Source organism: Lissotriton vulgaris, chromosome 5 (genome assembly GCF_964263255.1).
Source record: "Lissotriton vulgaris chromosome 5, aLisVul1.2, whole genome shotgun sequence".
In the NCBI taxonomy this organism is placed as follows: Eukaryota; Metazoa; Chordata; class Amphibia; order Caudata; family Salamandridae; genus Lissotriton; species Lissotriton vulgaris.
In genome coordinates, this window is record NC_141693.1 from 1,516,819,333 (window position 1) to 1,516,963,511 (window position 144,179).

Sequence of the window (144,179 nt, forward strand, 5' to 3'; positions counted from 1 at the left end):
TCACTTAAAGGGAAGGGCGCCCTTGTCTTTCTATGAGTGGGCGGAAGCAAAATGGGAATGACTGCGACAATTTAACAAATGGATGAAACCTGCTGACTTAAATATCGTTTGTATGAGTTTTTGAGAAACAATACTCCAACAAAGCAGCAAAAGTTGGCTCAGAGTTTAGAGCCGAAAGGACACCCGATTTCTTTTGATGGTTCAGTAAAGCATTCAGCCAGCCACGAATCGAGAAATGTATGCCGAAGAGGTTATACATGCACGGACACAGGCATTATTATTATTAACTAAATCATTGTAAAGAGTGTTTTTTCCTTCTGATTACATATCATGAAATTTCTTCATTGTAAATCTGCGAACGATTCTTCATTGTACCCTAATATTAACTGTTCGAATCAATTAGCTGTTTGTCAGTCCGCGTATTATTTCCTCCATGAGTCCCCAGCGACTGGGACCCTGGCTCACTTCTATTCCCGCCCGCAGCTCGCGGCCCCGCCCCCACCCACAGGACCCCCGCCGCCCCGCCCCGCCCCACACACAGCCAACAATCTTTCTTCTTCCGTCCAGTCCGTCCCTCCACCTGAGTTCCGAGTCCGACTCGAGTGGGGAAAAAAAAGCTGTCCTACAGCTTCCGCTGCCGATTGCTTGCGCCTCCCTCGGGTGTTCACGTGCTCCCGCGCAAAGCACTATATAAATCACGCCTCGGGGCTCCTAGCAGGACACCTGCCACCCCCAGGCGCTAGAACCGAGATACTCAGTTAACCCATCAGCGCAATGACGATGATACTTGGATACTGGGACATCCGGGGGGTAAGTTGGGGGCTTAGGGGGGGCATTGAGAGAAGATGGCGAGAGCGAGCCTTGCGTGAGAGCCGCAGGTGGGTGGCGGAGGGAAAGGGCGGCATGGGAGAAGAGGAATGGCGGAGATAAACCAGAGAGTGGCCGTGACCTCCCCGGGGCGGCAGATGGGGTTGTGGCAAGGCAGAGAGTGGCCGTGACCTCCCCGGGGCGGCGGAGGGGTTTGTGGCAAGGCAGCATCGGCGTAGGTTGTGCCAGAGCGGAGAACTGCAAGGAGGTGAATTGCTGTTTAAGGACATAGTCCACGTTAGTTATAACTAAATCCCTGGATTGCCTTGATTTCTTCGTGCAGCAGTCGTTGTGTTGCACGAGCCCCCACTTAGATCGTCGGTGCTGCACCAGAGCATTGGGCCTCTTGGCGTGCCCCTGAAACGCTCTCTCTCTTGGCGGGAGTCCTCCTCGAGAGCCTCGCACGCCCCCTTCATGCCTGTTCACCGGGCCGGCCTCCGGCCAGCTACAGAATTTGGAGCTGGGGAACCGGATTCGAGCCTGGGCGTGGCTCAGCATCAGGTGATTTGACCCGTAATCGGCAAGCCTATGCCAGGATATCAAAAACGAAAGTGTCATACTGATAATCAATCAACTTTTACTCAGTACAATCACACGTGATGTGATTTTTTTTTTTTTTTTTTTTTTTAAATCTAATTTCACTAGAAAAACGGTCAGCTCATTATTTTTGACTTTTTTTTTCCAGCGTTCAACACAAAGCAAACATTAACATAAACCGCCGCTCTAGTTCTAGGTCCTGATGGCGAGGCCAACCCTGTCTCATAATGTTTGAATGAACTGTTTAAAACTATCTTCTTATTTTTATTAAATCAGTAGGTTGCCCATGACTGAACACTGTTTGGTCTCTGACCATTGACTCGGTTTGTTGAAATAGGAATTGTTATAACTCACCTTTTGGGTTTTATTTTTCCTTTTTGTCTTTTTATAACTGTTTTTAAGTCCTTTTTGGAGCTTGAGCTTATCTACTTGTTAAACATCTTACATTTTTGTCTTTCGTTGTCAATCAAGTGTGGTGTTAAAATATGTGTTTGTTTAGTTATTTGGTGTGGTTTATGTACATTTTTGAAAATGTTGCTTTGTGTTGACACTGAATAAAAAAAATGAATTGACCGTTTTCTAATGAAATGAGAAAATAAAAAATATTTACATCACGAGTTTCACGTGTGATTGTACTAAGTAAAATTTGATTATCAGTATTGGCACTTTCATAAACGTCACTCTTATCTAGCCACTGATTGCCACCCACAGTACAAATGACGTTAAATTGATCTCTGGTTGCAGTGTTTTCCCACAGAATGTACGGTTTCCTGTCTTTGTTCTGTTTTAAGTAAGTTGGTTTCATTTTTCATTAAACTTGTACATGGATGTGTGCTTTTGTTGTTGAACCGGTCCTTAACAAGCACTGGCGAAATCCGAGCTGTGCAAAGACTGTCGCGGTGGTGTTATGTGTCTAATAAAGAGCGTTACCTTGTATGTCCTCTGCAGGGAATCAACTCCTGTCTTACTAAGCCCGGGCAGCCCATTCAACAAGCATTTACAATGCAATGGTCTCGGCATTATTAAAGGTAGAGCTATTGGCATTGCTCGTTTTTTTTTTTTTTTTTAAATCCTAAATAAATGGCATTGTCATTTACATTGCCAATAGCTTAATCGCTCGCAAATGCATGACCTATTGCATTTACACAGACAGCCCCCCCACGCACACAGACAGCCCCCCCACGCACACAGACAGCCCCCCCACGCACACAGACAGCCCCCCCACGCACACAGACAGCCCCCCCACGCACACAGACAGCCCCCCCCACACACAGCCCCCCCCCACACACACACAGACAGCCCCCCCCACGCACACACAGAGCCAGGGGGCAGGGAAGCAAGCACAGCGAGGGGTCTCCTCGACATTGGCATTCACCCTTGTATAGCGCTGGCTAGACCCGTAAGTATCAGAGCGCTTTACCGTAGGAACGAAGCAAGGGAGAAACAAACTGTGTGCCCAATTATAGACAACCTGTAGCACAGCGCCCTGTGCTGTTCAAAGAGATTGTAATTTAAAAAAATGCTTCTACCCTTGTGCTTCTACCTACAAGGGAATCACCAATTCACTCTTAGACAGGCAACAGCATTCTCGGGGTGGTGGCGCCACAATTTCCATTACACGTGTGGAACTACATGTCCCAACATGCAGAGCGCTTTGGGCTGGAAGCTAGGAGTGGCTGAAAGGCACAAATGACTTCATTGTTTAAGGCAAGTGCCACCTAATATAAAGACACACTTTACCGTGGTGACTCCGTTGTGACAAACATATGAAACAATGCAATTTTGTTGCTTCTGTTTGTTACGCCACACGAAGCCCCGTGGCGAGTCACATGAAGAAAATGGAAATTTAAGCCTGCTGCTGTAGCATAGGTGTTGTAAATCCCGAAAAGAGATCTAACATGAGAATTCCAAGCTAGCTCCATGAGGTGACTGCAGCGCTATACTATGTTCAGCTCATGTATTCATTCATCTCCCGATGCTAGAGACGGCCTTTCCAAGCTGCTGTGCTTAGCATTCCCGAGAACTTGGCATACTTGAGCAAACACAGCTCTCTGTAGCTCAAACAGTGCAGGTTTTTCCTTATGTATGTTAGGATTTTTCTCCAATTTTATAATTACACGAACAAGACTACAAATCCCAGAATGCAAAGGCAAACTTGTGGATGGGCCAAGTGTTAACGTGCTTGTTTATTGATGGTGACATTATATATGTGTCTGTTTGTGAATATTGGTAAATGAGTGAGTGGGTGGGTAAATGGATGGCAAAATAGATGAGTCCGTTATTTGAAGGGTTCATTTGTGTACGTGTGAATAGGGGATTTATCGGATGGATGAAGTACTGCTGACTGAAGAATTGTGTGTTTGGTGTTTGGTGATTGATGCTTGAGTTTACGAGCATGTCTGAATGTGTAGATTGGTAAATGATTTGGTGCATAAGTTAGTGGGTGGGTGAATTCATGGATGACTGAATGAATTTGAGTGAGAGCTGGCCAGTAAATGGAATGATTGATGGGTAAAATAAGTGTGTGGCCAGGGTGGGGAGGGCAGGGAGCGGTAAGCTGAGGAACGCACAAGGCGACTGAGCTCGATAATGTGTGCTGCAAACGGCACCGCGTGCGTATTGTGAAGTGAGCGTAGTGCCATTCCATTGAAATGTGCAATGAGGGTGAGAGCACGTGCAGGGTGGTAGGTTATACATTTTCATGAGCATTTTGCCGACTGCATGCGGCAAATTGGGGTTAGTGCTATGTGGAAGGTATCTCAGGACATCCATGATATAAAATGTGTGTTCAAATTAAACATTCTTGACTTAGGCATGTAAAGACTGGCATCACAAATGCATCTAAAGGTGCAACGCATAACATACCATAGTAACAAAGTAAAACGCTGTACTGCCACATGTACCCTATAAAGTATGCAATGTCAAAAAATGACAGTTGCCTTGTCAGGTGGAGAGCCGCACGTGAAAAGTGCCACATGACGTGTAATGTGACATCTGCCAGGCGTGCAAGGGTAAGCAGACGTAAACACCACTCTTCTCCCCCCCCCCCCCCTCCCCACCCCACCCCCTACCAGCCGTGCCTTGGAGTAATGCACTCTCCATTCTCTCTATTTCCCCCCCCCCGTTTCATCCTCCCTCCTGTCACGACCCCATCACTCGCCACACATGTGCAGAGTCCCTTCGACCTCCCCCGGCCTTCCTGACTCAGGCTCCCTCTGCTACCTGCACCACAATCTGCTCAGCTGCCGTCTCTTCCACTCCACCCCTCCCTGCCGCCATCTCTTTGCCTTCCTAGTTCACATCTTCTCCTTTCACATTCCTTTACTTCCCCTGCTTCTGTCCCTTCTGCCCTTCCTTCTCTTACCTACCGGAGCCTAGTTTTTTCCTCTCCGTCGTCCTCGCATCCTGAAGCTCGTGCCCTTCCTCTTTTTATTGCATTCACTCCTACTTCTTCCCTCTCTCTGCTTACCTCTCAAACACTACCTTTCCTTACCGCCCTTCCCCTGCTCTCACCCACCTTCCCTTGCTTCTTCGCCTTAGTTTTCTTGCACTTTCATTTCTTCCTCTCTCTCCTTCCTTTCACGTCCCCCTTCTTTCTCCCTGTGCGTACTTTCACCTCTCCCTGCCCTGCCTTGCCTGCTCCCTCTCTCCACATCTGCCTCCTCCCCCACGCCCTCGCCTTACATCTCTCCTCCGTGTCTTCCTACTCCCTCTCACACGCCCTCCGCTTCTCCTGCCCTGACCCGGGCTGCTCTCCTCCCGCCGACCAGACAGGGCCCCTGGCGCCACTTCCCCCGGCCTTACCTTCGGGAGGGTGTCTGGGCAGTCCGCCAGCCTCAAGCTATGCGGTGTTCCTCATGTGGGACGGAGAGGGGGGTTCCCGGCCGCACAGCCTCCCCCCTGTGTGGATGCAGCGATCGCTCAGTCCCAGCCACGAAAATGCGAATTATTGGCAGCGACCTTCAAACGGAGCCGGCGGCAGCAGTGATCTCTGGGTGCCCAGGGGACAGGAGGGTGTGGGACTGGGTAGAAGAGGCGGCGGCAGGGTCCGCAGACGAGAAAAAATGGCGCCCGACAGCTTCCGTATTTTTCGGATTGGGGGCGTGGTTTTGCTGTTTTGAGTGACCGAGAACGTCACTGTCTAAAGAACAGCAAAACTTACACCTCCAAATCCGAAAAAGACGGGGCTAAATCGGAGTGATGCATCTTTCCTCCAATGGCTGGCCTCCGTTTAGGAAGCCATCCAATGGAGGAGAGACGGGCCAGGGAGGCGGGTTCCTAAGCCCTACTAAGATACATTAAATCTCCTCCCCAGAATGCGCAAGCGCAGCCTTTAGGTCCGAGACCCCCCCCAGCGCCTTGAGACCCTACGGGTATGTAGCGCGCTCTATAAGTGTCACTGATTGATTGATTGATTGATTGATCGAGACCTAAAAAGTGGCCCATATTCGTGGATAGCCACCTTTTGCAATACATTGCTTGGTTAGGATCATGGAGCTGAATGATGGCAAATATTTGTGGTAACAGAAGTATTTTAAAGCTTACAGGACCCGTAATTGGGGGAAATATCATTCCAATTAAGAAAAAATATGCATTGGAGACGCATAATTATCAAAAATACTAGTTACTCCACTTCAATTGCATGTTTTTTTTTTTGTTTGCTGTGGATGTTTTGATTACTTGTGGGTGCTCCTCCTCCCACCACGTGGCGATTGCGTCTACCTGTGGGCGGCTGCAGCCGCACTGGCGGCTATCTGTGTTGCTGGGCCGTTGAGCTTTTCTTCGAGGCATTCACGGGACATTCTCGGGACACCCTGCGATGCGGGCGTTCTTGCGATGCTGATGGATTCGGCGGCTCTAACGAGGGAAGACCTACGGGTGGCTGCAGCTGCACTGGCGGCCTTCTGTGTTGCCGGGCCGTTGTGGAACTTCTCCTTGAGGCATTCACGGGAGATCCTGTGATGCGGGGGCTCTTGCAGGAGGTGATAGATTTGGCGGCTCCAACGAGTGACGGACTCAACGGGTGCGGACTTGAGTTGTCAATTCTGAAGACGGTGTTCCTCCTCACAATGATGGCAGCATGCTTTTCACGCCCTAAGGGACTTGGTTTTCTCTACTGACACTGCAGCGCGTTTTGGATCAGACATTTGCTTATTCTCTGCAGATGCCGATTTTCGAGATTTCTAGCTTTTTGCTCGTAATGATAAAAGCTGTTGGTTGGTGATTGCGGTGCAGAGTGGACTACGTCTCCCATCTCCCCTTGCTGCTTTGCTTTATCCCTGCCCCCCTGTGGCAAAGTGCGGGAAGAAAAGGAAGTTTGTTGGTGAGTGGGCTTTACGTATTATTTTTGCGGACTGCCCTCCTCTAGTGGCCTCCAGCTTGCTGCCTTTTGCAATAACTTCTCGGCGCCCCCGGAGGCTTGCCGTGACAGGGACCAGGGGAAGGTCCAGAGGAAAAATACCTGCCCAACTGTATTTCTATTCCCGACATTGCTCCTCTGTGGGGGACCTCCTTGCTGACATTGTTTTGCTGTGGGGAATCGGCGGGTGCGGCGGCCAGGGACTGCGAGTACCAGCATTCCCTCTTATCATCAACAGCTGGTACTCTTCCCCGGCCGGCCCCGCCTCTTTGTCCTAATAATCCACATATCGTTCCAGTCCCGCGGGGATAAGCCCGGGCAAAGGGCAGGCCCTCTAAGGCCCTCGTAGGACAGGACGGGCCACCCCCCCTTGGTATCTCAACCAGAGGTAGTACATTGCTTGAACTACACCCTCACTACTCCCTGGTCAGTATCTTTTTCCTGAAAGCGGTTTTTACGAGGTTGCACTTTTTACGAGGTTGCACAATGGCACGTAAGGGGTCCAATAAGAAATCTTCTCTAATACTTGACCCAGGCCAGGGGACCCTGAACTTCACTGTGACCAATCGATCACTATCTACTCTTTGTGAAGACGTGAACGAGTCGCGACAACTGACAGACATCAGGCAATTTCCCCCATTGAACCCTGCTAGTTCCCAGAATTTATCTTTTTGGGAGGAAATAAATTCTTTATGCGGCACTAAGTATGCCCCAGTGGCATCCCCATCCCCTGTTAAAAGCAACAGCTTTTTTTCCCCAATTAGGATTGAGAGTGGAAATCATTTAAACACACCAAAATCGTGCGCTGGTCCTATATCGACAGTCACCAACCCCCCCCCCTTAATCACGGCGGAGAGTGGGACCTATGTAGACCAAGTACTTCTACTGTCTAAGAGTTATTGTTTAATTCTATCGTATCACCACTGATAGGAAAAATTCATGCCCTGGGTGATAGAATAACGGGCATTGAGAGGATCATTTTAGCCAACCTCCCACCACTTACTAATGATCCATCTACCGGGGAAAGAGCCCCTCCGGCTATCTCTATAACAAAAGAGATAAATACTACAACTATTTCTCCGTCCATCCCCAAGAAGGCAATACCGAATGGTTCTGACATATTCACTACCACAAAAGGTTCCCTGCCTATTAACCTAAGCAAACACGCCCAAACTTCTCCACAGCTTCCTAAAAAACCTGTTATAACCAAAGCCGCTCCTAAACTTGGGTTTAATAGGCATACTGCTGCCAGACCGGATCCATGTAGAGCAGCACCAATACACTTGCCCCCTGAAGCTGCCCCATTTGTTCTTGTTTTATCAGGAATACCGGCACCCTGCCATGGGAAATTTGAAAGCCGTCGAACTTCTAAACAAGGTCATATTCTGGCTTTCCAAAAACAGACCACTTGCACCCAATCATGACAGAGGTATCATGAGTGTTAGAAGGGTGGGCTGGCTAGGGTCTCTAACCAAAGATATTAGTGGGGATCTGGTCCTAGTAAAATTTAGACATAGGAACATTGTCCCCCTTCTACGATCCTACCCACCCCAAAAAGGAGACGGCCCCATATCCGTCTGGGACTTACACGACTTCTACCCAAAGTAAACTATCCACAAATGTTTCTTCTGTTGGCCTGTTGATGAAATTAACTTTGCACTTTATGCTCTTTTCATATACATGATTAAGGTTATTTTTAATGTATTGTAAATCCTTAATATGCAAATATGTATTGTGGTTTTTATGACAATCTATGTATTTTATATTAGTGTATACTTTTGACTCCTTTATGGAATCGAAATAAAGTTATTTGACTTGACTTGATTACTTTCCCACAGGCAACGGGGCATGGCGTAAACCTAGACTGCCAATGCCCAGAGACTGGTGAAAGGTGCATCTGTGTAGTCCCCACCCCCTTTTATTTTATTTATTTGTTTTGCTCTTGCTGCTAGCATCACATGAAGGTTCAGACATAAGGAATATTGCTGGAGAAAGAGGGAGAGATTTGGAGTTTGGGGCCCCTGTACTCTCAATTTAAAAATACGTATTCAGTTATTATTCCTTTTTAAATTGGGTGTTTAAAAATGCCACGTTTAGAAAGTCCATACTGGGGTGACTTAGTGAGCAAAACAACTATGGATTTAACCCAAATGTCTTGACTTGGGGTGAATGTTTGATTATTTCAGCATTCTGTCCATCATTTGTTGCTGCAGTACTTTTCGCCTGAAGTGGGATTGAAATGCCCAGATGTGGGTCCCTAGCTCGCTGTACCACTGAATTCAAGCTAGCTTGGCTGATGAGGGTTGTTACCCCGAAACCGGTCCCAAGATGCTTGTTTCCAGTCCAGGGAGGACCCAGCTTGACAGTTCGGGCTGGACCGTTCCCATGAGGAGAAGGGTCAAGACTGATTTGCGTATAGCTGGGTCCAAACTGGGGTGGTGGTGTGAGAAAAAGAACAAAGTATTTAACCAGATCTCTTGACATTGGGTTGAATGTTTGATTCATTCAGTGTTCTGTTCATGTGTTGCTGCAGTACCTTACTAAAAGTGGGCATTTTCTTGCTTTACCATCCTGTGTGACACTGCCTGCCTGTGGAGTCCATGCCTGGTTTAGACTGATACTTTAGGCTGTGCGTGTGCATTTACTCTTGACAGTTCCACAAAGGGAGCTGAGGTATGCCCTGCATATCTTTATGGCTAGATCACCAAGCTGATGGGATTTTTATGGGCTAGAGTGGTGGGAGGAATTGTCCCTGAATAGGGATGTCTGTCCTCACACAAAGCTGTCTTCATCCCCTGTAGTGTAGCCAGGATAGGGAAAGGCAAGGATCTTGTGCAATACAAAGACTTTCCTTTGAGGTTTACCTACTTCAAAGGCAGAAACTGGTATAAGCACTGTAGCTGTGACGCCATATCCTCAGAATACTTCTGGACTAAGAGGAGATTCTGCCAAGAAGAGCTGTAGGAGGGGAAACTGCCACTCTGCTTGTTGCTGTGTTATGCTGGCCTACTGCTTGCTTCTGTCTTGGGCAGTAAAAGGAATGGACTCTGCTTTTTGTATCCTACATGCCAAGGTTCTCCAAAGGCTTGAGTGTGCTTGCCTCGTCTTAGAAGTCTCAAGACAATCAAAGGCTTCATCTGCAGGCTCTGAACTACTCTGCTGGGATTTCCGACTTGCTAAGTGGTACCAGTTTCGGTTCTGGGCACTTGGAAATGGTTCTGCTGCTAAGGACTGAAGAAAATCCATGCATCGACCACCAGTGCCTGTTTTTGCTGATGCAGAATTGCCGTGCAGTTGAAAGATTGTCGCAGCCTGGGTCCCGAGCACTGTTACTGATGTCCATGGCACCCACTCTGACGCAGGCCCTGCTGCGTGACCGAAGAAATCAACGCATCACCTTCTCGCGGCTGGATAATCAACGCATTGCCTGTTTTTCCGCCACCTTGATCCAGTGTGTCTGGATATTCAATACATTGAACCAGTGTGTCTACTTCTTTATTGATGTTGCCCAGCAGTAAGGAACAGAGGACGTGTCCGGAAATCCATGCATCGCCTCGCCTTTGAGTAACAGTAACATCTCTTTGCTTTTCAGGCGCCTCACTTCCCCTGCGCCTGTTTTTGATTTGGACGCATCCTAGGTAGTTTGTGATAAGTGACGCATTCATAGTTTCCTATGGACTGACTATATTGAACCATTTAAAAGTGAGATCTTTACGTGTGTGTGTACAATTTTTTTTTTGTCCTTTTTATTCAGATAAATATGGTTGCTTATTTTTCTAAACTGGTGTAGTGTTTTCACTGTTACTAAGGTTGTACCCAAACAGTGTGCATGCTTGTGCGATTTCTTGAGTGGTGGTGGGAAATCCACAGGCATGAACGCCGCCCAAGGGAAGGCTGTCCAGAGGTAGTAGCATCCTCACAATGACAGGACAGGTAATGTAAGTCATTCAAAGAAATATAATGTAAATTAGTTGGGATGCCTTAGGACGATTATCATGGATTTTTTTTTTTTAATAATAATTTGAAGCAGTAAAGTTTCGAATGAATCATTTGTCAGTGTAATAATTATCCACTCTCTAACACTCTTAATATCTATCTAGACATTAAGACAAAACTTATGACGGAAACGTGAATGGTCCAAAAGAGAAATGGGCTGTACATCGACGTTTTAGTCTCCTACAGTCTGTATCCATGAGGCCATTTTCGGGACTGCAATATTTTATGAAGTTGTAAATAAGACGCCACTCTTAAGGGGAGTCCACTTCTAAAGGAGAATAGTGATTCTCATAATGTTGGAAATTGTATTTGAGACCATGAAGGTATTCGCGCGTGTGCTTCTCAACCCTAGGAGTAGCAAATAGCACGATTCACTTGCACGAACAACCAATGATGAAGCCAAAGTTTTAAGGCTGTAGAAAACATGTGCTCTTCAAACATGTGACAAGGCTGGTACTACAGAATCCTGCGTGAGTAAATGCAGCGTTTTAGGGCATCTTACGCTGGAATGGACCGAGAGTAAATTGGTAAGTGAATTGGTGATTTAAAACGGGCAGCAACATTGCTTGGCATCTGACTGCTCAGATGCTGAGCTGGTGATCATCTAATTCTGATAAAGGAGGAGTACATGCCCTAAATACTGTACTTAAATCACGTGTTCTTCTGTACTACAGGCCATTTCAAATATTTGAAGAGCACAAGCCGTGACCCAGGGCTGAAACATGTAGTCATTCTAGGATATGGAGATAGTAACTCCTCCTCACATAAGCTGAATTTTGAAACCTTTTAATCCTACCAGTGGTACCCAAATTAAAGGTATACTGGGGTAGCCACTAGGTATCCTGGTATAAACTCCCTGTTAGATCTATAGCTTTATCTAAAGTGCTCCCTGGGAGATGGTTGCGCCCACCTTTGTTTTTAGTGACCAGGGTGTGATGCGATGAAGCACCCCACCCGTACAGTGTGTGGGGGCTCATTATAAAAATATTAAAATATCAGTTTAGATTAGCCAGGCGACCATCAATTTTGGCAATACCTTGATACTCGGGGTAGTAGGATATTAGTTGAGAGTAAAAGATAGGACCAATAAGATAGCATACTACGGTTCCCAGTGTGCACATTTTGGCTCTTCCTCCACTTCCACACTAAAGTAGTTGATTATTTGTTCTTTAAAGTACATTATCATTCCGCCAGTTTGAAACCACTGTTCACCATTAATGTCAAATTTGAAGAAAGCCTACAAGAGGGGCCCAAGCTCTAGTTTCTTCGCTAGAAGAGCAGCCACACTCCTTTCTACCAGATCCAAGGCGGGAGGTGGAGGGAGGGAGGGAACTGAGACAGTAAACCAGCCTAGTGGCTTAGCTAGGCGTTTTGCAGCATGTGCCATTCTCGGCCTTTGCCCCGCGGCACCTGTAAGAGTGTGTGGGGGTCATGAATTTTGTAGCCATTTCAACTACAGTTTTGTATTAATAACATTGACTTTTTAGAAATTAACAGTGGTACATGGAGTATAGTGCCATTATTGTAGATTGATGGTCTGATATCTTTCATGACCAACTAGTTGCCTAGGTATTTCTTAAATGAACGATGGCAGACTCCTCAAACCTGCTGTACATTTAGATCCCCTGTTTTCTGTTAACAGTCATAAAACTGAACAGGCCCACTACCTGAGGAATACACTTATTTGCCTAGCCACTTAAGGCTAAAGCGTTCTAACCTCCACCGGGTAATGAACAGGAGCCCTCTTGTAGCTGAGGCCCCTTTCCATTGAAAGGGATGGAATGCCCTCGCTTTGGCCCTTTGTGCATGTAGAAAGATCATATCTGGCACCGTCCTGGATGGATGCCCAATGCCACTTACTTTACTTTGTCTAATGTTGTGCTTTATTCCGTTACAGCTGGCGCACTCCATCAGACTGCTCTTGGAGTACACCGGGACTGCGTATGAAGACAAGCATTATATCACTGGACCAGGTAATAAAGGATTGGTGGTGGCATGAGTGGGTGAATTCAGAAGGCCAAGGAATACAATTGGTGATGGTTGTGAATCCAGCCCCCCTGGTGCACCTTGGATTACTTTCAGATGGTCTTAATTACTAAAAGTCCTACTCTTTCGACTCAGTCCTTACAAACTGAAGCGTCCCATGTCTAATACCGGAAGCAGGAGTTGGCCTTTATTCATAATGCTTGCTCTGATCTCAGTTGGGTGTGCTATAAAAGTGACATTATCAGTTTGCGATCACTCCCTGGGAGGACCAGCATGAGTGGGCATGAGGCAGTTTCAAGTATTACAGACGGGTAACCTAGGCATTCCTTCTGCATTACTCTTTGGAGGCCTTACAAACAAATGCTTGCCAATTTATTATTTGACAATTCTGATACATGACACTAGCACCCAGCTTGCTGCAATACACGTGTTCCCCATAGGGCCCTCTCTGTGCCACCCTTTGGGAATCCCAGCAGACAGCACCCCACCACCAAACAAAAGCTCATCATGAAGCCATCAGCTGTCCCTCTTTAGTGGATCTGGTCCACAATGACCAGTGGTAGAAATGTTCACATGCAAATTACACTGAACTTGAATATGAAATCAGGCTAATCAGCTGAGTATTTACCGATCATCACACCTGCAAAGTTCACTTGCCATTGAATGTGCACTAGAGAGATCACGTGCAGATTGGGTTGCTAATGTTCAGTCTTCAGCAAGCGTTGGTTGAACAGTTGATGGGCCTCACCTGCGGATTCTTAATTGAACTCCACTCCTACCTGCTTGTTTGACTTATGCCACCTATGCCCTTCAACCTCCCCCACCACCCACCCCCTTTTTCCAACCTCTCTCCTTCTGCATTCCAATGACCCTACTGACCCTCACTGTACACAAGCTGCATATACCGCCTGCTTCCCTAAACCCAATGTGCTTAAAGTCCACCCAACAGCGCTTTCATCAATTCTACTCCTGTTAGGGTATCATCCGAAGCACCTCAACTATTCTGACGACTGTTGCAAGTCAGCTATTCAAGTGTTTTAGGTGTGTGGGTTGTGTTATATGCATGTGGTCGCTGAGCTGGGATGCGTGCAGCTCGATGGGTGAGAGCAATGTGGTGAGTGGGTGCAGGTGGCTGTGTGGGGGTGAATTATATTAGGAGAGATGGGGTTAAAACGCTGATGGCAAGTGAATGACTTGAGAAGTCTGTTGTAAAGGGTCTGCTGATGTGGCTCTGTTAAGTGACACTGCTGAGTTGTGCTGCAAGATGCTGTGTGTGAAGATTGGCTGTAGGTGGTTTGGCACGTGAGTTGTACTTTGAGAGGTGATTAGTAAGCAATGCGGATCTTACTAGGAGTTGAGGTGTATGTAGGTGAATACGTGGTATCGGTGAGTAAAGAGTGAGTTAAAAGGCTTGTGAGTAAATAAATGTTTAAGTGGCTTGCTCAGGTGTGGTTCTTTGGTGTTTATTATTGCTTAAGTTGTGTGTACTATAGGGTGTTGGTGATGGTGAAAGGTGTGATTAAAATGTTTTTCCCTTGGGTGTAGTGGCTTGAGCATGCTGAGATTGAAGGAGTGATATTGGGGAGCAGCATTATCTATGGTTAGTGTCAGTGCCTGTCATAAACTGACAACGAAAGTGACAAGTGGTGTAAGCAGCTGAAGGCTGAGTATATGGTTTTTAGCTGGTGTTGCAAAAGTGTGGCTTTAAATTTTTTTTTCATATAATATATATACATTTTTTTTTTTGGCTGGAAGGGAACCGACTTCTTTTAAACATCCAGGTGTGTATTGAATGAGCGGTTGTGTGAGTAGTATGATTGACTGAATGTCATTACATCGTCAGTGGCAGAAGTCCAGCACATGTGGTTAGAATGGCAGGTGATGGTGGTTGTTTATAGGTGGAGAGCAGAATTTGTTACTTTTGTTTGTGTGAATGCTGTCGCAAGTTAGTTTGTGACTGATTTGTGTGCCAAAAGGCAGCTTTGTAGAAATCAACACTGGAGAGGATGATACGTGAGTGGTGGTGTCAACTTGCAGATGAGTGGTTCTGTGAGTGATAGTCTGTCTAGATACGAGGAGAATTGGCAATGGGTGTACAAGAGATCCAGAAGCCATTCAGTTAGGACTAGTGGAATAGCGATATTGTAAGAAAATGGGGGTATTGTGTAGAAAAAGGCTGATGGAGCAAGGGGTACATAGGGTTGTAACTAATTGTGAGGTAACCAAATGACGACGACGACGACTACTACTGGGAAACCGCTTTGCTCTCAAATGATTTAATTTTAATAACACTACTTTTTTAGAGTTCTTGGTTTGTTGTAACTGAATGAATTGGAACGGCACACCCTAAAACTGATCTTTCACAGCAAAGTCCAGGCCACTGACCATACAGCAAAATTCCTCATTACGCGCTTGTTACCCACCACTCTAGGGGATGGGTATTATGCAGGAGCATTTACCAGGGTAAAGATAAATAAGTGAAGATTTCCCAAAGTCTCAGGCCAGTGTCTTGCGATGCTGTCCAAAAAAATCCAATGGTTGAATAGGGTTATCTCTAAGCCCACTATGTATTGTAAGCAATGGGTCTGGTTGGTGGCTGTTCTGTCAAAACCCAGACTTAACAAGCATTTGCAATGCAATATGTCTCGCCTTTGTTAGAGTTTAAGTAACTGGCATTGTAAATATTATCTGAGCTCTACGACTATTTGCAGTGTAGTGAATTATGTAAATATAAATAGCTGCATGTATTGTAGTGGCTGTATGTGATTACAAACTGTAATGTTATTGTTAGTGTATGTCTGGATGGCTGTATGTATGGCTATATGTATGTATGGCTATTAGAAAAAACTGCTACAAGAGAAACGCTGAGGGTGACTCTACTAAAATAAATGCTGCATGATAACCATGAATCCAAATCACTGCGCGCCCTCAATGGGAAAGCGCCATTAAATCTAAGCGACTGATACCTGAAAGCTGTTTGGCGTGATGTGGTAAGAAACCCAAACCAAAGGTCCGCACCCCCATCAAAGTGTAAGTGGCATGAGAGTAAAATCTGCATAACCACCAGAAACCCAAACCAAAGTGCTGTGCTCCCTTAAAGTATAGGCAGCATATGATCTAACAGTCCAATGGAGCCTGGATTACTGTCACGAGAAGAATTGCCACTCGGGAGACCTTTGAGGAGCGTTTTCTGCGTTTACCAGCGTGACCAGCGGACTCCCTGACAGCTGGCTCAACACCTCGCCGCACCTGCTTCGCGGGTGCCGCGCCGCCTTGCTCTGCAGGGTGCTGCTGCCGAGGAGGAAGAAAGGCGGAGCCGGGTAAGAAGGTCCAGCGGGGCTGCAAGCGTAGCAGGGACTCAAACAACCAGGAGTCCCTGCGTGACCGACATCCAGCTTCCGGTCCGCTCTCCCCGCTGGCACGCCCACCGCCCACCTGAGCATTTCAAAATCAGCCTTCCCTGCCTCGCCTGTGTGGATTACTGTCACGAGAAGAATTGCCACTCGGGAGACCTTTGGGGAGCGTTTTCTGCGTTTACCAGCGGACTCCCCGACAGCCGGCTCAACACCTCGCGGCACCCGCTTCGCGGGTGCCGTGTCGCCTTGCTCTGCAGGGTGCTGCTGCCGAGGAGGAAGAAAGGCGGAGCCGGGTAAGAAGGACCAGCGGGGCTGCGAGCGTAGCAGGGACTCAAACAACCAGGAGTCCCTGCGTGACCGACATCCAGCTTCCGGTCCGCTCTCCCCGCTGGCACGCCCACCGCCCTCAACGCCCCCAACAAAACAGTTCCAACCTCCCGCAGCGCGGGACGCAGCCCGGGGCTAGGACCGGGCAAAGAGCGGGCCGTTTGTGGCCGTTAGAGGCAGGTAGAGACTGGTCTGGGCCACACCACTTGGTCCTACCGCTCTCCCCTACTGACACCTCCTTCCTGATTACTCTGTCTAAACACCATGTCAACCCGAGAGTAGAGAGACCGAGCGGCCAAGACTAAATTGAAAAACGGCACCTTAGTTGATTTCATCACCAGAACCCACACAGCTATCGATACGGAGATCGCCAAGATGCAGCACAGGGTGTCTATTGAATTAGACGCTGCAAGAAGATTGTCACAGGAGCTAACTGCAGCTAAAAAATCCTCCCTAGGGCCGATTGCCTGGGCTAAAACACCTGACCGCCCACTTGGACACGCCCCTACCCTGATTGTTACACACATAGACATCCACCAGCCACAAACATCTACTCTACCAACATTGCAGGGGGGCTCTCCATTAAAAACCACCTACTCCTCACAATCTCAACCGGGTGAATTTGCCGGCCAGGAGAAGGAGGCTGAAGTGGGCCAATCGGCAACAGCCTCAATCCGCAAATCCACGCCATCAAAAGGAGACAACCCACATACTCCACAAAATGGACCACTTAACAAAAGGAAGCGCAAAAACACCTCGGCATACTCAAGGAAAAAGGCCAAGATAGCGAAGGTCCAGCTATTAACTAAGGCACCATCTCAGGCTTCCCTAAATCCCATTCCAGTGACTAATATTCAGCTTTCTGAAATGAACTTAGTTGACATCCCCCCTGAACCGGTAGTTATACACAAAAATGAAGACCTCATAATAGAAAGCGACACTACTGGGGTCCTGCTTTGTACCATTGAAGGATGTCTAGTTTTTAACCATTGTCTGGGAAACACTTAAAAAATTGCTCTCCCCCCTTGAAGTGAGACTGTCACACATTGAAACTCAACTTCTGGAAACCGAAAAAAGCATCTTAAACTTGGCAACTATTTCTATGCAGAATAAAACACCAATCTGTCCGCATGGATCTTTTACTCCCATAGTTCCATCTGATCCTGTAATTCCTGTTGCTGCTAACCAGCCGGCTCCCGTGAAGGTTAACCCGACGGGAACTACCAATGCCACCTCACTTCCTCCTGTTATCACATCTATAGCTGTCACTTCTACTGCTAGCCCAAAGACCAAACCGATCCCAAAACCAAGGCACAAGGTAAATACCCACGCCCCAATTAAAAGGGCAATGACTATCACTAACCAATCAGTGGCTGACAATTTACCATCAACCTCATCAGCCACGGTAGGACAACTGGCATCATCTTCGATAGACCAGTCAAACCCAAGGCATAACGGCCATAATTCTAATCATTCCAAATCCCTGAGAGCTAACAATACACGTCTCAGGGGCTATGTTGACCTTCCCCCTGAAGTAAGATCCTACGTTGTAGTACTGACAGGGGTTACAGAATTGACTTATAACCAGCAGGAGGACTTTGCTTCACTTAAGAACAAAGTGATCCACTGGCTTAATGTCAATAGACCTATACCCAACCACCTAAGGAGTAAAATCCTTATGGTGCGCAGGGTCCCATGGGTAGGTACCACACGCAAGTCAATTAGTGGCGACTGTTTGATTGTCTCCTTTGAGGACCCTAACACCGCACATGCCGTCCACTCCTGGAATAACTACAGTACAAATTCACTAATAGCATCTAGACTCCTCACTTACTTCTATCCACCCCAATCCTATTCAAATCTGGGAGGGAACTGGAGAAGGATCCCGGAGAGGAATGCTACCTGGGGAGGGCCACCCAACCACTTGGCGGACACACATAGCGGTTGGAACGGGGTGCCGACTTCTAACAGATACGGGTGCCTTGAGGAAGTGGATTGACGTCCACACCTGCCTACCATCGCAGCCTCAGCACCCGTCTCAATGAGTTGCCCGACCCACCCCACGGGTCAACCAGCCTTTATTACACCAAATCCACATTTGGGTTATTCCATTTCTCCTCCACCACAAAACCAATTGGAGATCTACAACTCTATAGAAGGGTCAGGTAGGCATGATGTCACAATTCTAAAGCCAACTAAAGTAAAAACTCACAAATCTGATACGAGTGACAAGGTTAGCCCCTCCATTCTGCCCTGCCCAACATTAAAGATGGTCCTATTGGGCGCATCCCTCTCTAATCAACAAGGCGTACCTACCCTACGCGAAAGTTCCCTGCTACCAGCTCCTGGAGTAATTTCCATTCTCTCATGGAATTTAGCCGGGCTAGCTAACAAAGCAGATTCACCCGAATGGGGGGAACTCGTTGAAGGGTATGATATATGCCTTTTTCAAGAGACGTGGGCCAGAGAAATATCCTCGACCGGGTTTTTCCACCTTTGAGACTCAAGCAACATGGGGAGGAAAGGGCCGTCCGTCAGGGGGCCTTTCAATCTGGATTGGGTCCCACTTGGGCTGCAGGGCCACACACACTTGGAAACCAACTCCCTGGATTTCCAGTGTGTATCCCTGGAGTGGCCAAGCGGAGGAAAATTATCACTGATCAACGTATATTCTAGACCGGTGGGGGTAGCAGCCACTTCGGGAACAGTTGAGGATCTAGCCCTGTTTCTTGATACGCTCATCCCCTGCTCTCCATTAATCGTAGGGGGTGATTTCAACCACCAGTACGAACCTCTCCTGGATCACCTGGCGGGTATTTCCAGTGAAGAGGACGAATTATGGGACATTCCTACCCTGACCGATCCACTGGTCAGGGCTTGGTCCCCACTTGCCACCCAAATAACGTCCCTCACGCTCAGCCATTCGCTGAGGGCCTGCAACGGCCGAATAAAAGGGGACATCCCGCCAAAACATACTTTTAACAGACCGAGTCACGTATTGACTATATTATGGTCTCAGTTAGGGATTGGGGGAAAGTGAAAGATTTCGGTGTAATCCCCAGATTCGACAGTGACCATAACCTGCTTTCACTAAAATTTGAGTTACAGGGGCCACAAACAGCCAAGGTAGATGAAAATCCCGCACACCAGGTGGGCCTTATACTATCCAGCAACAGACGCAGAATCAAATGGGCAAAATTGCTGGAAAACCCAGGTAACATCGGAAGACTGTATGCGTGTGTGGTCCCCGCCCTTGAAAAGGTCGAGCACTGCATGCACCAACCAGACAACGATCCAGATCCCCATCCCCCAGGTATTTCCAAGGCATCTAATCCCTCCCAAGATGAGTCTGTACAACTGACTGAGCTAGGCACTATTCATTCTGAGTTATGCACCAGTCTTGCGGAGGTGCTGAACCCGGTGGCTAGGCTTAAGAAGCCCAAGCAGAAAAGAGCCACCTGGTTCAGCGCTTCTTGCAGGATTGCAAAAGCGGCATTACTGGAATCACTTAAAGCATGTGATACTCTAAGCGAAATCAGGGAAAGACGATTAGCCTACAAGTCAGCCCTTCGCGCTGCTAAAGTAGATTGGGATGAGGAGAACTGGACCAAAATGACAGCTGCCCTTGCATTTCGAGATGCCCGGACTTTTTGGCAAATCGTAAGGCATGGCTCAGCCGAACCACTTGCAGCAGTGGAGGCCAACATAGCACCCCCAGTCTGGGAGAAACATTTTAAAAATCTTTATAAAACACACAGTAGCGACCAGCCATTGACCCCATCCGAAGATGTATTGCACCCATCCTCTCTAGGTGTAGCTCCCATGGACGGATTCAGTGTGGAGGAGATCACCATGGCAATCACGGCCTTGGCTGCCGGTAAAGCGCCAGGCCTTGATAGGTTGCCAGGTGACCTCTACAAACACGAACCCAAGATATGGGCTCCTTACCTTAGGGTGCTATTCAACTCGATTCTGAATGGCATGCCAATCCCCTCGACATGGCCGGGGGCAGAGATAGTCCCAATCTTTAAGAAGGGATCGCCTCTGCTTCCGGCCAACTACAGGCCTATAAGCCTGATTGACGTGTCACAAAAACTTTGCTAAGCTGCTGCTAAACCGCCTGCATGAGTGGATTAGGGACTGTAATATCCTGAGTCCCTTTCAAGCAGGATTCAGGGAGAAGGTTTCCACCATAGACCAGGTCTTCTGGCTTGTCCTCATCTATTGGAAAACGGTGCAGTTGGAGGGTGGCAGCCTCTATACTGTATTCGTGGACCTGAGGGCTGCATTTGACCTGGTCCCCCGGACCAAGCTGTGGGAGGTCCTAGCCAAACTGGGGGTCCCTGAGGGCTTGCTGAAAATGATAGTACGCCTTCACAGCGCCAACTTTGCACAGGTGAGATGTGGCAGGATGGGTGTGCTGTCCGAGAGGTTCCCCGTTGGCAGGGGGGTAAGACAGGGTTGTGTGCTCGCACCGACCCTGTTTTGCCTCTGTCAACGGGGTCATCTCTCACCTAGAGGGGGTACCCAACTCTGATGCCCCAAAATTGGCTGCTGAAAGGGTGCCAGCCATCATGTTTGCCGACGACACCCTGCTGCTATCAAAGTCGGCAATGGGTATCCAGCGAATCCTTGATGGTTTTGCGGATTTCTGCGAGGGCCATGGTTTGGAAATTAACACTATCAAAACTTAATTCATGGTCTTCAACCCCCCCACAGAAATTCCACTCTAGTCCCAGTATTGCACACAACAGGCTTGAGAGGGTGAAAACCTTTGAATACTTGGGTATCATGTTAAATGACAAATTATCTTGGAACATGCACCTGGAGAAAGCTTTACTGAAACTGACCCAACACTCGGGGCATCATGAAGCTTTTGGCGAACAATAAATCTTCAATCAGGCCCATTGGTCCCCCAATGCAGATTTACAAAACACAGGCTAAAGGGGCTGCCATGTACGGGTCTGAACTCTGGGGCCATGTAGGAACATCAGATCTCTTGAAAGTGGAGAATAAGTTCATCAGAATGCTTGTAGGACTACCCCCTAGCACGCCATTAGTCCCCCTTAGGATGGATTTAGATCTGCGTCCTTTAGACGACGATCTGGCCTTTCGCCCGCTGGCTTATTGGCATAGACTGTGGGCAACCCCAGAATTGGCAAGCTACAGACAGGGGCTCCAGGAGGTTCTTGCCATGCCGGATGCCGGAAAGATCAAATGGCTCAAATTTATCAAACTGGAACTGGAGGGTTTGGGACTCTCTAAAATGTGGTCAGATCCCTTGGCCACTTGCCAACTTATTCACAAAAAGGAATTAGCCAAGGTATACCGCGACAGCAAATTATCGTTGCTTGTTAATCGATCAAAACCCGGGTCACTAACAGACTCTTTTACGTCTTTTAAGGCCACTTATAACTTTGAATCAACTTTAGACCAAGTCCACCCTCCCTTACTCAGGAAATTATACCTGCAGTGGAGACACTGTTCCCTCCCCATCCGATCATTTACAAACAAATGGAGCAATGATACAACCAGGACTTGCCCAGCATGCAGATCCTCTGAGTCTGAATTTCACATTCTCTTCTTTTGTCCTATCTACCGACAAATTCGCAAACAATGGATTGTCCCATTATGCAGAAACTTGGGTTTTGTGAACTGTCAGGCCGCCTTTAGAGTCTTGAAAACCAATCTGACTGACTACATTGTGTTTGCAGTGGCCAAATACTTGGGTGCCATTTGGATTATCAGAAGGAAATGCCTCAGGGCTGGCAACTGACTCCTCTGTATCCAGGACACGGCAGTGTAAAATGGGACTCTGGAAAAGTATGATCTTACACTTTTTTATGTTGTACAACTTTTTATAAAATAACAGTTTTAAATGTATGTTTTAATGGTCTTTTATGGTGAAACTCTTACCGAAATAAAGATATTTTGAAATTGAGCAAAACCACTTTTGTGGTAGCAATTTCAAAGCTAAAATTGCAAGGGCTAAAGCGCTGCACTCATCAAAGGCAAAGTGGATTCAGACCGAAGAGACCGCCACCAATGGGCTGTTCAGCGTGATGAAGTAAAATCGGTGTAACCACCCAAGCCAAACCAAAGTGCTGCACTCCACAAATAGTGTAAAAGGAACACAGCAAAGCGTAACACTTTTAACTGAGGGTGAAAATCACATGACTCTTGGAAAGTAAATGCGGCATGGAGACGCTACGTATATAGATAATAAATGCGGCGTGACAACATAAACTGGTATTTGAAATAATGTACGCCACAGCTTAGTGAAAATCCGCATGATTTTGCCCCGGAAGCTGTGTGCATAAAATAGTACTCTTAACAGATACACATCCAAGTGTGTGAGCCCGTGAGTGCAAAATCTAGCCCCTAGAGGTGAGCCAGAAGGGAGACAGGGCGGGCACCAAAAAGCCTCACCTTAAATAGAAAGCATGACTTTAGCATACAATGTGATGCACAGGAGTTGGAAGCATAGGCGGAGCTTGTAACCCACTTCCGAAGTTGACTTGACAACAACAGATCTCGCCAGAGCATGCAGTGCATGCCATGCAACGTTAGGCAAGACCTAAAAACAAGTGAATTCCCTATGATTGCCCACGACCTTCCTTCTCCTTGAGTCTGCTTCTCTACCGAACCTGAATCTGCCCGGTCATGCTGGTGCCACTCCACAGGTGAAGGTAAGTGTAGTGCCGAAACTACATGAGGAGGTGTTGACTCCAGGGGAATAAATTGTAGGCGTGTGAAAGTGCTTTTTTAGAGGGCGGACTTGCTGCAATTTGCTGCCTGTCACTCCATGTAAAAATATTTTTAAATAATGTATTTAAATGAGAATGTTGGCGGTGGGGTCAGGGCAATACAAGAACTTGTTGGGAAAAGGAGCTTGAGTGGGTGAGGGCATAAGAGAGCAAGTTAGGGGAGAAGCACACGAGGGGGACGGCACAGGATGGGAGAAATACACAAGGCAGACAGCAACACAGCCTAGGGGAAGAAGCCTACTAAAGGTCTTGCTACCAGGTGGCTCGACCAAACTAGCATTGGCATAGCCAGTTGGTCTTTCTTGTGGCACATTATCTTGGCCAGGGCGGAAGGCGTGCACATGAGCACAGGCTCTGTGGGGTGGGGTGGCATGGCCAGGTGCACAGACCCTGGTCTGGATGAGGCCCAGGGGAGACAGGGCACTGGTCAGGAGAAGCAGGAAGAGAATGACAAACCGGAGCAGAAGGACCATCACCCTAATCCAGGACCAGAGCAGCTTAGGGATGACTGACAACACAGCGATGCCCAGGATATCTCAATGATCCTGGGCTTTGGAGCTGGGGTCCCAGACATAGCGTGTGAGAGCCAGATCGATGAGGGAGCTTAAGAGCTGGCTGTGTACACTGTGAGAAGAGGGCACTAGTGGATATATAGGTGAGAGCTGCATAGAATAGATAGAATAGAAGACCGCAAGGGATAAGTAGTTTGTGCATGAAGTGCTGAATGAATCCAGATAGAGGAGTAGAAAGTGTGAGTAAGGGGAGAGCAGGTAGCAGACTCGTTAAGAGGGAGTGCATGTAAATGCAGAAGACACCCCAAGTAGAGAGCATTGGCTGAAGGGACCGAAACCTCAAAGGCACAGGAAACCAACTGTAGTCTGCCACATTACAGTGGTGAGAAGAGTGTGTATGAGAGGGGGACTAGTTGCTCATCCCCAAGAAACCTTATTAACCTTAAAATAAGACAGGTGTTCAGAGAGGCAATGACCACCCACTAGCTGGCGGTGGGGTACCGAGGCAGTGTACTGGACCGAGAGAAGCTTGTGAGCCGACAGAGCGCAAAGAAAGAGACAGGCTATGCACATCTTCATTTCAGAGAATAAGTGAGAGCACCATCGAGGCGACTAGGGGCACTGGTAGGGGGGGGGGGTGTTTTGGGGGCTGCGGGAGGTGGACAAGTGCACAGAGCAAGAAGGTGCAGGAAGGCAGTATGTGCAGGCAGTACAGAGAGGAGACCGAGTGGGAGGCTGGAATGAGGGGGGGCAGTGGGAGAGCGAGACACCAGACAGGACAGTTGGAACGGATTCACCACCCAAAGGCACAAATGAAAAGTGAGGGGCATGCCGTAAGCCAGCACTGTAGATACATGTCTCAGACTGCGCATGTACTGCCTTATAAGGAGGCCAAAGAGAAACAATTGCTTTACCTTAGCATGGTCAATGTGGCAAATTTCCACTTCGGGACTAGAGTGCTACAATAGCTCAGTGTGCCTTTTTATGGTCACTGTGCTGCAAGTTGAGTTTACATCTTGTCCGAATTGGTAACCGTAATATTGCATATTCCTCAAATATATAAAACTTTTTTCTCCTGTGTAAACTTTATTTGAACTCTTAACTTGATTAGTTTTGTTCTGTGTTAATGTGGCAGCCACAGAAAACTCATTACATTTACTAAAGTATTTTCCCTCTACTGGTGATGTCAACTTTTTATAAATTGCGATAGTATTAAATCAACTAAACTTTGAAATGCAGTGCTAGAGGTTGACGTTTATCTAAAACTACGTACCACATAAAGCATGCAACATTTAAGCACTTTAGAATGCGGACAAATGAATGGTCTTTAACTGTTTGTAGGATGTCCAGATGCCATTCTGTGGGTAGCACTGACCAGTCGACTCAGTTTCATATGAAATGGGCTACCTTCACTTGGTCTTCTGGTAAAGAGCAGATATCCATGGTGACAAGTAAGGTTAGCTAGGAACCTATGCACAGGTTGCATTTCCTACTTCTCTATGGAGGTCTTATCAGCCAATGTCAATTACGAGTTTTACAAGCACTCCACAACGTCAGCAGTAGCCTCACCAAGCGTTTTAGGTCGAGCCTGCATGCAGCACACATGCACTGTGGTTTGGCAACCACCTATTGTATTGATTTTGAATAAAATAATTAAACTCTCTAAAAAAAAAAGGGGATTTAAGCCTGCCCATTGCTTACCATTTGACCTCCTTCTCAATCTAAATTGTTGCCTTCCAATTCGACAGCACTTGCAAGTCGTTCCTTACTGCGTAACTTCCTGTAGAGCATGGACGAAAGAAATAGACTGATTTAACTTAATGTCTGTCCGCCGCACCCGCTGTGAATGGAGGTTTTGTTTTTCCTTCATTTTTATATAGTGCAAACTACTTGACTGGGCGGGCGCTTTACATGAGCACCAGTTACATTACACGTGTTTTTTTGTTTTTTTTCCCCCAGGATTAAAAAAATCAAGTGTCAGTCGAACCAGTCTTTCCACCTTGAACAATAACAAACTGGGTGGCAGGGATATTTGGATGCTCTTTACAGCAAGGTCCAAAGAGGCTGATACAAACTGTGGCCATCTGGCACAAGGCCACTAAGCGCCTGGAGTGGGTGGATACATTCACAAAAGTTATACCGCTGTGGTCCTCAACGGCTGGGATCGCTTTGCCACCATACTGGGTTTGATAAATGGGACACCATTGGCATAACCAACATAGGGGACTTGATCAGTAAGGGAAAACTTCTCACATTTAAGGAATTCCAAACCAAATATGATCTTGCACCAGGAGAGGTTTTTCGATATGTTTTTGCAGATCAGACGGCTCTACTCACAAGCGATCCAGACCTGCCCTCCTTGCCAGACTCCTCCCCCTTAGGAGACCACTTGCTCTCGTAACCACTCTTGAGGGGGGTGGGGGGGGTTGTCTCCTGCACATATTGTAAACTCTGTAATAACTTGCCTGACTCTGTCCATGCTCTTTGAGAATGCTGGCAAACAGACATAGGGCCAATAGACGATGAAGCTTGGCAAACTGCATGAATATCCCCTAGGGAAACTGCAATAAACCACAGCTTCCGCCTTATACAACTAAAAATACTCCTCAGTACCTATCTCTCCGGAGTACTCCTGGCCAAAATAGAAAGCCAAACAGATGCAGTATGCCTTGGAGGATGCGGCCAAGACAGTACCTTTACATATCGTGTGGGACTGTCCCAGTATGTCCTCTGGAACAGCGCAACCCAAAAAATTAGACTCACTGGGTAAACTCCTTCAATTATCACTACGAACGGGGATTCTGAACATATGGGAGGTCACCGACCTGACAGATTTAGAACAGTGGGTGGCACTGGGGTACTTGCTGATAAAGCGAGCTATAGCAATGCACTGGGGATCCATCACCCTGCCATTTGCGGTGGGATTGGCGGTAGAGATGGATTGCATGATTGCAGAGGTCTACAAGCAGTGGGGCTGCCCTAAGAAGTGGGATTGGAAATGGAGTAGGTGAAATGCATTTAGGGGGGAGATCTGTACCTCTCCAAACAGAAGATATGGCGATGAGGAGAAATCGTAACCTTCCATATCTTTAAATAAATGTAGTCCATGTACATGGAGGTACTATGGCGCATGGCAATTAAAATTGATACTTGTATAGCGCACTACTCACTCGCAAGGGTCTCAAAGTACTTGACGAATACCGCTGTGGAACCCATCCTGGCTTTCCCTGTGAGGCGTCCACTCCTGGGCACCCCCAAGGTGGAGGCCAGGCACCTTTAGCGTTGTGGGGGCCGTTGTGGAGATTAAGCAAGCTATTGCCCAGAGTTGCAGAGTGGGACTACATGATTGGAATAGGCACCGAAGCGAGAATTATCAGGTCTGGGGAATTTGGAGACCAAGACCCACCGAGGCGGGTAATTGCACCCTGGTCCCGGGCTAGACCTCTGCATCAGGGTCTGCCTGCTCTAACCATTGAGCCACACTTCTCCACTTGGAGTAAAAATAAAAATCCTGTGACTTTTGCCTCGATTCACAGGATGTGAGGCTCCACTTGGGTGGACTTCAGGCAGTGCTGGTTATAGCCGGCTGCAGTAAACGTTCTATTCGTGAACTTTCACTGTTCCCGTTACAAATCTCGGCATGGTCTGTATGGCGCTGTTATCAAGAATGCCCCATATTAGCATATTCCACGGTTACCGTTGCTGCTACTCTACTCCGCACAACCCCTCCAGTCTACTCCGTACAACCCAATCTCCTTCACTCCAATCTTCCCCATTCCACTCCACCCTATCTCACTCTAATTTAGTCCACTCTTCTACCCCCCCACATATTACATCATGCAACGTTTTAGCCATGCTGAACAGCAGCCACACTGGTGCAACACATGGCTAATTCACTTGCATAGGCATGACCTATTTGCTTTGCCAATGCATGTGTTTTTTTTTTTTTGGGGGGGTGGGGGTTTAGTTGACTAGTCTGTTTACCTAGTACAAATCCTTGTACTTTGTCACTCTGATCCCTAGATTAGTAGACTAGCTTAATGTTTCAAGTTTCAAATTCGGGGAGAGAATGTGGCGTTACAACTAGAGCTGCGAACTTTGGAATTAGGAAAACAGGTTCTAGTCTGTGTTGGCTCAACATCCTGGGAATCTCGGCAAATCACGCAATGTGCCCTTCTGTGTTTAAACTGGTGCAACCTGGGCGAGTTTTTGCTGTGTACATATAAAACAATTTTTTTTTGTTTTAAACTTCATTCTTTACTTCGTGATTTCAACTTTTGTTGACGCTGTGGCGCAATAGCAGTGATAAGGGACCATCTAGTAAATGATTTCGCAGTAGGTTTCATAACCCAACCAGACGTGGGCATTCTGAACCTCTGTCCTTGCAAGAAGAGTAAAAGGCACGGACTAACTTTTTTACTTTTCACTGAATACTGTGTAATGGAAGTGATGGACTCCTTTTTTTTTTTTTTACTTCATTTACGTGTTTGTGACCTTGTTAGGAAAGATGTCTCGCATTAAATGTGCTGTTTGCAGCATGTATTCCTATAGATCACGTGTTGTGCACTATCATGGCTTCTAGTGTTTGGCTCCGACTATCACAAACCGTTTACTCGAGGCGTTTGACTTGTTAATTTCACGAATGACCTGCGCTCAAGTAGCCAAAAACCCACACTGGAAAAGCACGCAAATTCCACTTGCGTTTTAAAATAAAATATTTAAAAGGTAGTTTATGTGCGTATTCGATAGAACGGCCTCTGCAGCATTATGCGGCACTCTGCTGTGGCTACAAGAGGCACTTCCAAACCATGAAATCCATTTGACTTAAGCTACCCTTGCGTGGCGCCTCTTCTGGGGTAAATTACGTTTGCCTGTGCATATCTGTATTGTCAGTGCAATATCTCTGCTTCAGATTGTGTCTGCATCGGAATTTGCTACTCCAAGTTAAGGAGGGCCACATATTTGCTATTCCTTTACAGCACACAAAAAATAAAGACTTTTGTGACCTCAAACGTCTTCCTGAAACTGCAAACCTTAAAAGGGACGAGAGCATGGAAATATATTTGCAGTTCTAGTTGGAAATGGTAATTTAATGAACTGCTATCAAAGAATTCCTTAGATTGTGGACAAATGGAAGTCAAAATCTTGCAGAAGGGCCCCATCCTGAAATTGATACACAGTAAAATATGCAGACCGGACAATGCGCATCTCTGTTCTGTACCACGGTTTGTACAAGAAAGTTATTGTGTGAAGCATGTTTCTAATGAAGAATGAACTGCCCGCAGTTAATCTCCTGACCCGTGGAACTGCTGATAAACTTCAGCACAGGAAATATTTGTTGCCTCAGCCAACCCTGGGTCCCCGGTGTTAAACGCACAACATTGTTCTGTCTTAGTGGAGCAATCTGTGTAACACCAAGTATTTGGTGTTTATGGGGAAATCCGTTTTGATTTTGGTGCTTACCTTTTTTGTTTGTTGCCTTTTATAATTTTTTATATTGGCAATTCAGACAGTGAAAGTAGCATACGTTTAAAGACTGTAATCTGCAATATCCCGCAGGTAAGAAAAAACGAAATACATAGTGAATCATAAAGACTGGGAATTGAGCTCGGCAGTCTGACTCCTCCAACATCCCACACAACTCTCCTACCGCGCCTCAGAGCTCCACTAGCTCCCAATACACAAACGCACTCATATCAAACTCCTACACATTCAGGGTGCTACACAACTTAGGCCCCCACCTACCTGAACGGTTTCATCTCCTTCCACCAACCGCAGGACTGCTTTACTCGCAGACATCCCACGCATAACCCGGAACCAGATCAGGAGGATGGGCTGTCTCTTGCATCACTCCTAAAGGTTGGCTCAGCCTCACACTCCACATATGCGCCGCCTGCCCTCTAAGCTGAAGACCTGTCTTGTCCATACCCAACCTACCAAGGCGGGGATGACACACCTGCTCAGTGCTAGGGTACCCTCACAGGTGATGGCACTCTTTGCTAATGCTGTTAACACAGTATAAAGATAACGAATAAATCACTAAAGCAACACGATACAGTAAGTACAATATGAGACCAAAGCAAAATGGTTCAAGGAAAAGTTAAGTTCTTGGCATAGGAATGATTATGGGAGAGGCACCAGGGAGCGGAACTGCCTCAGAACAAAAAAATACCAGTGAACAGTGTAACATCTGGGCGACAGCTAATGGTCAAACCCATGATGCTTCAGATGGTGAATGTAACCACCCCCTATACGGAGGAAAATATTTGCAGAATAGTGTGCATCACTACTCGTTGCACGCAGGGCTAGCAGGCGTAATCATTGAATGAATATTAATTTTATAAAGTGTGATCTTTGCCTGAAGGTGCTGCGGAAGGGGCCAGCAGTTGAGGTACTTGAAAGGCTCCCCATGATTGGATGGTGAAGAGCCAAGTCTTCAGGGGCTTGTGGAAGACGGAGCATTGGCAGTGAAGTGTGCAGGGTGCATCATAACCATGACAGGAAATCGTGTAGCATAAGGTAGCACAATCTCCAGGCAGCCCAGAACCCAAAAACACCTGAACACAAAGCCTTGAGGTAGGGCACATTAGTCTGCTCTATGCTGGCCGGTTCAAAATAGATTTCCATATCGAAAAATAGTTGCCTGGTCATCACCTATATAGGTATTATGCTCTTGGGAGCGCATCCATCACTATTCAGCCAAGCACTCTTCCTGGTTAGTCCATAAGTATTTTCGCTAATGTCTTCCCAACAGGCAACATGGATCCTATCCTGTTCACTGAACAACTTGTTAAATTGTTTAGTTTGCCTGGTATATTTTTATTTTTGTGTTTTTTCTGTATCCGTACTGTTCAACCGTCCTTGTAGATCAAGCCTCAAACCTTCCCTCATTCTTGTCCCAGAATCTGTATTACTTGCCCCAAGCAGTTATATCCTCTTTGCAAGTGCTACACTTTAGTGCAATGCTGTTTTGTTACATACCTTGTAGAGTTCTAATAATGAATGTTTTGGGATTTATGCTCCAGCCATATTAAATGGAAATAGACTCCTCATTTCTTCAATTAAAAACACTGAATAACTAACTTCGGAATGTGCAGCTCCGTATCTTAGGCTTCTGTCCACTTGCCCAGTCAATGTTCCACTTACACGTTTGTATGATAGCGGCATGCATGCCTCTACCACGCAGCCTGATCAACGCATGCCTCTACCACGCAGCCTGAACCACGAATGCGTCTTAACCAGTCTTTGAAAGTACTCCAAGTGCACAAACTTTGTAGAACAGTAGTTTAGCTATTCAGAGCCCAGCTGAACAACAAGAGGCTAGTTAAGCATTCGTCTGAAACACGTCCTCGACTTTGTGCGCTCAACTAACGGTCAGTAAATGTTTAGTGAGCTTTCTTGATCTTTTCTGTAGTTCTGTTGAGTGTGTACTGGCATATAATTCCATACAACATTTGTATGCACTCAAGGCTCAACTGCCCTTGGAAACGGCTTCACGTGTATGGCCTAGTTGAGGCTACGTTTAATAAAAGTGCTCTACTAGTTTGATCATTTCAATGGGTTTGATATTTAGCTTGTTAATAAGTGGTCAGCACCCTCATGCAAATTTTTTTTATTTTTTCATGACACCAAGTTCTATCTGGTGGTAGAGATCGGATTTAAGGACATCACTGTCCTCTCTAAATATGATGAACTGTCTGATGCCACGGCCTTCTTTCTATCGGGCGGTCGAAGTCTTCCTAGAGCAGCTCCAGCGCCTGCTCTGCTGTCTGAAGACTGACCAATGGGAAGATCTGCTGCCCAGTGATGTAGACCCACTGAAAAGGAGTCCTGGGCCTAATGGGTGGTTCACTGGCAAGCTGAAGCAGAAGGGTGGGGCTACTGGAACAAATAGATCCTGGGTGGGTGGTGAAGGCGGCAGTTTCGGCTAAATGGTGTTTGGGGGGAGCAGAGGAGGAAATATGGCCTTTGTGGTTGGAGGAGGCAGTATTTGGTTGCTAGTTAGTTAGAAAATGGCATATTTAGTTACACTGTAGTATTGAAGTGGGAACCGGTTGGAAATAAATTGGGTCTGGCAGTGTGGAAGATTTGGAATCAGCCTAATTCCTTTCACAGGGTGAGCGAGGGTTCGGTGTTGGCTTGATATGGCTGCCCTCCCCTATTGAGAGATGTCTTACAAGGCGATATGATGGCGAAGGCAAGAAAAGCTGTTAGGAATTGGTGCAACGTGATTGGTGTAATGGGGGGGGGGGGAGGAGTTTGAGGGGGGGGGCATGAAGGGCTGGCCTTATTGTACAGTGATCATTTTAGTAATGGTCATTTTGTCTTTCAGCTCCAGATTACGACAAAAGCCAGTGGCTGAAGGAAAAGGAAACGCTGGGACTGGACTTCCCGAATGTAAGATATGTTTCGCAGGGTTGTTCTGGGTATGGGTGGGCCTTCGAACTGTTAAACTTGAGATGGTATAATGGTTATTTCAATGCTGCACGCCTCCCATGACCACTTTACATCACACTACATTATCCAGGTATACCGAGTCTCTTTGCTCAGAAAGTCTTGCTCACCTTCCTACATGAAAGCAATTTGACCTTCTAAGGGGCAGGAAACATTGTGCAAGTACTGCAATATAATGCACCAGACTGCTTCAGCATCTTCACAAGTGGGCTTAGCAGAGTGGCTCTGGCATTGTTGTGTTCAGGCAATATTGCATTAATACACTGCCCTTTGTACTTGTATACATTCCACCTCCTCTCCAGTAGAGGGCGCATTTTCTTCAATATAGCTAAACCTGGGTGAGATTGGCAGGATGTTTGGATTAGCACACTACAACAAGGCACTATTACATTTTTAGCCCAGATGTGGTAGTTAGATTCTGTAAAGTGCTGTTCCTACCTTCGCTGCTTCTTGCCTTACATTTTGCTCCTGTGGTGTGCTGTTTTGTGACTAATACTTCCCGCTCTACCTATTACGTGTAATATCATAGATTTCAGACATTGTTCCCATACAAAGCCTGGGCTTGGAGCATAACAAACTGCACCACAGCTCCCATGGGCAGCCTTGTCTCTTATGCTAGCTTGTATATGGCTTCTAAAGAAGGCCGACATCCGCTTCTGGAGGAAGTGCACTGGGCATATTGACTGGGTCTGCTCTTTCTTCCCTCCTGTCACCCTTGCAAAGATTACACCTATTCATCCTCTGTGACTGGAATCCAGGTGCCCAGGCCACATATTTTGCGAATGTGTGTATTTTCTTTTTCTTTAGTATTTTTTTTTTTTATTAAACTTTTTCCCGGGCACAATATCAAAGTGACACTCTACATTGGATGTAAGCTATTATACACGGCGACCAAGTTCTAATGATGGGTACACTTACTTATGACATGGCTGAATAAACATTTCAAACCAGTTACTTGGACAGTGTCAGCTAGTCAGGTGATTAAGAACATTTCAGTGCCCCGTAAGCCCCCCCCCCCCCCCCCCAACCAACAATAATCCATGTGGGAAGACCTAGTAAAAAGGGATTCACATAATATTCAGGTAGATGGGTATTGGGTGGGTTGGGCACAAGACTAACCAGTTCCGAAGGTGCTCTCCAAGCGATGGTTAAGAGTCCAAATTGAAAGAGGTTTAAAACTATAGTGCTGGCTGGACAAGTGATTAGTGGCAGGCCTTTTGAGAGAAGTGACCAGGGCCACCATTTATTCCCCAAATTCTTGTGTCAAGCAGTATATATGTAATCTGTTCCATCCTTAATGCTTGCCATAGCCTGGCATGCCATTGTGAAATAGAGGGAGCCGTGGTTTTCTACCAGGCAGCCGCTAGAGCCATCTTGGCACCCCCCAAGCAAAGCAATAGAATGGCACGATCACTTGAGATGTGGCATTTTAAGGCGTCATGGAGTAACCCAAAAGTGCAAATACGGCGGGAGGATGTAATGGGGTAACCCAGTATAGTTTTAATTTGTTCTAGAATTTCTGCCCCGAATGGTTGTATGATCAGGCAGTCCCACCATATATGCTGTAAGTCGCCAAGTAGGCCAGAACCCCTCCAGCAGAGATCTGCTGTGTTCAGAAATAGTTTTGAGTTTACTGGGATGGTGATACCAATCATAAGACCTTATAATAGGCCTCTCTAGGTCCCAGGAATGACTTTATCGTGGAATATTGATGCACAGCTTCTGCCATTGTTTTTCATATTTAGGGTCGCCAAGGATCTTCGTCCATAATTGGGCATGTCATTGTGTGGCTGAGGGAAGGGTGTTAAGTAGATGGGAGTAAAGGTCCAAAACGAGATCTCTGGTTACTCCTGCCTGCTGTACCAATTTCTCAATAAAAGGGAAGCTCGCTGGTGGCTGCTTGACCGACATCCGGTGGTACGCCCTACCCCCCTATTGCTATTGTGACTTATTCTCTAATGTACTATTTTACATTCTTGTGGATAGCCAATACTCTTTGGAGAGCATTTAAGGAGTTGGAGGGTGCAGTGAGGGAGAGCAGCACATTGTCTGAAAATTGTGAGATCTTGTCTTCCACAGATCAAAAGGAATTTCCTGTGTAGCCCTAATAGTCGCAGCTAAAGGTTCTATGCTCAGTGATGCAAATAAAAGTAGTGAGAGCCACTCCATGTACCACTAGTGAAAGAATGTGCATAGCATGCTCTGACCATATCAATTAACTTGTCATGGAAGCCACATTAATGGAGCGTTTGGAAAAGGAAGGACCAGTTCACCCAGTTGAAGGCTTTCTCAGCGTCCAGCACTAGTAAGATAGCTGGAATTTGCTTCTTAGTAGCTTTTACGACCAGAAGAATGATTCACCAAGTTGTCGTGCATCTGTCACTCTCGAATATAGCTTGATTGGTCCGGGTGGATCCGCTTGGGGAGAATCTTTTTTGATTGTATGGCCAAATTCTTAGTATAGCTATTTGCATCTAAATTACCTAAGGATATAGGCTTGTAGGATGCAAAATACTGTGGGTCCATTCCCGGTTTGGGAATAATAGACCATCTTGTTAGTTGCCATAGGATTATAGAGGAATGTAAGATATGGTGTGAGCTCGGCACTAAGTCTTCTAAAATAGTGCAGTGAATCTGTCGGGTCCAGTGCATTTCTGCTACTTCAGGGTGGATATGGCCAGTTGGATCTCCTATTCCTCTGTGGGGTTGCTCCACTCGTCATTCTAGGCTGCTGACACTCAGCAAATATATTCCTGCTATTTATTCTCGTTGGGCTTCCTCATAGGGCAGTCCAGAAGTATAGAGGGCTTTATGAAAAACCTGGGCTTTAGCAGGTCTAGAGGTCACAAACTCCCCTGTGTCATATATAGATTAGGTTAATATATTATTTTTCGTGCTTTACTCTGAGTTGGCGTGCTAGATGGGTGCCTACTTTATTTCCCTGATCCTATGTTCGAGCCGAATACACCCTACTGCGTCTTAAACATCTATTATAGATGGCGTGTAACTTCCTCCCCTCAAGGCAGTGACCTTCCTCTTTAGTGTCAATGTAGGTGTTTCTGTTTTGTGTTTTTGTGGATCGAATTTCCGCTTCAAGAGCTAATCTGTCCAGAGTTTTTTTTTCTGCTTGGTCAGGGCAGATGACAGAGCGATACATTTTCCTCTGACAGCTCTTAAGTGCCCCGAGTGGTGGGAAAAATTAGTGTCTTGACGTTTATTTAGTTGGAAGTATTTCCTAATTATTTTGTATAGCTCGTCTCTAAAGAGACTGTCTCTAGTAAGGATACAGGAAAAAAAACATTGAAGGTTTTGGCGTTGGTGGGGGTCACCATTCCAGTCAACTCAACAAGGGCATGGTCGGGCATCACAGTAGGGTGGAATTTCACTGCTGAAATAGCATGTGTTAAGGATTGGCTAATGAACGTCAAGCCCTGAATTTGAGCTGCAAATATGTAAAGCAGGTATAATCCCTTGTGTTGGTGTGTTCGCCACACGTCCATCAAAGTGGTACAAAAGGGGGTGGTGATGGACGGAGCATCTGAACCAATCAAACACTCACACCAGTCAACAGATCTGGGTTTAATCCATCACCGTTCTTTAGCCAACTCTGCCACCCCAGTTCAGACATGGCCATATGCAAATCAGTCTTACCCTGTGCCTCATGGGAACAGTCCAGCCCGAACTGCCAAGCCATGCCTTCCCTGGACCGGAAACAAGCTTCCGAGGACCGGTTTCTGGCATTCCAGCCGTCTTCAGCCCGGCTTGCTTGAATCCAGTGGCAAAGTGAGCAAGGTACTCACGTCTGAGCATACCCTGCCAACTTATGGCGAACAAAGTGGTACAAAAGGGGGTGGTGATTTACGGAGCATCTGAACCAATCAAACACTCACACCCAGTCAACAGATCTGGGTTAGATCCATCACCTTTCTTTAGCCAACTCTGCCACCCCAGTTCAGACATGGCCATATGCAAATCAGTCTGACCCCGTGCCTCATGGGAACAGTCCAGCCCAAACTGCCAAGCCATGCCTTCCCTGGACCGGAAACAAGCTGAGTGTTTGATTAGTTCAGATCTCCGTCCATCCCCACGCCCTTTTTGTTACACGTCCATCAAGCCAATAGATTGCAGGGACTGCAGAAAAGCTGTTGAAATTATTATCCGAAAATAATAGCTCCTGTAGTCTAATGGAAACGTAATCTTAATATAGAAATGCACAATAGCGATAGGAAGAGTTAAATTGATGTAAAAAAGAGCAAGCCGAACACACCATAGATTTGGTAACCCGAGCAGACACTCGCACGGTTCTGCTGCAAAGCGGCCCTGTTGCAGGCTAATATAGATCCTCGATCCTGTAAGACCTCCCACATTGAAGTACTTATTATAAGTAGCGACTGAGCAGCTGCCCGTCGTGCCTCATGGAACCATCGTGCTCCAACACCCGCCTGCACCTCCAGTGCGCCGACAAATCCATGCGGTACACGCTCTCCGTGCCTTCTGACATCCCTATAAAAAGGAATTTTCCTGGCAGTGCCATTCAATAATTTGCCAGCCCACCTCTACCCTCACCAGGGCGCCCGGCTGGGTCCCCTGTGACTATTTTTGTTCACTAGACTCGCGGTGGCACTCCTTCTTCACTAGGCTGTGCAGACCATCCTCAGGTGTCCCTACACTTTTAGGTTCTGAAGAGATCCTACATTACACACAGGGTCGAAACGCCATCGACTAGTTACAAAAGCGAACCATTAACCAGCACTTATCATTGTCTAAAGTGCGGTCTTACACAATTTATACCTTCTAATGGTCGTCTGTTATAAAGGAAACCTTGTAAATATGTCACCAGTACTTTAGGTTCCATTTTTTTTTCTTCTCACTGGGACACCACTCACTACTTACATGGTATTGAACTAATCAAACCTTTAATCTTTTTCTCCAAAAAAAACACTGTATTAATTGTTCATAGAGTACAAATCTATGGAACATTGCCAATTAATGCCTTGGGTGGGAACTGTTTGCCTGGTTAACAGAAGGCTGAATACAGCTCACTGGCAGTGAGGTTTTCCTCACTTAGGGTAACAGCAGCTAGCAACAAGCATGCCCCTCCTAGGACAATAAAAACAGTCAGGCGTCCTGAGGCCCAGCGTTGGGTCTGGGAAGATTTAAAGACTCAAACGAGATCTGCTAAACTGAAAGGAAATGGAATTACTCCCCTGATGAGAGATTTACCTCGCTATATTTAAGGAATACAAAAAATCAATTGAATCTATTAAGGCTACTCACTACTTTTAAGATCCTGATCTCCACCAATACATCGGAAGAAATATTCACAATTGTCAATGAGCTATCCAGTTACTTTAAAACCCAACCCTTTCCAAGCACTCTGCAATTTGCTGAACGCCTGATTATATCGACTTATTTTGATTATAGCCAGCATTTCTGCCAGCTATCTTCAAGAGGAATTACCAACTGCGGAGTGAACCCCCTTCCCTCCATTTCCCGGCAATCAGTGAATTTCTTTTGGAGCTTCTCTTCCAAAGTCAAAGCTGTCCTCCCTACATCTTAAAAGTTCCTGGCTAAAGTATTGGAACCTCATATGGCAAACGGCATCTGCTAATTCATCAAACAGTCATTACCTGGACCCCAACCAAGCAGGCTTCTGAACTTCTCATTCAACTGAGTCAGTAATACTGACTGGGTTGGTGTAGGCTGGGCAGGGGGATTGGGAACACTAGCAGTGGTAACAAACTCTGGCTCAACAGACACTAGACCCGTATATCTTTTTAAACTAGGTTTTATTTTCAACGTGCGTCTTGTGCGGAATGTCAATCTTTCCCTTGCAAACTCTATTTTATCCGTGGTGGTGATCTTCGGGGCACGCAGGGCAGTTGATAGAGGAAGTCCCGCTGTTCAGAGTTGGACGTCAGGGAAGTGATGTCGTCTTGGAGAGCCGGTTGTCGTCACTCCCATAGGGTTCCAGACTGTGGCGTTGCTCTCCCGTTATATCCACATGTAAGAAAGGAAATGGACAGAGGGACGCCGTTAGTCTTTTTATCTGACAAGGGATTGCACCTAATGGGACCCGTGATAGTGAAGGACACCGGTGTATAGTACAAACACGCTAGTGACTCAGTGCTGTAACGGGGGGGAGGGAAATGAGTGAGGAGAGCGGGGTAGGTGTGATTCAGGTAGGTAACTAGGTATTTTAAGGGAACGGGAAACACAGAGGGAAGTTACATACAGGGGTTTTAACGCTATTCACACGGGGAACTCTTCCTCCCCACCCAAGCCGCCCAACGCCGCCGTACCTGGCTGAGCCACACTCCTCCCTCGGGAGCGTGGCACGGCGGAACACGGGGTCGTTGGCCTCCTGGCTCTCCTTCTTTTCGCCTTCCGTCTTCTCCTTCGTCTTCTTCCTCCGCTCGGTTCTCCTCGCGTCCTCCGTCCCTCGGTGCGCTGGTGACTTCACATGCCGCGTACAGGGCCTTCCCCGTTTTCACCCATCCAGGATCGTCGACGTCAGAGGTAGGCTGGTCTTCCGGGAATTCCTCATACGCCCACTTAAAGGGAACTGTGGACGACTCATCGGGTGGTTCCGCGTCCCAGGCCCCCCTCGTAGTTGTAGTCTGTGAAGCAGAAGGGGTACAATCAGGATTCCACCACTCCTCTTGGTAGCCCAACCCGACCCCGTTACAGTTGGATAAGATGTGGAAGGATGGAGACAGGGGCCTTGGTGCTACTGGACCTTTCAGCTGCTTTTGACATGGTCGACCACAACATTTTGGTGGTCCAATCAGGGAAGTGGGACTTCAGGGTTTGGCTCTCAGCTGGATTACGTCCTTTCTGGAAGACAATTTCCAGTCTGTTCACCTCTCCCACTTTATTGCGCCTAATATGAAGTCGACGTGCGGAGTACCTCCGGGATCTTCACTATCCCCAAACCTGCTCAACCTGTATCTACTTCCCCATATCATGTCCTTAAGAGAAATTGGAGTACGTTTATTTATGCAGATGACCTACACCTAATATTTACCATCGACAACACGTCTGATTCGATGTCCGAATTCCAAGCCACCATGCTGCCTATCTGCAACTGGATGAACGGCAACCACTTAAAATGAAACCCAGACAAAACCGAGCTGATCCTGATGGGCGGTGCGTGCAATCTTTGGAGCCCACACATCTGGCCACCTGAACTGGGCTCTCCATCCTCCTCAGCTAAGAACCTTGGGGACATAATCAACCGCAAGCTATTAAAGAAGTCCCAGATTGGAACAGTAGTTTCTACCTGCTTCTTTAAATTACGGAAAATCAGCAGACTCCTTACTAGGGAATCACTGGTGCAGGTAGTTCTAGCACTGGTCATTTCCCACATAGACTATGCTAACTCCCTGTACTTCGGTCTGCCATGTCTAGTCCGAAGAATCCGACCGAAGACTGATTTTTCATCTGCCCAGATGGCAACATGCCTCCCCTCTTATGAGGAAGCTACATTGGCTCCCCATATCCCAAAGCTGTGCCTTCAAGATTGGATGCCTTTTTTTTCAAATCTTTGCATAGCACTTGCCCAGAATTTGTCTCCAATATTATTGGGAGATGCATACCCACCCCAATTTGCGCTCAGCCCACATGAACCTTCTGGTCACCCCGTACTATAAATCAAAGCGGCTAGGTGGAAGCAGATCTGCGATGCTGGCCCCCTGTTTCTGGACCGCCCTGCCCCTTGACGTCAGATCCTGAACAGACCTCCTGTTCAGGAAACTCCTTAAAACCTGGCTGTTCACTCAGGCATATGAATATCCCACCAGGACTCAGACTACTATCTATAGCGCCAAGAAACCAACCGGCGTACATGCGCTCTACAAATAATTTTAACATCTTAGGAGTATGCTTTATAACTGTCTATATGCCTGCATATATTCACTGTTTAAGCACCAAGGTAGAATTCAACCTTCTATTTACTATGTTGGTGCTTGTAAACGTATACATTTGCATCTGTCTAATGATTGTCCCAGCAAAAATATTTTCTACTAGAATGACGCTGATTTAATAAACACTTATTGAAAACGTTCCTTTAGTTTATTCTGTGTCTCTCGCTGAGACTAGGTGAGCACGATTGACTGAGCGAAAAGTACTGTACCCCCCTTGAAGGATCAAGGTCCTGTTCGATGGTTGCCGGAAACTGTTTGCTCCTAGGTAAGATTAGGGGGCTTATAGTAGCACTTTAAGCTAGCTGGTCTAAAGGCTAACCTATCATTTGGGGGTGTTCCAAATCATTTTAGACACCAATCCCTTAGTTTACGTTGTCTAAACACGCAAATCCTATGTATTTAGGAACTGCACAACTAGGCGAGCACCGTCCCGGGGGCTCCAGGTCGGAGAGGTCCTCTCCAGGCCTTCTCACGCCTCCTGGTGGGCTAGCTGAGGGATCAGAGCCAGCTCTGCCGTAGCGCCTCCCGTCAAGAAGGCACCAGGCCCCATGAAGTATAAGACCACTCCCGTCTGCGAGTCTGATAATATGCCACTGGATCTCTCAAAACAAAGCATGCTGGATCTGCGCCTCCCTCCCCCACAGACCTCACTTCGGCCTTCGGTGCACCCTCTGGGTGCTTCCGCGATAATGTGGTATACAGTTCTCAGGAGGGAGTCTTCAAATTTCAATTCATTATGGTGTCCTCTCGGTATTAATAGATAGTGGTGGGTGATGAAACCCCGCAAAAGCCCATTATTTTTGTTTTTATTAAATTGAAGGTAGTGATGCTCAAATGGATCACATCTGTGCGCTGTGATAGTTGGCCATGCCCCCGGATGTCTTTTTTTTTTTTTTTTTTTTTTTTTTTTTAGGGAGGGGGGGGGGGTTTCCTTAGCCTTACAAACACTTTTCTTGATAGCAAGTGTTTCCTTGCCTTGTGTTCTCAATTACAAAAGGCTAATGTTACTTGGATGCTTAAACACCGCTTTAAACACAGAATTTCAAATTTGTTTTACGCTTTTTTACCATGTTTAGTGGTATCTGTGTAGCTCTATGGAAATGTTTGTCTTTGGACAGTTTATATGAGCTTGTAGCTATTGGTTAATCTAACATTCTATGTGTTGTGTAAAGAAGCCGTGTTCTCATTGGATCCCTTTGTGTTCTTTATTGGAATATTTTTATTAAATGTTCAGAGCAGTTGGAGGAATCTCTGGGCCTTTTTACATCTATGCTCTTGCTGCATCAATAAGCTACTTTTAGTATGCAGCTCAGCCTGGATGACTGTGTGTGAGAATGTTGGTGTGTGGAATCTTGGAGTGCTTTAGTCAGTTGGTGACTGGCTGAGCAGCATAGAGGCTGCTCCTGGTGGGGCTCCTTTCCAGGTAACCTAGTACTTGAGAACCTACATTAAAACCTACTACGGCTGGACCATCTATCCTATTGCATTTAGCGACGATTTGGAAAAGAACCTGCGTGTTCCACCTGAAGCTTACATCCTCCAATTCAAAGGTAAAAAACCTTTTACAATTTCAAGCTACGCACTTGAAGCATACTGGCACCCTTGAGAGCTCCACGGGTGACCTCTGCATCGGTCGCCCCATCTGAACCGTGCCAGTCCCGGCTTTCTCCTACTTCTTTGGGACCGTGTTTCCCTCCTGTCAATTTGCGACCGAGCTTCCAGTCTCCCAAAACTTAAGAGTGCTGCCAGTCCCTCCCTGCAGATACTGCTATATCCCTGACCTGCTGTCTGCCAGTTCCAGCGACATCGGTCTAAACCAAGTGTACCAGTTCCAGCCTTTCTACTCTTCGTTTGGGAGTCTTTTGCCTAGTGTTCACGTGAGCCACAACCTCTATTCCCGGTTACTGAAGACCCCAGTCTTCACTTGCATTGTTTGTCCCACTAGTTGTGCAGAGAAATTCAAACGTTCATCAACAATTTCCACTGTTTGTTCCCTCTATTGGTCAAACCTTCATCAACACTTCACTAATATACAACTCTGGAGAAGATATCCGATGCGGTGTGAAATGCACGAGTATACCTCTCTGGGGAAGACTTGGTAGGTGAGCCTTTTCTTTGTCTGTGATTACTGGGCTCCTTTGAGGTATCGAGACCGTGGACATTTGCCAACCGCCGTGTTGTGGTTCAGAAGTCCCTAGCGCGAGCTACAATTGGCATGCACAATCTTTTCTTCACTGCCTCCATGGATCTCTCATGACTCTCCTTTGTTCGTGGATCCTCTAACATTTGTTTTCCCAAGGGACGTTTTTGAAGCATCTACGTGCCGGGAGCCACCTGGGCGATGCTGACAGCGTGCCGCCATCTTGGGTTTGGCTCTGACACTGTTTTGTGATGTTTTTCTCAGTCTACTATTGATGATGCCTCCACTTTTGCCTCAAGTTTTTATCTAATCTCGACTGACTCCGGCGACTACCCACAATGCTGTGTTTCTTTCTGGATGGTTCATTACAAGGTATTCCTCTTTGCATTTTGCTCATTTTTTGGTATTGGGTGACTTTAATGTCCAATCAGACAGGCCCAGCGGCCTCCAGGATGCCCAAATAATTACAACCTTGGAAGCAGCCAACCTAACACAAATCTCTGATCCCACTCATAGGGCAGGACATACTCTCGATTTCATTTTCTCAAATATTCAGGAAACTATAGTGGAGACACCTCAACCATAGGTCTGATCACTATCTGATCTTATTTTCAGTAAAAAATATCCTTCTGTCACCAGGCCAAGGGTAGACTCTCTTTTAGGCGTAGACAGTGGAAGAATCTATCTGCTAATACCCTAGGCCCTGGCTATTAATCCTCCAGCTCTTACGACAGGCGCAAATATAGACGCGTTGGCAATGAGTCAGTGGATAGAAAAAACGGTGGATGTTGTCGCTCCAGCAAAACTGTCACCTAGAGAATCACCATCAGCCCCTTGGTTCTCTAAGACACTCTTGGAAGAAAAGAGCAATTGTAAGAGATTGGAGTGACAATGGCGAGCGAACTACTGTGAGATAGCCAAAACATGCTATAAAAAAAGCTCATAACCAATTCCATAAATCGATAAAATCGGCCAAAAAACAATTTATTGCTTAGTCTATTCAGACAGCTGACAGCTGAGCAATCTAGCAAAGAAGGTTTTAAGATAGTTCTGTCTCAATTACTCTCGGTTTAAAAAAAAAAAGACTGAAGTTACTCCGTCATTGGCTCTAAGTGAAGATATTGCTGACTTTTTTGACAGTAAAATTGTAAAAGTATGACACCTTTTCGGACCCTGTGGCAACAATCAGGTCGGACTAGGTTTTGGTCAGAACGCCCGTTCCGTCTTTAGGACGGTTCATCCTATTTCACAAAAAGAGGCACTGTGAAATAAAAAAATGCAAATCTGGTGCCACGGATGACCCTTTTCCTCCTAAGCTTTGGAATGTGATGTCATGCTTTCTACTAGATACTCTCTCATATCTGGAACACCTCTATTGCCTCAGGGGTGTTTCCTGACTGTTGGAAGCATGCCACACTACTTCCCTTGGGGAAAAAAAGCTAACCGCTTCAGAGGACTTTAGTAATCTTAGACCTATCTCTTTATTAGCAGCGCCAGGAAAAATTCTTGAGAAATTGGTACAACGCCAATTGAATGGCTTTATTGAAAATAACGCCATTCTGCATGAAACACAATCTGGCTTTAGATCGGGGTTCAGTACCGAGACTGCCTTCATTGAGGTGGCAGTCAATTAGATGGTCTTTAGATTCAGGGGCATCAGCAATGCTGGTGCTCCTGGATCGATCTGCTTTCGATACTGTCGACCAAGTCACTCTTACAGAGATTGGAGGATTTTGGCCTGCAAGACAAGGCGTTGGCCTGGCTACACTCCTACTTAAGCGACCGCTCCCAGAAAGTTGATTTAGGTCCTTTCTCCTCTAAACCCAAACACCTTTGGTGTGGGGTTCCCCAGGGATCAGCGCTTAGTCCCTTACTTTTTAATATTTACTTAGCTCCACTTTTCACGCTGATTGCCAAATGGGGTGTCAAAGCGATCTCATACGCAGACGACACTCAGTTGGTCTTTCCTTATTCAGAATTGTCGGTGGAAGCATTTAGCTATTTTATAGGATGCCTTCGACATGGCTATATGGATGAACACCAACAAACTAAAATTGAACGCAGAAAAGACTGAGGTGGTTTTCTTTGGAAAGGGCCTACGGCCCCCGCCTGATTTGTGGTGGCTGTCTGAAATTGGTCCTCTGCCTCTCCCCAGTAGTAGTACAAAAAATCGGAGGGTGAGATGGGATGACCACCTATCCCTTTCTGCTCGCAGGTATCAGCGGGGTGCCTAAACAATCTTCGAAATCTCTGAATTTCTTGATCTGCTGCCGGAAGACTGCCGCAAAGTTGTAGTCCATGCGACTGTTGCATCGAGGCTGGACTATGCGAACTGCCTCTATCTTGGCCTGCCAAACTATTTGATCCAGCGTTTACAGTCCGTGCAGAATGCGGCTGCGAGGCGTATTAAACATATCCCTTTCAGACACCATGTCTCTCCACATTTGCGCGGCCTGCACTGGCTGCCAGTGGCCAGCAGGATCGAATTTAAGGCTCCGACCTGGCTTTTAGGGCACTACAGGGAAACTGCCCTAACTACCTTAAATTGAAACTTCCCCGATACCAGCAGGCGAGGTCTCTTCGCTCAAATACACTAAATCTGTTACATGCTCCCTGAGCCCTGAAGGCTCGGCTTGGGGGTAGGACCTTTTCCGCTGGGATGGTAAAACTGTCGAATGATTTGCCGTTCTCTATTCGGTCTGCAACTTCAGAGATCTGTTTCAGGAAGCAACTAAAGACCTGGCTTTTTTACTCAATTTAAACCACTCCATTTCCCTTTACATCTAGCTGTTCACTTAGTGCCGGGACACCTCCGTGTGAGGTAGCTGTTCGCGCTTTAGAAATATCAGTATCATGTAAGGGCTATTCTGGCAGTTTATACTTACCTGAATACATGCCTTGCTCCTACATACAGTTGCTTTGCACATTGTATTTTAGTGCTGCGGTGGTTGTGTGCTCTGTTTTTCATTATTCTTTATCAGAAATAATTATCGTTTATGTTAAGCAAAGCTTTTATAATTATTTCTCTGCTTTGGGCTGCTGTACGTTGTGCCCTGTGGCGTATCTCCACACCAATTTCTACAGTTCCTGTGTTTTTTTTTTTCACAACCAAGTTTATTAAGCAAATGATCATCACAAATGTGGCATCTCCACACATCGAGGACACCACAACAAAATCAATACAGCAATTACACAGGCAGCAAATAATAGAGCAGATTCAGAATAGGCTTAGTATAGAGATACCCCAAAACCCTAACCCCCAACACTACCTCCCCCCCCGTTCTAAGAACCCCCCCCCCCCCCAACCCCCCCTTCCACACGTGTACATATAGCAACAGGGAAGAGTCATATGTGGGTGTAATTCCACCAGGGCGTTACTGCTGCGGGCCAAGATTGTCACTGCGATCAGATGTCCTCCTCCTGCTCCGCCGGGGGGTCCAAGGACAGACCACGGTAGTCGGCCCAACGCTTCCAAATTTTGTAGTGCTTGCGTGGACACCCCCTCGCCTCAAAGATCGGTCCCTCTAGACCCATGAAATAATCCAGCCCAGCCTTCCACGCCGACAAGGGGGGAGCCCTCACCGACTTCCACGCTCGGGCCAGGTCCCGCTTAGCCACGACCAGCCCCAATAGCAACAAGTGGCGCTTATAAACATTACCACCGATCCCTTCCATGATATGCAAGAGGCCCAGCCGGTGAGTACGGGGAAGATCCCAGCCCAGGACCTCAGCCAGACAACTCCACACGCCCCTCCAGAACCCAGTCAATCGGCCACACGACCACACCGTATGCACCAGAGAGGCAGGCACCACTCCACAGCGCAGGCACTCCGAGGACGCAATCAACCCAGCCTTCCACAACCGCTCACGGGTATAATAGGCACAATGCAGATATTTGAATTGGATGAGCCGGAGCCGGATCGCAATGGCGGTTTCACGTGGGGATTCCAGTGCCTCCCTCCAATCGTCGTCATCAAGGGGGCCCACATCCACTTCCCACGCCTCCCGAAGGGAGTGTAGGGTGGAGGAGCAATGAATTACAAGTGTCTGGTAGATCCTAGAGACCTTCCTGTCCCCCAGGTCCCCCATAAATACCTTGGCCTCTACTGGACTAAATTCCGGCAGGGAGTCGAGACCGGCGATGCTCGGGGCGAGGGCATGCCGCAGCTGGAGGTAGCGGAAGAACTGGGACTGAGGCATTTGGAACTCTGCACGGAGCTCCTCGAAGGATTTGAGGGTGGTGCCCGACACAACCTGGCCCAGCTGAGTAATCCCAATGGTCTCCCAACCCTCAAACCCGGTTAGGGCCGCCAGCTCCGGGAGCAAACCATTGTGCCAAAGCGGCGTCTCAGCCGTCAACCTGCCCCACCATCCCATGCGGCGCAATGACTGTCGCCACACCGCAAAGACCACTCCGGTGACCGATGGCAATGCACGACGTAAGCGAGCGGAATAGAGAATTGTATGGAGCGTGTGGTCGCCCATGAGCAGGATGAAAGTGCCGCCATACATCAACCCAGCCCAGGCCACTCGCAGTCGCACGCAATTTGGTGGGAGCAGTAGTGGGGGGGAGATCCGACACCACAGGCACCCGCCTCAGACGATCCAGGCCAACATCCATAACCTCATTCCAGTCGCCCCCCACCATGGTGAGGACCTCCGGAATCTCATCCCATAGCGCGAATAGCCGCTCAGACAAGGCCCACTGCAGAGGGGGGGGGGGCATATACGCTACCAAAAACCACCTGTTCAGTACCCAACCGGCCTTTGATGAAAATATATCGGCCCTGGGGATCAATCCACTGCTTGTCATGCACATAAGCCAACCTGCGGTGTACTAAGATAGCCACCCCCCTAGAACCCCTCGTAAAGCCCGCATGGTACACCTGCTGAAACCCGAACCTCTGGAGGCTAAGGGCCTTAGAGCCCAGCATGTGAGTCTCTTGAAGCAGCAGCACATCCACCATCTCCCTTTTCCCCCAACGCAGCACAGCCCCACGCTTGATTTTGTCCAGAATACCCCTCACATTCCACGTCACAACGCGCAGGGTCTTTTGAGGAGGTACAGTCGCAGTATCAGCCATAATTAAGACAGTGTCCAGCATCCGGCCCCCCGCCCCACCCTGGCACACCCCACAAAGCAACAAAATCAAAAGCCAAAGACACGTGTGGTCCCACCCTCCCAACCCGAACACCCAGTACCCCAAAACCCATCTGGCCACCTCCGGCCCCGACCTCCCCAACCCCCAACAATAAGACAACCCACCCCTGCACCCCACACCCCCCACCCCAATACCTCAGAAAACAGTGAAGTATCTGTCGCGGCATGGAGAGACCTGGGTCCAGAACGGAGAACCCAAGGCCCACCATACCAATGGATCCCAACACCCTTATCAACACTCACTCACCACCCCCCCAACAACACCCACTACTCGTGAGGGTCTAAGGCCCATAAAAGCCGCCACCCGAGCCCCGCAGTGGCTCTACCCAGAGCCACAGTGTTTTAGAAGCATACATAGAGGCTCAGGCAAAGTCACATGGAACAGTCTCACCAGTCGGTCCATTCCGGGCAACACCAACAGCCAGGCACCACCAGGGTTCAGCTGCCAGCATCAGAATGATCAGAGTCAATTGTGCCGTTCGCCTGCGTCGCACTGGCGGAAGCTGACCGTTTCTTAGACCTGGACCTCCGATGCCGTCCTTTCCGGTTGGTGCGGTCCGTCCGCTCCGGTGATGATCTCTGGGACCCGCCAGGATCCAGCCCCGGCTGGGCATGGGGCCGAAGTCGCACCGTCTCATCGGTCCAACGAAAAACCTCCTCGGGTGTATCGAAGAAGTGTGTCCGGGACTGGTGTACTACCCGCAGGCGGGCCGGGTACAGGAGAGAGTATTGAAGCTTCAGGCCCCGCAACTTAGCCTTGGCGGCCACAAAGGATTGTCGCTGCTGCTGGACCATCTTCGTGTAGTCCGGGAAGATCATTATGGCATGATTCTCATATGTAAGCGAACCCTTGGACCTCGCCTCCCGCAGTATGGCATCCCGGTCATGATAGTTCAGCAGCCGAGCAATGACCGGCCGAGGACGTTCCCCTTCAGGCGGCCGCTGAGTCAGGGCCCTGTGCGCCTGTTCAATCACAAAACACGCCGACAGCGTCCCCTCGGGGACCCAGCTCTCCAGCCAGTGAGTCAGGAAACGCTCCATGCCATCTTTCTCGCACCGCTCCGGAAAGCCAATGAAGCGGAGGTTATTTCTCCGTGCGCGCCCTTCGGCATCCTCCACGCGGGCCGCAAGCGTCTTCTGGACGCACTCCACCTCCGCCATTCGTTTCTTTAGGGCGCCAATGTCTGTTTCGGTCACCGATACTCGAGATTCAGTCTCAGTGATCCTCGCCACTGCGTTCCGGAGGTCCTAGCGAAGCAGTGTAACATCCGCTCCCACCGCCCCTATTTTGGCGTCCAGCATGTCCCGGGATTGGGTAATGGCCGCCAGGATTGCAGCGTTGTCCGGCCCTGATCCGCCACCTCCACCAGACGCCCCGGCGCCACCACTGGGCCCGGCAAACTTGTCCATGGGGCCCTGCTTGGGCGGGCCCCCTCCGCCACCCCTGGTCATGGCCGCTCACGGACACAGCGGATCAGCACACTGGACTGGACAGGTAGGTTCAGCAGGCCCGGGGCAGTGAGTCCACAACAAGAAGCTCAGGACCACGTTCGGACAGCGGGTCCGGTGCCCGCGCAGGAGGGGAGGCGGGTCAATACGACTCCAGTGGCACGACACACAAGGCTCCGGACCAGACAGGTCCCCACGATGCCCACAGGTACCTCCAGGAGCCAGAGGGAGCAGGGCACCTTCAGCAGTATCCTTATGTAGCGGCGCCCCCAGGCCACAGCAGCGTCCTCATGCGACAGTGGCCCAAGAATACTGCAGTGTCCCCACGCAATGGTGGCCCGGGAATGCAGCAAAGTCCCCACTCACCAGTGGTCACCGGGTGAAGTACTCGGCCAAAGTCTGCGCTGTTGACGCCACTCGCAGCGGCGTGCCCACTGCCACCTCTCGGCTGTCCCAAAACCGAGGTCCCCGGCCCACAGCCAGCTACCAGGCCGCCGACCGCCTTCAGCACCACAGGGAATGGAGCCGCCAGAACTCGGCACCGGAGGCATCAGGGCCCACTCACGGACCGACGGCGCCCGCCCGGCACCAACCACGGGCTCAGGGTCCAAGCGCTGCAGGGACGTCCGGGATCCGCACCACAGATGGCACCCTCAGCCGCGCTCCGACAGCCGCCGCACGGCGCCACCAAAATCGAGGTCCCCGGCTCGCGGCCAGCCACCAGGCCACACTCTGCCGTCGGCGCTTCAGGGTCCCGGCGGAGACAGAATCGCGGGATCCCGTCACCGGTGAGAACAGGACACACTCCGGAGTCAGCAAGACTCGCCAGGGATCTTCTGCGGGCTCGGGGGCCAGGATAAATGTCACAAGGAAGTTCGGGCCGGCGGGAGCTCTACTAAGCTGCGACCGCCATCGTCGCCCGTCAAGCCACGCCCCCCAGTTCCTGTGTTTTTACGTTTACACGTGGTGTTTTACAACACTCATTTCAGCTGTTCCTGTGCAATGTATTCTACTGTGTGGTATCTGCCGCCATACCAAGTTTTGCTATTTCTACGAAATACATTTCGTCATCTGGTATCCTCCGCCACACCAAATTTTACGGTTTACACCAAATTTTACTGTTCATGTGGTGCGTCCCCACATCTGCTTTACCTGTTGCATTCTTTCATGTCGTGTTTCCCCTACATCTGCAGTTCCTGCTTGTTTCTTGGTTTAGTGTGGTTCCAGCTTTTCCGTGGCATAGTTTCATGTGGTGTTTCCATGTCGGTTTTCACTTCGCATAATGTCATGTTTTGCATCCCCACATCTTCCTTTTCTACATTTTGAATTCTACCACGTGGTATCTTTCATCACACCTTTTCTACATATTACGTTGTACCGTGTGGAATTTTCCAGCACGCATTGTTGTACATTCCTTTATTGCACTTTTTTTCCATGTTGTACTTTCCGCCATATCCAATGTGTTTTTTTTGGTTTTTTTTCCCTACACTGGGTTCTTTGTGTGGTGCATAACCACACCTTACACCCCAACCTGTCCTGGGGAAAGTTCCATGGTGTAGCTCACCTATCCATATAAATCTCTATCCTACCTCTATGAGCTCGACACCTTTGTATTTGCTGTGTTCCGGGGCATCTTTCCCCAATTACGGTATACTGCTTTTTGTTTTCGACTGCCATCTCTTCGCTGTTCATTTCTCTCGCTGTGTTCCATCTGTTTACTGTTCTCTTCACTTCATTGCTTCGTTCTCTTCTTCACCTTGTTGCTGGTACCCTTGTACTTTCTTTGTGTTATGTTTGGCCAGCTTGAATGATCTTTGTGCCAGGGTTGGGTTGTTTGTGGTGTTGGTGTGTGGGTTGTGTTTTTGGGAGAAAGGGGATGTTGCATTAATGAGTCTTTTGTGCTTCTTGTCCTTCCTGTTACTCCCTTCCCACTTATACCTTGTCATCTGTATTTCCATCCTGCCACCTTCAATTTTTATGCCATGTTTCTATATTCATGGTCCTGCAATGTCAAGATACTTTCGGCTCATTTAATATTAACTTTTATTATGCCTCCTGAGTTCCTTCCTTTTTATTGTAAAGGAGGGAGATGTAGTATGCTGCTCAGCCTGGATGACTGTGTGTGAGAATGTTGGCGTGTGGAATCTTGGAGTGCTTGAGTCAGTTGGTGATGGGCTGGGCAGCATGGAGGCTGATGCAGCGCTACTCCAGAAATGATTTCCAAAACCATATCACCTTTCCTTGAAGTACGGTACCAAATCATACAGCTCATCAGTGGGACCCATAACACTGTGGTACTCACAAAACACTTTAATCCTACTTCATGGATCAGTGAATTTCGAAGGAGTGTTGCTGTATCATAGTGGAGCGTCTAAATCAAAACTGAATATTTATACTATTTACACCTGCAGTTTAGATGAGATGTACCATGGTTTTATTTAACACAACATTTATTTAGACACACCACCATTATGGTCGAATCTGCGAGTAAAAAATTAGGCATAGGAAAATAAAAGACCAGCTTAATTCTCCATTTAAATAATTTTTATTAAAAGCTAAATTTAGCATGTCTAACAGTTCGCTTGATTTCTTTATTTCAAAAGTAACTTCTTAAAGAAATTTTATCTCAAACAGTTATATTCATTTTCTTTCAAAGACTCTGAAAATAGACATTATTATTTAGGTTCAGGGCATAGGTATTAGCAAAAGAAATAGTTCCAAAAATTCATTTTCTCCTGACTTCCCTAACTAATAACCTCAACTAAAGATTCAGTCCTCATTCAAAATAATAGGAAAATTATTAAAGGATCTTACATCACAGGAAAATCAGCATTCCGACAGCATCTCAGGAGGAAATCGAAAAGGAGTTTTTTCTTAAGGAAAATGATTACTTTATATACCTTTTTTCGCTAACTTTATCTATCTACAAAAGTAACAATCCGCATAAACTCTAGTTCTGATTGGACAATTTGGGGGTGGATGAGCATCACCTCATTCTAATATTCAATTTCCGTTGTCAGCTGAATTTTAAAAAGTAGTTTGTTTAAGAAAATGTCCGGCCTAGTCACGTTCTCAATTTGTTATATCAGATTATTTCGCCACATTATACAATAGTGACATCCACATTTGTTGGCAGTCATCTGTATTCTCGGGGCATGATGTCCTTGAACCTCTTTGCTCAGGCAGCTCGCATTAATTTCTGTTCAAAGTGCCCATGTGCACTCCGTCTTTCATTCGTGGTTTGGCACATGTTAATTGTTGAAATATAACCCTTCTGTTTACCACCCCCCCTCCCCCCCCCATACTAAGGTTTTCCTGTTAGTTATTACCTAGCAAATAAGCAACACGTATGTGAATTATACGCTCTTATACTTCGGTTTCTGCCACAAACACATGCGCAAAAAGCACACTTCTGCCGCTATTGATTAATTTGAAGCTTTTGCAATATTACTTATCACGACAATCACATTAATTAGTCAGTTATATTTTTACCATACAAGCAGATTAGTATTCCCACGTGTATTTGTGTGTGCATTCTATGCTATGCTGATTAATGTTTTCCACACCATGCAATTAATACAAATTAAAGTTATGAGGAAACTAATTTGCGAGGGGTATACAAACATTTTTTTTTCTCCACCTCGCTCCATCAAGGCTGCTCCTGGTAGGGCTCCTTTCCATGTAACCTAATACTTGAATAAACCTACATGAAAACCTACTACGGCTGGACCATCTATCTTATTATTACACTAATTTTGCTGGATATCTTCATTGTGCTCCTGTGTGTACCTGACTCTTCATGTTCATTTTCAGCTTCCATACCTGATTGATGGGGATACCAAACTCACCCAGAGCAACGCCATCCTCCAGTACATCGGACGCAAACACAACCTGTGTGAGTAGCATAGCACTTTGTGCAAGGGCCCAATAATGCACTACGCTTGTCAAGGACCCTGCACGTTCAACTGACTAGACCATACCAAACCGAGCTTCTGAATGTGATGCCTTGATGCAAAGTTTATTAGCAGTAGCATCTGCGGAAGGCTTCTCGAGTACTTATGTCAACCACACTTTTAATTTATCGTACTACTGGTTCCTTTGCATACTTAGTCTCTGGTACACGTTTCTCCACCTGCTCTTGTGCTCTGCATGTGATTTTTCAGACTTCTTTTGCTGTAGGTTTGGTGATTGGATGGTGGTGCCATCTGTGCTGTAACTTAAAATCTCTTTAGTTTAATAGCACAGAGTTAATTTGGAAATGGTCGAGCAGGAGCTGCAGAATCGTGGGGAAAATGCTGGATGTGCTTTTCAGACTGAATAAAGACAGAATGGATGAACTGCAGCACATCTAACCGAGGGAATTGATAACTGGCCCATACATAAACCCTGTCTAATACCGACATTAATTGGGTGCAATTCAGGCAAGGGGTTTGCATATTTAAAGGTGGAGTTACCACCATAACCAACATCATTGATGTTTGGGCGGAGTTTGTTAAATGGTGTTTTGTATTTCAAGACCAGATTCCAAAGGGAATTATGCTACAGTCCTAATAAATTTGTGTGCTCAAATCTGCTGGCCTGGAGGTAAAGATACCTTTTCTGAGGCCGGAGTGGGTCTTGGTGAAACAGCTCGTCTTAAGTTGTCTGTATAATACGCCTCTCTTGATTCTGCATTATTCTGGCTGTTTGAGGGAGCAATAGGCAACCAAGTGTTTAGCATTAGTTGTGGGTAGATAAAAAAAGGAATGAATTTTAGTTTGCGTGCTATCCACCAAAAATCCAAGATGCTAATCTGTCATGTGTGAGGAGGTTGTTCAGAGACCATAACCCAGTTATACTAGAAACACATGAAGCATTGGGCTCAGAGCTGTGATCTCTGTTCACACGAGGTCTGGGTGAAGGTCTGAGAGGCAGATCGTGAATTCTGTTAAAAATCACTCACCCAGATTTGGATGCACATCCCCCAAATTCATCCTTCCAGTGAAGGTTCGCCTCGCTAGTATACAGGACAAATTATACTGGCTTCTGGTCAGGTGCATAGCTTCCATTGGTGCGACAGGTGCAGTTTCAACTGGGCACAGAGACCTGAAGGGCCCACTGAACCATGATTGTTGCTGTTTTTTAGGTCAAAGCCTGGCGTTCACTGCGCAAGCAGTATTGCGCAGGCGAGAAATTTTGATTTCTAGTATGGGGCTTTAACCCTCCCCTCTTCCATTGGCTAGCTTCATAAATGGAGGCTAGCCATTGGAAGAGAGATGTGGCAATCATTCTCTGAACAGATTTGTGGGTGTTCATGTGTTTTTTAAGCTCCGCCCCCTTTGCCGTCTTTGTTTCGTCATGAAGAGATGGATTTTTTTTTTTCCATGATTGCGGACAGCATTTTTTTTCATGGAGCTGGGGCGGGCGGGTCGCGAGTTGGAAGCTCGCCGCGGCATCAGTAGGTAAAGTTGCCCGTGTTTTGAAAACCGCCTCGCGCTGCCCTCTGACAAGTTTGGCAAGATCCAGACCCTCAAGCTGGCTGCGTGCTACATCGACTTCCTCTACCAGGTGCTTCAGAGCGACGAGCTCGACTCAAAGATGGCCAGCTGCAGCTATGTGGCCCACGAGCGACTCAGCTACGCCTTCTCGGTCTGGAGGATGGAGGGCGCCTGGTTCCTCTCCATGCTCATAAACTGTATCTTTTTCAACTTTAGATTTCTTTGTTTTAGTTTTATGTTATGTAATAATTTACATTGGTTTCTAAAATTTCAAATATAATGTGCAATATTTCGTTTCTTAATTTGTGGTGTTTGCTTCTTTGCAGGGGAGGTGAGGGAGGGGTGGGTGGTAGTGAAGGTGGGGGGCGGGGGGGCGTGTAGAGTCGCTTCTCTGACCCGTGGCAGTGAGGCCGCCCCGAGGTCAGTAACACAAGGTCAAAGATTCGGGGACGCTTAAGTGGGAACACACCAAAGGGTTAAAGTGCAGTGTTACCAATGTTTGTTTCTGATGTTAAGGATACATCTAAGCCTTTCTACTTCCGCGTCTGTAATTGGATCCTCGGTGCTCGTCTTTCCTCTGATGGGGTCCTTGTATAGCTGTGAAACAGTCCGATGTTGGTCGTAGCGCTTTGTGACATGACCGCCAGAGCCGTCTTTGCAACCCGGGTCTTTCCTCTGTGCCAGTCCGACCCTGGGTGGAGGAGTCGGAGGATTACACTTCACGTGTACAATGCAACAAGGGCATTACGGGTGAATAACGCCCGCAGGCTCAGGGCTGCCTCGCCTCACCCAGTGCTTCGAGTGCGCCTCCTGCGGTGGGTGAGGGGACTCCATACATGCCGTTCAGTGTAATTACCACTGACATTCAACAACTGAGTGACGCTTTCTCACAAGCAAAAGCAAGGCCTGAAAAGGAGGAAAACCTACAATTATCAGAAATTACACCCATTTGAGCAACGAGAATCTCTAGGCAGATCTAAAAACATCTGCAAAGCACCAGATACCCCTGTACCCTGGTCGCACTGCAGACAGTGACTCTCCGTGCAATGCACAGGTGTCATCTGTAACTTAGGCTGAAGGACGCCTCCTAAAAGGGAGTTAAAGTCGGAAGCCAAAGGTGCAGAAGATTACGTAGAGGCCAAGTTTCACTTTGCTTCTGTGACATTTCCATAGTTTCACTGTGTACTCGTGCTTGACATTCTACAGCCAAATGTGACACTTCGAGTTTATTGTGACCAAGAGTGGCGCATGGTATGCGTGCTCAGGCTGGCATATGGGTAATTAATGAGTCCTTTACCTTGTGGCACCAGAGTTCGTTTGATCATGTTATGAGACTGAAGACCCCTGCACAGTGCAACTACACACAGTGCTATTGAAACTAAAGAGGAAATAATATACCTAGTAACCACAAACAACCAAATCGCTTCACACATTATTAAACAATGGTCTCTTTAGTTCTGCATGAATGATGCCGTGAAGTGCTGTAGTGTCAATGGCTGAACGTGCTGTACAAATACCAGTAATATAAAGTGACGTCAAACAATTGAAACACAATCTTCATAGCTTCCACGTTTCCCAGTTCCATATGTGATGTGCTATCCCAATCTAGGGCTTTTGTTAGAATTCTGGGTCTTGTAGTCCTGTTTTATAAGGGAGAGATTTAGACTACAAGTCCCAGAATTTAAAGAAAACGCAGACTTTAGCACCACATCACACGTGGATTCATAGTCATTCAGCACCCTATTATTTGCTCCTTTGCTGTACATGACTTTTCATTCCTCTGCATTTGTCAATGTGAATTAATACTGTAATTTTCAAAAATCGAGGGTTTCTGACCCGATTCTTCCTGAAACATTGCTTAATATTCATGAGTGTGTGAATGTAGCTGTTGCGCCTTTGGAAACTGTAATTAGACGGTCCCGCCTGTCACTGCAGAGCCGGCATTGGATGGAGTAGACCTATGAACGGCAGCTTTCAAAAATAGAGGTGGGCAAATTCATAGAGAACCGAACCAGTATGGAGCCAGAGCTGTATGTGTGGGGCTCTGCGTGTGTGGGGCTCTGCGTGTGTGGGGCTCTGCGTGTGTGGGGCTCTGCGTGTGTGGGGCTCTGCGTGTGTGGGGCTCTGCGTGTGTGGTGCTCTGCGTGTGGCTCTGTGTGTGAGGGGGGGCTCTGTGTGGGGCATTTGCGAGAGATTAAGTGCCATTTATTTATCTGTTTTCAAAACCAACACATAAATAAACATTTTGTCATTTACAATGCCAATAGCTCTAACTATTGCGAAGGCGAGACAGTTGCATTGTAAATGCTTGTTTATCATTAAAATGGCACGGGGGACATTTTCCTCCTTGCACTAAGGCTCCTTACACGCTAACTGCGCTACTGGTTCAGGTTGACCTATGAAAGCTGCACACTGTCTGGGCCTCCTGAGCCAATGGAGGCCCTGTAAGCACAATTTTATGCATCATTTGGCCACATGCTAGCCACCTCTCACTTAACATTGGTTTTGCTGGAAACTGCTAAAAAATGGCGGCTGAAATCTGAGTACATCGTTCAGTGACATGTAAATGTCGCATCACATTTTGTTTGTGTATTTTGTTTTAGGTGGTGAAAGTGGGACCGAAATAACCCGAGTGGATGTTATAGTGAGCCAAGTAATGGACTTCCGCATGGGACTGGTCACTATTTCATATAATCCAAACTTTGTAAGTTTATTTTTTGCATTGACAGTACTTGTGCATAAGGGAGTGGGAGGGTTAATCTAATGGCGTATTGGTGGTGGGCTAAAGATGTGTGGTGATTCATGTAATGCTAATCGCTTCCTTGGAAATGCACGTGCTGTATTAATGCCTTTCTGGCGTTCCTGTTAGATTGAACTTTTCTGACCACCGTGCTTTTTTTTTATGCAGGAGAGTCTAAAAGGCCCATATCTGGAAACACTCCCTGATAAACTAAAGCAGTTTTCACAGTTCCTTGGAGAACGGAAGTGGTTTGCGGGAGAAAAGGTACTTTCTGATTGTTCATCAGCGGGTGAGGGTGAGCACTCCCTAGCCTCTATGGTCGAACCCAGAGGCTTTGTGGAGTGTGATCAATGTGCCTGCCCACAGCCATCTGCAGCATGCAGAATACATGGGGAAACTAGCTCAGTAAATGGGGGTGCTGGTCGTAAAAACTGCCTTTCAAAGTATGGGAAGGTTATGGTTTGTTTCTGATGGGAGGGAATGCGTGAGAAAGGTTACTGTGCTGGCAACCAAAGGCTGACCAAAGGCTGCAATTAAAGCCTTGCACGTTTGAGTTATTTGTTTCTACAAGGACCTGTGGCTTGCGAGGGCTGGCCTTATACCTGCTGTGAATGGTTCTGCTCTCTGGCACACACTACAGTACTTAAACCCAGTCTTCTCTCCTCAGATCACCATTGCTGATTTCTTAATGTATGATGTTCTCGATCAGCATCGGATGTTTGAGCCCACTTGTCTTGATTCCTGCCCCAACCTGAAGACCTTCATGCAGCAGTTTGAGGTAACTTGTCTTACTTGTGTAGGAACGGTTGTCTGAGTGCTCTTTGGGACTTTAATCCATCCAGGCTGTGTTATGTTTCGAACTAATGTAGATGTGTTATGCTTAGAACTAATGTTACTTGGCAACTGGATGCCGTTCTCTTGACTACAGGCTTCCAATACAAGAATTGGGGGGGTGGGGAGGGGGGGGGGTGGAATCTAAGCAGTTGTGTGGCAGACGTTACAGAGATCTTGCACTGTCCAGAGGCAATTTCGTAGATCTCAATAACTTTCGACCACAGCATCTTTTTTTTCTGTAAAAGTGGCAACGGCGGATGGTATTTTGACTGTCTCTACGTTGGACGCTGTTTTGTAAAAAAATATATTTTTAATCTTTTGGGACTTGACTCTGAGGTATTTGGAATTTAAAGACGATACACCATCTGGTTCAGCCCCTTTTGCCCAGCCAACTTTGAAAAATGTGTGGGCAGATGAATATCGTTGGTTTGGGGCAGCATTTTATTTCACTTGGAAGAACTGGAGTTTTTTTGTTTTTTTTGCTGCTTGATCTTGATGTGGGAGCAGGAGTGTGCTGCCCGGCTTTGAACAGCAAAGTGTGTGAAACGTAAATTTTGCCAGCTTCATTGGAACGAGGTGTCTCACCTTGGATGGGGCGGTGACGTTTGAATTGTGTGGCCACGATCCTTGTCCCAAGAAAGAAGGTTTTTTCTTGCGGAACATGTGGGGATATTTGAGCAACCAGGCAACAGTGGTGCGGAGAGTAAGAAGTGCGCAGGAGCAAGTCTTAAAGCACGATACTGAATGCTGTACGCAAAGGACCCTATCACCAATGAAGCATTCTTTTGTGAAGCTGTGGTGAATGAGCTAGAAAGGTGTGCTATCCAGTAGTTCACACAACTACATCTAAATGGGTCGACGCCATTTTGAATTGTGATACTATTTGTTGCACAGAGGAAGGCAAATCTCTGCATTTGTCCGTCAGCGCTGAGCGTTGGGATTCCTGAGTGGTCGCATCAGCAATAGGTGTGCAGGGCCGGACTGGCTACCGGGCTGTTTGGAATGCTGCTGAGCTGGGTGCTGATTTCGTTCATGGAGACCTGCATGTGCTAAACTACATTAGTTTTGCTTTAATTATTTCAAATGCAAAAATAACAGGTGAAAAAGCACACGCAGGTCTCCATGAACGAAATCGGCCCCCAGCGCAGTGAAATCAGCCCCCAGCTCGGCAGCATTCCAAACTGCCGGTAAGTCAGTCCGGCCCTGTATGTGTGCTGTGTATTTTGTACTCTCACCTGGGCAAAGCTATCGACCTGCATCAGCAATTGACACGCTGTGTTTGGTGACTGGCACACCTGCCAAGTCCAGTACTGTAAGTCCAGGAACGTTTAGTGCCATTTCTACGCAAAGCTGGGGTCTGAAATAACCATCGCAAAGTACATTTCTTGGTGAACATAAGTTCTGTCGTAGGGGATCTCTGTGTAAAGTCATAATCTAGTGAATAGTCCCGCCCATGTGCGTGGACCCTGGAGCAATCAAAAATAATCTCTTAAGGTGTCGAAAAATGCAGAACTGCACAGACTCTTAAGAGAATTAAAGACAGATAATGCAGCCTATAAAACCAGGCTACACTGTCCAGTACTTCAACTAGAAATTCCGCCAAAAAATCCACAAACCGCAAAGTCTGTTCAGATTTCCCTTGCCTCGGCAGCAAAACCCCTCTAGAATAATAGAGAGGAGGACATGGACAGACAAGCCCCATAGGCTGCCATTTTTGGCTCAAAACAGGATACTGTGCCTTTAAAAGAACTTTCCAGAACTTCACAGTATCCCAGATTGCACTGCAGGTCCCTTTTACTTTCAGTTCTTTTTGAAGGCGTAACACTTAGATCTGTAGCATTCCTTACATGAATATCCCTCTCTCCACCGGGGAGGAGGGCGGGTGCTGTTACAACGCATGGGTAAGTATTTAATTTTAACCCCTACACCATCCTACACTTTACCCTACTATCACACCCCCCAGAGTTAGAATAGTAATGTTAACCCCTACACTATCTAACATTTACTCTATTACATTCCCATTAATTAAAATTAAAAAAAATACTTCCCCCGTTTGAGGCATGTGGGCTGCTGGATTCATATCTGCATAGATCGCCGCCTAGTGTTGGGTCCGGATGATTGCACATTGTGGTCCTGGAAGAGTCTTAAAAGTATCACGAGGTAGGTGGCTCCTCCCCCGGACTACAGTGCGCATGGGCATCCTCTCCATCCTCAGATTGTTTTTTTTCCGCCATTGGGCTCGGATGTACTTTCTTTACTCTGGTTCGGAAACTTTTCTAAAGGTTAAAAGGCCTTCGGGGTCGTCGGTATTGTTTCGATCGGTGCCGAGTACTTTGTTCCAGTTCTTTTCGAGCAGGACGTCAAAGAGAGCCGCGTGGCCTTTTCGACAGCAGAGGCCCTATCGTCGATGGAACGGAGCCCGATCAAACGATGCCCCCTTTGTATTTCTAAGTACCCACACATCGATGTACACCCGGTGTGCAACAAGTGCCTATCTCCGGAGCACAATGAGGCCAACTGTCTAGCTTGTGCTCAATTCAGGTCAAAAGACGCTTAGACTTCGACGCGCAGCGAGGCAGACTATGACTAAGCCAGTGCCTGACCCGGTGAATATCTTCGATGAGGTCGTCGAGACTGAGGATCCAGAACAGCAGTCGGATCCCGGTTCGGAGCATGACTCCAACTATTATGAAGACGACTAAGAAAACGTCGGATGAAAACGCCGTAGAGGTAAGGGACGACTCATCAGCCATCGGAGCCGTCGATGACTACTCGAGTGATGAACCAGGCCTAACAGTGAGTACGGGGCCCGGAAAAGACACAAAGACTTCAAAGGGCTCAGGTCGAGGCATCGCCAGAAGGCCTTAGCCAAGATCATGACGAACATTCTATAGCCCTGCGTCTCGGCCCGGCTAAGAATATACTACACGAGCCATCGGTCGAACATTACCAGTCACTGGTTAAATCAAAACCGAAAGACATGGAGTCGCAAACGAAACTGATGGAGACAGTCTTCGGATCGAAGAGTTCGAATCCGTCGGATTCGACGAAGTAAAGTGTCGACGGCCCTGCGGGGTCACAAAGAACTGGTGTCGAACCGAAGATCGGTACGCTGAAGTCCATGACTAAAGTCCAGCACGTCGAACCGACTAGGTTGACTGACAGCGACACAAATAAGGGACTCTAGTCTCGGAAGGTTCTCGATCCGAAGCAACGAGTCGACAGGCCACAGTTCGTCAAAATGGAAATGCATGCTGACCCAATTGAAGAGGACTTCCTATATGACCCTTTCTCCACTTTAGAGAAATCAGTCAAAACATTGCCAATGTTGAAAGGTGTCTGTTAGACGGACCGGGAGGGTCGGCCGAGGATAAGGGGAGCGGTCTCCAGGGAGAGCCGACTCCAGTGACCGTACAGACAAGTAACTTCCCCCCCACAGACAGACACCACACAAGGGTAAGGTTCAACGAGATTTTATAGGCGATTCTTAAAGTACGATCAAATGGTACAAGGAGGTCTGGACTCAGGGGTCCCCTCGATTCTGGTCTCTGGTTTGGGGAAAGGGTAGCGGGACAGTCTTGGTTACCAAAAGATGGAAATAGCTCTCAATCCTCGAGCTCGGCGTTCTAGATGATCGGGCCGCGGCGGAGCCAGCAGGTCCCGAGATGGACGAAGGAAGCGACGGTCCGCGGCGGAGCCAGCAGGTCCCGATGAAGATGATGGTTGCAAACGGTCCGCGGCCACGCCAGCAGGTCCCGACGACGATGAAGGATTCCGAAGGTTACGAAGGTTGCGGCAGCACCAGCAGGCAGGGCGATGGTGCACAAGGCAGAGCTACGGCAGCGCCAGTAGTCCGTCAAGGATGAGTTCTTCTTTACGTCTCTCGACTCCAAGATACAACTGCCTTCCTGCTCTGGAGCTGCCCCAGTTATAGGGCTGGTGTTCTTTGATGTCCGGACCCTCGCACTTGGAGGTCGGGAGGTCCGGGATGGGGGAGTCCAGACACCCAGCAGGGGGGTGGGGCCAGCGCCCGGGGAGGCGATGGGCGAGCGGCACTTGGCGGGGAGAGCCATCGACACCTCTTTCTCCCATTGACTTGCCAAGTAGCCTGCTCACCTCCTGGGTGGATGGTGGTGCCGGGATGTCTGAGGCCTGGCCAGGCCCAGGGTTGAGGTCGATCGGGGGCCAGGCGGCCTCGTGGTGGAGTGTCCAAGATGGCGCCCAGGATGGGCGCGCGGGCCAGCAGTGGATCGGGTCCACGAGGTCGATATGTTCGAAGGCAGGGGTCCCTGCGGGGACGGAGGACGTGCAATGGTGGTGTGTGGTACCTGTGTGACCGGGCTCGGACCGGGTTGGGCCGGGGGAGAGCGGCCCTTCATGTGGCCTGTCCAACATGCGTCCCCCCCAGCTGAAGGCGGGGAGAGTTACCCATCCTCTTGGGGACTCTCCTCGTCGAGGCGGAAGAACCGGGACAGGCCATCTGCGTTGGCGTGATCCGGCCCAGGCCGGTGTTCAACTGTGAAGTCCATCCCTTGTAGGGAGATGGACCAACGTAGTAACTTCGGGTTTTCCCCCTGCATCTGCATCAGCCACTGCAGGGGTCGGTGATCGGTCTGCACCCGAAAGTGTGTGCCAAAAAGGTAGGGCCGGAGCTTCTTGAGGGCCCATACCACAGCGAAGGCCTCCCTCTCTATGGTGCTCCAGCGTTGTTCCCGTGGTAGGAGGCGCCTGCTGAAGAAGGCCACTGGCTGATCAAGGCCTTCGGTGTTCACTTGAGACAGGACTGCCCCAATGCCATGGTCGGAGGCATCCGTCTGGACGACGAACTCCCGGCTGTAGTCAGGGGCCTGGAGCACAGGGGCGGAACACATGGCGGCTTTCAATTGTTCGAATGCTGTTTGACACTCTGGGGTCCAGTTGACTTTCTGGGGTTGATTTTTTGACGTGAGTTCTGTGAGGGGCCCCACGATAGTACCATAGTCTTTCACGAACCTTCGGTAATAGCCCGTGAGGCCCAGGAAGGCTCGTACCTCGGTCTGGGTGATGGGTGGCTGCCAGGACTGGATGGCGGCAATTTTGAGCTGCAGAGGGGCCACCAGGCCGCTTCCCACCTGGTGCCCGAGGTAGGTCACAGATCCTTGCCCAATTTGACATTTGCTGGCCTTGATCGTGAGGCCAGCTCGCTGAAGGGCTTGTAGCACTGCTCGGAGGTGGTGGAGGTGCTCGGACCAATGGTGGCTGTATACAGCGATGTCGTCTAGGTAGGCGGCACTGAACCCTTCGAGCCCCGCCAGGACCTGATTGACGAGCCGCTGAAATGTTGCTGGGGCATTTTTCATGCCGAAGGGCATGACCTTGAAATGGTAATGCCCATCGGGGGTGGAAAAGGCAGAACGTTCTTGGGCCCGGGGTGTGAGGCCGATTTGCCAGTAGCCCGCCGTCAGGTCGAAAATGCTGAGGTAGCGGGCAGCTCCCATGCGGTCGATTAGTTCATCCGCCCGGGGGATGGGATGTGCGTCTGTTCTGGTGACCGCATTCAAGCCCCGGTAGTCGACGCAGAACCGGAGTTCCGGTGGGGTGCCAGGGGCGGCCGCTTTGGGGACCAGTACTACAGGGCTGGCCCAGGGGCTGTCTGAGGGCTCGATGACCCCGAGTGTGAGCATTTTGGCTACCTCTTCCTGGATGCAGGCCCGTACCCGATCTGGCACGCGGTAGGCCCGGTGGCGGATAGGGGGGCTGTCCCCCGTGTCCACATCGTGCACACACCAGGAAGTGACCCCTGGGGTGAGGGAGAACAGGTTGGGGAACTGTGACAGGAGGACTCGACACTCCTGGTGTTGCTCTCGGGTGAGGGCCTCCGAGAGTCGGACCCCATCCACGGAGCCGTCTTTCTCCTGAGTCCGTAGGAGGTCAGGGAGGGGCTCGGAGTCCTCTTCAACCCCATTGTCGGTGGCCATCAGGAGGCCGAGTTCGGAGCGCACAAAGTGGGGTTTCAGTCTGTTAGCGTGGAGAACCCGGAGGGGGTTCCGGGAAGATTCCATGTCGATGAGATAGGTGGCAGGACCCTTGCGCTCGACTACTTTGAAGGGCCCCGTCCACTTGTCTTGCAGGGCGCAGGGTTCGGTGGGGGACATCACCCATACCTGTTGCCCAGGTTCAAATTCGATGGAGGAGGCATTCCGGTCATACCACTTTTTCATGTCCTCTTGACTGGCCTCTAGGTTGGCTTTTGCCAGCTCTCTGAACCGCCGGGTCTGGTTGCGGAGTGTTAGGAGGTACCGGAAGACATCTGGTGGGTTCTTTAGAGGGGGCATCTCCCAGCCCTCTTTGACTAGGCTGAGCGGCCCCCGCACTGGATGTCCATATAGCAGTTCAAACGGGCTGAAGCCCAGGGACTTCTGGGGAACCTCTCGATATGCGAAGAGGAGGCACGGCAGCAGTACATCCCACTGGCGACGGAGGGGTTCTTCCAACCCCCCGATCATCCCTTTGAGCGTGCGGTTGAACCGCTCAACGAGTCCGTTTCCTTGAGGGTGATAGGGGGTCGTGAATCGGTAGGTAACCCCGCACTGTTGCCAGAGGGACTTCATATATTTGGAAATAAAGTTCGTGCCTCTGTCGCTGACGACTTCTCGGGGGAAGCCCACACGGGAGAAGATCCCCATTAGAGCCCGGCCGACTACCGGGGCTGTCACAGTTCGCAGGGGAACAGCCTCGGGGTAGCGGGTGGCGTGGTCCACTAGCACCAGGATGAACCGATGACCTTGTTTTGTGCGCGGGTCCAGGGGCCCCACGATGTCTATCCCGACCCTCTCGAACGGGGTGGTGACCACGGGAAAAGGTTGCAGGGGGGCTTTTAGTTTGCGGCCGCTCTTTCCACTGGCTTGGCACGTGGGGCAAGATCGGCAATGCTGGTGTACATCGTTCCTCATTTTGGGCCAGAAGAAGTGGGTCACCAGACAACTGTAGGTTTTATCTTGACCCAGGTGTCCCGCCAGGGGGACATCGTGGGCCAGGTTTAGCAGAAAGTCTCTAAAACGGAGGGGCACCACCAGTACTCGGCTGGCCCCCAGCTCCGCGATTCTTTGCTCACTGTACAGCAGGTCATTGTCCCAGTAGACCCAGTGAGTGCCGGAGGTATCCCCTGCGCCTTGGGCAAGCGCTTGCTGGCGGAGTCCCTCGAGGGAGGGACAGGTCTTCTGTTCTTGGCGAAATTGTTCTTGCGTGGGCCCCCCCTCTTGAGGCCACTGGTCGAGGTTAGTGAGGTCTGGAGGTTGAGCTTGTTCTGGGGGGACGTCACGGTCGGTGGTTTCGGCTGGGGCGACCGGAGGCGGTGACGCCGGCCATTCGGGTTCCTCTGGGCGGGGGCTGGCACGGGCGGCCATGGACCGGGTGGTGACGCACGCCCAGTCCGGGACGCCTAACATCCCCAGGTGTTCTCTTCGTTCCACGGCGGCCCACGGGGAGCTTTCAAGGTCATTCCCCAGGAGGCAGTCTACGGGGGCATCGTCTCGGACCGTGACTTTCAACATGCCGGAGACCCCCCCCCCCCCATTCGAAAGGGACGCAGGCCATCCGACACAGACTTTCCGAGTTATCGGCTGAACGTTCAGGGCAGAGAATGTTCGGTAGATACTGTTCCGGGGTCACCAGGTGACAGCGGACGGCTGTTACACTGGCCCCAGTGTCACGAAGGGCTTCAGCCCGGCGTCCATTGATGCTCACCCATTGGCTGTACTTCTGGGTGTTAGCGGGTAGGGGGACCCGCGGGACCATGTCTTTCCCCCCTAAGCAGGCTAGAGCCATGGCGGCTGGCTCCCATTCCTGATGCTCTTGCTCATATTCTTCTTGCTCCTCGGAGATCTGTTCTTCCCCCAGGGCAGCAGCAGCCACCTGGCGGGGTCTTGGGCTCTGGTACTGTGGGCAATTTGGATCGTTGGCATAGTGGCCGACTCGTTGGCATCGATGGCACGTAACATTGGCTCGGTATCCCGGTCGCGCCGGGGCGCTGCCCCGGTTGGCCGGGGGGGTGGTGCTGACCGCGGGGGCGACCGGAGCGTTGTCTCTTCCGCGTCCTTGGCCTCCTCCTCCTCCTCGGGGACGGTGCTGACCATTGTTGTTCCGGTTCTGTTCGTAGGACCCATTCCGGCCCACTCTGGTGATTTCCCATCGGTCAGCTTCGGCTGCGAGCTGCCGGGGATCGGTTAACTTGCTGTCGAGGAGGTGCTGGCGGAGTTCAATAAAGCAATTGTTCGATAGGTGCTCCCATACCATGAGATTGAACAGTTGTTCGTAGGTTGTAACCTTGCTTCCTTTGATCCAGCCCTCGAAGGCTCGGCTAAAGTATGTTACATAGTCCACCCAAGTTGTACCCGGGATGCGGGTGCAGTCTCGGAACCTCTGACGGTACATTTCGGGTGTGAGGCCATAGCGGGTGAGGAGGGCAGCTTTCATATGGTCATAGGAGGTCATCTGGTGGTCCGGGAGCTGTAGCAGGGTGTCACGGCCCTCATTGAGGAATCTCCCCCATAGGCCAGCTCCCCAGTCGTTTCTATCGATCCGGTGTGCCGTCATAGCGATTTCGTAGGCTTTAAACCATTGCTGGATGTCGTCCTCTCGGAAGTATTCTCGAACGACATCCTTGGGGATGTGTACCTTTTTCTCCGTTGTCCCTGGGGTGTGGGGTTGCTCGGACACCCCTATTTCTTTATTCTGCTTGCGTAAATCAATCTCAGCTAGTCGTCGCTCGTGTTCATATGCCAGTTTCTTTTCCTCGAGCTCCCTTTGTCTCTGTTTCTCCTCTCTTTCTTCTCGGAGACGCAGGTGCTCTAAGTTTATTTTCTGTTCGGCCAACTTAAGTTCAACGTCCATTTTGAGCCGAGCCATTTCTAGCTCGTGTAGTCGGGTTTTTTCTCGTTCCTGGATCTCGTCTTGCGAGAGACCCGTTCTTTGCTCTTCAGGGGCCATGGTGGTTTTTGCTGCGATGCTTCGATCGGGGGTTCCGGCGACCCCGGTTTCTGCCCAAGACTCTAGGGCATGCTTGAAATCGTCTTTGGTACTTAGTCCGGTGGTAGCGATACCTAGTTCGATGCAGAATTGTTTTAGTTCACGATGGTTGTACTCGTCCAATTTCTCCATCTGGAATTTCTCGGTGGATCCGCTTTCTTTAGTTGACATCTTGATTTCGTCGTGGGGTGAGCTACTGTCTGTACGATTATGCGGTGATTCGGATCGCGCCGCTGGCCACCAATGTTAGACGGACCGGGAGGGTCGGCCGAGGATAAGGGGAGCGGTCTCCAGGGAGAGCCGACTCCAGTGACCGTACAGACAAGTAACTTCCCCCCCACAGACAGACACCACACAAGGGTAAGGTTCAACGAGATTTTATAGGCGATTCTTAAAGTACGATCAAATGGTACAAGGAGGTCTGGACTCAGGGGTCCCCTCGATTCTGGTCTCTGGTTTGGGGAAAGGGTAGCGGGACAGTCTTGGTTACCAAAAGATGGAAATAGCTCTCAATCCTCTAGCTCGGCGTTCTAGATGATCGGGCCGCGGCGGAGCCAGCAGGTCCCGAGATGGACGAAGGAAGCGACGGTCCGCGGCGGAGCCAGCAGGTCCCGATGAAGATGATGGTTGCAAACGGTCCGCGGCCACGCCAGCAGGTCCCGACGACGATGAAGGATTCCGAAGGTTACGAAGGTTGCGGCAGCACCAGCAGGCAGGGCGATGGTGCACAAGGCAGAGCTACGGCAGCGCCAGTAGTCCGTCAAGGATGAGTTCTTCTTTACGTCTCTCGACTCCAAGATACAACTGCCTTCCTGCTCTGGAGCTGCCCCAGTTATAGGGCTGGTGTTCTTTGATGTCCGGACCCTCGCACTTGGAGGTCGGGAGGTCCGGGATGGGGGAGTCCAGACACCCAGCAGGGGGGTGGGGCCAGCGCCCGGGGAGGCGATGGGCGAGCGGCACTTGGCGGGGAGAGCCATCGACACCTCTTTCTCCCATTGACTTGCCAAGTAGCCTGCTCACCTCCTGGGTGGATGGTGGTGCCGGGATGTCTGAGGCCTGGCCAGGCCCAGGGTTGAGGTCGATCGGGGGCCAGGCGGCCTCGTGGTGGAGTGTCCAAGATGGCGCCCAGGATGGGCGCGCGGGCCAGCAGTGGATCGGGTCCACGAGGTCGATATGTTCGAAGGCAGGGGTCCCTGCGGGGACGGAGGACGTGCAATGGTGGTGTGTGGTACCTGTGTGACCGGGCTCGGACCGGGTTGGGCCGGGGGAGAGCGGCCCTTCATGTGGCCTGTCCAACAGTGTCCTTAAACACGCAGGAGACCTTTTCAAGGAAACCACAAGAGCAAGGGTTGTTAACCCCAGAATCAAAAGAAAACACAGACTGGCACCTGTGGACCCTACATATATTAAGGGACAGCTGCCATTGGACTCTTTGGTGGTATCAAATGCTCGTAAGCGTGCCAACTCACAAACCACTGCTGATGCTCCTCCTCCAGACAAGGAGTCTAAGCTATTAGAAGCTTCTGGAAAAAGGGTGGCTGCTCAAGCAGCTAATATATGGAGAATTTCTAATACACAAGCCCTATTAGCCAGATACGATAGGGCTCATTATGACCCACTAGAGCAACTGCTACAACATTTGCCTGATGTCTACAAGGAGGGAGCAGAAACACTAATACAAGAGGGAAAACTCCTATCTAACGCATCCATTAAATGTGCGCTAGACACAGCAGACACCGTAGCCAGGGCCATCAATACAAGTGTCATGCTCAGGAGACATGCGTGGTTACGCATCTCTGGTCTCAAACCTGAGATTCAAACCACATTATTAAATCAACCCGTGAACCCCGATTATTCATTTGGTCCTGATGTGGACACCATATTAGAAAAGATTAAAAAGGACACAGACAGCCAAGTCTATGGGTGCCTTGCAGTCACAACAATTCAGAGAAAGCGCCTTTCGTCGCTCCGGTAACAGAGGAGCTACACGAGGCTAGGCATCTCAGCAGACTCCATACAATAAAGGGAGCACGCAAACCACCTATAATAAAAACAATAGAGGTGGATACCGTGGCAACAGCAACGAAGGCAGAGGACTAGGGAATAACACCAGATCCCCCGCCAATACTAAACAGTGATGTCTTGTCACTGCCCTCAGACCATGTAACACCGGTCGGGGGTCGATTACAGCAGTTCCTGCCAGTCTGGGAAAGCATTACCACAGACGGGTGGGTGAGACAACTTATCCAGTACGGCTATTGTCTACAACTAACCTCCACTCCACCCAACATATCCCCAAGACACCGTCTTATGTCCGCAGAGCACATACACTTATTGCAGCAAGAGGCCATCAACATGCTGCAAAAAGGGGCCATAGACCTCGTACCTATAGAACAGGGTACAGGGGTATACTCGCTGTACTTCTTAATTCCCAAAAAAGACTGGTCTCTCAGGCCAATACTGGACCTCGGGCCCCTAAACCAATACATCTTGTCAGAACATTTTCACATGCTCACATTACAGCAGGTTCTACCATTACTCAGTCAGGGAGATTTCCTCAACGCTAGACTTAAAAGACGCACATTTCCTTTTTTTTTTTGCTTTTTATTGTGCATAGTGATCAATAAAAGTGCGCTGAATCTCCGAAGTGTCTCGACAGCGAGTGCCATCCGGAGACACCAATTCCAACACGTCCGACCCATGCCTAGTAAGGGCAGCGAGGACCTTACCGGGACGCTCCCCCTCGCAGTATCGCCTCGACGTCCAATATTTCCCCCTATGCTTAGCCTCTCGAGCAGCCTCCTCCTCGTACTCGGAGAGCTTAGTGCGGAACTGTGCCAAAAGAGCGGGGTCCGAATCAACCTGCATCCTGCGCTCCAAGTCTCGCAAATCAGCCTCCAAGCTCTCGAGGGTCCGAACAAGCAGACGGAGTACTCCACAACTTTTAGAGATAGTGACACCCCGGATCGTAACCTTGAATGCCTCCCAAATGACCTCAATGCTGTCCACAGAGCCCTTGTTTCTAGGGAAGAACGCCTCCACCTCCACACCGAGTTCCTCCTTGAACACCGGGTCAAGCAAAGCAGTCGGAAACAAACGCCAAGGTGGGCGCGGCCTATGCAGCCCGGGGACGGATAAATCACCCTTCACCGGACAGTGATCTGAATACGTCCGAGCCAGATGTATAGCCTCCCTTAGGCCAGCCATCAACCCTCTAGAGAGAAACATAGTCCAGTCTTGCCCATGAGCGAGCATGTGTGGTGTAATGAGTGCCCTCCTTGGTGGCAGGGTGGGTGTACCTCCAGCTGTCAACCATCCCAGCCTCCTCCACTATCCCCCGCAACACTTCCCTAGCTTGTACATTGTACTGAGGGCTACCCTCCGATCTGTCCAACTGGGCCTGAAATGCAAAATTAAAGTCACCCCCCCACACAATGTGAGTAGCATCCACAGCAAGGACATGACCCCACAGAGTGACAAAAAAGATTGGCGTGTCAACATTAGGAGCATAGCAATTAACAAACAGTACAGTGTTCTGCCCAAGCCGTCCCCACAGCAGCACATAGCGCCCCTCAGGGTCCCCCATAGATCCAAGTTCCTGAAATGCAAGCGATCTTTTAACAAGGATGACAACCCCACGAGCATAAGAAGAATAGGAAGCAAACCCCCTGGCCGCAGCCCACCTCCCGCCAAAAGTGGGGGAGGGAGCGGGGCGCAGATGCGTCTCCTGGAGAAAAGCAACATGAATAGCATGCCTGTCCAAATACTGGATCACACTGCGACACTTCCTGGCATCATTAAGGCCCCGTACATTCCAGGACAAAATCGAGATCTGATCTACAACAGCAGTCGACATCACACAGATTCAGGGCCCCACGGGACCCAGTAGACAAATACAGGGCATCCAACTACCAGCAACAGCCAGCGATAGGTCCACGCCCCAGGGCACGGACAGACCCCCACATACACTCCACACATTTCCCAGTCATCTCCGAAACAACCAAACAAGAACACAACAACTCCCCCCCCCCCCAACCGACCCATCCATGCAGCAAGCACTCAGGACAGACCGCGCGCCGCCAAGCCATCCCACGCGGCCCACAACTCGCACACGTGCTACGCTCGCAGAGTGCGCCCCGTCACGTGGCAGCCTAAAACGGCGGCCGTTGCTCTCGGGCCCAAAATGGACGGGAGCACGGATCCCAGGACTAGTCCTGCCAGATAGAAAAGTGGAACAGCCTGGATAGCGGGCGCCACGACATCTCTGTGCACTCAAATAACAGCAGCAGCTCCCAAAGCGAGCCAGAAGTCCCAGGCAAACAGACATGGACAGCTTCATCCCCACCCCATCCACCCACCTGACACCACCCCAACTATCAGGCCACGCACACCCCCCCCCCCCCATCCCCCAACACACATCCAGTCAACCAACAGAGGACTAGAATCCAAACAAAAGGTAAACATGGGGCACACCCTCCGGGGAGCCTTCCAGAGGTGCACGACGCCACTCCCTCACGCCACGCCAGTGTCCGCGCCAACAAGTATCAGGCGGCCCCAGGCACAGCGCGGGGGGGTGGGTGCCCAGAGCGCGACACCACATATCACCATCCTGCGGTGCCAAACCAACCCCACAAAAATAGCAAAACGCACTCGTTCATCACAATACAGACATGACCCACGCATCAGCAAAAAACAAAAACGGACGATAGCTAGGCCGCAAATACTGAGAAGGAAGCCAGCAGGGCTCAATACAAAAGATACACGTCCACAGTACTCCAAAAAACGGGAAGAAGATAGACAAAGTCCAAAGTCACCAGAATCAGGCGACCTCCTCCTCAGCCGCCGAATGTTCACCCTCCGGATCTCGATCGTCACCCCGATCCGCAGCAGCTCGCTCGCGCTGGAGGCGCTTCGCAAAGTCCTCAGCATGCTGTGGGTTGGTGAAAAAATGTTGTTTAGCCTGATGCGTCACTCTAAGTTTAGCCGGATAAAGCAAGGCGTAGTCCACTTGGAGGTCCCGAAGCTTCTTTTTCACCCCCAAGAACTTCCGACGCTGGTCCTGCACCATCGGTGTGAAGTCGGGGTACATGGTGAAAGACACCCCTTCGAAGGAGAGAGCCCTGTTAGTGCGGGCAGCCTGAAGAGCAGCGTCTCGATCACGATAATTCAAAAGGCGCGCAATGATGGGACGCGGTGCAGCCCCAGAGGCCGGGCGAGGTCCCAATGTCCGATGCGCTCTCTCAACGATGAACTGGGACGAGAACTTCCGTCCCAATGGCGCCCACCAGTAGCCTCTCCACATAAGTCTCCATTTTGCCCACATTCGTGGACTCCGGTACACCTACAATGCGCACGTTGTTGCGCCTACTCCTCGCCTCCAACTCTTCGTTCTTAGCGGCAATGACACGCAAGATATTGTCCATTCTCGCCAGTTGGGTGGTATGGGTGGCCGCCGTGTCATCATGGTCCGAAATGCGCTGTTCTGCCGCCGTCAAGCGCTCCTCATGCACGTCCAATTTCTGAACGACCGCATCCATGCGCGACGATATCTTGTCCACTTTGTCCACTATAGTGGCGAACCCCTGCCTCATCTCCTGCATCATTTGGGTAAAGTCCGGTGGTGGTGGGTGCGGGACACTCTCAGCGACATTCGGGGGGGGGGGGGACCGCGAAGTCCCAGCTTCCTGGAGCAAACGCGTCCCACGCCTGGCCCCTCCAGAGTCAAAGGACAATTTGGACTGTTTAGTGTCCGGCTTCCCCATAACGGTGGTGCAGTAGGGGATCGAGGCAAATGGGAGTCAGGATATAGGTCGGACAAGGGACCCGGCCAAGTAGAAAGCAGCTCGAATCGTGGGGGCACGAGCAGGCCAGCACGCCCCGCCACTCCCAACGACGAGTAATGGCCGTCTTCGCTTCTAGCCCAAGGGGGCAGACCCTCAGAATCCAAGTAGAAGATCCGTTGCGCCTCCGTAAGCGATGGTATCTGGACAGGCAGATGGGAAAGCCGAGAGATAAGTCTGACAACAAGGAAGAGCCAAGCGTCTCGCCCGGCCAGCGATCGGGCCTGGCGGAGAAGGGCGGAGCTAGGCCTACACCCCACGTGCAGAGCCCCGGACTGGCATGAACAGTGATGCCGGGCAAGAGGGCATCAGACTTCCAGAGCGCGAGTCGGAGAAACTTGGGATCCACGTAACTTTGGCCAGCAACCTTCGAATGGCTCAGGAGTTGGACCGTGGGTGGACAGCCGATATCCCAACCGATCCGTGGGGTCAGTTCAGGGCGCAGCGATGGTAATCAGGATACCTAGGCGGATAATAGCTCCGGGCAGCGGGAGCCTCACGACAGTGCGGCCATTCCGCAGTGCGCCCTCTAGCGCCCCCTCAGACGCATATTTCCACATACCGCTACATCCGGCACACAGGAAATATATCTGGTTTACCATACAAAATCAGCACTACCAGTTCAAGGTCCTGCCTTTCGGGGTGACAACAGCCCCCAGGGTGTTTACCAAGTGCCTAGCGACGGTAGCTGCGCACCTACGGAGACAGCATATTCACGTCTACCCATGTCTGGACGACTGGCTCACCAAGCAAAGTCAGCCCAGCAATGTGCCAGCCACATGTCCCGCACTATTCACCTCCTACATAGCCTCGGATTCTCATTAAACTACCCAAAGTCTCATCTTCAACCCGCCCACGTACGACAGTACCTGGGAGCGACAATAGACACTCTGGCAGCAAAGGCACAGCCAAACTCAGCAACCATCAACAGCATTCAATTACTGATTCAGAAATTCAGACCTCAACACTCGCTCCCTGCACGGGTGTTTATGCAGTTGATCGGCATGATGGCCGCCTGCATCTTCATAGTCCCTCACGCGAGACTACACATGCGTCCGCTTCAGGAGTGCTTAGCATGGCAGTGGAACCAGGCTCAAGGACAATTAAAAGACCTAGTGTTGGTGACCCGTCGCGCATACAACTCTCTGCATTGGTGGAACCCACAAAACGTTTGCATGGGACGACCGTTCCAAGAGTCTGTACCACAAATAGTGCTTACGACGGACCTATCTCTCCTGGGATAGGGAGCGCATGTCCTCCATTGCACAGTGCAGGGACTATGGACGACACAGCAAAAGAAGATGCACATCAACCTGCTGGAACTGATGGCAATCTTTATGGCAATGAAGGCGTTCAAAGTACATTTGTGCAACAAAATCGTGTTGATCCGGACAGACAACATGACTGCCATGTACTACATACAGAAGCAGGGAAGGACACACTCTCCACAGTTGTCACATCTAGCGCAAAGCATGTGGAAGTGGGCCATTCAGAGAAACATATTCCTCATGGCGGAACACCTCCCAGGCAGGGACAACCAGATGGCGGATCTGCTCAGCAGACACAGCCACCAGATGCACGAGTGGGAGATACAGCCCTCAGTGCTACAACCTTACTTCCAGCAGTGGGGTCACCCAGAGATAGACTTGTTTGCCACAAGGCGAAACGCAAAGTGCCAAAGCTTCGCTGCCAGGTTTCAACATCCGCAGTCTCAGGGCAATGGGATATGGATGAACTGGTCAGGCAGGTTTGCGTATGCTTTTCCCCCAGCCCCGCTCATACCACTAGTGGCACGCAAACTGCGACAACACTCGATGACACTCATCCTAGTTGCTCCAACGTGGGCGAGGCAACCGTGGTGCACCGCGTTCCTAGAACTTTCCGTGGTGCCTCATCAAAGGCTGCGACTAACACCCAGTCTTTTAACGCAGAGCCATGGAGACATTCAGCACCCAGATCCGCAACAGTTGAACCTTGCGATCTGGCTCCTGAAGTCATAGTTTGGTTACCTAAACTTGCCTCCTGACAGTATGAATATTATCAAGGAGACAAGACCTACTACCAGAGCATGCTATGCGGCAAAGTGGAAACGATTTGTCATTTATTGTAACAATGACATAAATCCACTAGATGCATAAACTCAAAACATCATGTTATGCTACATTTACACAGATGCAATCTAGCCTACAGTTCCATACGTATACATTTAGCTGCGGTGGCAGCTTATCTTCAGAACAGGCAGCACCTTTCACTCTTCAGAGTGCCTGATATTAAAGCTTTCATGGAGGGACTCAAACGAGTTATTCCTCCAAGACACCCACCTTCACCTGTCTGGAACCTAAACGTGGTTCTAACCAGACTGATGGGACCACCTTTTGAACCTCTACACATGTGAAATACAATTCCTAACGTGGAAAGTGGCTTTTTTAGTGGCGATTAACTCACTTAGGAGCGTTAGTGAGCTGGAAGCCCTAACTATTCAGGAGCCATTCATCCAAATTCACGCAAATAGGGTAGTGCTACGTACAAACCCTAAATTTATGCCAAAGGTGGTATCCCAGTTTCACATCAATCAAACAATAGAAATGCCAGTGTTCTTCCCAGATTCACTGGCAGAAAGAGCTCTACATACACTAGACGTTAAGAGCTCTCCTGTACTATATAGACAGGACAAAACATTTCAGGAAAACTAAGCAACTGTTTGTTGCCTTTTCACCACAGCACAAAGGCAACCCCATTTCCAAATCAGGTGTAGCCAGATGGATTGTTAAGTGCATACAGATTTGTTATCAGAAAGCTAAACGCACGTTAACAGTTCCCCCAAGAGCGCATTCAACACGCAAGTTAGGGGCATCCATGGCTTTCCTAGGAAACATTCCTCTAGAAGAAATATGTAGAGCAACCACATGGACAACCATAGATACATTTACCAAACACCACTGTGTAGATGTACACTCCAAGCAGCTGTAGGACAAGCTGTACTCCAGACTCTATTTCAGACTGCTGCAGCTGGCACGGGCAACCACCGCTAAGGGGGAGACTGCTATACATTCTATGCACAGATATGAATTCAGCAGCCCACATGCCTCAAACGGAATATGCTACTTACCAGTATGCATCTGTTCTTGGCATGTAGGGCTGCTGACATTCATATCGCCCGCCCTCCTCCCCGGTGCCTGTCGCAGCTGTAGCACTCAGAATTAATCTCTAGCATGGACATCACTTAATGTATCATACTCCATCTCTGCCACAATGGCGAAAAACAATCTGAGGATGGAGAGGATGCCCATGCGCACTTTAGTCCGCGGGAGGAGCCACCTATCTTGTGATACTTCGACTCTTCCAGGACAACAATGTGCAATCATCCGGACCCAACACTAGGCGGTGATCTATGCACAGATATGAATGTCAGCTGTCCTACATGCCAAGAACAGATGCATACTGGTAAGTAGCATGTTGTAATGGATCCTGCGTTGTAATGGATCCTGCGTTGTAATGGATCCTGCGTTGTAATGGATCCTGCGTTGTAATGGATCCTGCGTTGTAATGGATCCTGCGTTGTAATGGATCCTGCGTTGTAATGGATCCTGCGTTGTAATGGATCCTGCGTTGTAATGGATCCTGCGTTGTAATGGATCCTGCGTTGTAATGGATCCTGCGTTGTAATGGATCCTGCGTTGTAATGGATCCTGCGTTGTAATGGATCCTGCGTTGTAATGGATCCTGCGTTGTAATGGATCCTGCGTTGTAATGGATCCTGCGTTGTAATGGATCCTGCGTTGTAATGGATCCTGCGTTGTAATGGATCCTGCGTTGTAATGGATCCTGCGTTGTAATGGATCCTGCGTTGTAATGGATCCTGCGTTGTAATGGATCCTGCGTTGTAATGGATCCTGCGTTGTAATGGATCCTGCGTTGTAATGGATCCTGCGTTGTAATGGATCCTGCGTTGTAATGGATCCTGCGTTGTAATGGATCCTGCGTTGTAATGGATCCTGCGTTGTAATGGATCCTGCGTTGTAATGGATCCTGCGTTGTAATGGATCCTGCGTTGTAAAAGTTTCATTGTAATGGTATGCGTTTTGAATGTATGCGTTGTAACGTTATACATTCTCTACACCACCTCCATGCCCTCCCTCCCCTTCAACCACCAGTAGACCCTCCCCCCACAGTCCACTCGGGGATCCCCTGGTAGTAGTCCAAAGGTCTCCCTCTGGGTACGATTCACCTTATGACACAACCACATAAGCAGAAATGGGATATGACATGTCACCCCTGGGCAACACTGACCTCTATCCGGCGAAGTATTCCCCATCGAATGACACTACCGCTTAGCATGGGGTACTCCAAAGGTCAGCTGCTTTCCACAAGGTGGAAATGCGTTAACAGGCAGAGGAGAACGACTTACTCAGGGAACCACTACCTACCACTCAGAGGTCCATGCAGTATTTGCCAATGTTAATTGGTATGCTCAAACCGGATCATGAAATCCTCAAAGAGCTGGTCAAGGCGCGAGTGCTCATGCACAATAAGTTCAAGTTCAAAGTCCACTTTATTCGATTAATTAAAATCATAAAAGTATTCTACGTCATATATCATACAATTCAGTCATCTTAATCAATTAATACAGTATTAAACATTAAGTAGGTTTAAAAAGCAGGTTAAAAAGGCATTATTTACACAAAATTCATTAGTTTGCGCTCAACAGTACAGTAGACATGGATTTAAGTATCTATCCTCAATTGCAATGCCAATCTTGACCTTGATCTCTTACATCTAACAGATGCAGCCAAAAAAACTAGCAGTGCAATACATAATTACAGGAGAATTCATCATCTGTAAATATAACAGTGCGGGCTTGTACTGCGTGAAACCCATCTCCTTCAGGATTGGTTTTAAATATCGAATACGAGGTTCACAATAAAAAGAACAAAAAATGCGCATTATCCTGGGTGGAAAAACCATCACATTTGCATGGGGACGACTCCTCAAGCTTACACCAATCTTTCTCGTCCCACAGAACCGTATAAATTTGATTAAAGCGGAACTTGGACAGTAGCCACCTATGAAAAGAATTAGTGACCACTGCCAGATAAGGAGCCAACTCAAATGATGGGGATATCATTACATGTGCCCTCACAGAGGGTTTGCATAGCTCATCCGCTTCGCGCTCGGCAGTACGTAACCTGATAAAGTTAGTCTTCACCCACAATAAGTCAGCTTTACACAGGGATTCTGGACTATCGAAGATTTCAGGGCGTCCCAGCTTCGCGGCAAGGGACTCAACATATGACAACCACTGAATATCCCTCCAGTGGTCTAAATTAAGACAGTCTTTAATAATCCTTTGGTTAAGGCTAAGGTTCGGATTTAGCCAGAGCTTGATCCACATCAAGAGTGGAGCTAGATTTATTGTATCTAAAATATAACCATTATTGCTTCATGACATTATTGCTATACAAGAGACATGGGATATGTAGTGTGACTATTGGCTGGATGGTTTTACTTCTTATTTTGTACCTGCCTTGCCTTCCCCTGCAGGCCGGAATAAAGGAGGTCTTTTGACGCTGGTATCGGTGAACATCAAGGGCAAAATTACTTTGATAGACTGTGCCTCTCACAATTTTCTTGTCCTAGAGATAAATTTGGATGATGGCTGTAAACTGCTTCTTGTTAACTGTTACAATGCACCGAACGGTCACCCAGAAACTGTGCACCTTGCATGGTTAGCAGATTTTTTTAGTCTTTACAAGGAAAAACAAACCACTTTTTGTCGCTTCATTTTAATGGGCGATTTTAATGTACATTTGTGTTCATACTGTGCTCTAACGGATGAAGATGGGCCTGATAGTGTTTCCCCCCCCCCCTCACTTAGAACATACACAGAAGGGTTTGGTGCTCGAAAATTTATTACGGGATAATGAGTTGTATGAACCAGAGTTCTACGATAATAGTACACGGGTTGCCACTTACACGGGAAGGGCTAGTGATTCGATAATTGATTTCATTTTTGTTTCATTAGGTTTTCTTAAATATGTGATTTCATATAATGCAATCGCTATGCCAATGAGTGATCATAATCCTGTGGGGTTGGAGCTAGTAAATAGCTCTTTGTTGTCAAAATCATCTGTTACCCCCCAGTCTATATTGCCACTAAAGGTTCAGGATCAGGGGAGAAGAATCAAATGGGAAAAGGTTGTACCTGATTTTTTTCTTAAACCTATCCTCTTCTGTTGCTGAAGAGCTTAATGTGTGTGCCAACCCCCTTGCTGGGAGCAAGGAGGTTATATCCTCCTTTGAAGGTGTTTGTTGGTTCGTGGCTACAAGCCTCACAGCTAAAGGTCAGGGGGGTGAACAGAAATCGGTGAAAGGCTGGTTCGATAACAATTGCAGTAAAGCACATAACCGCCTTAAGAAAGCACTCAACACTCGCCCAAGGGACAAAGCCCTAGTTACGCAATTAAGAGGATTTTACTATGGCCACTAAATTGCGTAAAAACGAACTAAAGAGCAATGCTTGGGAAGAACTAATGGACAAAGCCACCCTAAAAAACAGTGCAAAGTTTTGGTCAATTATTAACACTCCTCTACTTTCAGGTGACAAACTCTGTACTGGAACTTAATATATTAGAGGCAGATTGGCTTAGCCATTTCGAAAAAAGTTATGATAGTAATAGGGAGCTGGAACCCTTAGTAGTCCCTACTACTGATACCCCCCTGGAGCCCGTGAGTTTTGATATAATTGAGGTACTCGGAGCAATAGAGGACACTGCAGGACGTAAGGCCCCGGGTCCCGATGGAGTACCAGCGGACATGTTTAAGGCAAATTCGCTGTTCTGGGCCAATATTTTAACGAAAGTTTTAAATGCTTCTGCTGCAGTGGGATTCCCTCATACCTGGTCTTTAGCTACGATAGTACCAATATTTAAAAAAGGGCAGAGAGGAGACCCAAGATGCTATAGACCAATATCTCTGCTGGACTCCTCGGTTAAAATCCTAGGGAAGGTTGTCCTGGCGAGAATAGCCGCTTGGGCCAAGGGGAATAATATTCTGTCTGAGGCACAATATGGATTCAGGTCAGGGTGGAGTACAGAGGATCAATGCCTCAATCTCCACCTTATAATTTCCAAATATACTAGAGCAAAAGGGGAAGTATATTCCTTGGCTTCATGGACTTGTCCACAGCCTTCGATCTTGTTAATAGATCTAGACTGTGGGCAATGCTCCTGAAGATGGGCCTCGATAGCTCCTTGGTACACTTTCTGGCGGAGCTCCATAAAGATCTGAGAGCCCGCATTAGAATGACAACTGACGGAAAATGTACGGAGAGCTTTAGATCAACCAGAGGGGTCCGTCAGGGCTGTATACTGGCGCCAATGTTATTCACGTTATACGTGAATTCTTTGGAGGATGACTTAATGGCAGCCACGCAGGATATTCAGAGCATGGGGGGGTGCACCAATCCCGGTGCTCCTCTATGCCGATGATGCGGTGCTAATAGCCAGGACCCCAATTGCCCTGCAAAAGCTACTTGACTCATTCGGTAACTTTGTCTAGTCTTGACTTGGTGGTTAATAAGAGTAAATGTCACACTATGTCAGCAGGATGCGGCAAATTTAAAGAAAAAACCTTCTTCTGCGAAGGTGAGGTCATCACAAGTGTTAAAGTTTTTACCTATTTGGGGGTTATTTTCGATCAAAGGGGAACCTGGACACCGCAGTTAACATCAAAAGCAAATGCGGTGAGAAGTTCATCCTCTGCAATCCTGGGGTTTGCAAAGAGATTAGGGGGAAAACCAATCGAGGCTATCTTGGCCATCTACAAAGCCAAGACTGCCGCGATTGCTAGATACGGGGCTGCAGTCTGGGGATATGCTAATTCTAAATGTATCCAGACAGAGGAAAACAAATTTCTTCGATCTTTGCTGGGACTACCCCAGTCAACTGCTACTCATTCCTTACACCTTGAGCTAGGCCTGGGTTATATTTTAGATACAATAAATCTAGCTCCGCTCCTGATGTGGATCAAGCTCTGGCTAAATCCGAACCTTAGCCTTAACCACAGGATTATTAAGTTAAAAATGTCACCCTCTGGCCCTCCTTACATCTGGGTACAACTGCCACCAGGCTCCTTATTGGTTCATACGGCCATGAAAAGGGCACCTCGCCCTCCACACGGGAGAGTAAGAAAATAGACGCAGCAGGGAAACGTGTAGCAACCCAGTCTGCTGTCCACTGACGTATCACCAATTCTATGGGTTTACTCTCTTGGTATGATCGATCACTTCTTCTCTTATCTGGTTCATACCTCTACCAACACCTCTCCCTCTTTTCACACTCACTCTCCTCCCTGATACCTCCTAACACTTTACGTTCTATATTCATCATCCCCTTAATTATGTCTCTTTGTCCTCTTCCCTAATTTAATTACATAGCTTTATCTCATGTGAACTGTCTACACATTGTTACTTGTACTTTGTATCTTAATTTGCTCTACTACCCTGTAAAGCGCTCTGATAGTCTTGGGTCCAGCAGCGCTATATAAAACCTTTTTAAAAAAATAAAAATAAATACTTTAACATGTCCTGGAACAGTATAAAAAGAAGGGCCACGAGTTAGTAGCGGAGATGAAACTTGCATCTAAATCACACATGAAGTGTGCCCTAGATACAGCAAACACTGCTGTTCGTGGCACAAATACAAGTATCCTTCACAGACCTGACTGGCTGCAGGTATCTGGCTTCAAACCAGAGGTGCAACCACACCTGGTCAACTTGCCCTTTGATGGCTAGCATCTGTTCAGCCCACCATATGCTGGAAAAAAAATAGATGGTGAAATGCTTAAGCCACGTGTACTTTGCAGACCTCATCTGCCTTTAGCTCTTTATGCTGCCAACAAAATTGTGGGGCGTTTATGGAAGGACTTTAAAGAGCTATCCCACCAAAGGTGCCGCTGGCCCTGGTGTAAAATCTTTACATTATCTTGCTGATGGGCCCTCCATTTGAGCCAATCCACTCTTGCAGTTTACAGTTCTTTAATGGAAGGTAGCTTTCTTGGTAGCTCGCTTCCCTTAGGCGTGTCAGTGAACTTCAGGGGCTAACTTTAGAAGGACCTTTCTTTCAGGTATACCATGGCTGGGTAGATCCTCTGGACCAATCCTTAATGCCTTCCTAAGGTGGCCCCAGTTTCCACATTAACCAGATTATAGAACTTCCTGTGCTCTTCTCATCCAGAGTCCGTAACAGAAAGAGCTCTTTACACATTGGATGTGAAGAGGGCACTCCTGTACTACATTGGCCGAACAAAGACACAGCAGCTTTTTGTCTTTCTCTAAACCATACAGAGGCTGTGCCCTGTCTAAAGTACAGCAGGTTATTTGGGCAAATGCATACAGATGTGCTATGCTAAGGCCAAAAGACCTTTGCCTCTCCCTCCCCCACCCCTTGCCATACGCGCAAAAAATAAGCCAGTAGGGCTTTTCTGGTCAATATTCCTATAGCTGACATCTGTAAAGCAGCAACTTGGTCTATTTTCCACACTATCACCAAACATTACTGTGTGAACTAACTCACCAACAAGCTTTAGTTGGAAGTGGTCTTATGCACACTTTTTCAGTCATATGCACCATCCTGAGGTTAGCCACCGCTAAAGGGAAGACCCGTTTACAATCTATGCACAGCTTGTGTATTTACAGCTACACATGCCATGAACGCAAAATGTAACACTGCAATAATCTGTTCATGACATGTAGTGCTGTAGATTCTCAATCTCCTACCCTCCTCCACTGAAGTTTTCGGATCATGCATGAGTTTGTGTTTTTTTTAATGTATTTTTTTATCCTGCTTTCATATTCACTTTTTTTTTTTGCATGGTCATCTTTTCTGTATTTCTCTGCTCAATTCATATCCTCACCCTTTGGGTGGGAACAGACAATGGATCTGATGCACATGCGCTTTACCACTAATGTGTGATCACTATCTTTGACTCTAAGGACTTATTTGTCAAAAAACAACTTGCACACGTCCAAGCCGAATACTAGATGGCAGGAGTATGCACAGCATGTGAATCTACAACACTACATGCCACACAGATGCTTACAGGGTAAGTAACATATTCCCTTCATCCTACCTGGAATAATATACTCTTATGTCAAAATAACGTTAGGCCAAATAATGGTGGAGAAATCTGGGATTAATTGTCAAATCTTTGATATTGTTGGGATGAGGCCATTTCAAGACCGTTTTTGTACTTTTGAGTGCTCCATGGCAATCCCCTTCTCAGATATTTAAAATCCTAAAAATGTTTCTGCCTTCCCGCTGAAGTTGAGGCTTTAGAGGACCCACCAGCATAGCTACTCCTCTGAAGGCACGGAGTTTTCAGAATGGCCATCCTGTTTCACGCAGCTACTCTGCAAATCTTTTTGTTCAAGCAGTCCCCAAGACAAACTAACACTGGCAAAGCCCATAATATCACCTATACGAGAACTATTGGGTTTGTAAATGTCTCATAGTCATTTTGTAATGTGGCATGATTGAAAGTTATGGAACAAATAGAGCTGTGCTGCATTCTCATTGTGAAAAAGCGCTGTCACGTAGCAGTATAGTCTGGTTATACCGGTTTTTTTTGGTCCCTTACTACCATGCTGTTGTACAATGTGGTTAAAAGACATTCACAAAGCCAATAACACTTGCACAGGAAAGACCTATAGAGTTTGCCATTGCTTGTTTTATTGCTGGTTATTTATCACCGAGGGAGGGAAGGTGTTTGGGGCAGCATGACTACGAAGCTGGTGGAAATGCGAATTTTAGATAAGTGGAAAATATTTTGTAGACCGTGGATAACCTATGCTTGTTTTTAATCAATGAACAATATTAATCCTTGAAGGTAAACCAATCGGTTGAGCATAAGTTGCAAAAGATTTTTATGGGTCTGGTACTTTGATCTCTGTATTCAAACTAAGTGGCTAGTAAATTAGTTTTTCAGTCACAGGGGGTCCCCTTGATCTTGAGCAAATTGCACCAGCCTGGATCGTTTGACAGATATTTATCTAGATATGACTTTTTGTGTGCATTTGTTTTTTGAAATTTTTTTTTAATTTATGTGCTAGATATGAAACCAATCGCTTCTTGGATCAAATCAAAGGCTGGGAATGCCAAGTTCAAAGTTAACGTTGTACATAATTTCTGTAATGTCTTATTTGTCTTGCAAATAAAATGTCAACTCTTATCCCATTTCTGACCTCAGCCTCTGAGGAATTGGTTGGTCTGGGAAGCAGTCAGCCATATATCTACTAAGTTGGTAATGTCAAGTGAAACTCTCACACAGGGGGCATGGCCTAGCGGTCCAACATGGCGGATGCGCTCTAGGCGAGCTCCTGTAACCCACTACAAAATCCGTCCATATGCTGCCGTATTCGCATACAGCATCCTCCTGCTCATACCCACCGCCCAGCCATCACCAGTGGGGAAGGCGCGGCGATCCATTCCACAGCTGGGAGGAATCTGAATCGCCCATCGCAGATGGCCAGCGACTCTGCTGATGCGAGACCTGAGTGGGCCTGAAGAGGAGCTGGTCGTCCTGGGCAGAGCTGATTGCAGACCTGCTCCAGGACTAGTGTGGTGCCTGAGACCAGGAGCACCCCGGCGAGTGGTCGTTGGTGAGTGGGGTGGGGGGCGGCGTGCTGACCGTCTTAGGCCCCAGCCGCACAGTATCTCAGTGGCGGTGACCGTAACGGTGGGGATGGCATTTGGTGCATCACTGCACAACAGTGAGGTGGCGAGAGATCCCGGTCATGCGCCCGAGCTGGTGACTTCAGTGGCCGTTTCAAGCCGCGGCAAAGTGTGGGGGACGGGAGGCTTCCGCTGGGAATTGATCACTGCTACCCAGGCATGAAAGGTCTGATGTGCCTGCCATTGAACATATTGCGACATGCTTACAGGAGAGTTGCAGTGACGGCCCCCAGCTGAAGGTGGTGTCATTCGTGTAGACTAACAAGATCATGGATCAAGAAGTGAGTGCGGCAGGGATCCAGCACGGGTAGAACCGGAAAGCTTCAACGTGGTGGTGCCCAGGCGGCGGATCAAAGCCCGCTGCCCACTGCAGGGGCGCTCACCTGCGGAGGCGATCGGGCTATGCCACTGTGCGGCTTGCGAGTGGGGCAATCAACCCCTTCCTTCCCCCTCCCCCCCCCCCCCCCCCCCCCAACCACCCACTGTTCTTTGCCGACTGGTTCTGGGGCCCTCCTTTAAGAGATCCCTCCTAGATAAAACTGCCTCAGCTTGCACAGGCTGCAGAGTATATTGGTGGCACTTCAGAGGCCTTCCTATCTTGAGGGTCGTCTTTTTCGCCCCCCCCTCCCTCACAGGTCATGACGTACGACAAACCCTCAAGCAACAGTGACCGAGTACGATGGACAGATTTACGGGGCAGGCGCCCATGCTGTAGCTTCAGGAGATTCTGCCAGCACAATGCCGGACAGCGCAGCACTCCTGGCCGCCATCACGCAATCGAGAGACCTGTTTAAGGTCAAGATTGGAGCTGTTGGCTCAGAATTAATGCTCATACGACAGGACCTGCGCAACATGGTAGATAGAATTTCTGAAGCTGAAACCCGGTTATCTAGAGCTGAAGACACCGACCCTTTCTACAGAATAGTGTCCTCCCTGGAGTCCATCACTAAGGGCCTGGCAGTGCATTTGGAGGATGCAGAGCAAAGGCCCCAAAGAAATGATCTGATTTGTGGGCTTCCCAAAGGGTTGTGAAGGGACTGATATGGAGCACTTCCTCACAAACTGGCTTCCATCCACCTCCATGTTGCCATGTTTTATAATTGAGCGAGCCTACCGGGCCCTGCTCCAAAAGCCCCGCCCTCGCTCCCCTGGGTGTTAGACCGAGACCCATTATCTCCAGGTTCCTGAACTTCCATGACTGGGATACTATTCTGAAACACGCCAGACTGCAAGACACTTTACTGTGTGCCTTAACGCATAATGATATTCCCAGACTATACTCGGCTAGTTCAGCAGCGCAGACCATCATTTCAGGAGGCTAAAGCTCGCCTGCGAGATCTCAAAATGTAATACGCTCTGATGTTCCCTGTCCGTTTAAGAGAAACATATCAGTTCCGCTCCTACTATTTTGAAACGCTGGAAGAGGTGTCCACGTGGACTGAAAGGTTAAGGCGAGGCCGCACACTCCGCCGCGGCTGGGTTTGGACTAGTCAGGTGATGCAACCCTCAAACATTCGAAGTTTATGGGTAAAAAGAGCCACTGATCAAGATCAACACGTAGATCCAGGTCTCGCAGCAAATCACGACCCCAACTAACAAACCCAGAGAGAGGAGAAAATTCCTTCACTGAACACCTAAGCGCTGATGCTGGTCGCAGACCCCTCTCTTGCCTCTGCAAAACATTTGGGCTACTCTCTGCATACGGACTTTTCTTCATTTAAGTGACCATGAAATGAGTAAGGGTAGCTAACTGGGGATCAATTTGCTTGGGAGAACATCTGGCCCCCGTTGGGACTGGGGTCCTCTCCAGCCGGGATAGATACTTCAATGGTTTTGAGGTACTGGGGAAGGTGGGATGGAGGGACGGTTTAATTCTGTTAGTTGTGCTCCGTTTTTATGCTATTCGTATTAATGGTACTCCCTGGGCACAGCTGCGTATAGATTCCCCCATGCATCCTTGACACTTCAGACCATAAAATACACAAAATTACAACTGCCCCAGGGAACGGCCTCGGTAGTCAGCTGGAATGTCCAGGGCGTGCCGACTAGATTAAGAGTCCCTGAATTGTGACAGGCCAAGAGCTATGCAGCCGATATCCTTATGTGATAGGAAACTAATCTCCTGGGCACGAAAAAAACCCTGCCTCTCCTGTTTTGGGTTCATCCAAACTTTCCATGTGGGATTCACCAGAGGATCTCTAGGTACAGCGATATTGATCCACCCCAGGGTTCCATTTGTACACACCAGGTAGTGGCTTGACCCTCAAGGACGATACACTAGTGGCTGGCCCATTGTATGGGGAACAGATGGTTCTTGGCAGTGTGTATGCTCAAACCCCCCCTTGCCAAGACCTTCATTGAGCACCTGATGATGGTATGGGTAGATGTTCCTGACGGATGTTGTGGGGGGGAGAGACTGGAATGATGTAATATGCCCTATGCGAGACCAGTGGCACGCTACTGGGAACCCATCAGTGACGAGGGACTCGTGACTAAATTTCCTTAGTGGACGGGCTGGGCTAGGTTGATTCATAGGAGACTCCAACCGACTCATCTGGTGTACACATACCATTCACATATCCACGATGCTTTCTCCCTCCTAGACTACATATTTGACCCCTCAGAGGGGACCCACAGGGCGACAGAGGTGGAGATACTGCATTGAGGTCTGTCCAACCATTCCCCAGTGGAACTGCCGCTCTAGATGGGCCCGGACCGTCCCCCATTTCGGTGGCAACTTAACATGGCACCTGCAAGACCAATCATAGAGAGCACATGCACCAAGCGATTGCCGATTACCTTACACACAACATTGGGACGGTACACTCAGATGAGATTTTATAGGAAGCTACGAAGCAAACTACGGGGTTTAGACATCTCCTTGTGTATGGTGTAACGTAAGCAACAGAGTAGTAAATTGGCCCAGCTTGAAGATCAACTACAGGACTTGAAACGGCAGGACCAGGGGGAAAATGTGACCCAGCCGTGCCACCAACTAAAATACACACAACAACTATACGCTGGGAAATTACTATACGAGGCCAAAGCAGCATGGCTGGCCTCTCGCAGCAGAGGGGTGATCAATCAAGCAACCTGCTGCATCGCCTTTATCAGCTAGCGCTGCACCACTCTGCCCTCCCTAGCTTTAGAATCCCAGAATGCACAATATAGTCCGACTGGTCTCAAATTGCAAATAGCTTGGCAGAATACTATACTAACATTTATGCCGCCTGCAAAATCTTACCGGAAGCAACAATAGAGTTCTTCCCTGGACGACTTACCCCCAATGTCATAATAAATAGAACTATCACTTAAGAATATGAGAGTAAAATGGTTCGTTGACTTTTAAATAAATTCAATGCTTAGATACAAAGGAGGTCCTGACATTAATATTTTCTCAGGACAGAACGTTTCCTTTGAGTCTATAATCACTTATCATCAAAGAGGATCAGTTGAGTAAGTGCTTTTTCATTCTTTGGCATGGATGATAATTATGACCAGAATGTCACAATAAATGGGACTATCACTAAAAACATTTGGTCCCGTTTATCTTCATAATATAGAAACCACTGATTTATCAATTATAGTAACCCAAGAATAATACAAAATACATTTTATCGGACCTTTTGTTATAGTCAAGTTAGTATACCTTTCTAATTTGATGTATACTACCTTGTGTAATTTTTTTTTTTTGCTTTACATCATTTATCTATGGCTGGTGGTTTACCTTTCAAATGACCAATTGCTTGTCTCTAGCAGCAAACTTGTGAGTGCTCCTAAATGTGTACAAGCCATATGTATCAATCAATGCACTGTCTGTTTTTTAATTAATGGAGTGGTATAACAATAGTATGTTTATATAGGCTGAAATACAGATAAATGTACATAGGTGGTTGTGTTAATCTGAACAATGTTGAAAATATGTGAAGTCTTGCAGTGGATTATCATACACTAAGATAATCACTTTCTAAGATGTTTTATATTATGTTTTAAAGTTTTTTAATATTGTATAAATGGATTCTTTTTGTGGGTAGTGTGGTAATTTTCTGCAGAAGGCGTTTGATACGCCGAAACGCGCGTTGGAAAATAATTACTACTTGAACGACAGTTTGTTATTTTATGAATTTCAATTGTGTATTAAGTAAGATTTTTATGTGTTATTTTTATTCTTTTGCAATAAGATATGCAAATAAGATTTCTGTTTCATTTATGTTTAGACTCCATGTAATTGTTTTTTAACCAACCATGTACTTTTGTATTGAATAAAAATTACGACGTATATTTTTTTTTTTTAGCTAATTTTGCAGTGTGTTCGTTATACCCTCCGCATATCTATGTATTCATAGATTGCCTAGGAATTGTTTTTTCCACATCTGTTTATCCCTGTCCTAGGAATCGAACAAATATAGTTCAGGGGGCCTTGTTTTTTCTCCGATACGATTTACCCCCAAAGGCACTCCCCTGATGTGGCGAGAGTAGAATTGGATGCCCCACTAACGGTGGATGAGCTGAGCTCCGCCCTGGTGGATCTGATCGCCAGCAAAGCCTAGAGGCTAAACGGCTATCCCAGCGAATTTTTCAAAATATTTGAAACCTAGCTGGGGCCCCACTACCTCGTGGCACTTAGCACTGCACTCGACACCGGGCGCCTTCCGCCTGACTGGTAACATGCTGAAGAGGTGGTGTTCCTCCAACCTGGCAGACCCCCTGAATTCCACAAGTCCTACCGCCCAATATCTCTTCTGAAAGTAGAGGCTAAGCATCTGTCTAAGGCCCTCACTAACCTTATCGCACCATATATTACAGATTTGATACAATCAACTAGGCCGGGTTCATGCCGGGCTGCGCCACTCGACCTACTACTTGCTGGGTTCATATTGCCATAGCAGCAGTGGATCAGCTTGACAGCCCTGCGGCATTAATGCTGGCAGATGCAAACCAAGCTTTTGGTTCATTAAGCTGGACTTGCCTGTTAGCTCTACTGCGACAACTGAATATTGGTCTCAGATGTCTCTTACAATACAACTATTGTATACAGATCTCCCAGCATCGGCACATGTGGCCGGTTTGGTTTCGCACATTTTCCCTGTTGGGCGAGGTACTCGCCAGGGTTGCCCTCTGTCCCCATACTTATTTGCATTGGCGATGGAGCCGCTGGCGGCATTGGTCAGGATAGATGCCCATGTTCTAGGCTTTAAGTGGTCGGGGGTATTTCAGACCAAATTGCGCTCTAAGCGTATGATGTGCTTCTATTTATTTACTTAATTTTTTCCCTTACCGATTCAAACAGGACTGGTCCGAGACTACTCCGAAGTATGCAAATATTTAGAGAAACATCGGGTCTCTACATGAATGCCTGTAAATAGATCATGTGGCCACTGCACAGTCGGATTGAAATGGGTGGGTTGTCAAGAGACATGACATTAGTTACAGAGGGATTTAAGTCCCCGGGTGTGCATCTAGCAGCCTCTCCATCTACATCCTGGGACAGGAACCTAGCGCCCTTGTGGAAACCAGTCAAAGATTAGACACTGTCCTGGTCCCACCTACCTTTGTCCCTAATGGGCAGGTCCGCCATCTTAAAGATGGTTTCCCTCCCCTGCCTTCTCTATCAATTGCAAAATCACCCCATCAATATACAAATCACACGCTTTCGAAAGCAAAATGCAATACTGGGTCAATTTCTTTGTGGTGACTTTGCCGCCCAAATGGCCTTGAGAACCTGTTTTCAGTCCACATAATGCAGGGGAAAAGCTACACTGGACATCCAGACATATCATGCTGCATCTTACTCGTCCTCAACGATTCGTGATATGGGGATCGCGGGATCTGGCGAACACGGTAGAGTGCTGGCTGATGGGAGGGGGTGGGGTAATGACCTTCCATACATCTTTACACAAAATCTGAAATTCGGTTGTTGCCGCTGGTGACTAGAGTGATATTCGAGGTCTGGAGACTATCCCTGCGCCAAATGGGGTGGTGGGGTAGGCTTTCCTGAGAGACTCTCCTAAGGCACAATGGCCTGCTTCCCCCAACAATCCACACTACCCGGGTTAAGGGGGTGGGACGACATTGGAGTCTCCACACTGCAAGCGGCCTTCTGAGGTCTACCACTGAAATCCTTCCAGGAGCTCCAGAGAATTTGGCATGCCCCATTCTCGGTTTTATAAATATCTCCAACTTTGTCATGCATTGTCCCCATACATAGAAAACCTGGAGGCGTTGCCAGACTTCAACCCTATTGAAGCCAACGTTTTTATGGGTGACCTTGGGGTACATAAGATCACAAAGATCTACCAGTCACTTATCACGAACAGTCCCACTACATTTGATGGACTTCAAGCGGCGTGGCAGTCAGATATAGGCTCAATGGACAATGATTTGACTGAGGTGCTGGCATCTCCGCGTGGCACGGCCATAATGTCACGCCTAAGGCTTATACAATTTAAATACCTTCACAGAGTATATTTTACACAACACTAACTGTAGCGGGTGGGTTTGACGTCCCACTGTCTACGCTGTGGCGACAGAGGGCACTTTTATACATACAACCTGGCACTGTACCGTACTCCACAAATTCTGGAAAGGCATAATGACCAGGCTACCCGAGGTGCTAGAGTAGGATATACCCATGTCCCCAAGACCAGCCCTACCACATATTATGGTGGGAGTTGGGGGTAATAGATATAAGCGCCGCCTACTGCTCCTGGGGTTAACATTGGCAAAGGGAGACATAGCCAAGGCCTGGAAGGCGGTGTCGAAACCCCTCCTGCTGGGGGTTTGGACTTCTGCATGAGGCTGGAGATCCGCATATTTAAAGCAAGGGGATGTTCGCAGAAACACCCCAAAATATGAGATGCGCAGATTACTGTGGTCTTTATCTGGAGCCCATTGCCCCATGTTACGAGATGCAGGAATGTAAGGGCGGAGGGAGAGCGTACCAGGCTACAATTCAAAGATAAACCAGTTAAGATGGCCAGGTGGAGACCTTACAAGTGACTGTACTGTTAATATGGCACAACAGGTTTATTTATGTTCTCGTTTCAATGGGATAAAATTTATTGCTGGTTTCCTGGATATCTCACTGTACAAATGTCCATACGATAAAGCTCTGACATGCTCATTTAAGTGCAACTTTTGACACAATAACATATATATTTTTTTTTTTTTACACTTGCAGCTCTTGCTTCGTAGTGAAGAGCACTTCACATGCTGAGATATTGAAGTCCAGTAGATAGTTATAAAAAAAAAACAACACTGCTGCTGTGTTAAAGCGCTTTTTTCCCTATTATGGAAGAAGTGCGGATCATTCAGCGACCCAGAGGGAGAAAGGGTGAGGATGGAGGGACATGGACAACAAAGATGGGTGGGGGCATTAGGGCCTGGTGGCAGCACAGATAACTAAGGGTGGTGGATAGGCTGAAGTAAGCAAAAACAAGTCCAACAGAGGGTGGATGGGAGAAAACAATATAGGAGAGCGGAAAGCTGAGGAGTTCTGCTGAAAAGTCACTCTGGTACAGTGCTTAAGTTCAGATTTCATTTTGCACCATAATTTACCAGCAAACATCCACAACTGATAGAAATTGGGCTGTTTCAGAAGTGCTGTGCAGAGCCGAGGGGTTAGCTGCAGGCTTGCTTCGGTTGTCTGCTTTTGATCTATGCTTTACAGATTTATTTGGTCTAATAAGACTGTGATCAGGGAGCGAGGATATTGACTCTGATGATGGAGTTTAACTTGTGGCAGGCAGTTCAGTACTGCCAATACACTCCATTCTACTCTGGTATAAAAAAAGATGGGGCCATCTCCTGGCGCTGCGTTGAATGTCTGATTGAAACCCTTCTGCAAGATTTCTAATGAATGCGTCCGGGGTATGATCAGTCACAAAACTTTAGCCTTGATGAGAGGAAAGAGTATCTGCGACTTTCTTACAGGACTTCTCAACAAATTCACCATCTGCAGCAGCATCCAACATGAACGCAACATCCAAATTGATGTTGACTTTGTACAATGTTGTTGAAGTTGACTTCGAGAGCAAAACACTTCAATTCTTTAGTTTGCAAGTTCTCAAATCACGTGTGGACACTGACCTGTTTGGAGCATGCTGTTCAACCACTGGGTTATGGTGCATCCACCAAGAGCGCCCCAATGCTAGGGGAAAAGTGGGAGAATGAATGATGTTGGATTGAAGGGTTTGTGTTACTAGGTCTTGTTTCTTCTCATACTGGCACAGATATCAGTGAAGTGCACTAGTTTCCTTAATGTGATTTCTCTTTACTCTTGCTGGGAATGGTATGTTGTACCTGAAAGGCATGATCCATAAAACCCTGAAAGCATGGAGGGCCTTTAGACCCCTTGGAGTGCTCCAAAGTACTTGCAGGAAACATTAACTCTTAGAGACACACTGTTTGGGTTCAGAAACCCTAGGCCTGTCTCCGAAGGACGAGCAGATTTGTTTCCTGGTTTCAGGACATGCACATAAAATGGTCCACATTCGCACAATAGAAGCCCTCATTTTTTCAAACTTTTTTTTCTTTTCAGGAGGCAGTGCCATTTAGGCATGTATCTGTTCCCCTGTTGTCAGATTCTTTTCAGAATCTCCCAGAAAGATTACGACAAATTATGCTGAGTCCCTTTCTTCTCTCTTTCTTCTGTGAAGTTTTGGATTCATCTGCTGTGTCCAATCTATGAGCGGAGGTCGCAGCATATTTGGTAACCAACATAGAGAAAGTATTCTGTGATAAGACACCAGCGACCCCCTTATCAAGACAATTCTCAGGACCAGGGCTTGAGGTTACTGAAACCTGGCAGTGCTGTGAGGCCATATTAATAGCAATACAGGACTGTGCAAATCACTGGTTAGAAGATGTATAGGTGGAGAGGCATAAGTAAATTGGGATATATAGATGGATTCATAGCTAGATCGTTAGATAGATGTATGTGTTATGTTAATTTCGATTTATATAGCGCCAAATCACCGACAGGTCTCTTAGCGCTTGCTTTGGGAACCCTTCCTGGCTTTCCCTGCGAGAACCCCTACTGGGCATCCCCAAGGTGAAGACCAGGAATCCCATCGCGGTGGGGCCGTAGTGGAGATTAAGCAAGCTATTGCCCAAAGTTGCAGAGTGGGACTCCATGATTGGAGTAGGAACCGAGGCGAGACTTATCGAGTCCGTGGACATTTTTGAGCTCCAGACCCTGCCGCGTCGCGAATTGAACCCTGGTCCCGGGTCTGACCTCTGCATCAGGGTCTGCCTCCTCTAACCAGTGAGCCACACTTCTCCACTAGTGTGTGATATTGTGCACTTCAATTATGTCCATGTATGCGAAATAGATCATTTGTAATAGTTTTCAGGGATTTGTCTTGCAGGAGAAGATGTTCTTTGTTCACTAGTTCGGTAAAGATTCCTTGATGGAAGACTAGGATTAGAAATAACTTTTGTATTTTATTTAATTTGAGTTAGCCTTCTCCCCCGTTTTTAACATTGATGCCCACTTGCCTGCAATTTAATTGCAAAGCACCGCGTTTTGCGGGCCCTTGTCCTGGTGGCTCTTATTTGGCAGCCATCTTGGGTGAGTAGGACGCCTGACGGCGCCATTTTGTTTGACGGTCTAGACGTCATAAAGACGCTAGACCTCTACATAAGGAGGTCACACAGACGCGCAGCGGGATTGCCGGTTTTTCGCCGGAGTTACGCCAGAGTTCAGCCCGTCTGCGCCCGTCCGCGCCAGAACGGGCCCAGGGGCCATGCCTCTTATATCTAGCTCAGCTGTTCGCCCCGTGCCACCCGAAGTTCATTTTTATACCGGTGAGGTTTTGAAATCCTTATGCCCTCCTATACACTCTGATTGTACCTCCTGCCCCTTACCGATTCACAACTTTAAATGTGCTGGTTGTAATTTCCACACTGGTAAAATGTCTTGTTGTAAGGCATTGCGTCGGGTTCGTACACGAGGTAGACTGAGAAGAACAAAAAACCCTCTTAGGTGCCCTATACTCCAGTTTTGGAGTATCAACTGCAGGTCCCTCCCGAAACATAAACAAAACATTTATGCCTTTCCTAAACATTTATGCCTTTCTTGTTGATGAGCAGCCCGACGCTTTGTTTCTCACAGAAACTTGGCTTCAGGAAAGCTCTGGTCCTGACATTGCCATGGCAATTCCTAATAACTGTTATAGTAAGGCAGGAGACAGACTCCGGAAAAGGGGGGGGCATTGTCATAATTTTCAAGTCTACCTATACCTGTAAGCTTGAAGCCTTTCCCTTGTCCGGATGTGAAGCTGCTCTATTCAAACTAGCAATTAACCCTAAACTTACCCTGTCGGGCCTCCTGGTCTATCGCGCCCCCCCCCCCCCCCCCCCCGGCAATGCCCACACCTGGATTTCTTCATTTGTCAAGACCAAAGCTCCCCCTACTTCTCAGGGCTGCAAATTTCACCATTTTAGGTGATCTTAATTTGCATCTAGAAGATCCTTTATGCACCACTAGTAAGCGCTTCCAATCTGACCTGGAGGTTCTTAACCTTTCGTTACGTAATTTTGGATCCACTCACTCTGCTGGACATCAACTGGATCCCATTCTTTCCAATCTTCCTTTTGATTGTTCAGAGTGCCCGCCGGAGTGGTCCGACCACTATGCAGTCCATTTCGCTTTGCTTCATTCTAAGAACTTGGTAAAGAATGGCTGCTGTAAGGGCGAATTAATCCACCGGTGGGGTAAACTTGATATTACAAAGTTTAACCAGCACCTTTCGAACACCCGTCCGAAGAACCGTGATGTTCCAGTTATGGTACTGAATACCGCTGTATCACATTGGCTCACCGATGCTGTAACCACCCTCCTTCCTCTTACCCCAAAACATTTTAGGTCTCGTCGTTCCCCGGCACCTTGGTTCTCTGTCGATCTGAAGGTCTTACGAACCAATTGCAAGGCTCTCGAAAGGAAATGGAGGCACTCCTACTCTGTTTCCCGGAAGACTGCCTACAAAGAGGCTTTGAAAGAGTACCACTCACAATGTAAAATTGCGAGAGCTGCATACACTGAGTACAGTGACGCAAGCACAGAATTGCCCACGCACTCTTTTTTTCCGTTGTCAAAAAATTGACAGGAGCGGATACTACCCAGATTCCCCCAGCTTTGGAGGAAGCTCAGTGTAACTCCATTGCAGAATTCTTTATTGCCAAGGTTGAGCGCATATACGACTCTGAGTGCTCCCTTGACAGTAAAGGAACACCTATCGTAACAGGTTGCAGCGATCAAACAACCGCCTTCAATGGCGAAGGTTACAAATTGGCAACTGTTCGATGATACCTCGTTCCTCTCTTGCCTGAGCAGTGTAAGATCTGGTTCACCCCGTGATCCTGTACCTGCTAAAATCCTAAAGCTACTGGACCTCAAACCCCGGTGGGTTCTCATGAGACTCTTGAATGCATCTTTAACTGAGTCTCGTGCTACAGGATTGGAAGCATGCAATGGGTGTTCCCCCTCCTAAAAAAAAAAAGACAGGAGCCGATGTGTCAAATCTCGCCAACTTTAGGCCCATATCCTTGTTGCCTGTTCTCTCTAAAGTGCTGGAAAGGCATGTTAACACTCAGCTAAACCATCTTGTGGAAAGCTCGGGATTTTTACATTCTTCCCAGTCCGGTTTTCGCGCTCATCATTCCACCGAGACCCCGCTACTCGGGGTGACAGAGTTTGCGGCACGGTATCGACCGCGGGGAAACTTCTGCACTCATCCTTTTGGATTTGAGCGCGGCGTTCGATAGTGTCCCATTCCATCCTTCTGAATTCTCTCCGGTCCCTGGGAGTAGGTGGTCATGCGCTAGCCTGGGTTGCCTCCTTTTTCGGTGCGCGCTCTTTCCAGGTTTTTTCTACGAAAGCCGCATCTGCCACATGTCCATCGGCGCATGGTGTACCCCAGGGGTCCATAATCAGCCCCCTACCATTCAACATCTACGTCAGACCCCTAGCTACCATCGTGGAGGACGCTGGGCTGACTATATTTTCATACGCCGACGACACCCAAATTGTTTTCTCCCTTTCCACCAGTGAGTGCAACAGTATTTCGATCTTGAAAACCGGACTGTCACGTGTAGCTGAGTGGATGCAGAGGCATCTCCTCAAGTTAAACGGTGACAAGACCGAGATCGTCATTTTGGGGAAGCATAAAGATCTTTGGGGCCCGCAACATTGCCCCAGTGACATGGGACCCCTCCCCCAGCCAGTCTCCATGGTTCGCAACCTCGGATTTCTCAGACGACAAACTCTCTATGAGGCAGCAGGCCACCAAGGTGGCCGCCATCTGTTTCACCACCTTGAGATGGCTCCAGAAAATGTTATGGATGCTGCCCCATGCCACCAGGAGAACTGTAGTCCAGGCGTTAGTAACCTCTCGCCTGGATTATGGAAATGTCCTTTCGGTGCCGACGCTGCTACCATTAACAAACTCTAGGTTGTACAAAACTCGTCGGCCTGACTTCTATGTAACATCCCGAGGAGATCATCGGCTTCACAGGCTCTTCGCGACCTACACGGGCTTAGAGTCCCTAGCCGCATTAAATTTAAAGCCCTGTTATCTTTTTAAAATTAAGCAGGGCTCGGCCCCAAAATATCTACAGTCTTGTCCAACCCTACAAGCCTACTCGCACACTAAGATCTTCTGCTAATTTGCTATTTTATTGTTCCAAGATTCAAACTTGTGAAGCTGGGAGGGCGCTCCTTCTCCCACCTAGGCCCCAAATCCTGGAACGCACTACCTATCGCCTTGAAATCAGAGACAAACTTATTTTGTTTCCGGAAAAAATTGAAAACCCTACTCTTTCATCTGGCGTTCTAGCTGGTTTATGAAACTGATGTGTCCTTACTTTCTACTTCAGTCTATCCCTTGCGCCGGGAAACCCACTGCGGGTAGCTGTTGCGCATTATAAGTTCAAATAAATAAAAAATAATAGAGGAGAATCAGTCTTGGCAATCGCTGATTTAGTGTGTTTTCTGTGACTTGTTAAAGGTTGTCCTACTTGTGTCCAACTATCATGGTGATAGGCTTTGCCTTCACACTGTGTTGTTAGCATTAGCCTATTAGAGGTTTAAACGCCATCTTTCCATTCTGCTGCTTCTGCACACGGCACATATTGTTTAAGCTTTTAGCCTAGTAGAACATTTTTCTTCACACGAGAATAATGTTTGACTATAATATCCGCTTTGCTTGGTAAGCTATGTCTGAACAGTGAGTGCCGAGGCCTTCAAGGTTATTTCAACACAGTGGTTGTTGTTCGGTATGATCAGCGCACGTCTTAGACATAACACATGTACAGCTGTGGCCAACTTTGGATTTTGGCGCGTTTAATAATGCACGGCGCAGAGCAGGCAGACAGACTTGATGAATATTCGCATGCAGAGTTGGTATAGAAGATGTGATCCCTTTCTACTAAAACCAGAACTATGGGGTCTCCCTGCTAAAACCCAAAGAGACTTTCTTTAGATATATTATAATATACTAACAAGGGAGGGTAAGACTTGGGTGTAATTTAGCCTTCTTCCCTTTAGCATTTTACCATGCTTTCTCCCTTTGTATTTTATGGAATTGTAACTATGCTGATAACCTTGTTGCTTATAATATGTTTGCTTGCATTAGCTAAGATACTGCCTCTGAGAACACTGCATTAGAAATAAATATATATTTCAAACTTGCACGTGTCCTCATTTACTCCTCGTTCTGGACTGGTATGTTAGTATAACGAAAGTGTTCATGTGTTCCACGTGACCTGAGGTGTTCTAAGTTCATGTTCTGGGCTGTCTTATCATTGGGGGGTGTGTAAGAACCAATGAGACACTGATTGCTAGTCTGGTAGGGGATTTTGGATACGAAGGTGAGTTTTGGCACACCCTAATTCACTGAGGTTCCAAGTCTCTATGCACAGTTCTGTGTAGGAGCAGAATCCCTGCGACACAACTAGGATAGTCTTAACACTGCAGCTGTTGTCATAGGTGAACAGTGAAGTAGTGTGGCTCACTGGTTAGAGGCGGCAGACCCGAGAGCAGAGGACGGCCCGGGACCAGGGTTCGATTCCCGGCGCGGCAGGTTTCTGGACCAGGGTCAGCGGACTCGATAATTCTCTCGCCTCGGTGCCCACTCTGATCAGCGATCACACTCTGCAACTCTGGGCATTAGCTTGCCTCATCTTCACTAACTGCCCCACCAGACCGCCGGGGATGCCTGGTCTCACCCTGGAGATACCCATTAAGGGACCATCTCTCAGGGAAGCTAGGAAGGGTTTCGCAGCGGTCGAAGCGCCTTGGGACCCTACGGGTAAGTAGTGATCTATATAAATGCCAATACATACATACAATACATACATACAACAACATATGAAAAGCAGGTTTCCAAAGTGTATTTCCTGTATGACTGTATGTCCAGATCAAAGGAAATGGGTCCCAGAAAAAGCTTTTTAGGCTACTTGAAACCCTCAAAAGAGGTGTGGTGGTGTGCAATCCGCCCTTTGCCCTACTGCCATTCCTGCTTGCCTGGTAGCAGCATATCACTGATCCCCACTCAGTCAAGCATATTTAATTTATTAAAAGCCGCCATGTTATAGTGTACAGCTTCTGTTCACTTGAAAGTATTGTAGTGACCTCCGGTGCACTGCTCTTTAATTATAGCCTTACAGTGGCTAAGATATTTGATTGTAGCCACTAACAATTGACATGCTTTCTTGTGTTTCATGTGCAACTCAATTTTTTTTAATTCTCTTTAAACACCTTTCAGGGAACTAGACCTTTTCCATGGAAGGGTTTCCGATATTTCCGGAATCATGGATGGTTATTTACTAATCCAACATATGTGCCTCTCCCAGACTTTTTCATTCTTGGGAGTTTAATCCATCAAAGAGAGCCCTATCGCTTTCTGAACAGTTAACAAAGTGGTGTCAAGAAGGAAGGGGGGTCGGGGGGGGGGGGGGGGGAGAAATGTTACCAGTTGGAAGTATTTCATCTGTTGAATATGTAATTAGTATAAACATTTTTTGATTTTGTATTCGATTTATAGAGGGCCTTATCACCCAGGGGTCTCTAAGCGCTTATCAGCGGATGCACCTGGAACGCACAATGGGGCCACTAAAGTGTACCCCATGCTTCCTGAAACAAAATGGTTTTCAGCTTTTTTCTGAATGGTAGTAAACTCGTTTCCTTGCGCAAACTCGCTGGTAAGTTGTTCCAGACTATGGGATTTGTATTGGAAAATGCTGGCCCTCCAAGAGTAGATAGCTTGAACCTGGGACAAGTCAGAAATGCGGCATCTGCCGATCATAAAGTCCTACTGGGAGCATAAGTTACTAAACGCTCCCTAATATAGTTTGGGGCTTGACAGTACAGGGTTTTATGCATAATTCAGAGGCCCTTGAACTGAGCCCGTTGCCTGAATGGAAGCCAATGGAGCTCACGAAGGAGTGGGGTGGCATGTGTCAGTTATTAAAGCTTAATCTGGCTGCGTCGTTCATAACAGTTTGTAATCTAGCCAGCAGTTGTTGAGGAAGACTGGCATACAAGGAGTTTCCATAATACAACCGTGCCAGAAGTCCAAGTCTGAGCGTGTCCAAGGTCAGGAGAGGGGATAATTTACGCAATTGTCTCAGTAAGCCCACACAAGTGCCAACAACCGCTGAGACCTGGGTAGACATAGTGAGTTTGGCATCTATGTATAGACCCAGACTTTTCACGGCCACTGCTGGTTCCGGGGGAAGGCCCTAGTTCAGTGGGCCATAGGAGGTCGTTCCACGGACTGGATGCCGTTGTAATCGCCAGCACATCAGTCTTGGCCGGATTTATTTTCAGCGCGTTGGCCGTCATCCAATTGACAGTAAATTTTAAAATATTTTGCAGTCTCAGATGTGCTGTAGGTGAGTTGTCAATTTGAATAATAATCTGGGTATCATCGGCATAATTGTAAATCCGGCAATCCATCTGATTTAATGCTGAAATTAGGGGCTGCAGGTAGGCATTAAACAATAAGGGTGAGAGAGCCGAGCCCTGTGGGACTCCAAATGTAAGGTCCGCTGGATCAGGGACCAGGTTCGCCAATTGTACTCTCTAAACCAGGCCGGCAAGGAAGGATGTCAGCCAGGCGTGGTCAGTGCCCTGGAAACCTAGGTCCCTCAACCGCGACAAAAGTTGATTGTGATTGACTGTGTCAAATGCCGCAGAGGGGTCCAACAGCACCAGGGCACACAGGATTTTCTTATCTGCCCTGAGTCATGAGCATGACCAATTCCGTGCTGTGATGAGCTCTGAACCCAGCCTGGTTGGGTTCTAACAGATTGTTGTTTTCAAGATCACAAGAGAGCACTGGCAGAACATGTTGCTCAATTATTTTGGCTAAGAATGGCTGTTGTGAAATGGGCCTAAAATTTTTCACGACCTTAGTGTCAGCCCCCGGCTTCTTTAATAATGGGATCAAACGGGCCTCCTCAAAGTTGGCAGGAACCTGTCCTAGATGGTACTTACCTTTCTGTGATTTAAAATATTCTTAGTTTTTATTTTTGGGCAATATAGTTCTTTCAACCTTGCTAAATCGTCTTGATATAAGGTGAAACCTGATTGCTCTTGCATAACTTAAAATAACTTGTCAAAGTGGTTTAAAAAGCTCAAGGGTTTAAACTAAACTATGTGCCACCCATCAAGGCTCGAAAAAGCATACAAGTGTTACTTGACTTGCAGGTCTAGTAACTTGAATAATCTACTCTACCTAACTGTAATGTACTTGACCCATGAACTGGTCTTGTTGTGTAATCCTAGGCAAAATCTTGTCTTAAGGAGCCGCCTTTTTCTTTATTGCATGAGAACCTTCAAATATGCAATTTCACTACTACTGCTTTACAAATTTTTTTATTTAGTAAGCTAAATGTTTGACCCCTGTATAACCGGAATCGAGCCTATATATATCTATATCTATCTATACTACTATTATAAAGAGAGAACTTGCACCTTTTGGTCAGGTAAACTCGGGAACCACAGCGCCAATCTACACACCGATACATCTATGAAAATGTCAGGGTGTGTAGATGGACATAGGCTATATAAATGTAAAAAAAAAGTAAATTTCAAAAATTTACGTTTGTAAACAAAGTAGTCCCCTGAAAGTAGCGCTGGCCACGACGCGACGTGCGTGATGACAAGGAGGGCGGTGCAGTAATGCCTCCTATACTCTGGTATTTCTTTCTTCTTTTACTATTATCAGGTTTTGTCTTCAGGGCCGTGTCTCTTCTATGTCTACGGCTCTGCAGCGAGCTGTGGCCGGTCCTCGGAGCTGTCACTTTTGTACACACTAAAGATGGCGACAACAGGGGAGCCGAGTGCCGGGCTGGAGAGTCCGAGCAACGAGTGCGGTGGAGCGGAGGGTCCGCGCTTGAGCACCCTGCCCAGAGTTGCTGGAACGCATCCTCTGCTCCCCAGGACTTACTGCCGCTGACATCTGCCGCGCGGCTCGGAGCTGCCGAAGGTTGCGGGATCTTTGCGGGGCCCGAGGAAAGGTGTGGAGGCAGCAGTTCCGGAGGAGGTACTGGGGCGCAAAGGGTTTAGGATTAGAACAACAATTCTCGAAATGATGACTGAGGAGAAATAAGGATAGGGTAATGTGGGCAGTTAGGATTAGATGGCGGATTTTAAGTAACAGGAGAACTGAGTCGACATCAGTGTAAGAGCGAACAGAGATGAATGTGTAGGAGTGCTGCGCTGCAGTGGATTACTCGGTACGAAGTGTAGCTAGTGCTGGGGAAGATTATTAAAGAAGAGTTTAAAGCAAACCACGGACGTGGTATATGTGGTAAGGAGTGTGTAAGCACATGCACGTAACGGGAAGAAGATGGGGTAGCAGTGCAAGAACTGATAAGAAACATAGGAAAGTTTAACAGATCTGGGCGAGCCAAATCAATTCTATACGTGAGTGAGTCTGGGCGGGAGGGAGTCTGTGCGCGAGGGGGTCGGACCGGGTGTACTGCCCCCAGCCCCTTTCTGCCCCAGGCAACGCTGGGCCGGACTGATTATTTATTTATTTATATATATATATATATATATATATATATATATATATATATATATATATATATATATATATATATATATATATATATCCTACTGGCGGTCGCCAGTAGGTATATATAGTTAGGATTTTTTCTCTATGGGATTTTTGAAAATTCTATGTCTAATAACTTTGGCGTTTGTGGACGGAATTGGCTGAAATTTTCAGGAAAATGGCACATTTGTTTCTGAGCAGCTCCTGAAAATTTGGAGGGGGTTCGTCAAGGGGGGGGCCGAGAAAAAAGGGGGGGTCCCAAAACGCATTTTTCCCATGTTAATTTCCATAGGGGGGTTGGCCTCACTTTTAGCTCGAACGGCTGAATGGATTTGCACGAAACTTGGCAACATTGTAGGGACTGTTAGCCCGATGTACCTTTGCTAGGTCTCAATATGTGCTCCAGTGGATTTTGATAAATTAACGTTCAAAAAAAATAAATATATATATATCTGTAACAGCGTCCCGGGTAGCACTCCGGTTCGCATACTTTTCGCGTAACGGAACTTTGCGAAGCTGATTGGCTCTTCGGTGTCTGTCAACATTCTAAACAGTCTGGAGCGGCCGCCATCTTGTCTCTCGGTAGGATCGAGAGACAAGAGGAGGCCAAAACGAAGGGGGAAATGACCATAAGGGGGCATAGTAGATCCTCCCTGACCCCCTAGGTTTGATGTGGAGGCTTTAAAAGGGCCCCGCGGGGCAAAAAAAAAATCGTTTTTTTGCGTTATCAATAGTGTTGTCCGTATTCGCAGTCAGTACCCTTCCCCGCCCGCCATGTGCACAAAGACCGCATACATCCCCCATAACGTCAAGGCTAAGTAACTAGAACGTCATAAGGAGTTGCAAGTCGCTCCCATACTGGCGCCATTTTGGTCGAGGCCAGGCAGGTTCAGAGTTTAGTTCAATGTCTCCAGTAAGTAGCGGCAGGACCAAAATCCTTTTCGGCAGTTCTGGCTTCGTCATTACGAGCACTAGAAAACAAGACATTCTGGGCAATACCACCCTTGACGCAGCCCTTTATTGTACAAGATAGTGTCTTTCAAAAGCCAGGGGTATAGGAGTATGTAACAAGCGAGCCATTTAATTGAAAAAACTAAACGTGACAAACTGTTGTAGGATCAGTGAAGGTTGATTTTTTTTTTAATTGAAAGTATAACAGGATCAGTTACAATAAAATCGTCTATACGCACACCATGGGCGAGTATCATGGGTAACATTACTTCAAAGCTTTATTAATACAATAATTAATAATGAAAAATCGACATCAATAGGGTTGTCCGTATTCCCAGTCAGTACCCTTCCCCGCCCGCAATGTGCACAAAGACCGCATACATCCCCATAACGTCAAGGCTAAGTAACTAGAACGTCATAAGGAGTTGCAAGTCGTTCACATACTGGCGCCATTTTGGTCGAGGCCAGGCAGGTCCAGAGTATAGTTCAATGTCTCCAGTAAGTAGCGGCAGGACCAGAATCCTTTTCGGCAGTTCTGGATTTGTTATTACAAGCACTAGAAAACAAGACATTCTGGGCAATACCACCCTTGACGCAGCCTTTTATGCTACAAGATGGTGTCTTCCATTCAGAAAATATTGTTGGCAGCATTTTGAAATGAAAGATAAATGGGCGTTCTCCTAGTGAGTCTCACATTGTTACATTTATGAAGAATGTTGAAGAGTAGTATGTTGAAAATCTGAAGCCATCGTTCTACAAACTCTCAACCAGCCTTGGATGGAAAAATCCTGAAGAATGTACAAACTGAAAACCAGTTTTTGTTTGCATAGCATCAGCAGCAACACTTGAGTCAGCTTTGTGTGAAGCCGCCATCTTGATCCAATCAATACCGTCCCCTTGCACACATTCAGGGACCAGGCCGCAGGACGTGTCTTCAGGTCAAACGGATTGTGGGACAAGGTCAAGAATGGAAGAGTCACCAAAAGGCAAAAAGTTCCGTCGGACCCCGGGAGCCGGCCGCCTATGTCGGGGGCGATCTCAGGCCTCACCACGGCAACAAGACTTGGGGAGGGGGCAGGAGCCAAGCGCCCCCTCCCAGTCCGCACCACCACACCGCCTCTCGGGGGCCTCCGTCAAGCGGTTCAGGGAGGCACCACCTCACATTGCTTTCCAATGCAGTCAGGTCCTCAAACAGCCCCCACTTACACTCACCTATGAAAATCTTACTATTGAGGCTTGACTGAGACCAAGGAGATCAGAGTGCATGTCTGTGTAAGGTGATGTACCTCTGGGGCGACAAGGTCCGAAATGGAAGAGTCGCTGTATCGCAAGAGTGGGTGAAATTTAGCCGAATGGCGGGTGAGATGCTGTAATAGCAAGAGCAGGCGCAACTCAGCTGGCCGAGAGAGACTTGGGGAGGGGGCAGGAGCCAAGCGCCCCCTCCCAGTCCGCGCCACCACACCGCCCCTGGGGGGCTTCCGTCAAGCGGTTCAGGGAGGCACCGCAGGCAGCCGTTATTCAGATCAGTGGCTCTCACCGGCAAGGCTCCCCTCCTTTAGCAGCGATTGTTGGCGCTGTGGTTGCGGCCGGAGGCCCCGCCTAGTCAACGCCCCGGCCTCCATGTCGTAGGCCGCAAGAGTGGGCGCAACTCTGCTGGCCGAGTGAGAAATACCGTCCCCCTGCACACATTCAGGGACCAGGCCGCATTGCGGGGGCACCGCAGGACGTGTCTTCAGGTCAAACGGATTGTGGGACAAGGTCCAGAATGGAAGAGTTGCTGTATCGCAAGAGTGGGTGAAATTTAGCTGGATGGTGGGTGAGATGCTGTAATAGCAAGAGCAGGCGCAACTCAGCTGGCCGAGAGACTTGGGGAGGGGGCAGGAGCTAAGCGCCCCCTCCCAGTCCGAACCAATGAAAAGTGTTAAGTCTCATGACCTAGCCTTACATCATTTGGAACTCAAAAGTGAAATGAACCAATGAAAAGTTTTATTAACAAGTCACATGACCTGTTATGCTTACGTTACGCGCTCCGCGCCGCGCCCCGGATCGCTTCCGGGTAGCTGCTTTTCGCGCCTCGCGCACCGGAGCACTTCCGGGTGCGCTAACGCGGCGCGTCATATGACAGAAGGGACAGGCAACAAGCACCATCAGTCAGAGGGGAGGGCAAGTTCTTCTCTACCGGGTCACGTTGGGGCTCCACCGGAACTGATCGAATTGGTAGTCTACAGTGTTTCTGGATGTTTCAGACTGAAGCTGGCATCCGCATGAGAGCACCACCATCTCGTGGCTCCGTCGTGGCCATTCCGCAAGCAATCATGGCAGCCGCTCCCCACCGGAAGCCTGCGGGAGTCGGAAGCCCCGGTGACTTTTGTAGAATCTTCAAAGCTGAGGGGACGCTTTTGGGAATGGGGCCCATGCCCTAGCAGTCAAGCGTCCGAGTTCCAGGGTTGCCCAGAGCCATCCTTGCAGGCCAGGCCCAAGGAGCGGGTGCAACTCAGGTGGCTGAGTGAAGCGCTGGGGTGTAGCTGAAACCTCCACCTGGGGAGGTGGGGGAGGCTCGTTCGCGCCGCCTCTCCCTTTCAGTGCACCCCACGCTTTCAAGCGTCAGAGTTCAAGGGTTGCCCAGAGCAATCTTTGCAGGCCAGGCCCAAGTCTGTGGAGCCGACCGCCATTTCCTGAGCTCCGTGGCAGCCGCCTGTCGCTGTACTGCATGAGTGGGTGTAATTCATCCGGATGGCGCGTGAGACGCTGCAATAAAAAGAGCAGGCGCAATTCAGCTGGCCGAGCGAGGCCCTGTGCCGCAGGAGCGGGCGCAACTCAGGTGGCCGAGTGAAGCGCTGGGGTGTAGCTGAGAAACCTCCACCAGGGGAGGTGGGGGAGGCTCGTTCGCGCCGCCTCTCCCTTTCAGTGCACCCCACGCCGTGTCCTGGCGCAGGTATATGATGGTTGGACCAGGGCACCGCAGGACGTGTCTTCAGGTCAAACGGATTGTGGGACAAGAGTCACCAAAAGGCAACAAGTTCCGCCTGACCCCGGGAGCCGACCGCCTATGTCGGGGGCGATCTCAGGCCACACCAGGGCAACAAGACTTGGGGAGGGGGCAGGAGTCAAGCGCCCCCTCCGAGTCCGCGCCACCACACCGCCCCTCGGGGGCCTCCGTCAAGCGGCTCGGGTAAGCATCGCAGGTAGCGGTTCTTCAGATCAGTGGCTGTTAGCAGCGATCGTTGGCGCTGTGGTTGCGGCTGGAGGCCCCGCTTAGTCAACGCCCCGGCCTCTCCATCTCGTAGGCCGCAGAGTAGTCGGGGAGAAATCCCGGGAACGGCGGCATGCATTTGGATCGATGTTGCAGCAGGCTGCCATGTAAATAGTTATTTAATAAAACGTTTTACCCTGTTACTTTGCTGGCGTGTTGTATATATTTATAATATTTGCACAGTGTTTGTCGTTGTTTTGGGCGGGGTGGGCGGCGGAGCCGAGCTGTCTTGCAGCCATCATGGCATCGAGCTCAGTTCCTCTCACTAGTTTCATATTTCTCATGAGGGTTTGTTCCTAATGTTTCTATTTTAGCGAGGTCAAAAAGAGATCCCATTAGTGGCCTACTGATTTTGCTTTATTCCTTTTGTTGTTTCTAACGATTTTTCACTACCTGCAAAGACTAAACAGAGTATTGCGACTCTGTGCTTGTTTGTAAATAGAGAATGAACCAAAGAGAACCAATTCTTACAGTAAATGCTTGGATAACAATAAATCAAATGGAGAGGGAAGCAGGCACGACGGATTACAACGGGGGCAAAGGCCTGCGTTACCTACCCTTCACTATCTGCAAAGAAAGAATACTCCTAAAAGAAAAGGGGGAGGGGGGGGCAGCGTTCAAAGCACATCAGCGTGCATAGACACGAAAATGTTTTTACCTACCACGTACTTGACATTTAACAGCTTTTGATATTTGCTATTAAAAAACCACTGAAAAAACCATAGGTTATAGACCATATATAGTTAGGAATTTGCATTTACAAAACCTTGAAAATTCACTGAAAAAACCATGGGTTATAGACCATATATAGTTAGGAATTAGCATTTACAAAACCTTATTTTACTCACACAACCATTGAAATTCCATATATAGTTAGTTGCACTAACTATATATTGCGCACCCGCAATCCACTGCTGATGTCACATATTACATCATTCATGACATGGTCAGTGACATCACTGATGACATCACTGATGACATCACTGATGACAACTCAAATGACATCACTGATAATATCATTCATGTGATAATACAATGAACCTCTTCAGACTCTAATATAACCTTAGATACAATCAGTGTAAAAAGACACTCACAGATTGTCACTCATCCATGGAGTTACTCATACATCTAGTCAGTCATGCAAAGAATCAATCACACCTCCATTTCCTTAACTATAAAGTTATACACACCTTACTAATTCAAACATATTCTAACACATATTTAATCTCCTATACGATCCCTGATACAAGTTCACAATGATCCATACAGCCACTCACACATTCACTGGCTCTTATGCATGGTTATATATGTCAACTCTCACATGTCAAAGTAAGTACATATGTAAAACACAGTACGTGTTGCACTGAGATATCCATTCACTCACCAATACACTCCTGCACACAGTCAATCGCCCATGCAGCTGTTTCCACATGCACTTTTGAACCCATACATCTAGTGAATCAACTGCTCACACATCTATGCACAGTCATACACCTCCCAGCCACTCACACACTTAGACTCCCATACAAATACTTGGGCAACCAATGAATATCCCATATAGTTACTCATATAGCTACTGATTAACACATTCAGCAGTTTACAGAACAGACCGAATGATGTACAAATTAAGACTGTTTAGTCACTAACCCATGCACTCAGTGAGACACATTTAATCACTCACTCATACAGTCAGTCATGCACCTAATAAATTCTTCATCCAGACACTTATACATCCACTCATTCTTCAATATGTAAGACATATTTTAACTTTACAGAAACATAGTCATTGGATAATGTCATCAGTGATGTCATCAGTGATGTCACTGATCATGTCATGAATGATGTAATATGTGACATCAGCAGTGGATTGCGGGTGCGCGATATATAGTTAGTGCAACTAACTATATATGGAATTTCAATGGTTTTGTGTGAGTAAAATAAGGTTTTGTAAATGCTAATTCCTAATTATATATGGTCTATAACCCATGGCTTTTTCAGTGAATATATATATATATATATATATATATATATATATATATATAATCTCATGATCCTTTGCGTGGCTCTTAGATCACTAATAGCATTATCATCAGGGCAGGAGCACTAATAATTCTCTGTTCATGCTTAAAACCCACCATTCATGAATATATTATTAAAGCATGATGTGGTATTGCACTTTTGCACTATCATTTACAGATGGCATATTTTCCACTGAAATGGCCACATAGCTTTCTCACTAACATGTAGTTTTACTGATAATACGCATAAACAATGTTTGGAAATTATGTTTCAGCAAAAATATAAAAAAATTTGCACATCAAAAAGCAAAGTGTTCCAATTTGTTTAGATGGTTTAAAATTATTTTTTTCACCACAGAATTACAAAAATGTCTTCCTAACTAGTGAAATATATTTTGTTTGAACAGGTTACTTAGCTGTGTTAGAAAAAAGCCTAACATCTTACAGCCTTTCGTTTCACATGCGTTCGTTCAATTGTCACACAGTTCACTTTACAAAATCCTCTTAACTTCAGTCACATAAAGAAAAATAAATGTAGGAAGACAAACTGACTTCTGTTTCTCAAAGCTAGCAAATGTGACATAACATTTAAAGACCTCTTTATTGTTGTTTCACTTTGAGCAATAAAGTTGCGTATAAAACTCATCTTGTCACATTTGCTCTGCTTTTGGAGACGGGGCAAAAGTCAGTTTGTATTCCTGCAGTTACTTTGTGTTCTGGGACTGAAGTTAAAGTATTTTCAGCTTGTCAGAGCAAGTAGTCCCTAAAAATAGCTCGTCATGATTAAATCTTGCTCAAGGATGAGTAGATTTTTTTGAGCCCTGCCCATGTCACGGGTTTACTTGCCTGTCCGGTCTCCACTATCACCATTATCTATTCATGTGCTAGTTTCTGGATATCTGAGTTGGAGAACAGAAGCATCAAGGTTTGGGTGTGTCACTAGCATGGTAGCAATTAATTTTATATGATAATGTACGTACATTATCTTAAGGTTATTGGTTGTCTTCACATCTTACACTATTCTGGTGTTTCAGCATCATGTAGTAGGCCATAGCGGCGGCTCCTCTGCAATGGCAGAGCCAGCAGGTGAAAAATAAAACACTATATTATCTTTTTATTTATCAGTTGCTGGCTGAGCCAGCATGTGCAGGGAGGGGCGAGGACAGACTGGGAGATGGAGTACTACGTACCCTTCTAAATGTGCATATCCGTGTGTCTGGCATCTTATGCTGGCCAAACTGACATGCGCATTTGGGTTTCTCCAACCAAGCTGTATTGCACAGGGTTGGAGAAACAGCACAGACTGCCTGTGCCTGAGCGAGCGTTAATCCAGCTCGCTCAGGCCAATCCTCTCGCTGTTAATGCATGAGAGCAGCGTGGGGATTGGATGGGGAGTCTGATGCCAGAACTGGAAGCGGAGGAGTGCGAGGTGGCTGGCGGCACCAGTCTTATTGTTTTTTATTATTATTCAACCCCTGCACGATTAACCCCGTGCCCACTCCACGACCGCCCTACCACTCTTAATTTGCGTCTTATGCCACTGGTAGGCCATGTTCTGAAGTCCTGTGGCTGGCCACTGTGTTTGGGGGAGAAGGAAAATGATGAAGATAATGAGCATAAAGCACAACCTAGATGCAAGATATTGAGCAGGCACATGGAATCATGCTCTAAAATTGTCAAGTGGCTTGTCTGTTTGTTTGGGCACAGAAGATGGCAGAGATAATGTTTTGTGGCAGTGTGGTTCATCAAGCCTAGCTTGTTGCTTAATGAGTAGCTTTGTTAAACTCTGCTCTGAGACCGCTTGCTATCTCTGACCATTCTTTGCTTATTTTCCTAACAGGCCTTAGAAAAGATTGACACTTACATGAAATCGAGCCGCTTTATGAAAATTCCAATCAATAACCGAATTGCCAAATGGTGCAATGAGAAGTAGGACCAGCTTCACCAAATGGCAGAAGAGCCTTGCATAACAAAGCAAAAACATCAACCTCTGTTTAATGACTAATAAATCCTCTAGTCTAAATCTGTGTTTGTTTTTTGTCATGTTTTCCTGCCCCACTTTTTTTAGCTTGCTTACCAAGAACCCTGCATTTCTCATATCTGTGGGAAACTTGCATAAGCAGTTACTAAGAAGTTGTAGATTATTCAAGGCCCATATCCATGCACACCTTCTGGCTTGCTGCACCGTTTTGTTTTACAAACCGATACCTATCTAGGTGGATGCTGACGAGAGGTTTGTATTTTAATTCTGTAGCCGCACTGAATATAGAGCAGACCTTTCAACTACTAGTTGTGTATCACTATGTGGGAGATGCAAACCATACGCAACTTGGTCCATTGAGTTAAAGTTTTACATGATTGGTGTATGGAGAAACAGAGCCCCTAGATGCAATTCGTTTTTAATCCTGGAAATGCCCTCCAGAACGCCTCCCCCCAACCTAACAACACTCAAAAGAAACCTGAACAATGTATTCCAAGTAGCATTTTCTTACAAGACTATCTTGTGGAGAGAATTTTGTATGATATATGTATAGTGCTCAATCTGCTGTTACATTGCATTTCGGTTCTTTGCTTTCAGATGTCTAAGTGTAAACTGTTGTGAGGTTTCCATAACAGACTAGAGTCTGAGTTGTTTTGTTAGGATATGATGTCAATAGTGTGCAAATGTGTGGTCCTAGGTTTGGTGATGGGTCAAATCTCAATCGATTGTGGATGGCTGTTCTTAGTGTTTGAGTGAGACTGGAGGGTTGTACCCGAATACTTACCCTTTTTTTAGCAGACCAGCAAATTGCCTTTTATATCTGTTTCTGTAAGGCAGTTGGAGGGAACAAAAGCTGTTGGGTGTCATCGTGGCATGTTTGGGTTATTTTGAAGAGCAGTAAATATGTATTTTTGTTGTAGGAGCATTTGTGGGGTTTCCTGGATGAGGGTGATGTGCTTTTCTTGGTACCTAATTAGATGTTGTATCTGGGCTATATTAGATATTGGCGAGGTTTGCTTTAACATGCAAATATGGGAACTGCAGATTAGAACATGTTTGCTCTAGTTATTACCAATGTTAGAACTACTAAGTTTCTGTTTTTCAGTGTGATTTGTCATCTAGGTAACATCCTATGCTTTATGCTACCATCTATTGGTTGTGGTCTGGACATTTTCCCAAAATTCATCGTTAATATAAAAAAAATATATATTTTAATTTAGCCTTGGTCGAGTCAGTATGACAGTCTATGAAGTGGCAAGGGGTCTCGAACATTTTCTGCAGCAAGAGCTATGTGCTCAATGAAAATCCTCCTGAGCTACTAATATTAGTCTTGTATTAGTGACCACATCAAACAAGATTAGTGATCACCCTATGCAAGTCTGTGCATCAGGTAGGGTTTCGAGCAGTAATATATAAAAGGCATTGCCAATTTGCAATGCCTCATCATGGGTAATACAGAACAGCCATAGCACCAAAGTAATAATGTTAGCAATGTCTCCCCAGCGCCACATGGTTAATCCATATCAGATTTATATAGATTTTTAACCAATTTTTGCCTAACATTTTAAGTGTTCTGAAATTCCAAGTGTTTTCATTTCAAATGCACTTTTAATTTTAGTATACGTATATACCGCGCAAAAGCTTAGTTATTAGGTTGTCTGCACACTGGAGAGCTGCAAGCGCAAGTGAGCAATGGGTGAGCACTGTGGTGCAGTTGGTGTTGTGCCCTAGCCTGCAGCTTACACCAGGGACCCCTTCCACACCCCTGGGCGGAGAAGCGTTTGAGTATTTGACCGGCGGATGCAACAGGGGGGGGTAGCGGCAGTACTGAAGTCTAGTTCTGCAGCTCCACCCAAACTCGCAGAGGTGGCCGGCATTAGGCCAGTGCAGCTTGCAGGTTGGCGCAACCGCACCAAGCCCGCTCCCCCACTGTCTCGCTCTGTGGTCTGCTCCTCCTGGCCCCACGTGATGGTAGGGCACAGCTAGAGTATGTAAGGGGACCCCAGGATGCTGCTACACCTTGCTGGCCCCCTCATTGGTACCCACCCAAAAAACCAGTCACTGCTCCTGCCTGGTCACCTCTCCTGCCCTAGTACCTCTCCTTTTCTGTCGCCTCTTCTGGTCCCTGCTCCTGCCCAGTTCACACAGTGTACAACATTGACAAATTACACAAGGTGTTAAGTTCAACACAGTACTCTGTCTGGGGAAAGCTCCTCTGTAATCACCACTCTGATGTCACTGGCACTTGATATGCTAAAGGCAGAGGGCGGGCGCATTGTCATTCCAAAGGGGATAATCCGCCTCAATCGGAATGGCAATGGGCCTGCCCTCAGTTTGTGAGAGCTCACAGAAAAGTGCCAGCTGCCCTTGGAAGCTGAATGAAAAAAGTTATTGTTTTTAAGTAGGACTATTCTTGCCGTCACTGGATGCTTTTTTGAAACTAAAAAAGTAGGGTACGGACTGAAATAATTTTTAGAAGTAGGGGCACGCCATGCCCTTCCGTTCCCGCCCATTTCTACCACTGATGTAATGGCATACCTTTAGAAGATTTTGATCTCTGCTTTGGCCAAGCCACTAGCGAGCCCCTTTTTTTTACCATTGTGATGGTGGTGCCATTGTCCAGGTCCTATGTATGTAGGGGTAAAGGGGCGAAAGGGCAATTAGGTCAGATCAGCTTCCCCGAATAGTCTGGAGTTTAGGTGGTCTGCACCGGGAGCTAGCTTGCACCTGCTTCACTCAGGCGTCCCACCAGTTTTAGTCACCTGCTTTTGCCATGGCCAAATACCCCCAGGGTTCTACCAGGAGATAAGAAAGCAGAGCAACCCCTGTGTGCGTATATCCGTCACATGGCAGAGATTTTACTATTTCACAGTGGGCTATGGATGGGGTCTTAGCTGCCCTGCCTCAATGTTTTGCGGGAGCAGTATTGCCCTTTTGTACACTGGTGGGCTAGCTATATTGCTGTGGCATGACTGTACACCAGCTGCTGGAAGAACAGCCGGCTGGTCCTTGGAGTCCCTGAAACCTTGAATCCGGTTTGTTCCACAATGCCTGAAGTAATGATTAATCCGGGCCTATCTGGCCAGTCTCTCGTTCTCCACCTCACCCCTCCCCAGTCATGCGTCACTGCCCGGATATGGCCAAGCAAAGTCATCCAGGCAATATTTAAAATCAACTACTATGAGAACTCATTGGAAGGGAAAACACGAAGAAATACACCCATCGGTCTTGAGATGCCTCTTTAAGGCCTTCGGATGTATCTGGATCTGAACGATTGGTTAAAATAAAGGAGAGATACAGAGTTGATTTTAAATATTGCCTGGATGACGACTTTGCTTGGATTGAAAAACCTATTTTAAATGGAACAATAAACTGCACCTTAGCACCGATTGGGTAATGCAAAGAGGTTGAATAAACCCAAATTCTTTAAAGACTACTTGTACCCATATCCGGGCAGTGATAACCTAAGAATTACCCATGATACATCAATTCCTTGTTTCAACTCCTAGAATCAAGCCTTGAAAAGCCCTGTGGGCGAAACTCGTGTCGATGCTGCTGTGCGATCTGACATTGATTTGAGAATAAAAAGCACACATCTAATTGAAGAGTGTGACTGGACTACTTCCATTGTTTGAAATTTTGGGATATTGGACCATATTGTAAAGGGATGCTGCTGTACTTTTGGAGTGTGATATACATAAATTGGATTATAGAAATAATGATTGGGTGTGCTCAGGTGTAATGCATATAACTTTGTGGCCAGGGTTCTTGTGAATTTGTGGACTGACCAATACCCTAGTGGGTGGGTGTTTGACACCTTTATGAGCACCTCTCACCTAGCTTGCTTAGAATTAAGGGTTCTCTCCTGAATTGTGACAGTAAGTAGATGTCTGGATCAAATTAGGCAAACCCACAATCTGTGTTTCAACAATTGATTATATCCTATTGAGCCAGCAATTAGGGGAGCTCATACTAAGCTACAAAGTGCTCCCTCGGAGCGAAAGTGACCACGCATCCCTCAGCGGGTCACCAACATATCCTCAGCCATCCTGGGCACTAAATTTGTAAGGAATAGTACGGACTCATGTAGAGAATCAAATGGGTGAAGACCACCATCAACAAATTTGACTTGTGGAAATCCATATGGATTGGCTGGACAACGAGGACCTCTGACGAACATCATAGGAATGGGAACATCTTGCACCAGAATTGCCCATGCTGCTTCGTGAAAGCTCCCCTCGCACCAAAACAAGCATAGGATCTCATATCCCAGGCTCAGCCCCACAGATTAAACAAAGGGTGCACCAATTAAAAAGAAAACCAAAAAAAAGGAACCTAAACCTCTGAGAAGCAGCTGCAACTAGCAACAAAGGCAAATAAGCATCTTGTTTAGAACCTAAAACGTGTCGCCACCGAGGGGAAATTTATATCCATTTTCGACCTGCTGTCACCGAACAAGGCCCAGCAATCCTGGGGAAATTTAACCTAATCCATGGATTCTCTAACCGTGGAAATTCTATACCCCCAAAGATCTGAGAAACGCACGTGAAGTCTGTATACACCAGTGACAAGAAATTTACACATGTAAAGGGTCAACACACGGAGAGCTAACCGGAAACTGCCAGACCTGATCGACCCAGGCCCTTGGTGAAACTCACAACTCCAAGCGGGGCCACTGTCCGCACTGTTTTAAAACTGATCTGGAAAAATGGAGTACCAGGCACCAATTTTGCCTGGCTCCCTTTTCAGGGAGGGCATCAATTCTGGTCAACAAAACTTGCTATGTTGTATGCAGAATGCAAGTTCTTAGAGCAGGTCCCAGACTCTTGGAGGTGATCACTGCTGCAACCTATTTTTAAAAAGTTGCAAACCCCGACCTCTGATACTATCGGATGATCGCTCTGCTGGATGTCATGGGGAAGGCATACGTATGCACCCTTTTGCAGGAACTAGGGAACTGGGTTGATTAAGGCGTACTGACATTCTACAAGACTGGGTTGAGACCAGGGGGCTCCACTGTTGACCATATGTCAGGGATGTCATCAGCACACGAGCAATTGAAATGCCACTAACCTCTGTCTGCGGTACAAAAGGGGGTGGTGATGGACGGAGCATCTGAATCAATCAAACACTCACACCCAGTCAAAAGATCTGGGTTTAATCCATCACTGTTCTTTAGCCCACTCTGCTACCCCAGTTCAGACATGGCTATATGCAAATCAGTCTGACCCTGTGCTTCATGGGAACAGTCCAGCCCGAACTGCCAAGCCATGTCTTCTGGACTGGAAACAAGCTTCCGGGACCGGTTTCTGGCATTCCAGCCGTCTTCAGCCCGGCTTGCTTGAATCCAGTGGCAAAGTGAACAAGGGACTCACGTCTGAGCATACCCTGCCACACTTATGGCGGCCAAAAGCAGTACAAAAGGAGGTGGTGATGGACTAACCTCGGTCTGGCCACCTGCGGGAACGATATTGTGTAGAGAATCCTCCCTCTTCGCCAGAGCGCTACACATCCCAGTGTCCTAACGCACACTATAGGAAGGATAACACCCAAGGGAAAAGGGAAGGGGACAAAATAATAAATCCTGCTGGTCCTTCTTACTTCCTAGGTCTGGTCTAGTCTGTAATCTGGTACGCGGCATGTGGAATAGAGCAAACGACAATTGCACAGTCTTGGCTTCCCATAGAATAAAAACATACAAGTCAATAGCTAAAGGTATGCAAGAATATTTACCAGTAGGTACGCAAGACGTTGTGAACAATGGTCATGAATTCTAATATCACTAAACTGTTACTGCACAGCATGAGGGAATAGAATTGTAAAGTAGTACTTATCCTTGTAGTAAAACAGGAGTTGGAACTAGGACAGAACAGCGAGCAGCAAATGGATACTATGTTCCTCTTCTTTCATTGAAATCACCAATGAACTAGATCCTGGTATATGGTGCCTTAATATGGTTTCGATTGAAATAAGGTTAACAAAACGGCTAAAGAAAAATCAGTACATACAAAGCCCTAGGAAGCGCTTCCTACTAAGTCTGAAATAAAGGTACCTGCATTCACCGAAGGAAATTGAAGGTTGCCTGACAGCCGTGCAGCTCCTCCCGGTAATTAGTCTTGTACCGGACTCGGAGCACAGCTGTACGCCTTACCCCTTAAGGAACGTGTGTCACGGAGGATATAACCGTACCGCTGCTGCCGCAATACCTCGGGGCTCAAATGCGGGTGGAAAGCGGAACAAACTAATGCAGAACCAAAACTCTCGGGAGCCGCGGGGGTTTATTGAAGTCCAAGGACTCGGCAATAATACTTATCCAAGCGGGAAGAAAAGTGTCCGATACACTTTGAATCGGGTCAAATTGTCAAACGCCGGCACCCTGCCCCGGATCTGAGTATATAGAGGGTGGGCCGGCTTGAATGGTTTCCTGATGGCCTTACTTAGTCCCTTGGCCTTCTGGGACTTGTAGTTAGGTGCAGATAGAGTCTTGCCCTGCCCTGCTCTACCCATGATCGTGACAGTACCACCTCTCAAGGACTGCCGACTCGGCGGTCGTCCAGGATGTCCTGGTTGGTCGACATGAAAACGTTCTACCAAATCAGGTCTTCCACCCCATAACCTTTCCATTCCACCAAATACTGAACCCGTCCCCTCAATAACCGTGAATCAATTTCTTGTACCTCATTCTTCCTGACCATCTACCTCCACTGGGAGAGGACGTGCTGGCAACCTCATCCCGATTGGACAAGGTTGAAGCAGTGATACATGAAACAGGGTGAATGTGCCATGTAGGGGGTAAGGATAGTCTCATTGCCACTGGGTTAATGACCTCTATACTGTAGGGACCGATGTATTTGGGTTTCAACTTGTCTACCCCTTTGAGATGTAAGTTTTTTGTGGCCAGCCATACCTTGTCCCTCACCTTGTATTCGGGTTCTTCCGTTCTCTTTCGTCCGCAAAACGTTTATGTGCCTCTTGTGCTTGGGTGAGATGTCTTTTAGCATCCACTAACACTTCTCAAGTGTGCATGATGTTCTTGATACTAGGGAGATTGGTTTCGATGGGCCATTCGAAAAGGAGCATATTGGGATGATAATACATACTGGCAGAAGAAAGGGGAGCATCCTAGCGTTGAGTGTTCTGCATTGTTGTAGGTGAATTCAGCTAACCAGAGTAACGTGACCCAGTCCGCATCGTTATCTAGTGTGAAGCAACGAAGATACTATTCAAGTGTCTGGTTTAAACGTTCTGTTTTTCCATCAGTTTGTGGGTGATAGCTACTAGATAACCTTGCGTCTATCTGCATCGTTTTGCATAATGCCTTTCAGAATCGTGAGGTGAACTGTGTTCCACGATCGGTGACAAGAACACTGGGAATTCCATGTATGTGGACTACGTTCTGGAGGAATATGAGGGCTAATTCGGAAGATGTAGGCAACCCTTTCAGGGATACAAAATGTCCCATTTTGGTGATTATCAAGAAGAACCAGAATGACGGTCTTTTCTTTACTTGGTGGCATTTCCACGCTAAAATCCATAGGCATGGAATGCCAGGGTTGAGGTGGTACTGGTGTAACAATCCTCCAGGCTTGGAATGAAGGGCTTTGCTTGTTGACATACTGAACAATATCCGATGTATTCTTTTACGTCTTGTCGGAGAGAGGACCACCAGAAGGATCATTCGATACAGGTGATAGTCTTCTGAACACCCAGGTGTCCTCCTATGGGGGTGGTATCATGAGCCCATGATAGCACTTGTTGCTGTAACTCAGACGTCCGAACATACAACGCCTGGTAATGGAACAGGTCTTCAGTCTCTTCGGTGGTCAGGGTCTTCCTGTATCCAGGCCTGAGCATTGATATCTGTCACCGATATCTTGAGGTAATCTAAGAAGTCTTGAGACGTAGAGAACGCCAGGGAGGTAGGAGGAAAGGATCTCTCAGCAAGGATCAATGGAGGATCTTCCATAGGTTTGTTGTTTTTCTTCTGAGTTTTTCAGACGTGAAAGGGCATCTGCTTTCCCGTTCTGTGGTCCAGGACGATATTTAATGACAAAATCGTAGTCTGAGAAATAGTGTCCACCTCAATTGTCTAGGTGTGAGGGCCTTGGCCGTCTTGAGAAATAAAAGGTTTCTGTGGTCGGTGTAGATTTCTACTGTGGCGTGCCCCCAAGAGGTAATGCCGCCATTCCTCGCAGGCTCTTTTAATCGCTAACAGTTCCTTGTCTGTAATCGCATAGTTTACTTCACAGGTTGTTAGTTTCCTGGAGTAATATGCTACGGGGTGTAGCTGTCCTGTCTGAGGAAGTCTCTGAGACAACACACCTATAGCGTGTTGTGATACGTCTGTCTCCATAACGAAAGGTAGAAGAGGGTCCGGGTGTCGCAGAATAGGAGCCCGTATGAATCTGCTCTTCAAATCTTGAAAGGCCTAATCAGCCTCTTCATCCCAAACGTAGGGAGTGTTTTTTGAAGCAGCCGAGAGATGGGATGTATAATTCTCGTAGTCTTTATAAAACGCCTATAATAATTTGCGAAGCCCAGGAAACTCTGTACGGATTTCACGTTATGTGACGTTTTCCATTGCATAATTGCTTCCAACTTTCTTGTGTCCATCTGGAATCCCAGAGCATTTATCATGTAGCCCAAAAACGCCACTTCCTGAACATGGAACAAGCATTTTTCTAGGTTGGCATACAGAGTGTTGAAGCAGTCTTTCTAGTACAGCCTTGACGTGTGTAACATGTTCCGGAAGGTTTGAGGAATAGATGAGGATGTCATCTATATAAACCATGCAGCATGTTTCCAGGAAACCCCGCAGAACCTCATTCATAAAATATTGAAAGGCTGCTGGGGCGTTGCAAAGCCCTAAGGGCATCACCTGGTATTCAAACAGCCTGAACTTTGTCCGGAAAGCAGTCTTCTACTCGTCGCCTCCTTTTACTCTGACCAGATGATACGCACCCCTCAAATCCAGCTTGGTGAAATATCGAGCGCCTTTAAGTTGGTCCAAGAGAACAGGTATTAACAGAAGGGGGTAACTGTTCTTTACTATTACATGAATTATCGCCCTGTAACCAATACAAGTCCTCAATTCTGAACAATCCTTCTTCGGGATGAAGAAAAGTGGGGATGAGGCAGGTGACGTGGAATGTGTAATAAAACCAGATGCCAGATTCTCCTCAAGATATGCTTTCAAGTAACATGTTTCCGGCACGGTGAGAGCGTACACCCGACTGCATGGTATATCTGCTCCTGGTATGAGTTCGATTTGGCAGTCGTACACTCTATGGGGTGGTAATCGAGTAGCCTTTTTTCGTCGAAGAGAGATATATTCCCGATATACATCAGGCAGCGTGGTAGGATTCCCTGAATCCTCCAACGCACAGGTGTTTACTAGCCTGTGTTTCCTTGAGTTCCGTGAGAAGCACCATTTTTGGGTACAGTGTTCTTTACAAAAGGCTGAACACAGAGACCGTCCTGGCCGCCCAGCTCACCACAGGGTCGTGTAGGGTCAACCATGGCATGCCTAATATAAGCCGGAACTGAGGGGCATCCATGAGATCGAATTGGATGTATTCTCCATGTTCTGTTCCTATCGTCATCAAAACGGGTGTGGTGTGACTTGACAGGACCTGTAGTCAAGGTAGAACAGTCAACGGATTTCACGATTTCAGGGCTTCGTTTTCTTTCCCACGAAATTCCGATGTTCTTGGCGTACTCCTGGTCCATACAATTCCTAGTTGCACCGGAGTCTGACAATGCCTCTGTTTAGAGTGGTAGCCCCGTCCAGCTGTAAGGAGACGCCCACATTTAAATGTGCTACTGCGGGCTGAATAGTGTTTGCTATCACGGAAGAGATCGATACATGTCCTCCGTCCGAATCAGTGATCTCTATCTGATCCGAACCATTTAGTTTCCAGACAACCCTTGAGTACCCAATATGGTTTGAGTTCTTTGGGTAGGGTTTCGTTCTAGGAGCTGAAATCTGGCTCTGCATTCACAAATAAAATGCCCTCCTTTTCCGCAATATAGGTAGAGCTTCAATCTCCTTTTTTCTCGTTCTTCTGATGTAAGAGGGCCTTGGATGCCTCCTATCTGCATGGGCTCAGGCCCATCGGAGGTCTGTCGGGGTTGTTCAACGCTGGCAATCTAGGTCTGTAATAGGAGAGGCGCGCTTTACCTCTGACCTTATGGTGCAGCTAGATCACCGGAACAATCAGTTCCTCACACGTTGAGGGCAATTGTACACCTGTGACAAAACATCTTTCATTTGACCCCTTAGGCCTTGATAGAACAAGGTGGTTCTTTTCTCTGAGGGCCAGTCTGTTTCCACCACCAGGCGATTAAACGTTATATAGGAGAGCAAATCCTGAGAGCCTTGACGTAGTGTAAGGAGTTCCCGATCCAGCGTCATCATATGGGATTTTCTGTCAAAGAGCTTTCTCATCTCTAGGCAAAAGTCTTGGAACTTATGTAGCATAGGGTCGTTTCTATCCATCAGCGGAATAGTCCAGCTAGTTCCCACCCATGTAAGACATCCTAAACGCTGTCTTGGCTGCTTCGTCCTGTAACGCTGCAGGTTTACATAGAATGTGCAGTCGACACTGATTGAGGAAAGTCCTAATTTTTTTGGGGTCACCGTAAAACCTCCAAAGGAATGTCAGTGTTTTGGATCATGTGAACAGTATTTATTTTATGGATTTATAGAGTGCATGGCTACACTTAAGCTTCCCAGCGCTGAAGTACAGTGACAAGCATGGAGTAAAGGATCAGAGGTGTTTGAACAGCCAGGTCTTTATTTGCTTTCTAAACTGCAGCTCATTGTTGTAGGATGGTGGATACCTGACTATGGTTACCCCAGATTTTTTGCCTAGTGTCTAGCTGGTTTTCGACTTAGCCTGGGGCCCTGATTAGCAGGATCCCAGGCCAACTATCTGCTCTCACTTTAAAATGGACTCTATGTACAGCTCCAATTGGATACTGGATCACATTATGAGCCCCTGTACAGTGTACTATAGGTACCCAGGGCATAGGTGCATCCAAGGCCTACCAGGGGCTGCAGCATGTATTATGCCACCCCTGGCTGGCCATTCACATTGACGCAACTGGCTGATCACTCAGCTGGGGCAAGTTCTTGTAATCACCCCTTGCTTAGATATAGTATACCTATATCTACCCTAATATCTAGACACACATACACCTACAAGTCACTCCTATGGCAGGCCTTAACAATCCTGGAGGCAGAGTGCTTGGTTTTATGTGAGATGGTGCTCTAGCATGAGCTGAGCCTGTCTGCAGCTTTCGGAACCATGACCTTATAGCTGTTCTACGATATTGCCATACCATATACTCTTAAGTGCATTATGAACCTCGCGGTTAAATGCTAACTCTGGTTTGGCTTTATCAAAATACGTTGAGTAAGGTGTCATACGATTTGGAATACTACCCCCTCGCCAGTTCTGGCGATGTGGGTAGCATTCCACCCTTCTAAAGGGAGAAGACATGTAGTTCCTACTATTCCCGGTTAAAGTTAACCAGAGCCTCAGCATCACAAAATGGATGCTGCTGCCACAGACACAAGTCTGACCTCCTGCTGCTGGGAGTCTTTCCAGTGAGGGAGGCTTGGACAATAGGTTTCCTGCCTTGGGAGGTGCTAGCACCACCCCAGACAGGCTTTTGTGTATTGGGGCAGGGAGGGCTGAAAGAAATGAGACACTGCCTGGGGCACACAAGGTGTCCCATGCATGGTCCAGTTCAAACCGGTGCTGGGGCACTCCAGCCCCAGCTCTGGCGTGAAACTGGACAAAGGGAAAGGGGTGTAACCACCCCCTTTCCTGGTCCCACCCGTAGGAGGGACCTAGCAGGTAATCCAGCCCCTAGATTTGGTATCTAGGTAGGAGCTTAGTCCCAAGACTTTAGATTAATCCTGACAAACTCTGAAAGGAAACTCTGGACCTTCGACGATCTACTTGAAAGAGGACGACTGAAGAATCTCCCTTGTGGTCAAGGAGTGACCACCCTGCACAAGCAGGCACCATCCAGCGATCAATGGCTTGCTTTGTCGCCGCCTCCCGTCGGAGCCCGAGCACAGAGCCTGACCAGAACCAGACTTTCAGATATCCAACAGCCCGATCCACAGTCCCAGCAAAGCTGAGACCTGTGGAGGCGACGAGAGACGTGGGACCGGCCATCTAGAAAAGTCTGCGACCTGCTAACTGTGCAGCACCCGAGGCCTCCTCGAAGCTGTGCATTGGGGATTGGGAAGTACCAGCCCCGAGCAGCATCTGCACCAAAGATCAGCCCTGCACACTCCACGAGTTCTGTGTGGGGCCCTTTTGCATTTTCCTGCTCGGCGCGTCTGTCCGGTCACCTGCCCGTTGGCTAGTGGCCATCTTGGCGACGATCCTTTGAATTTACACCGCTGGTCTGGTTGCTCCAGACTGGCCCTTGCTTCCCTCAAAAGAAGCAGCCCCTCAGACCTTGCTGGTTTGAGTAAGAAGCCAACTTCCTTTACTGCGTGGGTTTCCTTTGCCAAGGCTTGTTGACTCCAATCCTTAAGCAGACACCGCCGACAGCGAGAGCCTTCGTGGGACAGTCCGTGCCTGACTCCTGGTGGTCGTCGACGCCTCCTGGTCCATGTGGATGCAGAGACAAGCTTCCCATCAGCACCTGATTGCTTCGCGACATCGCTGGGTTCCTTCCTGGTCACTGGCTAGTGACCCAGACTCTGTCCCCTCTGCTTTCAGGTCCTCTTAATCTTCGATCCACCCTTGGATCCATTGGACACTTCTCTCCTGGTCGCCTGCAGCATCTTTCTTCCAGGCTCCATAGGATTCGAAGACGAAACCCGACACACTTTGACACCTATGCACCCGCTTCCTGTGGGTGAGGTTACAAGAGTACTCCGGTGCTCCTGTGGGTATCAACTATCCAACTGTCAAGGTTTCAAGTAACTTTCACCGAGTCCAGTCAGAAGTGCCCTCAGAGACCTAGTTTGTAACTTGTACGTTCCCATTGATTCTCTACGGTAACTTGCGTGTGTGATAGACACTGCACACTCCTCTCGTGGGTCACCTGCTTCCTAACTCTTGGTAGCTCAGCGTAGCACCAGCGATTCCCTAGGCCTATTCACTTTTCATGTAGTGGTCCTTATACCACTATTTTAGTATATGGTTTAGCGTGCCCCTAGGGCCCTACTGTAATTTGTGCAACTTATTGTATTTTAATTAAATATCTTGTATTGTGCTTGTGCCTCTGACCTCATAAAGAGTTCAGAGGGTTTGTCTAGTGATAAATAACATATATTTTATATATATATCCTGTGTGGTGTCCTTTCATTTGGTATTAAAGGGGTTACATATGGTAAAACAGCTGCCTTCACATGCCCTCTTGAGTTTAGCCTAAGACTGCTTTGTCCATGCTACCCCTAGGATAGCTGGTCTATAAGGTTGACTTTACAACCATCACCATAAGGGTTGTTTGGACTGGTGCAAGGTGCTCACTAGAATAGTGAACATCATATACCAGGCCAACTTCTCACATTTGTTGGTCCTTTTGTATTCAGATGGGAGGGAATTCCAAAGTTTGGGAGATAAGTGTGAAAAAGCTCTACCACCCCATCTAGCTCTCTTGACCTTAGTTTGTATCAGATGATTAGCTGTGCTAGAGCGAAGCTGTCTGGGTGGAATGTAAGACCGGAGCAATTTCTTGATTTTAGTTGAACCTTTGTCATGCAGGGCTCTATGTGTTATAATTAACGCTTTGTATTTTATTCTTGCCTCTATTATTGGGAGCCAGTGTAACTTGGACAGTTGTTTTTTTTGACCGGCTCCCGATTCGGGATATTACCCAACAGTCTGCGGCGTGTTGTACTGTCTGCAGCTTTCCTGTGACATCTTTCGGTGCCCCCAGGAACAGTCCATTTCCATAGTCCATACGCGATGTGACCAGGGAGTGCATCACTGTCTTCCTTAAGTGTATTGGCCCTCTGTCCAAGATTTTCCTGATGCTTCTCAATAGACCAAAACAAATTGCTGCCGTTTTGGTCACTTGAGAACACATGGACAGATCAGATTCTAACCAAAAGCCTAGGCTTTTAATAGTGTTTGCTGCTGGAGGTAGAGTCCCTAGGCTGTCCGGCCATGCTAACCTAGGGCAGGGTATCCGTTTGTTTCCTAGGTATAGGATCTCGTTTTTTTCACCATTTAGCTTAAGGCAGCTTTTTGTCATCCATTCTTTGACTTTAAGCAAGCAGGGTGACAGCTTCTCACCATCTGCACTGTTTCTTAGGTCCAGAGAGATCACTAATTGGGTATCGTCGGCATAAGAAGTAATCGATATACCTAACTCTTGTACAATGTCTGCCAGGGGTTCCATGTACACATTAAAAAGGGTCGGACTGAGGGCCGATCACTGGGGCACCCCACAATCCAGGTTCAGGACTTCAGAAAAGGTGGAGTTTTCTTGAACCTGGAATGTCCTCTTGTTCAGGAAGGATTGTAACCATTTAAGGGTGTTGTCCTGTATCCCTATATTGGCTAGCCTTTGACCTAATCTACCGTGTCAAAGGCGGCGCTCCGATCCAAGAGAAGCACCGCCGTTTTTCCCATATCTAGCGTATGCCTGAGTTCTTCGACCACCACCAACAGCGCTGATTCTGTGCTGTGTTGTGCTCGGAAGCCCATCTGGGTGGGGTGAAGACACGTTATTTTCGAGAAACTTAAGACAGATGATTGTTCACATGTTTTTCAAGCAGTTTGCCTATGAATGGTAGCAGGGAGATAGGTCGAAAGTTTCCCAGTTGTTCCGGATCTGCTCTGGCTTTCTTCAGAAGGGGTTTTATTATCGCATGTTTCCATGTACCCGGGACTTTGTATTGACATTAACTTGGGTGCAAAGACCGGGGTGACAGCTTTAAGAAATTTAGTTGGAGCTGGGTCTAGCGGGGAACCGGATTTAACCTTATCTATAAGTTCTATCACTTCTTGGAGTTCCAGAGGAGGGAATTGCGTCAGTTTATGTCCCAAAGGTGACTCTTTCTGTTCATACTCCTCTATGGGTGTGATACTACCATTCTTAAAGTTACTATAGATATTAGTGATTTTAGTGAGGAAATACGTGGCCAGTTCATTACATCTTTCTACCGATGTTTCCGTGGGGCTCATGGAGGGGTTAACCTTGGAAAGTGTTTTGATTACTTTAAATAACTCTTTCGAGGAGTTTTGAGCATTGTTTATTTTTTCCTCAAATCTTGCTTGGCTGAGTTTTATATGCTGATGGTAGTTGATAGGAGTTGATTCTGCTGTTGTGGGGGGACCAGGAGAAGTAGCGAAGAACCCACCCCCTTGCATAGTGGGAGCTTTCTAACCTGGAGGCAGGAGTGCAGCCTCTCTAATGTAGGGTTTGGGCACCGTACTTTTTCGTGACAGACCTGCTACCTCCCTTCGTATTGTGCCCATTTCCTTTATCAATTCTTGGTTTTCTAATCTGGAAGTTTGTACTTCCTGCTGCAGAGCATTCAAGCTTTCCAGCAAGGAGGTCAACACAACATTGGTGTCCATCGTTCAGGCAGGGTATCAGTCTTGGGCTTGACAATCTGTCTGGGATGTCAGCAGCACAAGAGCGATTGAAATGCCACTAACCTCTGTCTGGCCACCTGCGGGAACGATGTTGTGTAGAGAATCTTCCCTCTTCGCCTGAGCGCTACACATCCCAGTGTCCTAACACACTAAAGGAAGGATAACACCCAAGGGAAAAGGGAAGGGGACAAAATAATGGATGTATGACGTTACAACGCATCCTTTTACAACGCATTTTTTACAACGCAAATACCATTACAACGCATTATTTGACAACGAATACTATTCCAACGCAATATAGTGTTTTTAATGAAAAAATACCATTACAACGAATTCCTTTAAAACGCATACCATTACAACGCAAATATATTATTTATTTTTTGTTAAATAAAACCTGGCACGGGATGCAGGGAAATTAGGGGTTTTGGGTGGGGAAGTGTATTAAAATGTAGTAAAAAACTGAACGTAATGTTACGAAATGCTAAGGTTTTTTTTAAATTAATACTCTAGTATTAAAATGAATACTATTATTATTAAAAAATAACATAATTTACCAAGGCGACGATTTACTGAAATAAATATATTCGATAAGTATTTTAAATATATATCAATATATATTCGTAAACACAAACATTTTACATACTCAGTCGCCATGTTAAACTGTCGTTTCAATATGTCCAACTCTTTCCATGAAATCATACCACAACAATACTTTCAAAATGGATGCCAAAATGGGAGGAAAATGTCGAAACAACACTTTTTCACACGACAAATTAAATTATTACTTTCCTCACTAATTAAAAGAATATTTAAATATATTTTCAACTGTGTATTTCTTACAAAAAACGATGAGCCTGACTAAAACTTATAAATACAAGCAAAACACCATTTTTCAATCAGTTGATTATCAACTCCCAGAGTGACCAGACGTCAAAAGCTGACCCTCTGACCCCTTCAATGTGATAACAGCCGTAGCAAACTTTGAAGCATTTTTCGAAGAAATACAAGTAAGTTTGGGAAACTAATAAAATAAATGTTAGCTTAAAGCTTTTTAAATGCTGAAAATAATAAGTATAACTTTCTTAATTATTTAAAAGAAAACAGTATTAAGCATTTACATACGAAATACCTACATATATCACTAAAAATGCTAACAACAATTTAAACCCAGCTAATATCTAAAAGAAATAATTGGAACAGTTAAATTAAAATCGAAACAAAAGTGTAATGTCTTTTTCTTTTAAAGTCCTTAATTTTTTTTGCATATTTTTAAGAAAACTCCGACAAAGTGTGTCTCAAAAACCACCTTTGCAAAATAAAGCATTTTGTCAAAAGAGCCACATTTCTCTACAACATTTCTTTAGAGGTACTTTTAAACTTTTTATGATAAAACATTTGTTATTATTGTACACGTCAAAACATTTAATAATGCATACCTTTTTAATTCCTATATTTCCACAGAAAAAAATTTTCAATTAAACAAAATATTTTCAACATTGAAATACAAACGTCTCGTATTAAAGAAGGTAAATATTTTTTAATTAAATTAATGTATAAATAATAAGTGAAAGTGAAGGATAGCAAAGATAATCAATTACTGTTCTAACTCTATAAATATGCAGCAGTAGGGAAAGTGTGAGATGATGTACAAATATCAAATATTATTCCAACACAGGAAGGTGCAGCTGAAAGGAAAGAGTGGGATGGTGTAGAGATATCAATTACTAGTCCAACTCCAGGAAAGTGCAGCAGAAGAGAAAGTAATGGATATTATAGGTGTTGCAATTACTATTCTTAATACAGTAAGGTGAGGCAGTAGGGAAAGGGTGAAAAATGTTCAGAAAAGTAAATTAAATGTAACTAAAACAAAGTAATGTTGTCACTTTTCACTGCATCGCAAACATTTAATTTTTTTTATATAATTTTAAGATACTCAAATTGATCTTCTGCGACCCTCTGACCAAAAGAAAAACCCAAAAGAACAGACAACAAAGAAAGCCAGCTAAAATCCAGAAACTCGTCCAGGATCCAGACAAACCAGTAAACATCAACATTAAAAGGTAATTGAAAGTAAGGTTGGCCCAAAATAACATACCTAACTAGTCTGCAAGACATATAGCAAAATTTCTAATTTTAACTATCAAATTTGTCGAAAAAAACTCAAATCTGTAGGACACAGTGTAAGTAAAAATGACTATTCTAACTCAATAAATGTGCACTAAATGTATGGGTGTTACTTACTGATCTAACCCCATTAGATGATTAAGTTGAGTAAATGCTGGATACTTCAGGGGTGTCACTTACTATTCTAACTCCAGGAAGGTGCATCAGTAGGATAAGTGCTGGATAGTGTAGGGGTATCAATTGCTATTGTAACTCCAAGAAGGTGCATCAGTAGGGTAAGTTCTGGATAGTGTAGGGGTGTGACTTACTATTCTCACTCCATGAAAGTGCAGCAGTTGGGTAAGTGCGGGATATTGTAGGAGTATCAATTACTATTGTAACTCCTGGAAGGTATTGCAGTAAGGAAAGTGTAGGATAATGTAGGGTATCTATTACTTTTCTAACTCCAATAAAATGCTGCAGTAGTCAAAGTGCTGGATCGTGTAGGAGCATCAATTACAATTCCAACTCCAGAAAGTTAAATTATTAAGTTAAGTACTGGATAGTATAAAACTGACTTACTATTCAAACTCCAAGATGGTTTGTTAGTAGGGTAATTGATGGATAATGTAAGGGTGTAACTTACTGTTATAAATCCAAAAAGGGGCTTCACTAGATTAAATGCTGAATAGTGTAAAGGTATTGTATGTGAAACTTACATTGATTTTAATTTCTTTTGTTTCAGAATATTTCGAATCTCTTCTAAAATCTCACAACCAAAACAGGAAACTTCAAAAAGAACAAATATCAACAAAAGACCAGATTTGAAAATAACAAACCACACCATCAGTAGGGTAAGTACTGGATAGTGTATGAATGTCAACTGCTGTCCTTATTCTGAAAAGGTACATTAGAAGAGTAAGTACTAGATAGTGTAGGAGTATGACTTACTAATCCAACACCAGGAAGATGCATCTGTAGGGTAATGGCTGGATAGTATAGGGGTATCACTTACTATTCTAACTTCAGAAATGTGTAGCAGTAGGGAAAGTGTAGGATAGTGTAGAGGAATGAATTATTATTGTTACTCCAAGTAGATGCTGCAGTGAGGAAAGTCTGAAAAAGTTTAAGGGATTTTAAATTACCATTCTAACTACAGAATGCTGCTGCAGTAGTGAAAGTGTAGGTTATTTGAAAAGTGACAATTACTATACTAACTCCAAGGAAAGGGCTGCAGTGTATAAAATGTGAGTGACTATATAATTTGCAAAAAACAAACAATATGATTTTTCTTTCCATTTCAAAATGTCTTTGGAAAAAAGAATGATATTTTCCTTTGTTTGTTTTTCTAGAATTTCAACATTATCCAGTTATAAACACAAACTAAAGAGAAAAACAAGAAACTCACCAAACGAAAACAACCAAGATAAAATAATTTCCAAAAACAGCAATCCAAGAAAGCCAAAGAACAGCATGAAAAAAAGGTATTTGAAAAAAACACCTTTTTTGTAAACATAGCAACAAGCAAGTATTCTGAAATAGCAATTGGTACATCTAAACATACTTATCACGAAATGAAAAATACAGTTGTAGATACATTTTGTATTAAAAAAACTATAGAGCATATGTAGTATAAGTTTAGATTACTTAATGGGTATCCATAACTATTCTTATACCAGGAAAATGTTGCAGTAAGTAATGTGTAGAATATTTTAGAAGCATAAATTACTATCCTAACTCCAAGAAAGTGCAGCAGTAGGGAAAGTACTGGATAGTGTAGGAGTATCAATTACTATTCTAACTCCAGGAAAGTGCTGCAGTAGGGAAAGTGCTGGATAGTGTAGGGGTATCAATTACTATTCTAACACCAGGTAAGTGCTGCAGTAGGGAAAGTGCTGGATAGTGTAGGGGTATCAATTACTATTCGAACTCCAGGAAAGTGCTGCAGTAGGGAAAGTGCTGGATAGTGTAGGGGTATCAATTACTATATTAACTCCAGGAAAGTGCTGCAGTAGGGAAAGTGCTGGATAGTGTAGGGGTATCAATTACTATTCTAAATCCAGGAAAATGCTGCAGTAGGGAAAGTGCTGGATAGTGTAGGGGTATCAATTAGTATTCTAACTTTAGATAAGTGCTGCAGTAGGGAAAGTGCTGGATAGTGTAGGGGTATCAATTAGTATTCTAACTTTAGATAAGTGCTGCAGTAGGGAAAGTGCTGGATAGTGTAGGGGTATCAAATACTATTCGAACTCCAGGAAAGTGCTGCAGTAGGGAAAGTACTGGATAGTCTAGGGGTATCAAATACTATTCTAACTCCAGTAAAGTGCTGCATTAGGGAATTCTAACTCCAGTAAAGTGCTGCATTAGGGAAAGTGCTGGATAGTGTAGAGGTATCAATTACTATTCTAACTCCAGGCAAGTGCTGCAGTAGGGAAAGTGCTGGATAGTGTAGGGGTATCAAATACTATTCTAACTCCAGGAAAGTGCTGCATTAGGGAAAGTGCTGGATAGTGTAGGGGTATCAATTACTATTCTAACTCCAGGGAAGTGCTGCAGTAGGGAAAGTGCTGGATAGTGTAGGAGTATCCATTACTATTCTAACTCCAGGAAAGTGCTACAGTATGTAAAATGTTGGATAGTGTAGGGCAATCAATTAGTATTCTAACTCCAGGGAGGTGCAGCATTAGAGAAAGTGTTGGTGTCTTATTATAATCTTAAAGTAAACAAAAGCACAAACTTAATGACATTTTTTTTTCCTTACAGATAATGTCTACTCAACCCACAGCAAAATACATCAAATCCCGAAAAGGAAACAGACTTTTAAATCATGCGGGTTACATATATTGTAAGGAAAGGATGTTTCCCTAGAAATCATTGGAGGTGCGTGCAATACTTCTCAACCCATTGCAGCGGCAGAGCAGTTACGGTTGATATCATCATAAAAACAACTGACCATAACCACTCTGCCTCTGCAATGGAGGTTGATGTCAGAGAAACTGTAAATGAGATGAAGGAGCTTGTAAGCACCTCCAATGATTCTACAGGATCCATTTTACGAGAGGTTGCTCAGCATGTCCCTAGTCATGTAGCTAGTAATATGCCTACCATACATAATTTGGGAAGAATTATTCAACGTCAAAAGCAGGCAAGTAATACACAAACCAATACACCTCATTCCTTTTCAGACATAGTTATTCCTCACGAACTCACTATTTCTTTTGCTGATGAACCTTTCCTTCTGCATGATAATGAAAACCCTCAAACGTATATTAATTTTTAGTACACCCCGCAACCTTGTTAAACTTGAAACTAGTGAAATTTGGATGATGGATGGGACGTTTAAAAGTACGCCCCATCCATTTATCCAAATTTATACTATACATGCAAAAATTTATAATAATGTGATCCCCCTAGTATATAGTTTGCTGCCTGATAAGACTTCTGCAACCTACACTGAACTTTTATCAGTTATAAAATCAACAACAAAACAAAGCCCTAGGAAAATTATTATTGATTTCGAATTGAGCATGATCAATGTGATCACCAAAACGTACACGAATACCCAAATTCAGGGGTGTTTTTTCCATTTTTCCCAGGCATTCTGGCGTAAGTTATAAAAAACACCCCTGGTTACAGAATACTCCTCTGACAGCAAACTACAAGTAGAGTTAAAAAAACGAACTGCTCTTTGTTTCGTCCCTCCCGAAAGTATAGACGAGTACTACACTGCCATTACAGAGTCTGATTATTACATAGCTAAAGAAGAAAAATTGGCACCCATTCTAAATTATATGGAAGACACATGGATTGGACACCTAAGCAGATCGGGTCGCAGGAGGAAGCCACGTTTCCATGTGGAGTGGTGGAACTGTTATTAGAGTTGCTTACAGGGAGAGGCAAAAACAAATAATGCCATTGAGGGATGGCATAACTCCTTCAACCATACGATTGGTAAACCCCACCCTCATTTCTACTCTTTCCTTGAAACTTTGAAGAAGGAGCAAAGTTATCAGGAAATGAGAATTTCCCAAACTTACAGGTAGTCTAAACCCACGAATAACCCAAAAAACAAAGGAAATGTCCGAGAAACTATTGGCACTTTTACAACAGTTTACGTTGTGTGTGGCTCTAGATTACCTGGAAAATCTAGCTAACATTCTTATTTTGTAATCATCTTTTACACATTACTTTCCTGCTTTGCTCAAAATTAATAGTCTCTATAATCTTAATTGGCTATTACATTTTTCTAAATTTATAATATGAAAAAAATCAAGTCGGGTCTCCTTACCTTTAGTTGTCTTCTTTTTTCCTTTTTCTTCTTTTTGCAACTTAAAAAAACCCTTAGTTGCAAATTAATCCAAAACTCCAAGTATTCCAAGTTGTTTATTCTTTCCCTTTTTAAAAAAAATAATAATCCACTCTTCTTTAAATTTAGCAGAAATTTGTTTTTTTTTAAAAAGCATTTTTGAAAAATAGTAAAAATCTTCTGTTCTTTTCTTTAAATTGTGGAAAAAAAGCTTCTTCAAATGAGTAAGCATGTTTTTCAAAATTATGTTCATTACAGAAAATGTGTTTAAAAAAATAATTTATTTCCAAATGCTAAAAAGTGATCCATCATTTTTCAGATTGGATTTTTTTAATTCACCCATCTGCTTTTGTATATTCTAGAAGCCCACAACATTAGTTAGAATCGAAAAAATGTTGGGAAAAAAAAGATCCATTTTTTTTATTTTTGATTCCCAATATATCACATTCCATTTGCATTTTCCTGCAAATTATTTTTAAAAAAATCCACATTTTTTCAATATGTGAAGAAAAATCCATCTCAATTTGGAAGAGATATTAATTAAACACAATACCTTTTGCTTCTTCCTTCACTCCATGACATTACTATTTTGTCAAATACATTTCTAAAACGGAAAGAACCATCTTTTGTTGGTTTAAATTATGCCCAAAAATCCACATACCATTTTCCTTGTCACTTGTAAACGTTTTATTTATGAAAAATAACTCCATGTGTAAAAGAAAATGATCTTTTATCTTCAAATTGTCATTTGGCAAAGTACAAAGTTATAACAGTACTATAATATAAATCATCTTTAAATTCCTACTCTGAACATTACGACTAATTTTAAATATTTCACTCTGAACTCTGCTTATACATTTAAACTATTTCTTCTCCATAAAAACTTTTTTTACTTTCTCTACAAAAGCCAAAATGGTTAACTCTCCAAAATATTTCCAACAAAATACCAACTCTTTTTTTTGTAAACCATAAGTCGAAAAAACCTACCAATCCCTTTCAAACCATGTGATCTTTCAGATAATTTTTCATCAAGACAACAATTCCCCAAAAAAATTATCCGTACCCAAGAAACTTTTGAAAACAACTGTTTACTTTCATCGAAGCTTTTTAATACAATTATCTAAACTTTTTTTCTCTTTCTAAAGTGATGCAAAAACAATCGATAAATTCAAAAATGCATTTTTTTACATTTCTTATGTACCGATACAGAAAGTAAAAAACAAACAACTTGGCTCATTTTTTTAAATAAAGACAACTTTTTCAAAACAGTATAAACATTTCGTTTTTTTTCCCCCCAGACCCGACATAGGCATACTCTAGCTATACGATCGGCGACATGCTTTTTTACGTACATTACATCATTTACGTATATCGCAACCTCTCCTTATCCTTTCCTTACAATATATCTATACCTTTTTAAATTAACTACATATAATAAAGTTTAAAATGTTTCCTACCTGGACGCAGATCAGCTTCCAGCTGCTTCCACCTGGGATACTCTTCAAAATGGCCGCTTACGCTCACGTTTACGTTATTGGATGCTGCTACGATAAAAAAGGGACTATTCTATTTATTAATATTTAATACATTGTTTTTTAATTGTTTCAAAATGTTTCACATATATAATGTATAAAAATATGTAAAAAATTCATAATATAAGCAATTTTTCTATGTGTTTATAAGAAAGAAAAAAAAATTGAAACAATGATATCTTTATTTATTTGTTATCTATTTCACATGCATTGCTCCTTAATCTTATTATATATTTTGTAAATTTATATATTTGTGTCCTTACCTGTTTTCTGTTTCCTTTTCCCTTCTTTTTATCTTCTTTCTTCTTCTTTTCAACATTCTTTTTCTGTTCCGCGGGACTCATAGCATCTGACATGAAAATAAAAGGACAATGTTTGCCATTGGATTCAATGATAAAACGTGGGATCCAAGTTTATCATTAATTTTATCTTTTGCATTTATTTAAAAAAAAAGTAATTATATTTTTTAAAAACGTACATTATCCTGGTACAAACATATGTATAATTTTTAATCGAACCATTTTTTTAATTTTAACTAAATCCAAATTAATCTTCTAAAAATATTTACTTTTTAAAAAGATATTTATAATAATTAATTTCTTTAAAAATAATTACTTTAAAAAGTGTATTAAACTCTTTAAACACATTGCCTTTAAAAATTAAAAATGATTTTTTTTAATACTAAATGTTTTAAAAAAAAAATACATAATTGAAAATAAAAATGTTAAAATTAATTAGTTATACAAAATTTACATTAATTTTTTTAAAGTATTGATGTTCAAAAAAGTAATACTATTACTAAAAATTACTACAAAAAATACTCTAGTATTAATATTTAAGCAAAAAAAAGAAATAACTATCTTTACAACATATAAAAACGGAAGTATTTTTATCTACTATAATATACAGTATTTACATATTTAAAAACATATTAATGGTGTCCCAAAAAATATTGCTATTACTAATAATTACTACAAATAATACTCTAGTATTAATTTTTAACCAAAAACAAAAGTTTTATAAAGTCCTATTTTTTTTAAAATAAATATTAAATAAATACCAAAGTATTTTATACAAATCTTTAATATCATTAAAATGTAATATTATTTAACTTATTTTTGCATATTTAAACAAAAATGCGTTGTAAAGGTACTTGCGTTGTATAGGTACTTGCATTGTAATAGTATGTGTTGTAATAGTATGCGTTGTAAAAGTATGCGTGGCAAAAAACTTTACGTTGTAAAAGATGCGTGGTAATAGTAATGCGTGGTAAAAGATGCGTTGTAACAGTTGTATACCCAAAATAATAAATCCCGCTGGTCCTTCTTACTTCCTAGGTCTGGTCTAGTCGGTAATCTGGTACGCTGCATGTGGAATAGAGCAAACGACAATTACACACAGTCTTGGTCAATAGCTAAAGGTATGCAAGAATATTTACCAGTAGGTACGTAAGACGTTGTCGTGAACAATGGTCATGAATTCTAATATCGCCAAACTGTTACTGCACAGCATGAGGGAATAGAATTGTAAAATAGTACTTGTCCTTGTAGTAAAACAGGAGTTAGAACTAGGACAGAACAGCGAGCAGCAAATGGATACTATGTTCCTCTTCTTGGTTGAAATCACCAATGAACTAGATCCTGGTATATGGTGCCTTAAAATGGTTTTGATGAAACAAGGTTAACAAAAGGGCTAAAGAAAAATCGGTACATACAAAGCCCTAGGAAGCGCTTCCTACTAAGTCTGAAATAAAGGTACCTGCATTCACCAAAGGAAATTGAAGGTTGCCTGACAGTCGTGCAGCTCCTCCCGGTAATTAGTTTTGTACCGGACTCAGAGCACAGCTGTACGCCTTATCCCTTAAGGAACGACTGTCAGGGAGGAGATAACCGTACCGCTGCTGCCGCAATACCTCAGGGCTCAAATGCGGGCTGAAAGCGGAACAAACCAATGCAGAACCATAACTCTCGGGAGTCGCGGGGGTCTTTTGAAGTCATCTCGGGAGCCGCGGGGGTCTATTGAAGTCCAAGGACTCTGCAATAATACTTATCCAAGCGGGAAGAAAAGCGCCAGATACACTTCTAGAAACGTGTCAAATTGTCAAGCGCCGGCCCTCTGAATATATAGAGGGCGGGCCGGCTTGAATGGTTTCCTGATGGCCTTACTTAGTTCCTTGGCCTTCTGGGACTTGTAGTTCGGTGCAGATAGTCTTGCCCTGCTCTGCCTTACCCATGATCGTGACACCATATCACAGTCCTGTCATATCTAGCCCAACAAGCAGTTGCCCGTCGTTCTTGCCTTAGTCTTTGCATGTTTCATTGATTACTCAGCAGCTTTCCATGGGATTGATAGAAACATCCTGTGGTGGAAATTGTTGGATTAGAACATCTGCTCGAGCCTACTGCAAGCTATTACGTCTTTGTACTCGAGATCCTGGGTAAGGATAACATTTTCCACTGAATCCACTACAAAATAAATTGCCACCGATTAGGGGCTAAAGCAGGGCTGTGTTTTTGGCACCATTACTATACAACCTGTATACCGCCAATCTTGGCCCTGCACTGCAGGGGGCCTCACTCGCCACCCCAAAAATTGGGGACAAAAAATCCATTTAATGCAGTACGCAAGTCACCTCTCCCTTCTGGACCACACAAGAACAGACCTCCAAAAGGCTCTCAACACCCTAGCAGAATACTACACCAAAAACATGCTAACCGATAATGAGGGCAAGTCTATAACTGATCTTCAGACGCCATCCAAAGAAAAAGCTCATTAAGTGGCGCTTGGGTACTTTGAGCCTTGACTGTGTGCAAAGCTACAACTACCTAGGCACCTGGTTAAAAGAGACTGGCCGCCCTTTGAGCCATCTACAAAACTTGTTGGGCTGTCTAGCGTGGCATACAGCTTACAAAGGGAATGTGTGACCATCTTTCCTTCCAGCCACAAATAAGACTATGCAAAGGGTATTGCTTCTCAAACTGCTACCATCACTTTAACAATGCGCAACGGGCATTTGCCGGAATGCTTGCGGCGGACCTTCAATGCACTGCATATAAAAAAAAAATCGCCTGCCCGCATCCACAAGAAACACCTTGATCGTCTTGATTTCGACCTCATCCAACAAAAATTAGAAGAGCTGGCGACCTTAGCAAAATACCACCACCTGGCAACTATGACCCCAGCTAATTCCATGAAGGCTGCCATAAAAAAATATTTTTACATAACCAAATAATCCCATGTCCGTTAAACTTCCAGCAGCAAAGGAGCTGTTACAGCTAGCCACTGAGAATTGGGACCATAGAATAATCGACTATGCCGCCATCAAATCAACCATAAAAAAGCAACTGTTACTGCTACCGCAAACTGGACATAGAATCCCTTGTTGGCAGGGACTTCCATCAAACTCTGTGCCTTCCAAAAAACAACCAAGCACCACTTCACGCAGGCAGTGGGGAGCCGGGCAATATCAGATCTTAGCCACAAGATGTCAACCGCTTCCCTTAAAAGAACTATACTCAACCTGGAAAGTGCTTACAGATATCAGAGTGCCGTCTATGCAATTGTAGAAGGGCCCCAATCTGCAAGGATTACTTTTTTCTCAGAGACCCAACAAATGAACTATAGTGATATTTTATCTTTCTTTGCTAACCACACAGTCTGTATTGGCTGCGTTCTCCCCCTCTCGCTGCTACGATTTTTAAAGTTTGATTTTGTTTCAATCCATGATATATGCTTTTAACTTTATATTGTAATGATTTTAAGTAATCACACAAACGTATTCATTCATTCACTGAAGAGCTACTCCCATATATCTGGAGAGCTACCAGTAGCTCACGAGCTACTTGTTGGGGGAGCCTAATTTAGAATCACTCAATACAACCCAATTCCTGTTTTTATACACATTTAACGATAAATACAGCCAAGAACATAAATGGTTTTCTGTCTATCTGTAAAAACAGGGAACCTTACTTATCAGTCGGCTATTAACTTTAAACATATCATGGTATTGCAATATTGTGTCTTCAGCAGCATATATGTTTCTAAAAATACACATTTTTTTCCCCAAATAACTTTTTATTTTGAGCAAACCTAGTCCATTTTCTGGAAGAAAAAACCTTTTCTGAATAAACATAATTTTTGCCTTTAAAATATCTCCACTTGTAGTTATGATTGAGTGCTTGCATATACAAATGCCTCACATGGACAGATTCTGCTACAAATGCCCAGATTTTACAATCTAAGGCCAGGGTTGCTCACCATAACACACAGGATGGATTGTAAAGTGTCAGTTGTGCCAACCAGTATATCTGGACTAACATTGTGCCAAGGATGAACACCATAACGTCCAGAATGCCCACTATATATCTGTCAATGATGGCTTCCTGTATGCCACAACTAGACAAAGAATGCCCAAAATAGTCACGGATGACCATTATTATGCCATGAGAAGGCACACTTGTGCTAGAGATGAACCCCTTATGATTTTGGAGGGATGTGCGGGGATGGGTTAGGATATACTTATTGTGGTTCTTGACACCGGGCATGGGTTGCAGGGAGCAGCAATGTTTATTAGTTAGGAACACAATATCAAACACACATCAATGCATACTCACAGATGTAGACATGCGAATAAGGCTCTTGACTGTCTCATCTCTGGATCCATACCGTCTTCCTCAGCTCTTGGCCTGATCATGCACCCAATAAACACTTTCACTGTGGCCCCTGCAGTCCCGTACTTTGAGCTCACAATGGTTACTGCTCACACCTCTGCTGGCACTCTTGTTTCATGGTCCATAGTGCACACACGATGTGACTGACTGACCAGAGTCTACAACATAGCCAATCTCCTTATCAATGAGCTAGATTGAGAGAGATGAGAGATGATCATGTGGTAGACCCCATGGGCCAACATAGTGTTTTCATGAAGACCTGCCGTTAGTTTGGCTGAATGCCACTCAATGTGTTTTGAGATGAGTAGTGGTTCCTCCTTCAACAATCATTTGCAATGCAATAGGTCTCTGTTAGAACTGGCTATTTCTGGTTGACTAAGGCTGACGCCAAAGCTAGGCAGAAACTATCATTCTAGTCAGGGCAAGGAAGTCACACGCCAAGATAACCCCTGCTCACCCCCTTGGTAGCTTGGCACGAGCAGTAAGGCTAAACTCGGAGGCAATGTGTAAAGCATTTGCGCCAGCACACAACAGCAACAACATACTAGGCACACCACAAAAGGAACTCCGCACAAGGTTATTTATAAAATAACTTTTGTATTGTAAACACATCAGATAGTATCACACATGTACATTGTGCCAACTGGCACAGGCAATATTCACAAGGGATTATTTACAAGACAGGGCCACATGGGCCACTGTCAGAATCAGCACTTAGTAGAAATGAAATACTGTCAGAAATTAGAATAAAAGAATATAAAATCACTGTAGCACAAAGTAACAGTTATAAATCACATCCAGTAACTACTGAGAACAGGTAAGTACCCCCTACGCAACCCTAATCACCTTAGGAGAATGTCACGCAGGGAACCAGGACCTCACTAGGACCACCTGTACTAAAAAGAACAACCACCTAAGTATCACACAGCATTTAGGGGTATAAGAAAGAACACATTACCCATGATGCATAAATATACATTCAGAGGAGTAGTAAAGAGAAACACATGATGCATAAACCTACACATTCAGCGGTGTTAAGAACCAGCACATGATGCAAGAAAATACATTCAGAGGTGCAGCGCAAGAAGACACATGATGCCTAAAACATTCAGAGCTGCAGCGCAGGGAAAGGAAGACACATGATGCCTAAAACATTCAGAGGTGCCAGAACAATACAATAGCGCAAAAACACACAGTAGGCAATTACCATCCTAAACATAGCAGGTAACCACATTGCACAAAACTTACATAAGCCACCCTCTGTGGCAGTCCCTAGGCCAACTGGCCTTGTTGGGGCTCAGACGCCCTGTGTCCAAATGTCAGGGCGCGCTGCCAAGCAGCGCCAGTCCAAGCACAAGCCTAAACGTAGCAGGTGCCCACTACTTGCTGGGCACCTGTGAAATCCCAAGACATAAACGGTGCAGCTGGCCAGTAATTGCTGGGCAGCTGGGAATCATCAAAGAAACTGTGACAGGGTCCTCACTGACCCTTGGGCACAAACTGCACCCACTGTGGGAGCCACACAGGCTATCTGATATGGTCCTCGAACCTCGCTGGGCTCGTAAATCATGTATGTCCCCTAGAGCCTCTGTGGCTCTAAACACAAAAATGGCCCTCTGAGCCACGCTGGGCTCGTAACAAGCATGCCCCCCAGGGAGCCTCTCGGGGCTCTAGACAACGTTGGGGCGACCCGCTGCCAACCGGGGCCGCCCTTCTTGCACCGCCAACACTGTGCCCCACGGGGCTCTCAAAATAAATCTGCCCCCACGTTGGAGCCATCAGGGCTCGGGAAGAACGGTGGGGCAACCCACTGCCATTCGGGGCCACCCTAACTATCAGGGGCATCCCGGCCGTCAACGGCAGCACCACTTGGCCACCCCCCTCAGCCCTCTAACACTCACCGGGCTGTTGCGGGGGCAGGGGCTCCTCTCCCTTGGACGCGGCAGCCCTTCTCTTCCCTCCATTCGGGGAGCCTCGCGCCGGACTTCTCTCTCCCTCCGGGGTCCGCGCTCAGCCAATCCATGCGCGGCTCTCGGGCCAAGCCTCTGGTGACGCCACATGCCTTCTTCTTCCCGGGGCTCCCTCAGCACACGGGAGCCCCGCAACGGGCCACGCTTACTCCTCTCTTCCCGGGGCTCCCTCCAGACCACGGGGGCCCCGGGCGGCCATCACCACTCCCCCGCTCTTCTCCTTTCCCCCGGGCTGCGGGGCGGGACTTCCGGCTGGTCGCGCCAGAATTGGCCGGCCGGCCATCCACTTCCAGGTCGCTGCGGGCAGCGCAGCGGCCCCGCTTAGGCAGGCAGGCGGGGAATCATTATCCGAGGGGTGGGCTCCCTCGAGATAAATAAATAGAAAAAGTGAGTACGCGGCGTGGGCAGCCGCGGAAGGCCAGAACAGCGCTACCACCCGCTGAGGGGTAAAATCACAGCGCTCCCAGCGCTACAAATGAAATAAAGCGCTCATAAGCGCTAGCAGCGAGATAAAGCGCCTCCTAAGCGCCACAGGCGAAATAGAGCGCGCTCAAGCGCTGGAAGCAGGGCAAAGCGCTCCCAGGTGCCAGGGGGAATCAGGAAAAGTCCAGCAAAGTCCCCCCCCTTAGCCCAGGCAAGGCAGAGGGGTCCCCCAGGAGTCCTCCAGGCATCCAGGGGCTGGGCAGCGCCCGCCCCTGGTAGATTCAAGTTGAAAACAAGAACCAATTGGAAGGGGACACAGCCCCTTCTTATACAGAGAAAAGTCTTTGAAGTCTTTGTGCAGGCAGTGTGAGAACCAGCTAGAACTGGTTATAGGGAAGTCCTGTCAGTATCAGGGACAGAGGTGACAGTCGCCCAGCGGGAGGTGGAGCCAGCATTGTGGTCAGGCAGGCACAGCCCTTCACTATCAGGTGCTATCTCCTCCCACTTCCCTGGCAGCAGATGCTGTTTTTCATCCATGGGTTGACTCAGACAACCTCCTGGGCTCTCCAGCCCCTGTCACCCTCAAACCAGACAGTCAATCCACAAGTAGGCCCAGGCACTTCTGGACCAGGCTCACCAGCCAATCACACGCCAGACACAAATTACACAAATATACCAACTTCTAAAAGTGACACTTCTAGACTAGACAGTCATGCCGCATATACCATTTCGCCGCATTCAGTCTCACAAGTTCTCTCATACCAAACTCGCCCCTGCACTCCCCACACATCAGGAACTACCATGAGCATACATATTCCCCATTCATTCCTATGGGAAGGCAGGTCACTCACCACACATACACAGAGAGCTCAAGCACTTTACACTGTACCACAGTGAAAAAGTGCGCAGAGGCCTAAAATCACCACCACCAGGTTCCAGAAACAGGCTAGGAAAAAGCAAAAAAGTCTCGGGTGAACCTGCCTAAAGGGCCGGGTCCAACAGTCTCGCATTAGGAAAGTTTGAGCTATTGGTTTTGTAAATGACAATTTTTTAGGGCTCCTCCTATTAATCCCGCAAGGGATAATAGGACGAGCTTACTGGGGCTAAACCAGAGGCTAAACCAGCGGATTTCCGACAGTTCACGACGCGCGTCCACATCAAAGCTATAAGCCTCCCTCCCACAGGCAACCAGAGGCTAGTTTACGACGCGCGTCCACATCACAGCCATCAGCCTCCCTCCCACGGGCAGCTTGGCCTCAGGCATTCACCCCAGCGCGACTTCTCCTCCCCCCTAATTACATCCCTACTGTTTACTTCTTTCACGGCCGCGAGGCCATACTTCAAAGGGATCCGCCCCCTGCTTTAGGCCCTATTACTTGTTTGATTCGTGGAGGTTTTAACGTTCTGCATACAACGTACCTTGATATTTAAAACCGGTCACTATTTTTAGTGTGCACCGACTAATATTCAATCGGGGCGGGGGACATATGGGCATTAGAATAGCAGGGATCAATATAAGAGTGCAACGTAGAACCTCTTCTTAATAATGATTTTCGTGACCACATCCCACTCCATCCATCCATCCCACTCCATCCATCCATCCCACTCCATCCATCCATCTCCCACTCAATCCATCCATCTCCCACTCCATCCATCCACCCACTCCATCCATCCATCCATTCATCCCCCACTCCATCCATCCTCCCACTCCATCCATCCACCCCCCACTCCATCCCCCCCCACCCCATCCATCCACCCCCCACGCCATCCATCCCCCCACTCCATCCATCCCCCCCACTCCATCCATCCCCCCACTCCATCCATCCCCCCACTCCATCCATCCCGCCCACTCCATCCATTCATCCCCCCACTCCATCCATTCCCCCACTCCATCCATCCCCCACTCCATCCCCCCACCCCATCCATCCATCCCCCACGCCATCCATCCCCCCACTCCATCCATCCCCCCACTCCATCCATCCCCCCCACTCCATCCATCCCCCCCACTCCATCCTTCCCGCCCACTCCATGCATTCATCCCCCCACTCCATCCATTCCCCCACTCCATCCATTCCCCCACTCCATCCATCCCCCACTCCATCCATCCCCCACTCCATCCATCCCCCACTCCATCCATCCATCTCCATCATCCATCCCACTCCATCCATCCCCCACTCCATCCATCCATCCCCCACTCCATCCATCCATCCCCCCACTCCATCCATCCCCCACTCCACCAAACCCCCACTCCATCCATCCCCCCACTCCATCCATCCCCCCACTCCATCCATCCATCCCCCCACTCCATCCATCCATCCCCCCACTCCATCCATCCCCCACTCCATCCATCCATCCCCTGCTCCATTCATCCATCCCCGCTCCATCCATCCATCCCCCGCTCCATCCATCCATCCCCCGCTCCATCCATCCATCCCTCGCTCCATCCATCCCCTGCCCCATCCATCCCCCGCCCCATCTATCCCCCGCCCCACACTCCATCCATCCATCCCCCCCACTCCATCCACCCCCCCACTCCATCCATCCCCCCACTCCATCCATCTATCCCCCACTCCATCCATCCATCCATCCCCCCACTCCATCCATCCCCCCACTCCATCCATCCCCCCACTCCATCCATCCCCCCACTCCATCCATCCCCCACTCCATCCCCCACTCCATCCATCCCCCACTCCATCCACCATCCCCCACTCCATCCATCATTCCCCACTCCATCCATCCCCCCACTCCATCCATCCCCCCACTCCATCCATCCATCCCACCCACTCCATCCATCCATCCCCCCACTCCATCCATCCCCCACTCCATCCATCCCCCCACTCCATCCATCCTCCCCCCACTCCATCATC

General features: G+C 46.8%; 1 protein-coding gene and 1 long non-coding RNA gene across 4 annotated transcripts; both read left to right on the forward strand.

The window, feature by feature from the left end:
- Positions 1–565: 565 nt before the first annotated feature.
- On the forward strand, positions 566–110,772 carry LOC147712903 (glutathione S-transferase Mu 1-like). Of its 2 annotated transcripts, none has more exons than XM_086923579.1 (8): positions 566–810; positions 12,657–12,732; positions 32,040–32,104; positions 52,650–52,731; positions 56,917–57,017; positions 57,222–57,317; positions 57,721–57,831; positions 110,590–110,772. In XM_086923579.1, exons 1-8 carry the CDS (start codon positions 775–777, stop codon positions 110,680–110,682), a joined length of 660 nt encoding a protein of 219 aa, XP_086779705.1. In that variant the 5' UTR covers positions 566–774; the 3' UTR covers positions 110,683–110,772. The 2 variants fall into 2 exon arrangements, with proteins under 2 accessions (XP_086779705.1, XP_086779706.1); XM_086923580.1 differs by lacking the exon at positions 566–810 and adding an exon at positions 2,352–2,432.
- A 16,260-nt stretch (positions 110,773–127,032) lies between these two features.
- LOC147712904 (uncharacterized) lies at positions 127,033–129,885 on the forward strand. 2 transcript variants are annotated; one of them, XR_015295775.1, is made up of 4 exons: positions 127,033–127,834; positions 128,238–128,368; positions 129,157–129,265; positions 129,764–129,885. It is a non-coding gene; the product is annotated as an uncharacterized LOC147712904 (long non-coding RNA). The 2 variants fall into 2 exon arrangements; XR_015295774.1 differs by having other exon boundaries at positions 127,268–128,368.
- The last annotated feature ends 14,294 nt before the right edge of the window (positions 129,886–144,179 follow it).

Coding starts and splice junctions, on each gene's coding strand:
- LOC147712903 (XM_086923579.1), top strand. CDS start 775: ATGACGATGATACTTGGATACTGGGACATCCGGGGG. Junction 32,105..52,649: donor TGGGACTGGACTTCCCGAAT/GTAAGATATGTT, acceptor GTTCATTTTCAG/CTTCCATACCTGATTGATGG. Junction 57,832..110,589: donor CCTTCATGCAGCAGTTTGAG/GTAACTTGTCTT, acceptor TTTTCCTAACAG/GCCTTAGAAAAGATTGACAC.